This window comes from Falco cherrug, chromosome 11, assembly GCF_023634085.1.
Source record: "Falco cherrug isolate bFalChe1 chromosome 11, bFalChe1.pri, whole genome shotgun sequence".
Classification (NCBI taxonomy): Eukaryota; Metazoa; Chordata; class Aves; order Falconiformes; family Falconidae; genus Falco; species Falco cherrug.
In genome coordinates this window covers 11,203,549-11,347,727 of record NC_073707.1, presented here as the reverse complement: position 1 = coordinate 11,347,727, position 144,179 = coordinate 11,203,549, and the positions used below count along the sequence as shown (strand labels likewise).

The 144,179-nt window shown below is 37.4% G+C and overlaps 4 protein-coding genes across 12 annotated transcripts in view; all 4 read left to right on the top strand.

Annotated features, from left to right (window-relative positions):
- Positions 1 to 37,209: 37,209 nt before the first annotated feature.
- On the top strand, positions 37,210 to 70,060 carry NMNAT3 (nicotinamide nucleotide adenylyltransferase 3). 9 transcript variants are annotated; one of them, XM_055723878.1, is made up of 8 exons: positions 37,274 to 37,327; positions 39,425 to 39,485; positions 46,737 to 46,803; positions 48,750 to 48,858; positions 49,362 to 49,498; positions 58,765 to 58,948; positions 64,877 to 64,986; positions 69,405 to 70,060. In XM_055723878.1, the coding sequence occupies exons 5-8, from the start codon at positions 49,390 to 49,392 to the stop codon at positions 69,812 to 69,814; spliced, it is 813 nt and encodes a 270-aa protein (XP_055579853.1). In that variant the 5' UTR covers positions 37,274 to 37,327; positions 39,425 to 39,485; positions 46,737 to 46,803; positions 48,750 to 48,858; positions 49,362 to 49,389; the 3' UTR covers positions 69,815 to 70,060. The 9 variants fall into 9 exon arrangements, with proteins under 9 accessions (XP_055579855.1, XP_055579852.1, XP_055579856.1 ...); XM_055723875.1 differs by having other exon boundaries at positions 48,687 to 48,858; XM_055723876.1 differs by having other exon boundaries at positions 37,289 to 37,327; positions 39,429 to 39,485; positions 48,687 to 48,858.
- A 117-nt stretch (positions 70,061 to 70,177) lies between these two features.
- RBP1 (retinol binding protein 1) lies at positions 70,178 to 87,872 on the top strand. Its single transcript, XM_005441655.3, has 4 exons — positions 70,178 to 71,402; positions 72,009 to 72,187; positions 84,338 to 84,439; positions 87,593 to 87,872. Exons 1-4 carry the CDS (start codon positions 71,330 to 71,332, stop codon positions 87,644 to 87,646), a joined length of 408 nt encoding a protein of 135 aa, XP_005441712.1. The 5' UTR covers positions 70,178 to 71,329; the 3' UTR covers positions 87,647 to 87,872.
- A 20,417-nt stretch (positions 87,873 to 108,289) lies between these two features.
- Positions 108,290 to 119,527, top strand: RBP2 (retinol binding protein 2). The gene is made up of 4 exons (XM_005441656.2): positions 108,290 to 108,419; positions 114,226 to 114,404; positions 117,433 to 117,534; positions 119,169 to 119,527. Exons 1-4 carry the CDS (start codon positions 108,347 to 108,349, stop codon positions 119,220 to 119,222), a joined length of 408 nt encoding a protein of 135 aa, XP_005441713.1. The 5' UTR covers positions 108,290 to 108,346; the 3' UTR covers positions 119,223 to 119,527.
- A 16,522-nt stretch (positions 119,528 to 136,049) lies between these two features.
- Positions 136,050 to 144,179, top strand: part of COPB2 (COPI coat complex subunit beta 2) — a 16,093-nt gene continuing 7,963 nt past the window's right edge. The window contains exons 1-8 of the mRNA XM_055723569.1: positions 136,050 to 136,176; positions 137,844 to 137,981; positions 138,606 to 138,692; positions 140,452 to 140,578; positions 141,643 to 141,791; positions 142,933 to 143,079; positions 143,625 to 143,724; positions 143,858 to 144,000. Of these exons, the coding sequence (XP_055579544.1) occupies positions 136,174 to 136,176; positions 137,844 to 137,981; positions 138,606 to 138,692; positions 140,452 to 140,578; positions 141,643 to 141,791; positions 142,933 to 143,079; positions 143,625 to 143,724; positions 143,858 to 144,000 (894 nt within the window). The 5' untranslated portion in view covers positions 136,050 to 136,173. The remainder of the gene's footprint in view (positions 136,177 to 137,843; positions 137,982 to 138,605; positions 138,693 to 140,451; positions 140,579 to 141,642; positions 141,792 to 142,932; positions 143,080 to 143,624; positions 143,725 to 143,857; positions 144,001 to 144,179) is intronic.

Sequence of the window (144,179 nt, the reverse complement as noted above, 5' to 3'; positions counted from 1 at the left end):
TCTTGCTGGCAGGAAGACCAACAGAATATTGATTCTGTTGAATTTTCCAACCGCCAAGATTTAGGTCTACTTTAGAAGAGAAGCAATTACTAAAAAAGAATGAGATCAGACTTCATGAAAAGCACCCAATTAACTAGCAGTGGAACTCCCTGATGTTTAGGTTAATCCCCACGTTATACACTATGAATCTGTACACATGATAGTGGAAAGAGCTGTACCTGTCAAATTTTTTGACAATTAAGAAGTACCATGTTAGACTTGGAAAAAACCCACATATACGAATCTTAAAGACAGATATTTTGATGAAAGAAAAAGCTAAAAAAAAAAAAAAAATGACTCTTCTGTTAAAGAAGCAAACAACATAAGCTTAAGGACCCAGCTTGCTAACCTATGAAACTACTATTCAACTAGCATAATAAACTACATACAATAGCATGCAAGTACTAAAATAGCTGAAGGCTGCCTTATTATTATTTGAGATGTGACCACAAATGATATTCTACTGATGTCTAGCCATCAAACTACAACTTTTTTTATATCAATAATTGTGACTGAAGGAATGCTTTACACAATTCACCAATATGACTTTGAATTAAAACAAGAAGTTTGTTCTTCTAAAGATTGTCATTGTAACTTGCACAGAAAAATGTTCAAATTTTGTGGAATCATTTCCATTTTCAGAAAGATTCATCAGTGAGACAGCTGAAAAATTCGCAATGCCACTAGAAATGGACCTTCATTAACTACTTTCTCTTGTTCTTTCTAACCTACAGGGAAACGGAATCAGAAATTTCTCCATATGGCTTGATTTTTATTTTTATTTAATTAAAGAAAATCTGGAGTTGTGAGGTGTTTGAGGGTTTTTGTTGCTGTTGTTGCTGGTTTTCCAAGTACATGACTTTCAAATCATACAAGGCTGAAGAATTTCTTTGCCAAATTTCAGTAAGGACAGACTATTTTATGTCCAACTTATAAAACCTCACCAATTCAAACCTATAAATACCAACAGAAGGTGTTAAAATAATGGAAATGCAAATGTTAGCACTGTAATAAAGTAACAGTAGCTATCTTTTCACATCATCAATTGGCATCAAATGAAGAAAAAGATGACGACAGCTTCAAATATAATCTTTTACTAGATTCATCAACACATGATAAAGACATGAATTCTCAGTTTACAAACTATAATGTTTCAAAGAGGATGTAGCTCCTTACCATGCTCAAATGAACTGACAGGATGGGAAAGTCATGTGTTTACTGTACAAAGCTGAAATTCAAGATATCTGAACAAACTGTTTGCTGTGTTCACTAACAGTGTAATAAGTGCAACAAACTTACTGTCTTAGCTATCCTTTTTGTCAGAAACATTTGGCTTCTCCTGCTGGTCGCCTTACCCAACGTTGCCCATTTAATTTCACTGTCTGGCATAATAAAGGCTTTTCCTAGTAGGTGCTCCTATTTTACAAATCATAACAAGTGTAAAGGGAAGGAACCACCTTTCCCATTCTTTATTTTGTTTTGAAACGCAGCCTCAAAGAGAGGAAACGCAGATAATCCACCCTACATCCCTCTCAGACCTCTGAGGCTTGAATTTCTTATGGGCCAGATCCCTCTGAAGACTCAGAACAAGATCATAAGAATAGCCATTCATAAGAATGTAGTTGGAATTTAGGCTGAGAAAAATCTGAGCTCAGATCAACAAAGTACTGGTAATTAGGACACGATACCCCTAGTCTCTTGTTCAATATTAATATAGTCAAGGCAAGCCTGGTGAGAACCCCAGCCTAATGGAAAGCTGTGCAGAGATATTGCTGTAACCATAACGTGTAATTCAAGAATCCACCCCACACAGACCATGCTAACAGGGAGGCTACCCTTGCTTTGTGAATTAGGTCAAGATACGCCTTAGCTAAATCATTTAGCAACATTTTTCTGACATCCAGTCTTTGCCCCAGTCCTTCCGTTTCCTATCTTCTCTGATTTCTGTCCCCTCCATTGCCTTAAACATGCAATGTGTTCCCTATTTTCACAAAAAATGCAGCCTTTCTCCCTAAAGCAGACTCCAGCTGTGAAGACCACAAGGTGGACATAAAATATTTTTCACCATTTATTAAGTGATTTGACATCCCTTTGGAGGCAAATTTTTCCAGGCAGGGATGTACAGACACTGCAGAGAAAGATGGATATATAATCAATGTGGCCAAACACACATGGCATACTTTAGCAGCAGGAACACCACATTCCCATCACAGCAACTCAAATGTTTTTTAAGACACCAGTAAAGCTTCATGCCCTTAAACAAGACGAGAAAAAATAGCCTACAAGTATAAACTGGTAGATTTATTTTTGCAACCAACAGCATTCTGGTAGTTTAATAATTTTAAATGGCATAGCTTTGGAAATGAAGCAGGTCATCTCTCAGGGCATTTTTGAATTCTCTATCTTAGGTCCTCCTCACCTAGAAGATAATGTCAATGAAATTTAATCTCTCAGGAAAAAATGCTTCAAGTTTGCTAATTTTTTTCTTCCTTTCGATTTTCTTTTAGCCAGTTTAGCTATGCTTTTGAAGTAGAGTTGGAAATATTGTTGAAAAAACTACACCAGGCCCACTTTTCAAACTGACTGCAACTTACATAGCATACTCATAGTTGCAGCTTTGTAAAAATTTGATAAATGAGAGAGAAAATACTGGCAGACATCTCTGTAACAACACAAGGAACAATATTCCAAAGATAATTTTAAATAATAAAACATACTTGTGACTGTATTTGAAAGGAAAAATCTAATTAACAGCAAATACAGAGAGGAACTGAATCTAGTGCTGTCCAAACTCTAACAGCGCTCAACCTTGCATTTCATTTAAAAGACATATTCTTGCCTGTTTAGGGATTATTCTCATTCTACCTAATCCTCTTTTAAGTACCACAAAACCAGGATTTGAATGTGAAGCCAGCAGCATCCCCTGCAGAGGCTGCAGCTGTCACTTCTGAAACAGCGTTTCTTTGGAAATCAGTAAACAGCCTCACCTTTAACAATCTGTTAGAGATCATATTCCCAGGGTGCTACCTATCCTGTTTTACGTGTGATCATTGCCCAGTTTGTTCTTACTATGTTATGAGTGCTGAAAGATGTTTTCCATTAGATGGTGCAAGCTTTCAAGTTCTTGCTGACTAAAAGATGAAGTTAAAGGCTTTCAGCTCTTAAGGGAGAGGCATACTTTTAAATGTTTAGTTTTTATGGAACAGATCTGTCTTGTACAGTAGCTGTACTATTTGGATTTTGAGGTGTCATACATGACATGAAACTCCAAGTCTGTCCAGGATTTTTCTACAACAGCCCTAACAACATCATAATACTTAACAAGAGAAAGAAGTCTGATCAATGTATTTGAAATTATAGCTTAGAAAAAAGTTTGCCAGAATACAATACTCAGTAATACCAGCTGCAGGTACAGACAAAGCATGACACATAGGAGTGGCTAGTGCCATTTATTTCAATAAAATAATATCGTTTACCATTTCAAAGGAAATCTAGGCGGTAGTAACTGACAGCTGCTCACTCCTGTTTGTTTGCTATTCAATGGTCAAAGTAATCAGAGTTTGTGTAAAGCACAGTTCAAAACAGACACGTGTTCGTATTACAAAAGTATTCATCCCAGTTAACGCCTGGATTGCCACGTTCAGAAAGTCAGCCATTTACTAGCCATGGAAACAACGTATTTTTATATTTTACTGCAGCTCTTCTGTGTTGAGATAAAAGAAACCAACTGGGTGCTGTCTGCTACCTGTGACTGCTACCTTCACAAAACTGCAAGAGCCTACAGCTTCTAGACTTAATCTAGCATTACTGTAGGATGCAAATGAATAAAATAAACAAAGATAAAATGTAGGTCCTTAACTTGCTGAGGAGTTCCTTATTCATACATTAAGATGTCATTTTATTTCATTCAACAAAGAAATAAAACCTAGATCACAATTCCAATGCCCTTTGTCAGTAGAAGTAGCTTGTACTCTCAAAGCACATCTATCTCAAAGCCCTTTACAAAGACATACAATCTTTCCCAATTAAGAGGTGACAGTGAAAGTGAGGTGGCTGCCCAGTACCATACTGAGTCTACAGAAGACACAGAACTAGAACACAGATCTCATAGTTCCTTGTTTCTCCTGCTACAGTCATGGTGGATAGCCAGTTTGGTAACATTTTTGTAGGAAGACATCTCCCACCAATTGTAAATGTAAATAATTGAAACATAAAATACTTACAGGCCAAATAGTGCAATTTTATGCCTATATTGAGCTATACTTTTGTGACACAAAACTCAGCAAAGTTTTTCCATTTCTAGTGACAAGAATTAATTCCCTTTATAACATTACGGCCTTTACTTTCAGTAAACTAAGACCAATAGCACTGAACTTGAGCGAAACACAGTGCACGGATGTGGAAACTTCACTACACAAGCCCTGCACTTTGTAGGAAAGATGTAGTTTCTCTGTTAGCCCAATCAAAAACTGACAACTGTGTCAACTTCTACGTGACAGACATAAATGTCACCTAGGCATTTTAGATTACACCAAAGTAGTTCTATGTGTGAATGAACTGCAATTTCCAAAACTACAAAGCTGTTCATGTATCCATGAGAGCCCAAGAGCGCCTTCTCATTCCCTCCTGAAAAATATGCTGAACTGAAAGGAGCTACAATAGTAGTAATGGGAACAACCTTATCTAACTTCAGTTCTCAGGCACATGTGCTCATGTAGTTATATACAGATGAATTAGATTTAATTTTTCTTTTTATATTGTTCAAGGGAAGCATCTTTTCCCTTCATTGGCTGATAGAGCACAATTTCCCTCAGTGTCTGTACAAAAAGATTTTTCTGGATCAGTTAGTCAACATAAAGCTATAATTTTGGATTAATAACTAGCAGGCAAGATGTCAGAGAAATTAATTCTATACATTGCTTTGAAGTTGCCAATCATACATATGATTCTGACAGTTTATAGGTAATGGGCATCATCCTCAGTATAAAGTGTCAGAGGAACAGCTACAAGCTTTGTTTTACATGAGATACATGTACAGTAAGTTGAGAACATAAATACACCTTTCTTTCTTTTTTTTTTTCTGTTTACTACAAGTCCTATTTGTTTTCCCAAGTTTCATGAGACAAACTGTTTTATTATCACACAGAAGTTCTGGAATGACCACACTAATAAAAAAGTAGTCTACCAGAGTTACATGATTAAACAAGTAGGACACCATTCGCAGGAATTCAGTGCAGAATACAGAACCTTATTTTAAAATCATCTTGAGAGTACATACAATACAATGTGGATGTGCAAGTCCATGATGTCTCCAGTAAATCTGCCAAACTATTTGAGTTCCATGTACCCTCACATTAGCAACTGAAGGGAAGGAGGACTTGAAAAGGTAATGCATTGCTTATAAGATGAAGCCCTAAATAGACTCCAAAACTCCAAAAGGTTCTATTTAAAATAAATAAATAGCTCAACTGGCTTAAAACAATCAATATGTAATCATGCAAAATTGTATTTTTAACTTTAAAAGATTAAACATGTCACAGCCACCAATCCTATTCTTGTCTTAAACAACAGTTGCTGCCAAAACCTAGGGAAAGAATACTTCATTGTTTTGTCCCTTCCTACAGCACCACTATTTGGCTCAGGTAATTACATTGGATGGGTCTCCTCTACTTCAACACATAAATGATTAACTGACTTGATTAACCCTAGTTATGATGTGATGTCTAATTAAATTTAGGCAGCTCACAAGACTGTCCTGGAGACAAATCCATAAAACTTGTTAAGGCTGTAAGACACTGTGGGAATGAAACTCCTAGAAACACATGAGCCAAATGCAGAATGTCATCCTACTTCAGCTGTGGTCAGTCAAGGTGAGGCTCCTCTTGCCTTCCACAGCAGTTCCACCAAGTAGAAGTGTTACGAGTATCTGCTGAGATGGGTGTTATCACCTCTTTACAGTGCTGTACACAGTGATGGAATTAGCCTACTGCATGGCAAAAGAGTAATGTAAGCAGTTTTTTCAATGGTAGCTAGAATGGCCAAGGTATGAATTACATTGATTGCATAATTTTATCAGCTCAGTTATCGTAAAATTTCCATAAAATACATTAAAATAGAAGCAAAGAGATCCACACACTGCTCTATTCCTAAAGGGACTACCCACAGTGCCAGAATCAGGTAATGTATTTCTCCTTGGCTGTATCTGCCTTTCTTAAAAGGGGAAGGTATATAAATATTCAAAAAATGGTGATATTTAAATGTTCTAAAATTTAGAAGACACTTAAACAATGCCCAATAGTATACGTTCCACATTAAATAAATTTCAGAAAGGCACTGAAGTTACTGTCCAATATGACAGCAGATACCTAGTCCTAATTTCAGTAAAAGGCTCTTATATTTTTAAGTCTGAAGGCACTGGATTGGGCCCGCTGGGTAGAGAGGTAGGGTCTGTGAAAATCAAAATTCATCACTGTAGTGATGCTAACCAGAAGGCCATTGTAAATCGAGTTAGTGATCCACTGAGCAGTTTAACCCAAGGAGGCACAGGATGTGCTGCGCTATGCTGCATGAATAGCTCGACCTTCAGGTCTGTGTTGTGCTCCACATATACCTTGGCTGCAGAATAAACTCAGCCAGCTAAGGGCAACAGGAGGCTGTAGGCAGCTCCCACTCAGTACCAGTGATTCCTCAACCTGTGTGTCCTTACCTTTATCTAAAAGTGCCACAAGTTCTTGTGTGAACATCCTTTTTGTTTGACAATAGAAATAATGAATAGAATTATTTTATTTTAAGAAATTTCTGCAAGTTCTCAAAAAAACAAATCAATGGGCAAATTTTCCACATGTGGGATCTGCCTGGCATGCTGCACCCTGGTTGGAAGCCCATCTGTTCTCACACAATTTGAGGTGCCCGGTGTCTGAAGGGCTTGTAAGATTTTATATACTGCAAGCAAAATGTATATAGTATTCTAACCAATACAGAGTCCAAGTATCTTTTTTACTGGGATCATAACAAACCATCACCTCCTGGTGCAAAACAATGACATGGAAAACAAATCAGTCCTTCAATGTTTTCTTTCAGATTTTCCAATATCAGAGTTTTCACTTTGGCTCTAAGCCTAGCTCCGTAAAGTGTGCTGACTACTGCTTGAGAAACTACTAATCATCTTTCCAGAAAGGCATATTTAAATTTTTACATCTCACATGTAAAAACATAGGTAACCATTTAATTGCTGATACTTAGATCTGAAATATTCAGTAAGGAGGATGAATTTAATTATGCCGAAGGAAATACTATATTTTCATATTCAGAACTGAAACAGATTCCTCGCCAGCACCTGTTACTACTTATTCCAATAAGATACAGATTTAGGAATACTGAACTATGAGAAGTCATTGGGACTATAGACTGTCCAAACTCTGTCTTGGTTCAAACTCTTGAACTTGAGATAAGTACCGCTTGCAGAGAGCCGCAAGGGTGCTGTACGGTGGATAAACTCAAAGACCAGAGAAACTGAGCACCAAGAGCAGCCTTGAATTCTATATAAAAATCAGGCTGACAAGGTGACTGACTAAAGAATACAAAGTAGGAGGTATTTACTGCAGGAAAATTGTTAATGCCAAGATTTTAACCTGGCAATATCGGTGATTATTTCAAGCAGCAGAGAGCTACCTCAGTAGATCATGCACCTGCCTTCACATGCTAAATACCGAGCCTTGCCCCTGTGAAACACCTTTCTCACCTTAATGGCCTATTAGCTTCTGCATGTGGCAAACACAGTCTAAGTGGGCTGAATCCTTTTTAGCCCCAAACTCTGATCAGATCTCTGTATTGCTACTATTTATGATCCAGAAAGAATTAAATAAATCAGAGAAAATTAATTCTTAACTATTTTGAAATATTCCCATATTTTGATATATTAATCTCATAACACATTATTTTTATTTTATTTCCTAGAGAGATACAGAAACAAAGTATAGAAATAGAATATGGATACAAATAAAGGAACACAGAATAATAGCCTGAAACTTAAAATTACAGTAATAGATCTTTCAGACCCAAACTATAAGTGGTTTTAATGCATGAAACAACTGGAGATTAAAATCCAATTAATTTCTCTTGGGTAAGAACATTATGCCACTTAAAATTTTAAGTCCTGTACTTTAAACAAGTTCAGTACTTAAAGACAGATGAATACTGGGAAAAGGCCCACGAATTTTCCTTGCCAGGCACAAAACAGGCTGAGAAGTTTTGGTATTTCTGCTTCTGTCTCTTTAGAGTAGATGGGGAAAAAAAATGTTCTGTCACTTGCACAAAGAGTTTGACAGTCTCTAAAGCCTGAGACTCTCTCAGCATCTGCAGCAGGGAGCCACAACTCTAACAAAGCAGGAGGGGGCTTCTTTCCAGTGCCAAGTTTTAGAGGTGGCCTTATCTTCAGAAGTCAGTTCCCCTTGTCTGGAATATCCTTGGTTAGGTCACAGTGCATTTTGTCCTGTTACTTAAGAGCTACATTTCAGCTTTCTCAAAGCCTCAGAAATTCTGATTTTCAAATTGGCTGTTGTCTAACACAATTGTTTAAAGCCACCAATATTCCATAATAATTTCTAGAAGTTATCAATACAAAACCCTCTTCGTCTGATGAGAGAGATAAAACGCAAATCCAGAATGTACTGCACTACTGCATAATTCCAGTCATACTCTCTACTAAAATTTGCATTTCTAATCTTAATTAACTACCCTAGCAATATCAAAATCCTTGTAATTTATAAGCCATACTGTGATCACATTATTGACCCTGATGAGCAGTTTCTCATTGAAATAGCTTTGTTCAGGTCAGTGGAAAAGCTTGTGTGAATGATTTACCAGACTATAATCTGACTAAGTATCTCAAAAAGCTTTAAGACTTACATTTGTTAATATAACATATGAAGATGTGATGGATAAAAATTTATGATGTAGAAATGCAATATACCCTATCAAATACCTAGTCCTTAATATGTACATTCAGATAATGGTCTAATTTAGAACCTTATAAAAACCTTTATATAACCAGTTAGCATTTATAGCAGTGCCCAATACAATGATCACAGCAGTGGTAATGGCCTATATTATACCATTATAGATGTTTGAGATAACTTTGTCAGAGATTACTTAGTCTTTTTCATTATCATATTCTGATTTCCAGTGTGTTCTGAAAGGTTAAGCATGCAGAGTGAAGCTTTCCATATCTCAATTTTGTTTGGGCTTTAGGAAGTTTTCCTTTGAAGGTCAAATAAAATATGGTCTTGCCATTTCTACAAATGTGTTCTGGAAAAATTACAGTATTTTTACTTGCTTGTAAGAATTCTTTCAGTGGATCCTGAGCAGTGCCATTATTTGGAGCACAGAATGAAATTCAGCAAGGCAGCATTTCTCATACGAAGTCTGAGCCTGTTCCCATGGAAAGCTGTGTACACTTGCTCAAATCTTTACTTTTAGAAACACCTCAGTTTATATAGCCTCAGATTTCACTTAGATGTGGCATTTTCTATTTCCTCGGTGTTCAACTTTCTATTTATCAGGGCTCTTGGTCATTAATTTTTAATGTTTGGCAGCAAACTTAGAATTCAGTGAGATTTTTGTGAGGATTACATAGACAATGGCTTCCTAGCTATATACTGCGTACTGTCAAAATAATTAGACTGTATATACTGGTGTTTGTTAGGCAGATCATTTACCGGCAGACTTCATTGTAACTTAACTTTTCTAGGCTCAACCCTTTCTAGAAGTTGGTCATTGTCTGTGGCCTTACTGTAAGCACAAAAACTTCACAATACCAAATACCGTACAATGAAAATCAGCAGATAATTTTTAATAAAATACAAATAACGGGCTTGTAGACACCTATGAAAATACAGCAGACAAGCAAAAAAATCATTGTAGCAATAGCAGTTTTTAAACTGTTCCAAGAAGTATTATGAATGTTATGACCTGAGAAATAACAAGTTCGTGACTGATTCACTGGGTGATTCATTTTAAAAATTCATCCCACATCATTTCAAGTACTCACAAATCAATAGATTTCATACCTTCGATGAGCTATCAGAATTAGATTAAGTACAAGAGATCACGTGTTCTTGTATCTTGGGTAAATGTGAGTTTCCAGTCAGAGGTATCATTCTGGAAGACTGAAAAGCTTTATTCCAAAGTCAGCAAATTTCTCATCAATGTCTGTGTGGTGTGGGTCTGCCTCAAAATAACCAGTCCCTCACTCACTCATATTCCATGACTTACCATGACTGAAAAAATGTGAGATGTATTTGCTAACATCCACTCTTAGCAATATACATGCTTTTCTAATAATGTAATGTAATCTTCACACTGGCACTTGTATAAGAAAAATCAATAGGCTACAGATAACACCATGAAATCATTATTGAAAGGAAATTTTACTTTTTAAAAGTAGTCTTTTCTCCAATACTCATGAAATAAGACCTCAAAACTGAACTCCTGATTTAGCTGCATTTTTCCAACGAATGAAAACAAAAACAGCTCACCTATTTGAGGCCAGCAACTATGACAAACCTCTGTTGACATGGATCTTCCTCTTCAAAGAAAAGCATTGACTTTTATTCCCCAACAAAAATCTTCTGGTAACCTCATGATTGTGAGGGTAAACGCTCAGCCACCAACTGGCTCAAGTACAAAAAAAAAAAAAAAAAAATTAAAAAAATCATAGAATCATTAGGTTGGAAAATACCTTTAAGATCATCAAGTCCAAAGATTAATCCGGCGCTGCCAAGCCCACCACTAAACCCTGTCCCCAGGTGCCACATCTACATATCTTTTAAATACCTCCAGAAACAGTGACTCAACCACTTCCCTGGGCAGGGACAACCCTTTTGGTGAAGAAATTTTTCCTAATATCCAGTCTAAACCTCCCCTGGCACAACTTAAGGCCATTTCCTCTCATCCTATCACTTGTTACCTGGGAGAAGAGACTGATGCCCACCTCACTACAACCTCCTGTCAGGTAGTTGTAGAGAGCGATAAGGTCCCCCATGAGCCTCCTTTTCTCCAAACAAAACAACCTCAGTTCCCTCAGCTGCTCCTCATGAGACTTGTTCTCTAGACCACTCACCAGCTTAGTTGCTTTTATTTGGACACATTCCAGCACCTCAACCTCTGTTGCATAGTGAGCAGCCCACAATGGATACATACATCAGAAAAGACCCTAACAATGCCAGCCATGGAAAGGAAAGTCAAAAGATTGTTGATGATATGAGTCTGAGTAACAGCATAATCGAGCTGCAGCTTATTTTTACTTCCCAATTAGAATATTCAGGACAAGGTACTCTTTGAACTAAATCATCTCTAGTTAAAGTCCTGCTAAAGAAAAATTAGCTGTAGTCACTGTCCATCACAGGACAGACTTTTTAGTCAGATTTTTCCTGTTAGTCTCCCACCTACATTGGTACATAGGATTAGATGGAAGTTCGGATTCTAACATGGTACACATACCCAGATGTACACTCTCATCACCCATCTCTAGCATATCACGACCGATGAAATAGCCAACTTCAAATATAAGGTTCCATCTCATAGAAAAAGTTATTTTAATTAGCCTCTATGTGTTTGACTTTGTACAATTAAACTTTATTCCATTTCCATTAGTCAAGTCTACAAGGTCATATAAAATTTGTGGATGACAAGATGAAAAAATATTGCCAGTATTGGAGGAAGACTGGATCATAATTCAGAAAGAATTATTCCCTTAAATCCATCTAATCCTTTCTAAATTATGACCCAGTCCTCCTCCACAACTAGAAATACTTTCTGACTTTTTGTCAGCCACAAATTTTATAATTGCACCTATCTCATTCTTGTAACAAGGTCACTAATTGAAATATTAGACAGGATTGCTCTCCAGACCAAGCCTTGAGAAACTGCACTAGTAACTTCTCTTCAGTCTGGTAACTTTTCCTTCAATATAATTCACTGAAGCTTCTACTTTAGCAAGATTTTTATCCACCTCACAGTTTTTGAATTAATCCCCATTTTCTCATTCTTTAATAACAATTTCCCTTGGGGAACTATATCAAATACTTTGCTTAAATGTAGACAGATTAGATTAATTGCATAATCCTTGTTTAAGAAGTCAGCTATCTTATCAAGATATTAAATTACTCTGATAAAGCCTGCACTTTATGAAACTATATAGCATGTTATTCCATTTACCTCTGAAACCTTGATTACTCTTTCAAAACCTAGAGACTCTGCATATCCTTGAGGTCAAACTTATGAGTTTATGCATTGCTTAGATAATTTTTACATTCACAAAAGTATCATGTCTGTTACTCTTCACTTTATCGTATCAGTATATGTAGTGGCCACTGCAGAAGACATTTTAACAAGAAGATAGTGATTTTAGGCAGAATCTAGGCAGAGATTTAACCACAGTCCTTGATTGTGGAGATCTGTATATTAACATGAGTGACTGCTATATAAGCCAAGCACATACCATGACAGTATGAGCTGCCTTTAACACCACCACCTGAGTGTACTGCTTGTAAGAACGTGTTCCTGTGAAGATGTGTAAGTGCATAATGCTCCCACTGAACCTCAGTGTACCAGAAAGTTCAGTTTTGTAAATGTAAAAGATTGATAGCTTTATTCATTTGGAAGGATTTTCTGCTGATGTGAAGAAGCTCACCACAGACAGGATCCAAGCAGCAAGCAACATACGGAAATGATCAACGTGAAGGGTCTCATCCAATGCTGCATACACCGGGGTTTCTAGTATCAGAAGAGGTGTACAATTGCAATGACCTTTTCTACTATTTTTATTGTTTACACAGTAAACTAGTAACCATCCATGAATAAGCATGCTTTTCTTACTGAGATGTCAAAAGAACCAGGACCACCCTTAGTACAAAACAGTATATTAAGCTTCTCTGTACTTTGAAAACAGTAGTGCTGTAGTAGCATAAATCTGGAGTAACTGTATGGTGAATAGACTTTCACACTTATAAAAATCATCCTACAGCTTCTATTCACGCTCACAAAGATTTGCCTAAAGACATTCTGGAAACTGTAGAAAGACCATGGAAATATCTGTAAGATCAGGCAAATAGATTTTATTATGATTTATTTTTATACAATCATAAATATTGTGGTTAAGTTTTATTATTCAAATTCCTTTCTAGTGAAAAACAGGGCCCCACTTAATTTTGAGTTTTTGAATACCATTAAATTTTTTCTTCAGTAATTTTTTTTTGCCTTTCTTCCAGCATATTTAACTGACACTACACATAGCTAGACATAACAGTTTTCTCAACAGGGGAAATACAACTTTGCTGTAGGAAGTGCTCTGTGTTGAAGTGACTTGAAAGGAACAACCACCACCTCTTCCTCTGATAAACTTAAAATGCAATCGCTTTCTGCAGGCATTATAATATCCAGAGCTACACGGGGAAAATATAACCACTATAAAACATATAATGAGTAGTTTCTATATGGGAAAAATTCTACAAGCTCCGGCCAGAGCTCCTTTATGAACTACAGATTTTTAAGAACAAGTCACCAAGAATGAAAAGGATTTTGTCATAGCCTGCATGAGATCAAGAGCTCAACAAGTTATTGGTATTGATTTGGCATTCAAATGAATGCTACCCTAACTCTTTCAAGAGAACCTAACTCAGCAAGAAACACAGTAGCACCATTCCAGTTGGGCTCAGAACAGTTTAACACCAGAGTTTGAGTTACTTCAATACCTGTCATTGTCAGCTTGAAACATTAAGCATGCAGATAGATGAGTAAGGAGGAAGCGATTTTTGTGAGAGATGGGAAGACTAGAGTTACTTCTTGACTTCAGCCTATTCATTATTAATTAGTCTTTGATACACTTAAGAGGTAAAATTGAACCAATGACCAATTCAAAGCCCGTGTGTATTGATATTGGTAGTATCCTGGCTCAAAATCATTTGAGATAAGATTAGAAGACACAGAGCAGACCCAAGAGAATGAATTAATCATGATAACAGCCTTAATTCATCTGTATTCCCACATGTAGCAAGGGTAATCAGAGCTATCATCGATGTTAGAGATACCTTAATAAGGCCAGGCTCCCTTTCTATCTATATTTTCTTTTAGTTTTGCATCACATCTTTCCCACTACTGATGTCTACACTGATTCTTAAAAAAAAAAGAAAAAAAAAAAGTGTCCCTGTATATTCTCCATCTCTCTTCACCGACCATTTTTTCTACTTTATTTGAATTCAGAGAACCCAAAATCCTACAGTGTCATTTCCTGCGAGACTTCCTCCACTGAGGGCATAGTTTCACGTTATGAGACAGTTGCCAAAGCAACTGTTCATTTCCATCCCCACATCCTTCCATGCACCTATTGCCATCTGCTGCTTCCCATTTCCTTCCTTGCACTGGTCTCATAAATGGACAGTTGTGGTTCAGTGAATCATATCATTTCCCTGATCTGATGGAAATCACTTACACACACACATTATTGTTCTTTAGGAGCAACAAAGTGATCAACCTCACCAAGCGATCACACAATCACTAGACCTGAAGGAGAACAGAGCTACACCCTTTCAACAGCTGTTTCAAGCATAACGTGAGACTGTGCGTGGTGCCCTTCACACCTTATCACTTTCAACTCCCTGTATTAACATCCAGTGGTTTTTTTGTTCTGCCTCCAAGGAGATTACATTTCTTTGATGTCTGAAAGGAAGCTAAAAAAAAATAGATCTCTAGTTTGCAGTTCTCTGCACACAAAAATTTACCTGGATGCTGACAGATTTAGACAACCTCATCTTACATAAATATTTGTGTGACACTCTTCTGTCCCCTTAACACATGTGGTATGAGACAACACAAAACACAGCTATACAACACAAAGACAGCTATAAGGCACAAGGATACTAATTCCTTTTAAAAGAAACATTCACATCAAGTCTAAATAGATTATTTCCTCAAGGAATTAATGTTAAATACGCTGCATCATTTGAAGGCATTCACAGCATTTATTTCTGCTATCACTTCCACTCGCTTTTCAATCTATAACAATAATCTATTCAGACTGTTGATATTATAACAAAAACGTTTCCCCTATGGCTGCATGTGAACCCAACAGAATCTATACATCTCATAGGCAAGAAACTTTAATGCAAAGCTTCTAGAGAATTTGTGGTGCAGGTTCTGGTCACTTTCTATTTTATTTCTCCAGAAGTTCTAAGTCTACTATAAATTTGAGAATGTACATTAATAAGACCTGTTGCATATAAAACCCCCAACCTTTACTACATTAAATAAATAAAAACATTTAAAAGTTTTTAAATGTTTTACTAGGGTATCTAGAATTTTCCGTATTGGTTCAGATAACTTGTTCTGGTACTGACTCTGCAAAAATACACAGTGAAATTGAAAATCTGAAAGCACTTCCAAATTAAAACTTAACTGATCACACTTCAGATTGGGGTAGTAGGGGAGGGGGAGAAGCTAGTATTCCTATCAAGAAGCATACTTACGCCCACTACTTGCAAGAAGGACTGCTCCAGAAGCACCTCAAAGAAGCAGACTTTTCCAGTAAAAATAATAAGTTTTGAACAGTTCGCTCCTCTCCAATGAGAGCAATTTGACCTTTATGAACACACCAGTCGCAGGTACTGTAGTGTTGCCTGATGTATTTCCAGTTAGAAAGCCATGCCATATGTGTACCCTGTAAAGCAGTGATGTGATAAAAAGTGAAACATGACTGTGCCAGGGGAAAGCCTACAAATCCACTTAGAGAGAATGCTTTTCGTGTAAAGCTTCTGCAGCATTATAACAGGTTGCCTTTTTATTAATCACGGGCTCAGGTCTCTATGGGAAGTCAATAGCTGAAATAAGAAAACTAACCTTTCTGATCAGCTTACTAACATACTCATAACAGAAAATCAAAAATAAGTATTTTGCTACCTGTTTCATGCTGTAAATGTACTGAAAGACAGAGAAAATAGATTTTTTAAGTCTGTGGTCCATTGCATGATGTTAAGAGGCAGGTTGACTTAGGCTCTACTTGCTGGGCTCCCTCTCCTGGTGTACACAAGGTAGTTTCAACAGTTCAGTAAGGAGGGGTTTGGTACCTGAACTTCAAGCTGCATTTCTGATATTCTCTCATTCACTCCCTTGCATGAAATACAAATTCCCTCATTCTGAAATTCCTTTATATCAGAAGTTAAACACATTTAAGCAATCGGTCATGAAATAAATTCTCTGCTTTTCTAATTAATACAAAAAAGGCAGTGCTTGCAGAAAACTTCCTTCTAGGCATTTTTATTGTCATGGATGGAGTACTGGATCCAGCTCTAGAGCTCTCAGCACAGGAACAACATGGAACTGTTGGAGCAGTTCCAGAGGAGGGCCACAAAAACAATCACAGGGCTGGAACACCTCTCCTACGAGGAAAGGCTGAGAGAGTTGGGGTTGTTCAGCCTGGAGATAGCTCCAGGAAGACCTTTTAGCAGCCTTCCAGCACTTAAATGGGGTCTATAACAAAGATGGGGACAAATTTTTTAGCAGGGCCTGTTGCAATAGGACAAGGTGTGATGGTTTTAAGCTGAAAGAGGGTAGATACAGACTAGGCATAAGAATTTTTTTTTACAGTGAGGGTGGTGAAATACTGGAACAGGTTGCCCAGAGTGATGGTAGATGCCCCATCTCTGGAAACATTCAAGGTCAGGTTGGATGGGGCTCCGAGCAACCTGATCTAGCTGAAGATGTCCCTGCTTATTGCAGGGGATTCAGACTAGATGACCTTTAAAGGTCCTTTCCAACCCAACCCATTCTATGATTCTATGTCCAGCTGCACTTCATTTGTGCCTTTTTTTTTTTTTTTTTTATTTCTTCAAATGGGAAACAAGTGAGGATTTTCTTGAGTTAAGGTGACAGGCTGGTATGATGAAAAGAAAATGAAATCCTGTACATTTTGGGGAGAATTCCAAGCCAGAACAACATGAGAATTTGAAATATTTACTGCTGGACAATGGAAAAGTCCCCTTAGGGTCCTTAAAAACCACTAAAATTTGGGGACAGGCTTATCCCTCTGCATCCCACACTCAGAGAGGAGAGATGACAACAGTAATCAGAACAGTGATTCAGAGTCTTTCTTACTCACCCTTAATAAAGGCAGGTATATGAAATTCAGTCACCTGTCCTGCCAGTTTTTCGTATTACCTTACTCTGATCTCATATTAAAAAAAAAAAAAAAAAAAAAAAATCTTGAGTGCAAATGGATTAATTTTTGAATGCTATCCAGCAAAGATTGTTATTGTGAAATCCCTGTTTTCCAGTTAACACAAAACACCTATTTATGGGCTATCGCCATTTAGCTCCTATTGCTAAATTATACTGTGTGATTTGGAGGATGGCACTTATCAGTCCCATCTGCTCTTCAACTTTTTTGCTGTCAGAGGAACCAGGAGTTACAGAAATCCTCGACAATTATTGAAAGAAACATGAGGCATGAGTTACTTAGTGATATAAAAATAAAGGCATCTATTTCTGGATTTGCTATAGCTCCAGAGACTATTTCATGGCTAAGGACCTTCATTTCCATTTCTGACTACATTTTCTGTGTCAAACTTCACTTGGATTGTCTCAGAGTATAGGAATTTTTCTGGCCCAGTTCTCAAAGAAGGAAATTTCCATTGCATTCTGCAGGTGTTTGGGCTCTGGTAGGACTAGCAACAGGGATCCATTTCCCTGCCTTAAGGAATGAGAATTTCATAGAATCATAGAATGGTTTGGGTTGGAAGGGATATTCAAAGATCACCCATTCCCACCCCCACCGCCATGAGCAGGGACACCCCCCACCAGCCCAGGCTGCTCCCAGCCCCGTCCAGCCTGGCCTTGGGCACTGCCAGGGATGGGGCACCCACAGCTGCTCTGGGCAGCCTGGGCCAGCGCCTCACCATCCTCACAGGGAAGAATTTCTTCCTAACACCTAATGTAAATCTACTTTCCTTCAGTTTAAGGATATTCCCCCTTGTCCTATCATTACATGCCCTTGTACAAAGTCCGTCTCCAGCTTTCTGGTCGCCCCCTTTAGGTACTGGGAGGCTGCTCTGAGATGTCGCTGGAGCCTTCTCTTCTCCAGGCTGAACAACCCCAAGTCTCTCAGCCTGTCTTCATAGGAGAGGTGTTCCAGCCTCTGATCATCTTCATCAACTCCAATGCAGTCCCTCAGATCTGGTGGGGACTAGGACCCTTACAGATGACTTTGAGCAGCCTAAGGAGGCTAATTTAAGCTCTCAGGTACTCGACAATCCTACCCAACCCTATGTTTACTATATGAGTAGCTGCTAGAGCTCAGCATTCCAGTCTTTTTGGTAATATGTTTCTTATCTCATCATTATGTAAAAGCATTAAATAATTAATATCATCACAATGTCATATAATGCTATAATTAAAGAAAATTGTACTAGTGAAAGACCAGCATGCATAATGATTTAAAGGAAAGACAGAGTGCCATGTAGGATTTTACAAGTGAGTGACACAAGAGATGCCAAGATAATTCCTAACATAACCTTAAAGCAGATCTGAATTTGAGACACCAATCATCCGTCACAGCAAAATAAATGTTCTTCCATTCCACCTGCCAGATCTCATACCTCTCATATTTCTGCTTACCCCTCTTTAGGTAACCAAGCTAACCAGAAGGCCTGATGAAATACCTTATTCCTAGGGACCTGTTTCATTCAACATAGTGAAAAGCAGCAAACGAATGCCTGATCGCACATTAAATGGAACACTGTTCTCTATCACCAGCTGTTCAGAGAGAAAAATTCTTCCTGGCATAGCACAGGTGGCACACACGAAGTGCAGATTAAAGCCAAGGCTTCTACACAGCAAGGGTGGAAGTCACAGCAGTTGTACTGGGCTAGTGATCTGTGCCCCTGACCTCTGCACAAGAGAGTGATGAGATGGGATGGAAGGACAGGCAAGAACAGGGCCAAAGAGCAAGCATGAGCAGCAGGGTGATTAAAATCTAAATGCTGTGCTTTTTGATTTAGCAATATTTTAGTACCTGTAAGAGATGTGTACATTCAACTATACACTTATTAATATTTATTATTCCCCTAAAAAAAAGTAAAAGCTGTACAGACAGTTCTGTACAGTCAATATTAATGAAAACCAACCAATATCCAAACAAACAACAGTTTTCATTTCCATTGTACCAGAACAACTTCATATAGGTGAGATTACGCCAGGTTCGTTCTGACACCTGAAACACTAAAGATCAGATTTGCTGATACATCAATGGTCTGAGCCCTTGTGGCAATGCAAATCAACCACAAAATCAGCTCAGTCAATAGCAAGGACTCTGGCTCCTCTGTACCAAAGAGGAGAAACTGCAACAATATACTGGTGCCAGTGAGATAGCATGAACTTCCTCGACTGAAAACAAGAAGCAGCAAATGTGACTTTGGCCACATTTTTTACAGTGTAGCTGGAACATTTCTTGTATTTTCCGATGTGGGTTGTTCACTTTTGTAGGCCATTTCATTATATATTTGTCAGACTGCCTTTTTTGCTACTTCTTTCTCTCTTCTGTATCAGAAGGAATTTAGTCTCAGAGCACAACTATCAGGGAGACAGGGGTAGGAATACTTACGTGTGAGGGAAATCAAGAAAAACACATACTTTCAAAATATGAGCATAAAAACAACAAAGCTGAAACTGAAAATCTTATGTGCAGAAGACACAGTCTTTTACAGATGTGAGGTCCTTCCTCCTTATGTGCAATGAGCAGTAATATTAGTCCCCATGGATCAGAATAGACCAAAGAGTATTCACTTTCCACTTTAGAGAAAGAACTGGTTCTAATAAAACCTCCAAAATTTAGTATGGATAAATGTAACTAAACAGGGCAATTTTCTTAGCATTAAAATAGGTAATTCTTACATCTATCCTTGTAGGGATCTAATGTCTATAAATCTTCCTAGTATTTTAATTACACATATATTATTAAAAAGCACAGGCTAGCACATGACAGCCCTTCCTATGTCTTGGGTCACTCCTCAGGATAATCTGAATGTTTGCAATGAGAAATAACTTGAACAAAACATTATGTTGTAGAGAAACTGACGTAAAAATCCTGCAATAGACTTTAAGCATAATTAGACTTTGCCTCTTCATCTCTCAGAGCAGTTGTTCTACAAAGGTCCTTAGCTGTGTTTATCACAGCTGTTACAGCAGATTGCTGAGGGATGGCCTTTGAAATACCTTGCAAAAGCTTTAAGACTAAAGCACAAGATCTTCAGTTGAATCTAAGATCAGACAAAATGCCAGTACAGCACTGGGAACTGTGCTGTGTGCATTTTCCCTAATTCAGCAGCTGATCCCAGCTTGTTAGGCTAGTTGTTGTCATGCAGTTTTCCTAACAGCCAAACATTCAGCAAGATGCAACAGTAAAAAAGAAATAGTAAAAAGGGGCTATTTCCAATCAAAAATGACTGGATGCACAGGAAGGCGGTCGAAACAATTACTCTAAGTGATGCAGCCTGTTATATTGTTCTAGATACATTTATCTGTAGATTTCAGTGAGAATCTGGATGAACAAAGCAGGAAAATTAGTATATTCCAGCTTTACAGATTCAGAGGTAAATTAAGGAAGAAACAAATACATCTACATCCCCTAGGGCAGGACTGTGCCACTTATGACAGCTCTTTGGTATGGGAACAGGGAATTTTCAGTGTTAACTGTATACGAAGTTAGCAGAATGGTTATGCACATATAGTAGAAGCACAATATTATTTACCTGTTTAAATTTATGATATGGGGAGAAGTACCTTTGTACCTGTTGTGCAAGAGAACTGCTGGTGATAGCCAATTTGAGAAGAAATTATGAAAGATCAGACATCAAATAAAAAAAAAAAAGACAGTATCTATAAGTTTGGTGGTATCTTAGGAGCTTTCGCTATTGTCAGAGCAGATTAAACTTGTCCTCTCACTTTACCACCCTTTTCCATACTGTTACTATTGCATATACAATAACTCTGGCACTTACACCAAACCACATGAGTATCTATGTGAAATGCAAATCTATCACAAAAAAATGGAAATGTTATTTTTGTCCTGCTCACTTGGGCAACAGTAGTTTTACCTAACTTCTAATATCACGTACTTCCACATGTAAACACTAGAACTGGATCAGGGAACAGCACATAAACGACCCCTATGGGACTTCATTTTGGAGTACCAAAGCGCATCTGTAATGGGCAAAGCTAACACAGCCACCCACAGTGGGAAGGTTAGCTGTGTGCTTTTCTATTTTGTGTTAAACTGGAGGCTAAACACCATACAGAACAGTCACCTCCTCAAAGTAAATGCATTTTTTCAGGCCTGTGCTTCTCATTAATTCATTCTCTCTGAAGCAGCTTATTATTGTTCTGTTCTCCAGTGCATCAAATGTAGCTTTTCCCCACATACTTGCTTTAGTTACGGGATTTTTGTAAATATTGCATGGATTTCTTATTAGTGGTGCCAATGTTTCATTTAAAATATTGCTAGAGAGAATTCTATTCTAAATATATCAAAATCAAACTATACAGCACTTTAATGGATTAGCATTAAATACATTAAAGTGTATCTGAGGAGAAAATGCTCACTGGACCTTCTGTGTAAGTTGCACTACCGGCACAATTTCGATGCTAACTAGGATTTTACCCATGTATAATTTTAATAGAGTTTGACATATATTCCATTACAGACTCTGCAAAGAGTCATTCATAATATTTGATTTTTACTTTGGTGGCTTTTCTTTCATTCTCCTCTACAGATACATGAACGAAGTTACATTGCCCAGACAATTCAGTCTGGTAGGTGGCATATAAAGTGGCAGAAGGGTACATGTGTAGGAAGTAGCTACCAGTAACTTCACCCTACAAACATTTGGTACAATTTCCTTCTGATTTTGATAACAGTTGTTTTAACTTTTCTTTGTTTATCTCCTTTTTCAGTATTAATTTTAGGTATTGCACACTGTACAGCCTAGGGATTAATATTGAATGATACAGACCAAGATTTCATTGCCTGTTATTACTGCTAAGAAGGACATGAATCAGTTACTGTGTTACATCCTTTGCTTCTGTATCTGCTAGTCAAAAAACATTTTAACCCTTCCTTTAACCCTGCAAGACAAGAGCAGCCACATTTTGGAGTAGTTGCATTATATTTTCTTAGATTCTTTCTTGCTTCTAAGCCCATACTGACATAGCCTCTTTTATAGATGGAATTAAAAATTCATTCTTCACAACTACTGTAAGAAATTCTAGTTAATGTTGTTCAAAAATATTTACATCGTTTCCTAAAATACTTTGGAGGAAAGTGTGAAAAAAAAGTATTTCTTACTGACATTGGTCACAGCAAAATGTCATCTTCACACAGATAGTCTGTTAATAGCTAGAGGAGTTCTGCAGGGCAAGACAGTCCACTGCCCAGACAGTTGGCCTGAGACTCAAGTTTGGATTTCTATTATTTCACAGATTTGCTCTTTTACCTTGGCTAAATCACACAAACCCAGGCCTTCAAGAGTTATCCAGATGCTATAGATTACTTCGGGATTAACTACCTGAATTTTAAGAATCTGTTACCCATTTTTTCCTCTCTACAACATAGACAGTATGTCCTTACCCAATACTGATGTTAAGCTAATAAACATTTTAAACATCATCAGTTCCTCTGTAATAGCTTTCAATGATTGATAGGAGAAAAGTTACCTAGGCTTTTTGAAGCATCTCTTTTGAAGAATTCGTATTATAACTTAAGGGCAAATTCATTTCTTGAGTAAAGCAGTACCACTGTCATTAACCTCACTGAACTGCAAGTCTTGGCAAAAAAATCCACCTTTCCTACTATTGCTTTGATTCAAATTATTCATGTATAAAGAAAGCCAAATTAGCAGGAAATGCAAATTCAGTTCCATAAAGCAGTTTCAGATGTAACAAGCACCTGCATCCTCACTGCAGAAAACTTTACAAGAGGAGCCCTTATTGCCTAGCTCACAGTTCAGCATTACTACGCGTGGGCTCAGGAAACTCTAGAGGAGAATAAATTTAATGTTAACTATGTTTCCTTTAACCTAACCCTCCTTTAATACACCCGTTTCTTGGAATATCATATCCATAGACGGCTGAACAGTTCTTGGGTTAAGAAGATTTATTTTAGATGTGAAAAGATTTAAATCGAGTATTACATTCCCTAGCTATTAATTCTTTATTGTTTTTCTGGGTATTTTGTTTAAGACTTCTCTTAAGGAAAGTTCATTACCTTTTTAAGAACATCAGGTATACTTTTTCTTCTTCAGTTCTGTTTACCTCACTGTGCCATTTCTTGCAAATTGCAAAGAAATGGAGTTGTTCTAAATATGGCACTATTGAACTCACTGCATTTCAATGTCAACACATGAAGTTTTGGAGTATCTTTTCCCTCCTCTTTACTACTGTTTTACACTCTGGTTTTCCTTCCTTTCTGACAAAGCCCAGCCTTTTCTGTAGCTGTTTGACTATCTGTACTGTATACATAAACAAAATTTATAGGTTATAGATGCAAATGTTTTAATCTGTTTGCATACGCAAGTACTATTTCCTCCAAAGAGACACTGCTCTTCTTATGCACAATTGTAATTTTATTTTTAACTCGTGCTTTATTCAATGCCGTGCTTTACCTTGAAGGTTCATAACTTTTATCTTATAAAGAAATCTGCAGTCATTTCCACTGGGGCTTACAGAATTAGATTCCAAAAGACTAGTAGTCCTGCAGCTGGCACTGAAGTTGTTCACTCATGCAACTTTAAGGGCTCTGTGCCGCTGTCGCACTGCTTCCAGCAAATACTACTACCAGGAGGAACGCAGAGAAACTGAAGACAGGAAGGAATGAAACACCAAATTTCAGCAGTACATAAGGGTTGCGGACTTACTGTAGCTTTAACAAAAGTCAAAATCTATTTGTTATACTCATGAGGCTCAAACAAACATTTGCAGAAAAGTCCAGATAGGACAGAAGAAAGAAATTAAGAGTTAGTAGATTCTTTCCTTCTCTTTTTCTACAACATTAGCAGCATAAAGAAATTACATACAGTAATGTTACACCACTCTACATTGTGCAGTTATGCAGTCTTTGACCATGCAGGCATCAATGAAGATCCAGATATCCATGCAGGATCCAGAGAGGCCAATGGGGCCCTCATGTAAGCTTAGACATGTAGAACCAACAGGATTGAATCTCTGTTAAGGTAAAGATACTGCAGCCTGGAAAAGCTCAGGGGATGCTGGAACAAATGGAATTGCTGGTTTGGTTTTTGTTTGTATTACAGATGTCTAAGGGAGAGAAAGAAGCAAGCTAACTAGTCTGCTCTGCACGTCATGAGTATTTTCAGCAGAATTGCTGTTTCCTCTTCCAATCCAAGCAGCACTTGAGAAATATCTTTAAATGGGCTGAATTTCTTCTCCTGCTACTGAAACAGCTACTAGTTTATACAAGCCTTAGCTTATGATTTTAATTAACTAAGTATGCAAAACCTGATTTTTCTGTCTGTCTTGCTACATTGAAAAAACCCAACACATGTTATTATGATTGCATGTTTGGAGGAGTTTTCTTATTATAAGCATTTCTTAGATTAGCATAAGCAGTCACTAGCGGAAACAGTGAAATTGCTCAGTAGAGCGGGAGGAAAGTGAACCTGAAAAAGTACGGGTAATGTGGATAAGCAAAAACATCAAGCTAAGTGAAAAGACTTGGACAACTTGCAAGCAAAATGAGAGTTGAACTGGAGAATAGTAGTCCTTAATCACTGGAGCCGCTCTGTTAGAATATTGCACTGTTTAAACAGGGGATACTGTGATATCTTTTCAGACTCTCTTGGTCTCCTGGAAACAAAGTTTTGTTCAGGGGCAGAACTCAAATAACCACTTTCCCCAGGACCCAAACAGGTAATAAAAGACACAAACAGATTTCATGCTAAGGTGGAGAGTCCTAACCCATCACAACTTCCTATCCCCTCTAAATCAAGGTACCAAAGCTAGGGCCAACATGAGGACACATTGTTCCCAAACATGTGAGCTACCTCAGGACTCCCTCCAGGACTTAATGAATTTGTGAGTGAAACTGGATCTTTTCTTTCAGGGGACATGAGAGAATCTCCATGAGAAAGCTTTTGAAACAGTATCTCACCCCAAATGACTTTTAACATGAGACAATCATTGCCTGGAGCACAACTAAGCAGATGCAGACTTACTCTGAGGCTTGTACCTGCAGCTACAAAAATATGAGCAAAAAATCTCATTTGACATAAATGAGCCCCTCCTTCACACCAAGATAGATTCGTATTCCAGACAGTTCTCACCATCCTCTGATCACATCATTAATCATAAAGGCCCCATAGCTAACAAAATATCCTCTTCTTCGGGAAGAACAAAACAATACCAAAAGGTCAATAGAAGTAACAGCATGAATCACAATAGCAGGCAATTACATCTGCGGTGGTATCAACAAGGTACTCAAAAAAATTGCATCAGAAGTTGGTTGATCAATGACTGGAACAGAAGGATAAATGAGCTGATGATGAAAGCCTAGCTGACTGACAGCTATAGCAAATGCCTTGACTGCAGGTGCTTGAGGCTTACTACTATTAATGGCGGTTACCACTCGGATGCCTCAGTTACAGAATCCCCAGTGGAATGAACGGTTAGTGGCAAAGATACTTCTCAGAGCTTGGTTAGAACACTGAGGTGTTGAAGGTTAAGAATTAATGGAGTGTTATATGTTGAGGATTTGGACCAGTAATTTTAACTACACTCATTTGCTAAGTTTTTGTTAAAATCTATTGTTAAAGTCAACTTCTTGAAGTTCACTCAGATGGAGTAATCACAAGATACCATGCTATTTCAGATAGCTGTTTTTAACAGCTAAGTGTGACTTAAATATTTAAGATCATGAAGAGAAACATGATACACAAGCTTTTTTTACGCAATCATGGCGTGTTCTCGTCATGTGTTTTTCTGCAGTAAAACCTCCTACCTCCATTATCCACTTGGAGATGCATTTAAACACCTTACACGGAAGTGGAGAAATGTTATCCCACCTCTTTTGCAAACTTTCCTTCTGTTTTTACATACCAAGTAACTCAACTGAGAACTTTTTGCACATAACCATATAAAATATTCTGGTCTTTAGTGTCTCACAAAACAACAATCAGTGAGGGTCAGCACGTTTACAAGAATACCTTACAAGATTGCAGAACATCTAATCTTTTGCATTCAAATTCTAGCAGAAATGTCTGGAAGAAAAGGTATCTCAGAAAGCTAGGCATGAACAGTCTCCACTTCTGAATTTCTGCCTCTGAATTCTTCTACTTTCATACAGATAAATTAACTTGCACTTGTAATCTCATTAACCAAGAAATTCTCGCAGTATCTTACATACCATTACACATTTTTTTTCTTTTTGTTGCATATAACAATTTATACATATAAAGCCCTCCATTACACATATTCCTTGTTTAATATACACAAAAAATCACTAATAACTGAATATAGTCTCACATACTGTCCAGGTCTTTTTGGAAAATAAAGTAACAGCAACCTGCTGAATCTTGCTAAGGAGAGATTTTGTGATTTTTATTGGACCATGCAAATAACTGTGATTACTTATGCTGCAAAAAATGTTAGTAAAAAGTATTTTGAAAGTCACAAATCAGGAAATATAATCTTATAAACCATGAAAATATACATAGTAATATCTCAATTTACTACACCTGTAATTACATTTAATGCAACAGAGAATAAAATTCTACTAAAACCCACTTGAAGTCACACAGCCAGACTGACACACCTCTTTGTTGATTTAAACTGTACCTTTAAACATACTGCAATAAATCTGCAGCTTGCCTAATGTTAATAAAAAATATGCACTAAACCAATTGTCATGGTATATAATTGTAGTAAAATAATAAACAGCCACAGCCTGAATAATGTTTGTAGTTTGTTTAAGTCAACCATCAGTCAATTGTCAAACACTTTTTTTCCCTGAATAAAATCTTTACTATAGATTTAGGGGAATGAACAAGAGTTAAAACCTCATGCAGGTGACATTCGTGAGATATTTTTCTCATCATCCAGCAATAACTGATTTACTTTTTTCTTCTTCATTTTATTCAACCAAATTGCTACAACAGTTATCAGGAGTTTTACATTGTAACATTTACCTTCATGTGTGGTCCTCAAAAACTTGTTTTTTCTCCACAAAACAGAACATTGACAATTGGATAGGTTATTTCTTGAGGGCAGTGAAAATAATGTTGTTTACTGCTGTTTTTCTAGATTTGTACATATAAGGCAGCCCTGAAATTAACTCCTTGGGATGGTTAAATAAAGTAAAGTAAGCCCATTCATTGTACAGCAGAACCAATAACTCATTTTAATCCCATGTTAATATACTTTTGCCTAGATTTTTTTAGAAATAGACTGATTCTGTTCCATTCTGGTGCAAATTAGGTACCCTATGCACATTCTGAGCATGCCTTGATAACCACAGATTCCATTATGTGTTTAATAATTGACTATTCAATAGAGCATTGATGCATTTTTGTCTGGAACTAATTCACCTTTGTCTGTGTATCAGCATGAATGTACAGTGAATTACAGATAGGGTCTTGAAATGTAAAGTCCATATGCTTTATTCAGCCAAGGTTTTTTAAACTACATATTCATGACAGGCACTGCTTGGAAATTAATATCCTAACTTGTATACGCTAGTATAAATACAAAATGATTTATTAGAGCAATGATTCATTGAAAAGCACCTTGGACCTTTATCAGGAAAGCAGCACCTTCTGTAACTGGTCCGACATCGAAAACTGAATTACTCATTGCTGTATTTGCAGAGATGTGTGTGACATAGCATATCAACAAATAAAAACAGTGGTTAATGTATTTAAGTCATCAAGTTAAAAAAAAGCCACAGAGACTATTGCTATTATTCATACACGTGAATATCTTTGTGGCAGAAAAGTAAGCATAAGAAAGCCCCCACTGTTTCATGCAGACCTGTTACCCCATCATTGCCAACTCGGGGAAAAAAATGTTTGTTACAGAGCACTTATCCACAAACACAGAATGCTGTATCTCAAAAAAAAAAAAAAAAAACCCCAAAACAAAAAACCCACATCTCCATCACCTCTGTTCTTGCCAAACAAATCTAAGCAAGGTCAACCAGCCTTGATAGTTCTGAGCACAAACTTACTGATTTAGGCCACACAACCCCACTGAATTCAGTCAGTATTAGCTGAAAATGAAAAATAAGACTGAAGAAAACAATCTCTAAAATTTTCAACAAATGACATTTAATCTCAAGGAGAAAGAACAGTTATTTTTCTCCATTGGGAAAAATTATCTTTTAGTTGTACAGTAACCAAACTACTTTTTCATCTTCAGAAGCTGTATATCTAAAGGTGGGGTTGGTCTATAATATGTCTATCAAGCCAGCATCTTATAGAGCAATAAATTCATATAAAAACTGCATGTCACTTTGCCATATAATGATGCCTTTGAGTTTCCTCCAACGATAGCCAACGCCTAATGCTTCAAAAGTAACCAGCAAGCCCTGAAGTAAGGTATCAGTTAATTTTATTCTGATTTGTAGAATACAAACGTTAGATGTATTAGCCTGTTACCAGTTCTTATAAAACACCCTGCTTGCCCCAAACGCAGCAATAGGTCAGTGATATCCTACGGACAATTACAGACTATAAGAAGTCTTACTCATTTCACCTACTTATTCCAGATTTGCTGTCTTCACTTTCACTTTGGGTTGCTTCTGGTCATTAAGTAGTAATTAGTAAGTCCTTCATAGTTTTAATTCTACCAGTCAAATCTGGTGAAAGCTTGCTTCTATCTCGTAATTTCATCTGTTATGCTATCTTATAACATGTATAGGCTGACATAAATCATGTTATAATATATGGTAAACAAATTATAATATTCAATTTAGCATTTCAAGATATTTCAATTACAGAACATACTACTACTTTATCACTATTAGCAAGTATTTATTCACAGATAACTGCACAGCACGCTACTATTTCAAACATCTCTTAGCAAGTTACCTTAATTCTTACTGTCCTCCCAGCCATCCATCCCAGTTCTTTGGTTTTAACCACTTAATGTGTCCACTCTAAACCATAACAGACTTTCTTCCCTTACTTTCCAGTTATTTATTTTCCCTCAGAAGTTTTAAGGCATACTTTAGAATATAAAGTACCTTTTATTTTGCAAGATAACAAAAAGGCACTGCAAACATTTTTAACCACCAATGTGCAGCTGTATGTTGAGAAGCATTTAATTAAACCGGATCATGTTTTGCAAAAGCTATGGTAGAAACCACTATGATGATTACTCTCCAAAGTTCCTATGCAAGTGCACTGTTTCAAAAGCCTCATTCAAAAGGGCACACTATCGCAGCAGTAACTCACACTTGCAAGTTCAACATATACCCAATTGGATGCATTTTTAAATTCTATTTTATAGCTGCTACATTTTGTTCAATAAATACTTTTTGTAACCCACCTGTGGTTGTTGATGACCTAGGCGATTCCTTCAGGTATATGGAAAGAATTTAAAGTCTTGTCAGCTGCAAGCTATTGGCTCAGCTGTAGCAGTGGGACCACTGCAATTACTCCATTATCTTTTAAGTCTGGATCCCATGTTATGAAAAAAAAAAGAAAAAAAAAAAAAAAAAAGCCAACAAACCACTGAAAGGACCCGACCCAGGATTTTTAGGAATCTAGATTCATTGACTTCTAACATTTCATTGACTTCTAACATGTTTGCAATGTCTAAATTTTATTTCCCTGGGAGCTGCTGGTTTAACTACACAGCTATCCAAGTGTTAAGCAGCTTCATTCTTGACTGGATGGTTGTCTGCGATTGTGTCTTATCTGTTACTGGTGGAGCCCTCAACAGGAAAAGTCAATTTAGCAATTTTCTGAAGCAAATGATAATTTATAAGATTCAGACTCTATTCACGGTCCAGTTAGAGAGTTGGGGAAATCTCCCCAGTGATTTTTCCAGAAGTTTGATGTGGTCATGTTATACTTAAGAATATTTGTACTCTTTCACACCTTTCTTTGTTGAGAATACCGTTGAGAAGTACCATTGATTCCCAGTGATATATTTTGCTCCACGTTTGTTTAACAAGATAGGCTCTTTACCTATTTCTATGGTATTACAGCCCTGATATGTTGCACGTTCACACCCATACTTTTGTTTTTGTTGGGACTGTGATTACAGACACATGGACAACAAAATACTGAACATTAAGATCTTAATTACATAGCCTGTTTTTCCTTGATTTTTTTCTTCAAGACAACTGATACTCATTTATAACTCAGAAAGCTGCTCTTTTTCTGTTTGCACATAACTCTGGTAAGTTGTCACTGCATTTAGCAAAATGTGTCTTGGGAAAATGATAAAAGGGAAAATGCTTTCAATTGAAGACTTTGGGAGATAATGTAGGTTCTGCATTAGCTGGAAAATTACTGACATTTTATTGCATGAGGGATGCTGTTTTCTAAGTGGATACTTCACCTTTTAAAGGGTTTATTACAAGGTTGGCTATACACTGTACCATTAAACACAGATTTTGTCTTTCATCAACAATGGCAAGCAACAACACTGTTCTAAAGCTCTAGAGATATTTCAGCTGCTGACGGCTTTTAAGTAGTGAAAATAAACCAGCAGCTTCTCATTCCCAAGTTATTTTATGCTCTTCATAGTTGGCTCTCTTGGTTCTCTGTATGCAGTCTAAACAAGTTGTCAAATGCCCCACCCAGGACTAAAATGAAAATGCACTCAAAGATATGTAGGAAAGGAAGACTGCTATTAAAATATTCCTATTTTTAATGAAAAACAGACCAAGCACTACTTATTGTTGTTTTCTGTCTCTCTTTTAATACGCATATATTGCCAGTTGTTAGCACATCACTGTCAGCTACTCTATTTTCAAATAATAATTAACAATGACAGTTATGCAAGATTTTATAGCTCTCCTGAAGCAAAAAATCTTGACACAGCAATAATGAAAAGAAAAAAACCCTTAGGTTTGCTTTTCACAGAGCTTCATATAAAATATTCTTCTCTGCAAGGGTTTATTTCACCAGTGATCTCTGCAGGAAGAACAGAGCTAAAGATAAAGTTAGGCACTGCCATCAGATTCTGAATTGCCTGTGTACGGACAAGCCAATTAGTGACTAGCAATAAGTCATCAGGTGCAATTGAAAAGAATATGCAATCTGGCTTTCCCTTTCTCAAGAGGCACTTATCTTCTCGTCTATTGCAGCTATAACTTGAAACTCCTCTGCAGTTGCCATCTGGCATGTAAGTGTGGATCTGGGCCTAAATGAGAAACAATAAAGATGGATGAAAGCCTTGATGCTTTGCGCTGCACAATACTGCTTTGTAAAAGATCCTTTATATTAAATTATACCGAAATCAAGATTTTGAGCATTATATTTATGCCTCACCATATCATTTTAAAGTTTATATAAAACAGATTAAATAATCTTCTAGCCAAGTCATTAAAAACTAGACTGGTGGGGGCTGAGAGAGAGAGAAATCCCCTTGGTGACGAAGATAACAGAAACCAAGAAAGAGAACTATATTACAAAATGGGTAAAATGTGACATTTACATCACATTTAACTTTTATGCTGTGAAGTACGATATTGCAGGCTTTAAAAACTGTATAAATATGGACAGAAATTTATATATTTTTAATTAAAACCATACTGCACATCAATAGTCCTTGAGGGGGCTGGCAGTATTAGCTACACAGGAAAGGCAGGCATCTGAGTGACATTAAGGGGTGGCAGCTGACCATCACCTGAGTAATGCTTCCCACTGCCTGGTGACGTTGTACAGATTTCTAAGAGCATGAGTACCATCACCACGTGTGCACAGAGGGGATTCTTCTGTTGGAAAAGTGACATTGCAGTAATTCCTCCAAACACAAAAAACACACAACTGACCACTTTGTATACAAAAATCCTGGTGTACTAACCATAAAATTGGTTATGAGCAGGCAAAAATTCCTTAGTTTCCTCCTGACATCAGTAGAGGAGGAGCAGAAAAGGAGGTCACATGGGGAAAAAACATTGTAACTATGGTTTGCTCCCAGAAAATAGCAACAAACTTGAGCATTTCAGCAAACCTGTGTGGCTCTGGCAGCAGGAGTCAAAGCCTGGATTAAGCCATTACTTAAGAGTGGAGAAATAATGAGCCTTTACAGCAATTCCTCTTAGATAAGCAATAATGAAATCCACATATTAGACCCATTTTTCTGTTACACAACTCCATGTTACAGAGAAGCTATTCTACAAATTACAGAGCTCCCCAAAATATGACAGTTCTGTTCCACAACAGACCTTCAAGATTTTGAAATTATTCTCTGTTCTGCACTGAAAGAACACAAAATCCTCTCAGTATCTTTGTATAACGGAATTGTGTCAGATACTCAATTTTATGAAAACCCATATGCTTTCCAGTATTAGACTTGTTTTCTTTTCTCTCTGCCCTATCTGTGCAAGAGATCAGTGAGCCCTATGCAGTCAAAACCTCATCAGAACAAATATACCACCATGGTACATTTCATTTTTGACTAGTGCTTTATTTTAACTAAAAGTAATTTAATTAAAATTATTCCGATCATTACAGGACTGTTCCCTGCACGTTAAACAGAATCAATGCCCAAAACTTTGTTATTCCTCTCAAGTATACCAGTGTAAAGTTAGAAAGGTTCTGTTCAGGCTAAGGCGGCAAAGAAGTTACTGTCATCTATCAGCATATAAGTTTCTTTTTGATTCAATTTAATTCTTGGTAAAAGATGTAAATCTTATACTGTATTCTCATGGCAACCTTCTTTACTACTGGAGTTTCTGCTCAAGAGACTCGGCTGACTTGGCTCTCCCCACACACTGCTCTGCTCATAGCTGTGCTCCTACCGCCCTTCCCTTGCGAGGCCACTGCCCAACTCAGCACAGGAACATCTGTCCAGCCACATCAATATGCAGAGATCCAGCAAGTGCCAATATGGGATCACATCACTGAAAGAAGCTTTAACTCTGCTGGTACGTACACCCATGTGCCACAGTGGGGGGCATTATAGTACTAGTATTTTTGTCTTGGTTCTTTCCAAATTTGAACAGAACTATAACAGCAAAACAGGAATGGTTTCCCTTTGGTAACAGTATTAGTCCCACTTTCAGCTCTGCAGAACTATTAAATCTCAAACTTCCAGTGATGTGGAGGCTTTAGGTATAAAATGATGCTGTGGTTTCCAGTACAATTATTAAAAATTCCTGCAGGTAAAACTGTAGATTACAGAGGAAGAATACAATAGCTTGCTAACATCCATCAAGAGATATCCCCAAGAGCTTAAAAATGAAAAGCAAGGTGCCAAATACTTTTTAAAAATCCACTTGAAAAAAACACTGCCAAGTTTCTTGTATTAAAAAATCAATTTTCAAATGATCATACAAAGATTCTCTCGGACCGCCTATATGTTGTTGTTGTTACTTCCAGATACAACCTTGCACAATTTTTTTTAAGAGTCATTAAATTACCAAACATAACCCTAATGCTGAGATTTTATCAACCAATTATACCACTCACTATGCTGGAAAGATATGGAATGTTATCTGAAACATCAATGCAAACAAAACGAGCTATTTTAACTTCACTACAATTCAAAATACAAGCAAGTAAAATCAATGACCAAAAGGAAAAGACAAAACAATTGGAAGACAATGCTTACCAAGATAGAATCGATATATATTGACAGAATTTTACAAACAGTGGAGGATTAAGCAGAGAATAAAAAACCAGAACAAAACAATAAAAAATGCATGTGTGACAGACTCTCTAATAAAAGAAAAAAAGAAAGAAATGAATCAAACATTCCATTCTGTTCACCTATGACAAAAAGCTGCTTTGATTGTCACAGAACCTAAAACAAGTGAGAAATTTTTATCTTCTAGATAAATCTTCATCTTCCTTGCAGCCAAGTTAAAAAGTTTTATTTGTTATTTGAGGCCTTTTACATTGTTGGGGCTTTTTCTTAGCTTTCAAATAAAGCTTTGTATTCTGCCCTATCTCTACCTTTACTCATTTGTCTTCTGCAGCTTCAGAGGAATATAGCACACTGGAGCCTGCTTTGCTTTGTTTCTGTACTGCTTTTTATCCTTTCTGAGTTCTACTGCTCACCTCAGTAACAATGGATTTGCTAATGTTTGCCTTTAATTCCAATAGCAATCAAGCAACTGAATGATTTTCATTTGCAGGAAGTTAACGTTTTCTTGTCCATCCGGATTTGTAATATTTGATTTAATGTTCAAACTAACCGTAACTGCAGCATTTAAGTAATGTAAAAATAAAACCTTGTGTATTTACTTCATAGATTAAGCTGAGTGAATGATCACCTCATTGTCCAAGCCAAGACTTCAAGCTAATGCTTTCCAATTATGTTATGGAGGGTAAAGGTTAATGAAGACTTCTCTCATGTTTCTCTTCTCCATCTCCTCCCAATAGAATTTTTTTCAGATCTGAACTACGCATCAGTAAAGGGCAGATGCCAAGAACTAAAAGATTATGCTGACTTGTCATGCTGCTGTTTTGGCAGATTTTACAATTACAAGGCCTAATTCTACAGCCTTGATGTGCATAGCTTATGTAAGAACCTGGGAGCTTTGTGTCTCGAGAACTCCAGTGAATGCCAAATTTCGTACAGCAATTCATAGCATCTGGAACAACTTTGGCTTGGAATTTCATACTTGTAGTTTTACACTTTGACATGGGTATTCTAACTCATGTTTTACTTAAAAGTAATAGAAGAGTACCAGATTAGTCTTGTTGCTCCCAGCTCCCACTGAAACAAGTCCAGAATTGAAACCCATGAAAAAAAGCTACTGTGATAAAGAGAGAAGCTGGTGCAGTGGTTGCCATTATCTTTAGGTAATTGTCAAAACATGACATGACTCTGTAGTGGTAACTTTGTCTTAATTGCTGGAAGACAGGTTTTAATTAGTTCATTTTCATAATTAGCTTGGAACTTTCTGTGGTTGGTTGTTCTTCCCTTGCAGTGTGGCATCTCAGTGCTTCAGCTCTTGCACGCTTTCTTGTCTGATACTGATCTCTTCCCATATCATCTCTTTTACATCGCTGCACTTCAGGCACGATTTGCAATTTCATCCACTTTCAAGAGGGCTCAATGGAGAACACAGTTTAGGATCAGACCTACTGCTCTGTTTGGTTACCATCAGCAAATTATTCCAGATACCGCTCAGTTCAAAAAGCATTTTATTTATTAAATAGTTTCCTAAAAACTCTAATTTGAAATGGAAAGGTTATGTTTAAAGGCAACAAGGAAGAAATACCTATTGCTACAACTATGATTCAGTTTACAACAAAAATTATGAAGGACAGAACCTCGGCTACCATAGAACTGTTCCCATTGAGGTCAGTAGAGCCACATTAATTTGTGTCAGATGCTCACCCTTGGGTTTCAAGCTTGATGCACAAGATTCAATCTTTGAATTGGTTTTCTTTTTCGTAAATGAAGCACAATGTTTCCTTTTATAGGGAATCTTATTTATTCCCAAAACACATAAAAGTAATTCAAAATCTGCAAAGAGGAGGTTTTAATTCTAGCTACTCCTTTTCAGAATAGGCTTTGTATGTTTAGTAAGCCCGGTCAGCAAAAAGAAATGATCCATTATGCACTAGGATGTCAGCTTCATAAAGTTTTTCAAAATTGTTTTTTTTTCTCTCAAAGGGAGTTAGGGGAGTTATTTTTTCTGTAATCCCTATTGTTTCTTGCAGATCTGTTGATAAGAAAGATTATTTATACATAAACATTAGTTCATTTCAAAACTGCCTATCTGGCTTTTCATCATTATACAATCCCACAGCATTTTAAAGCCTGTGCACCTATAGTCTAGGCTGCTTATATGTAAGAACTTGTTTGTGTAGTCTTTTTGCCTGTATTAAATGATAAAAAACCCACTCTACCACTAACAATACTGTTCCCCTAAAAACTTGAAACTTTGTGGGAATAGGGTACGGCAAGAAAAGAGCAAGGAAATATCATGGAAAAATACATAGCCACACACAAGCAAACAACAATTTCAGTACTGCCAGCACTGCTACTTTAATCATCCTGGGGTACAGCTCCCGGGATCATTTGCTTGTGTGAGAAATTTAGCATTAGGGAGAAAGACCCAAACCCATATTTATATACACTTAAAAGCAGAAGACACAATACTTTATATACTTATCTGGATCATTTTTTTTTTTCTTTTAAGCTTGTGCCTCCTCTGGGGAGCCCAGTTCATGATTTCATACTTTCTAAAGTTATGCCTAAAAAGTATCTACCCTACCCCCAGTCACAAGCCAAAGACCCAGATGCTGAAACCATTCCTTGGGCAGCCTTCAGCAAGGCCATCCAAAGGTCTGAAGCACAGCTCATGGCCTCCATGCAGGAGTCAAGTTTTATCATTTACATGTGCATTTCACACAGTAAAGCTTAACAGTACAATCCACGACCCTATTTATTTTTTACCACAGTGTCAGACAAGAGGAATTGTTGTGCTTCCCTGTAACATTACAAAAAATAGGAAGTTTTGGGTAGATTCTAAAACTAACTGGTGACATTCTGTCATCTCAAGAAACTAGATTTTACATGCCTAAGAATTAAAAAGAACAAGCAAATGACTTAAAACTCTCCAGACTTCAGTTTTTTGCTTAGAATCTATTTAACACACATGTTATGACATTTGTTTCTTTTGCAAAATATTAAATAGCTGATGGAGCAGAAGGGGACTCTTATCCATCAGAGAAACTGAGCTTCGTTATTGCAAGCCTCTGAGAAAGCCACAAGAACGTGCAAACTCTTTTCGGCTGCAAATCGATCTCACAACCCTGGGGCCGCAGAACCCATCCTTAAAAACCGAAATAACAGCAGGATGCCAAAAGTTTAGAACGTCACATTCAGGTGAATACAGGAGTTAATGCGTTGCCTTCCCCGCTCCCTACCAAGGGGAGGCCGCCCTGCAGGGCCGGCTCAAGGGCAAGCGGCGATGCCCCAGCCGCAGGGCTGGCAGGGGCCAAGGCAGCGCGGCGCCAGCCCGGGGCGAGCGGCACCGCAGGGCCGAGGAGGGGCCAGCCCCGCTTGTCCTGCACGGCGCGACACCGGCCCGGCAGCCGCGGTAAGGACGGCGGGCAGGATGCGGCGGGCCGAGGGCAGGCGGCGGCGGGAAGGAGCCGGGGTGGTGGCGGCGGGGCCGCGGCCCTCCCGTGGTGTCGCGGCGCGGAGCTGTCCCCGCGGGGCCGCGCTCCCTGCGGCGAGGCCGGGTGCGGCCCTTCGGCAGCCGCCTTGCCGCTTCTTCGCCCCCCCCCCCCCCGGCAGCTGGGCCCGGGGGGAGCCCGTAGCGCGGCGGGATGGCGGCGGCGGCGCTGGGCCCGGCGCTCCGCTCCTCTCGGGCCGGCGCCGGGGCCTGGCGGCTGTGGCCGCCCCGCGGACCGGGCGAGGGAGACGAGCCGCAAACGTGGTGCGCGGCCGGGCGCCGGCTGGAGGAGCGGGCGCACGGGCACCGGGGGCCGGGGCGGCGGGGAGCGGGCCGGGGCGCCGTGCCCCTGTGTCCCCCGGGCACCCTGCGGGCTGGCGTGCGCCCCGCGTCAGCTGCGCAATAAACACAGAGCCAGGGCCATATTTACAGTAGCAGGTTAAACCTTTTTATTTTTTGCCTTTTTTTTTTTTTTCTTTTTCCCCCCAGAACACCCACTCAGGTGCCAGTGAGAGTTACAGAAGGCAAGAGGATTTTTGGTTATTTTTCTTTTTTAATCTATCTGCCTTTCGCTGTGTAACTTACTCATATTTCTCTTCCACGTTAAGAGGTTGTTTCCCCCCTTGTGCAACAGCTGTTGTTTAGTTTTATAAATTCTCCCTGATGTTTGTTTTCTTTACGCTTTGCAGCAATACAGCATGTGTGAGTAGTGCATTTTTCAGGCGTTAATTTTTACTAAAGTCTAGTTACATTATGTGATTCTAGCAGTAAATTAGCTTCCTGCCTTTACCTTCAGAAATGCAAATTTTAGAATTTAGCATAGCTATGATAAGCTAATTAGCGTTCAGGTGATCTGAAAGACCTTTGAGAAGCCCAGAGATGTCGGGGAGGAGGGAGGGGGGCACTGAGGACACAATAGATGGCAGTCCTGTCAAAGGGGAATTTGAGCTATTTGAGGTTCTGCCTTTTAAAATCATTTAATGAGACAAACCAGATTTCATAGCAGTGATGATTTCTAAGGTCATAAAATGTTTAAGTGGCGTAGAAGGTGAAGCTGGCTGGGTGATGTTGTTGGCCCCCAGCTTGCTGGCCTGTCTGTGGCCAGGAGGGCTGCCGGAATTTCAAAAGCCAACTTCACAGCTGTGGTTTTCCCCCCATACTGTTTGTTTAGTGCAATGCTCCACTCAAAAAAATGCTGTAGAAGCCTCTTTACTCACCAAGCATTGTGTATTTTTCTCAACAATAACAAGAAGAAACCAAGAAATTAGCTATTGTAGGCTTACAAAGTTAACAGAGATCTTCAAACACATCAGAAATGCTGTACTGTGTCAGACTCAGCCTAGCATCCCAGGAAATGGAGAGAGGAGATCCAGTTTAGGGAAACTGACCTGGCCACATGCTGCCCCTTGTACTCCTGCCACCAGCCACAGCAGCTTAGGGACACCACACATGCACCTGGCCTCCCAGTGCACACTTCAGCCTGTTGTAAAAGTTGTGTTCACCGGCTAGCCCCTACATCTAGTATTGCAGGGAGAAGGTTTGCACTCTGTTTATCTAATGTCTTCATCATTCTGTAAAACTCTGCTGTAGCTTCCCCAAGCTTCTCTTCTCCAAACCAAACAGTCCCAGACGTTTTTTTGCCTCTGGGATAGTGGTAGCTCCATTCATTTAACCATTTTAACTACCCTTCCTGAGCTGAGACCAGAACCGGTCACAGTAGTCAGAACGGGGGCCTGTCCAGGTTTTCTGTAGTGCTAAAACCAATACCCAGTGTAAAGGTCTCAGTACTTCCCTCATGATGCCCAGCATTTTGTTGGCTTTTTGACTGTCCCCCCAAAACAGGGGAGGCACTGTCACAGTGTTGAAGATGGTAAAATTGTATGGTTATTAATATTTATTTAAATTATTATAAGAACTTACAAACATTTAGGGTGATAGTTGCAGTGTGATTGTTGTTGTAATGAGGTACATAATTTCATAGTAGTTGTTTCAGAATCTTATTTCTTTTTCTTTGGATAGCCAGAAATCCCTGTACAGGTGAGATTCTTAAAGAGCAAGCAAAACAGTTCGGATCACACAGGTTTGTATCATTTCCTTGAATTCTTTGGTTGTACAAGATGAAGCAAGTAGAATTCTAAATTGATCATTTAATTAAAATATAACTATATCAAGCAATGTGAACTCTTGAGCCTAGGAGCCATTTACTTAAACTGCCTCATTGCTATGCAAAATCCTCAGTGTTAGTAGGCAAATTCACATATTAGTGTAAGCATTATGTGCATTCCTTTCACTTTGATGGCTTAAAAATTTAATTGCAAATAGCCTTCTCACTGTTAAGTGTGCTACACTGAGGATACCTGGATGCTACTGAATTGGTGCAGGAGGGCATGTTGTTTCAAACAGCAGCTTTATATAGTCATTGCTAACCTTAGCTGTTCGTTCAGTTGAGTTTGTTGACTCTGGCAGTAACTAATAGATCAAGTTCCAAAGGAAAATGAGAAGCCCTATCCTGCATTTAGCAAACTGAGCAATGCTATATATTGCAGAATTCCTTCTTGCTTCCTGGAGGTGGTCAGGTAAACCTTGAAGCATAGAAAGATAGCTGCCTTAGTCAAGTTTTTAGTTTTAATTCTTTACTTTGATGGAAGACCTCTTCCATATAACTGTAGAGCCAGTGAGATGTTGTTTTCTAACTACATAAACAGTGTCAGGAGTTATTTATATATATACTATTATTTTGCATCTGAATGCTCTGCAGGAGTACTTTTAGGGGGTTTGTTAGTTTGCTACCTTTTAAAACCAGCTTTATAAGAACAGATTTTAGTGATTGAAGATGGTTTCTTTACCACTTAGATATCTCCTATTTGTGTGCAAGCTGTATTTCTATTACAAGATTTGCCTTAGGTTCTGCTAAATGTATTTGGCTAATTATAAGAAAATTGCAGAAGACGTTGATAGAGGAAAAATCACTCTGAATGGCTTCTCAAAAGGAACTCTTGAAGTTTTAGTACGGAGTTTGTTTGGACAGACAAGTTGGTACTTTTACTAAATCAGCAGTTTGTTTGCTTAAAAATAGCCACCCTGGGTTGCAGTTCTGCATGTATCCTTTTTTCCTAGAAATCAGTATATTGTTCTTGTGGATGACTGAGTCATACATGCCAACAGAAGGATGACTATTGGTTACTTAGAATCGTTTATGCAACTGTAGAAGAAAAAGCTTATTCATTAGTGTGATAAGGGCACAAAGAATAGGAAAGGAGCTGAGTGTTTGGTGTTGAGAAATCACTAGGGATTATTGAATAAGCAATTCTAAAGATCATACTGCAGCGAATACAAGAAGATGCCAGGAGCTGATTGTATTCTTTTGACCTTGTTGAAATGCTACACAAAGGTGCGAGACTGCTGTTGTGTAATGCAGGCTGAGATCCTGCATTACCCGGCAAACACTGAACGTTTGTCGTTTGCCAAGCTGGTCTTTTTTAACCTATTTTCTGCATAGTTCTGGGTTAGTGTAGTATCATTTGCTTTGTAACCAGACGAAACTGCTACAGAGCTCTGTGTCTAAGCATTGCTGAATGTTTTATAGGCAGTTAGAATGAAATGCCTTTTTTAGAAAATGGATGTTATTCCATGTTTTTCCCAGACAACACAGAGAAAGAATGTGAGAGTGTTATGCTGCGGCTTGTCTTTAAATTTTTACTGTTCAAGGACAACAGCTAAATCTGAATGTATATATGCATGGCAACAATATGGAAGTTCACTGTTGAGTTGCATAAATAGTGGTTTTTGAACTCCGTGTGGCTGAGTTGCTGAATTCCATGTTGCTGATCAGGCAACAGGCACCCTGTACACAGGATTATTTTGCAGGACAAAGGTCCAGAATAAGAATATTAAGGAAAATACATTCTACAGAATACTGTCATGCAAGTATCTATGGGCATCTTACTGGCTTGACTCTGGGCACCAGGCACTTTTGTGTCCCACTATGTGATTCTAGTTATAAACCTGCAACTCACAGACTTAAAAAATTGTGTTGTAGTTGGCTTGAATTCACCTGCACTATTTTGTGTGTGAATTGAGAATAATTCCTTAGCACAATGTTAAAAAAAAAATAATCATATTCTGCTTAAATTTTTTGCACTTGAAAATTATTTAAGGAAATACTGTGTTCATTATTAACTTGAAATTCGGTTTTAGCATGTGTTTCAGACTGTATGAGTCCTGTGGTCATTTTATTATTTATATGTTTCATACTTTGGCCCTGTGCACTTTTTATATTCAACTTTCTTGTTTAGTGCCTTTCAATCAGTTTCTTTTTGGCAATGGAGCAGAAACGATTTGGAATGGAAATTAAAACCAGAGAACTAGTTTTTATTTGGAAGAAAAAAATCATTAAAAGTACAAAACAAGTGGAAGTCATAGTTAAGTTGATTTCAGAAATGTAACTGATGAAGAGGTCTTGTTGGCCTTCTGTGAGAGGGGATTTCCCCACTGATACAGCCTGAAATAAAGAAATTGCAAGAGTGAAGTATTGTCTCTGGAGAAGAAGAGATAATTCTGCTGAGGCTGCTTTCTCTGTTAGCCGCCAAGGCACTTGGAATTTGGGCCAGAGACATGTTGCAGTTTTCTGTGAGGTAACTTGTCCATGGGTAGCTTTTTGGTCACTACCATTTACTGGGAAAATTGCTGCCTAGACAAAGCTGAATTAGAAATGTCAAGTACCACCAAATTAAGCCAATCTTAAGCAAAAGAAGCCTATGTGTTACTAAAGACAATATTTGTTGTGCTTTGGGCCATTTTCACAGGCAGACATGAAAAAGCCTGGATGGTTTTATGAGGTTGTATAAGCTGCTGCTCTAGTGGAGACTGCAACGAGCTTGGAGGTGATTAGATTTGGGAGTTTATTTGAAGCTGATTTAGAAACTGCAACGGGACTTGCATTTTCTGACTAGAAGTCTGGTGTGGGGTTTGGAAGGGGCAACTTAATACTTCTGATGTGCTGAATCTGATAGAAAGTCATATATACTATCATACATTTTGTTAATGACTTTCCAATAAAAGAAATGAGGTACACCTGACTCACTGGAATTTAACAATAATATGATCCATCATGTGGCCCTGAAAAAGCTATTTTAGAGGATTAGAGTGTCATATTAGGCTATGTGTAGTATTTATGTGCACCTTGTAAAATTCTTCTTGGCTGGGGCGAGTAACTTTTTGATGAGCAAATAAAATATCACCCTAGATTATATATTTTTCATTTTTTCTCTCACCCAGATATTTATGTTATGTTCATTATTAAAGTGGAAGGTGGGGATATGCAGGTGAATATTTGTCACTGTTGTGGTGGATTAATTTCAGTGACAGCACATGCTGGGAGCTTACTGACTGGAGTAACTTTTGTTATGGCAGTGGCTCTCCTTAGTGACAGCATGAGAAAATCTGATACCTGGTAATATTTTTAAGGGATATTTGTGTACTGTGGTTTGCTATGATTTGGGTCAGCTACTAAAATGTATTTTATATTCTGACTTTGAAAATGTGTCTTGCAACCGTAACAACCTTAATGTCACCTGGTGTAACTCAGCTGGGCTCGGTGCAGCTACATGAATTTATACAAGGTAATGATGTGGGCCAGTAAAAGAATGAATGTGGGCAGCTTTGAACTTGTTCAAATCTAAATTTCATCTAAATTAGTCTAGATTCACCCTCACGGAAGAAGATAACACTTTCATCCTGTGCTAGGATTCAATTTATTTCTGCTCTTTGCAGAAATTTTAGCTCAAGAGTGGGTCTGGCTCAGAGCATGCACATATCGGTGTCTTGTCCTCCAGTTTACTAATTTAACATCTCATGAATCAGACTGCACTGCTCAGCACACCATTGTGCTTCTGATAATTAATCAGATATGGCTCTAATTACTGACTTTCAGCAGTACTTAACTGTGGTCATCTGTAATGTCATCTATTATTGACATATTGTAGGAATATAGACAACAGAAAAAGAACTTGCAGGAATTTTCTAATGAAAATTAAAATGAATGTTCCATCATAAAGCCTTTTTTACATAGCTTGAGCATGGCCTCCTCATTTGAAGGTGTCTGCCCTTGTCTGTAGACAGGTGATGTACCATACTGTTGAAACCTGTTCTAAACTGCAGACACTCATGTAACTGGCGTTTATTAGAAGACCCCAGCCTGGCCAAGGCTGTGGGTGCATGTGCCCAGAGCAGAGCACACTGACGCAGAAGCGCTCACCAGAAGGAGCCATATGCAGTTATTGCATGAAATGGGATCATACTGGAACTTGTCTCCTTCAAACCTTATTTTCTTGTGTCTTTTTCATCATTAAAAACACCACCTATAATATTCCAAAGCAGCAAACCTTCACAGTCTCTGGTCAGAGCTGTGCTTTCTCTTGCTTCCATTATCTATGACTTTTGAAGACAGATGGGAAAGATGACAAAAGATGTTATCTTTTACTGATTGGAAGTACAACAAATGGCAGTGTCTGTCATGTCTGGAGGGAAGTTGCACAAACAGGACATGTATTTACAGAGTTTACTGACTTTTCTTCATGCGAAATCAAGCATGGTTGTTTCCTTATAAAACCAGAATTACGCTTAAAAAATTAAGTCAGTTATTGTACTCTTAATCATACAAATCTTACTAATACTGCTTGATAATAGTGATGTTTACTGACATATTCCTAAGGTTTCTGTCAAATGCTGGTAAACTAGTTGAAAGTAGAAGGTGCAGTCTTGCTGTACAAATATTATAGGTAATTATTAAAAATATTAATCACATCTGTCAAAAAATGCTTTTATAGCTCAATCTGGCATCTGTGTCTCTTGCTTTAACAAACTTTTTTCACAAACACACCGCAAGTATTTTCTTTAGAATTCTGAAATACAGGGTTTTTTTCTAGTGGGATTTCAGGTGCTTTGAATTTATTTGATCTTTTGAGGTACACACAAAGACACCATACTGAGGCAGCAAAGACTCGAATAGTGGAACAGACTTTGCTAAAATCTTGACATTTTTAAGCAAGGCAGTAGCAAATCACTTCAATCTTATGAAGGTAGTTTAGCGGTACAGTAGTTATGGGAGTGGTGGGACAGCCTTAGTACAAATGTAACTTTTCCATGATTTTCTCACCCTTCTCTGAAGAAACTGAGGACTTGAAACTGGTTTGCCAGGTAGTGAATACCTATCGATGTAAAATGTTACCATACAATTTACTGTTTCTGCCGCTTGAATGAGAGTTTGGCAGTTGCAGTAAATGAAGAAATGTGGGGGTTTGTCTGTTTCAGTGCCAATGTCTAAAAATTGTTGATTAGTACTAATGAGAGACTGTAAAAGAGAAAGGTTGGGTTTTTCCTATAACAAATTTGATTTGTTAATACCACCACCTTACAAACTCAATAAGGGAGTGCAGAGAAAATTATGTGAAACAAGTGCCTGTTCTCGGAAGTTTTGGTTGCATTCCTTCTCTGGAGCCTTAATCAGTGTCTAAATGCACCGGGGAAGGTACACAGTGCTGTTGGGTAGGACATAAAAGATCCTAAAATTGCATGTGCATAACAATGCATTATTCCTTGTAATGCATACAGTATTTTTATTAAAATAGAGGTGATACCAGTGTTGGAATTTCTTCCAAATAAATGCTGCCTGTATTCTGTTCCTTTCAGTTCCTGAGTAGGTGGAATATTTTGATGCAAGAATAATTTTAAGTACAAAAGGGATTCCTTTATAGAACTAATCACCCTCAGAGGATTTTTGAGATGATCATTTAATGATTATGGAGCACTTGCTTGTATGTAACTTACACGTAAAAGCAGTAGTTTGTCACAGATGTAATAGGGAGAAGAAGAGAGTATCTACACGATGAAGGTATCTACAGGTGCAGTCACTTCAGTTAAGGTATGTGTGAAGCTAAGTTCAGCTTCTGAAGTAGTTGAGGATTAGTTCTGATTTCACAGTTATGGGAGCGGAAGCACCGAGGTAAGGACCTGAATTCTGTAAGTCCTGAAAAACTGCCATCGCAGCACTCCTGAAAGTTGGGTACCAAGGAAATCCCAGAGAGGGAGTCTGCTTCTTGGTTGCAGCCCTTTTTTAGGTATCATGCTGTGTCCATTCTTCCCCTCCCAATCTATGTGTGGTGTGCATTTTTAATTATTCTTTCCTGTTGGAGATCAAGATACGTGTTTGACTTACTTGGAATTTCTTTTTACAGCCTTGCAACAAGACTGCATTAACAGTTGAATTATCCATGTGCACCTTCTTCAAAAGTACTTCGTATTTTAGCTAGACTTGGGAACAGCAATAGGAGGAAACAATTCTGTGTTTTATGGGGCGCCGTTAATGGAATATGCATTGTGTAGGAACAATTGCTAGGGAGCAAATTAATCACAGATTATTTATTTAACAAAGTACATTATTGATGTTACACTTGGTTGACTTTTTGCAAACATACAGCACCTAGTAGGTGCAAATTGGTATTAGCATATTTAAATTGATGCAAAAACTACTGCTTGCTTGGTCTGTAGACCATTTGGCAAGAGAGATGACTTACTGCAGTATTCAGGACTGGCTTAATGGCTTATTTTTATGGAACAGATGAAACAGAAATGTATTGCCCTGGCACAATGTGCACACTCAGTAAGTGCCTGATAACAGCACACTCACCTACTTGTTTGTAGTTTATATTCAGTTGGTAAAACTAGTTAGGTAGCCTGCTTCCTGTGTGTAGGTAAAATGCATACAACTTTGGACTGAATGTAGAAGTCTGTAATTGTAGGAACACTGGGATGCTGCAGCACTTTAAAAGAAGTGTGACTGCCACTGCCTCACATAAGATGAACAGGTCAAGAGGCTATCTCCTCTGTTTAAAGATCTGTGTTTAATGTTTTCTATTCTGTTTGATTTCTCAAGAGATCTTAGCTGAAAAATCAGTTAACTTTCCTTTTTTCTGTTATTTTAGGTGGTGTTATAATGATTTTAAACCTTCAGTTAATTGATACCAGCTGAGATAGTGGCTGAATCAGAAAGTTTTGTTTGAAATCTTAAAAGTTGTACTATACCTGTTGAATAAGTTTAGGATACACTATTTTGAGGATAGAAAGGATAAAAATGCTGCTGTCTTGATTTTTATTTACATACATAGATATTTTATATATAAGGTGTTTGGGAGTGAGTTTTCACCATGTATATATTTGAATAAAAATATTCAAAAAATATTTTGAAATGCTTCTACTACATGTTTACTTTTAGTACATTCTTGGTTTCCATTTTTTTTCTTTCTGTTTGTTGCTGTTGTTGTTTGCATTGAAGTTTTTCCCTAGAGACTGCGAGGTATAAATGAGTAAGAGCTGCAGTCAAACCATCCAGCACGCTTCAGGTGAGAAATAGAGAAGTCTATAGAATTAAAAGCTTCTTTAAAAAAAACAAAAACAAAACCAAAAAAAAACCCCATGCAGTTTATAACTTTCAAGATGTCAATGGAAAGATCAGCAAAGGAAATGTAAACCGCATTTCATCAGTATAGAAGAGACCGTATCAGAGCCGTCAGCTAGCAGATGTAAGAGCTAGAGCTGCTATTGATACATGGAATAGGGAAGAATGGGGGTGTGATTTTCCACCTGAACATGTATTTGTGTGAGTGAGGTGCTGACTGATCCTGCTTGGCTGTTGGGTAAAGTTATTTGACTGTGTCATTGGTTTTAGGTTGTAATATAAGATTGTGTAAGCCTGTTTGCAGGGGGAAGAATGGGGGTGTGATTTTCCACCTGAACATGTATTTGTGTGAGTGAGGTGCTGACTGATCCTGCTTGGCTGTTGGGTAAAGTTATTTGACTGTGTCATTGGTTTTAGGTTGTAATATAAGATTGTGTAAGCCTGTTTGCAGGGCTGGATGCTGGTAACATCGTTGTAGTTATGCTGTAAACAGTTTCTGCTTCTAGAAAATTTGTAGTCTAGAATTAATTGATTTATCATTGAGAGTGCAGCATTGTCTAATCTGTGGCAACAGAATTTATCTAGCAAAAAGTTTGGACTATAGCAGAACACTTAGATATTCTTGATGACTTTTCACTTAATCACAGATACTAATGTTTTGCTGCCTGTTTCAAGACGAAAAGACCTTTCCCCATACAATGATGATACATTTACAGAATTGCTGACATTGAACAAAAGAACACGGAGTTTGATCTTTCTGAGTGAAGCACCTATAAAGTTTGCATACAGTTTTCATGTATGAGTTTGTTAGGTTCTACACAGGGATAGTATATCAGAGGAGAGAGAGGGTGCTGTGAAATGTGCTTCCTACAGCTGCGACAATTGTAGGCCGTAAGATTGTTGCTAACCTTTAATGGCTCTACAGCCTGCGAGTCTTTTCTCCCCCAGTATATCTCCCTTAGTATGATGGGAGATTCGAGAAATCAGTAAAATGAAAACATCTAAAAGAATTTTAGTATATATGTTCAGTACTAGATAGTCAAGCTACAGTAAGAACTTCGCAAACTCCCAACATGTCACAAGTGAAAATATTAAAACTTATTGCTAGGTGCATTGAATGCTGTTAAATGGTACAGTCCTACTCCTCAGAGTTTTAAATCCTCTGTAAATGAACTGATAGAATTGGCAGCTATAAAACACCAACTTGATATTGATTTAACCATTCTTGTTAATTTTTTTCTAAGTAAGAAAAGGGAACAAAGAATAAGGGAATATAAGGACTGGGAACAGTGCGGGTAGGCTCTGAGCTACAGTGCTTTGGTACACTGCAGATGGACAGCAGGATCTGGCTAAACAGAGCACAGAATCCATACCGGCTCCAGTCTGTTAACCCAGGACTGACTTCTGAAGTTTGGGATTCAATTGTCTTCTGCAGAAAGACTTAGACTTGATGGAGAGGGCTGGAGGCCAGGAGAAGGGACAAGAATGGTGCATGTATGATATATGGGTGTGAGCATTGTAGAGATTTCAGATCCTAGGAAAAGAGACCCCCATTTCACAGGTATATACATGGGACACAACTGTTTTTAATCATGCCAGATATATTCTGGATTCAGGGGTAAAAAGAGCTATGCAAATAAGTAGCTCCAAGCACAGTGACTAACTTAAACTGATTTCCTCTGCGTTTTATTGAGATGACTGACATTCTAACTAAATTATATAAGGGTTGTTTGTAAATGCACCTGCAATACTCCTAACAGCATTGTTCTCCCCCCATTCACCCTGTTCATTGCTTTTTAATGTCCCTGGTGTTTTTTTCTGTAACAGCTATAGTTTCTCCTCCCTGCTGTTCCCTGTTGTTGATCCACCATCATTTGTTGTGCTATCCAGCAAAGAAACTACGCAGGACATTGCTGATAACCTGGCTAGAAGTATTTGCCACCTGGCTGGCTGGCTGGCCACCAGCTGCTGCTTGCCCACCTCTAAGGAAGCCAAACGTGTAGGTTTGGGTGTTGCATGTGGGGTTTGTCATCTGTTGTAAAGGTACATTGTAAGAACTTATTTGAAAAAAACAAACAATAATCTGCTTTTGTAGCAGGCATACAGGCTCTGAAGTTATTAATAGGGGGTTGACAGAAAGACAGAACAAACCCTTGTTTTCTGACAAAAGCAGGTTAAAAATAAAAAACATGTATAAAACCTGACAGTTTTTAATAATAATCATAATACGAATTTCTAGAAATACTTTCTAGCCATCCCTGTACGTCCTGCACGTGGGGAAACAGAAGTGCTTGATGCTTTCCAAATACCAAAGAACATGTGTTTGTGAGGTAGTACCTCCTGCGTGCTGTGATGGTACAGGGGACTGATCTTCTGATACTTCTATTAGTGTTCCAGGAATGCACAGTTCTGAAAACAGTGCTCCTTTTACTTTGAGGAACAATGGACAGACTGCTCATTGTCAAGTTTGTTTTTTATTTTAATAATATTTTTTTTCTTTAGGATGGAGTTTTAATGTTTTGATGTCAGAATGAAGAGCAGGATACCTGTCATTCTTCTAGCTTGTGGCTCCTTTAACCCCATCACAAACGTGCATATGCGTTTGTTTGAGCTGGCTAGAGATCACCTGCACCGAACAGGTCAGTAAGGTGGTGTTAGGATCACACGCATGTGGTGGTTTACTGTGAAAAGGAAGGATTTTTAACACTCGCTATAGATGTTGTCACTTTACAGCTGGCTTAATTTTAATATTCTTTATTGATCATTCAGTATGAGGCTTTCATGGCATATTCAATATAGAAAGTGTAGCATTACGTCTTCCTTTGGCTTAGTACATAAACAAGTATCATAATGACTGTTCATGAAAATAAAATGAAAGTTTCATCAGCAGTTTTAGGATCATATTCATGGAACAGGCTGACTCTTGTGAAAGAGTATGGTTAACAATTTTGAAACTGAGAAGAAACATTTATGTTCAGATTTCATGCTTTTATGATACATTGTGTTTTAATATGAGGAAGTGTTACAGTTAGCAGTTTTGACAGCAGTGTGAAACAGGAGTATAGAGGAAACGTTAATTATTCATTATCCATCTTCTCTAAGAGGTAGAAGTTATCTCCCCTAGCTAAATAATTTCCTCATAAAGGAGATGAGAAAAGTGAGATGTCAGCAGGCTGGAAAGTTTTGGCAACAAAAGAGAAAGGTGGGTAACATAAGGAACTTAAGCAAAAATCAGAATAGCTACTGAGAAGCATTGAACTCTTAAGTTTAATCAACTACTTAGTTGCAGAGGCTTTTAATTTTTTTTTCCATCTGGCAGCTAAAATATACACATATGTTTCTGGAAGAGGTTGGGAGGGAATCACAGTTTATTGGAACTATGACAATGAAGTTCCTAGGGAGGTGATTCAGTAGGAACCTGAACAGAAAATAATAGTAAAAGGAATTTTGCTGTCAAATTGTAGGGTGGCGGGGAGAGAATTTGGTAACCCACTGATACCGTAGTGCAGTAAAAGCAGCAACTACACACTCACCACATACTGTAAGACTACTTTGACTTTTCTGAGGAAGAATTACAGAACTGGCTCTGAGGGCTGCCTCTACAAGTCTCTGTTGTCCTGTAACTACAATGATTTTGTTGCTCCCACAGAACAAAAAGGGTTACAAAGGAATTTGAATTGGTTTTTCTTACTGTAATTTTATAACTGCTTCTGCTGCCCAGGTGTGCAAGGAGTAGAAAGGTAATGTGAGACCAACTTGTAATTCTGTTTAAGCCGTATGTTAAAGTCCAGTAACTTATTTCTTTACTTTGAAAGATGGATTGAACTGGGAAATGAATTATGATTCTGTCTGAATCACAATTTATTGTCTGATCTGCTCCAGGGACTATGTAAGAAGGCTCCACCCCTTACTCAGAGCAGTTTACTTGAACAAGTCTAGTGAAATTCATATTAAAAATGAAATTTTGAAAGGCTGAAATGGAAGTTGTGTGTTACATTGCACTTGTCTAACATCAGTGCTTAGTTCTGGATAGGATGTGACTTGCCTTTTGACATCTTAGTTTAATGTATGGAGTATGAGTACATCATGCATTAGAGAAGGGGATTTCTTGTGTCTGGGCTGCTTACAGTGAAATCATTGCACTTTCTGAATGCTTAACCCAGGATGTCTACAAAGCAAGAATCCTCAGTTAGCTTGTGGAAGCTTTACCCATGCCAGGTAGAGGTAGCTTTAATTGAAGTAACTGTAAATGCAGATGTATGTGTTTATATGTATGGATACAGAAACCTGGTATATGGTCTTTCTTGGTATGGTGAAAAGAGTTTCTCAAACAAAAGGGGTTGGCAACATGCTATGAAAATGATCAATTCTGGATGCCTGTTTCATGTCAGAACCATTCCCACCAAGGAAATTAATTGATCATTCTCTCATGTTCTAGTCATTTCCAGTTCTGCAGTTACCTAGGGAAGGAGGGAAGAAATCAGAGCTTACTTGCCGAGAAGAAGCACTAGTTGCAGACTGGGAGCTGATAGTGAGGCTGGAAGACAACAGTTATACATGCCTAAAGCTTGTTTGAAGTAGCGGTCTGCTACATTCACGTTAATTCCCTTCTCAGTGAGAGCAATGCACTTCTGAGATAACATACACACTGAATGCCTGAAAATCTAACTAGAATGAGTGAAGAGTTAACTAGCATGAGGGGTGATGTTTCCTAGGCTGTAAGAATTACTTACTTCTGGTGCTATTTCGGTATTTCTGCTTAATCACAAATCAGGCAGAAATGGTAAGTTGTGAAGTAGCTTGGCTGGAGTTGACTTCACAGTCAGGTTTTACTGTTATGAATGACATGACTATCCCTGATGTGCATCCTGACTGACATCTCCAGTAATTCTGTCTGCCAGCTTTTTGCACAGCACTTCAGTTTCAGATGCTGTCTAATCTTATTTTTCATACACCCTTATCTTAAATAGGGAATTATATTGAGTTTCTGATACTTTAAGCAGTTTCATTGCCACACATCAAGTAATTCATCCTTTTCCTGTTAATATCAGTCTACATGTGACTGAATAACTCTAATGATTCTCTTTATCTGGATTTTGTCTCTACTCATGTGAATTTGACTCTTTACACATCCTCATGTATAGCTAGGATTTTCTCAGATTCGATCCCTTTTTTTAAAATTGTTTCTTGAAACTTGTACTAGCTGTGGCAAATGCCTTTCCAGTCTGTTAAAACCTAATGTCAGATGCTTTTATTTCTCTTTGACTGTATTTCTCATTTGACCACAAAGGCAAAAGAAATAGTACTAGAATCAATCTATGTAAGATGTTTAAAATCTTGTTTCCCAGATATTGCCAGTAGAGGATACTTAGATCACCAAGTTTCCAGATAGGACCAAAAGGGATAGAGGACAAAGGAGGGGGTTATGAAAGATAAGCTGTTTCTGTCTGTGACAAGACGAATGTGAGGAGGAGGTGAAGGACAATGAGTAACTATCTTATGAAAACTTAGGAAAAATGTCGACACAATCAGTGGGTTGTGTCAGATGCAGCACTGGACAGAAGAGCTAAGAAGTCCAAGAAGAAATAACTAGTCACTAACCAGCCTTGGAAATTTGGAAGTTTATGTTGTTCAGGAGCTGCATCTGATTAAAATAGACTGATAATTTCAATAAAGGGAAAAGAACAGATTGGAACAGCAGCAAATCAGCATAAATGCAGACTTCAGTTTGATTTCGTGAAACAATTCTGATAAGTGGAATTTGAAAGAAAAGAAAAAAAAAACACAAAGAAAACCAGGTTTAATCCTACTGTTTTGATAGTGTGTATAGTAATACAGATACATGATTGGAATAGGATCAGATCAGCAGTAGTTACTGTATATACAGTAAATTTTGACAGACATTAGCTAAAATTAAATGAACTTAAAAAATGAAAAAGAAACAAATCTTTGATTTTTTTGTTTTTTTCACTACAAGATTTACAGCAGTGCTTGCTTAAATAGAGCAGCACTTGGTTAATTGTGTTAGGCTTTACCCTTGAAAGATGCAGGAAGAGGGATGCGTGTGTGGCTTAGCATCCAGAAAGAATTAAATCTATAGAGTGCATTTTGCAAAGGTGAAAATCAAAGCAGCAAAAGCATAAATGTTAAGACATTTCAAGACATACCATATCCCTAAAGGAAACACTTCTGTTCCATAAAACTCAATTTTCTGAATACTGTTATCAATACAAATAGTTTAGGTCCTAACCATTTTCTAAATTTAAGGTCTTCTTTTCTAAGTCAAGAAGTATAGGCATCTTTCTGTTCCACAAGTTTTATTGTCTTACACTAAAACCCAGCAGAATAAAGGGTGGGTGTCCCCTGCTTGCAGTGGTATTTTCGATTATGCTTTGTGTTTGACTTTGGAATCCTAGTCATCTGTTTTGCAGCATCTCTGAAGAGAATCATTGCTTCCCAATCATGTTACATGGCAAAAGTCATCTTGGATGAGAGCATTTCAGAATAAGGTGTCCTGTGAGTAGAACTACAATACTTTATTATTCACATTGTTACTCTCAAGGTGGTGGTTTTACCCTTCCTTTCTGGAGGAAAGGCTCATTGTCAGAGCTGTCAGGATACTGCCTTTCCTTTTTTTTTTTGTCTAAAGCTGGTAGAAGTGAAGTTGTATTTTGGGGTCCTGATACAAAATGTTTATTATAGATGTGATGTGTGGAGATCATTCAGCAATTTTTGAGGACTGATTGTTGTGCAGGCTCAGCAACTCAGCTGTTGGAGGAATTCCTGAAGTCACAATGTATTTGAGTGGCTGTCTGACTACAGAGGTAAATCGCCATCTTCAGGCCCTGTAGTTCACTCAACCAGGTGGATATGATTTATGTTTGTCTGGGTACTCATATGTCACCTGGTGGCATCTGTCACCACGATTTTTGCACACCTCATCTAGTTCAGTGTATGCATCTTTCAAGCACTCTGAAGTGGTGAACGTAAAGTCATCCATCGTATGGAGAGCTATCCTAAAAGGTTGTCCATTACTGCTCTGATGTATTTGTTGTTTATGTTGACTTTCAATCCAATGATTGCTGAATTGTTTACCCCTTTGATTTTCCTTCTGTTGAATTCCCTTCATGGAAGGTGACTGAAGATGAAGTAAAAAAGTCTTGCCTATTTTATTTTCCTTTTTCATGCTTGGCAGTCTCTACATGCATGTCATGGGAGGGTAAGCATGGGCTGGTATTTTGATATTTAATCTAAACAAAGATTTAGATACTGCTCCCTCCACCCCAGTGTATTACAACCTATAAATCAAATTAACATTTTTGTTTAAATGGAACAATGAAAAATTGTTCTATTAGTTACCCTAGTATTAGTAGGCTGAGGTTTCTGGGAGGATAACTGTTGATTTCTTGTGGGTTCAATGGAAACCATTACTATTACCATGTGATTTTAATGTGTGTATTCTCACACACAGAAGGCTGATAAAAGAAATTAAATAATCCAGTTAACTAACCATATTCATAAAAGCAAGTGTGCCAGTGGTTGTTTCAGTGAATAAATGAAAAATGAATTAGTGTAAGCTCTTATTGCATCTTAGATGATTGAACATGAGGTTGTATTGTAACTATTTTCCAACATTGTTCACTTCTGATAGCAAGTTTTAAATTGTTTTACATTTTGAAATAGCTGACACTACTCATGAAGGAGGACTTGACTCCTCAACAACCAAAGTGATTTTTGTTATTTATGTATGTCATGTATGTACTATGCAGTAAAATTTAAACTGTTCATCAGACTCACTTTGTTATATTTTAGAAGTGTAGGAAACTTTATGCTCTTAGACCAGGCTTAATAAAGCAGAGAAAATGCTTATTCCTGGACAAACCCTCCAAAATCCAAACCAAAAATTTGCAATCCTGTGTCTGGCAATTGTTCACATGAATGCACTAATTTATAGAAGTTAATCTCTTGTCCAGTGCTGATAAGGAAATTGAGGCAGTCTCCAAAAGAAAACCCAAACATGAAGCCCAGGGAATTTTCTTTGGCTTATGCTAATAAACTTTGGATTCATGGGACAGAAACTTTACACAGGCCATGAGTTAAAAACTGTCATCTTGATTAAAGTTTATTGGGTTGTGGAGAGGTTTTTTGGTGGTTGGTTTTCAGTGGGGTTTGTTTCTTTTTCATGTTTCATTTTCAGTGGGGGTGTTGCAGTGTTTGAGGTTGGTTTTTTCTTTGGTGTTTGGGCTTCAGGGTGGTTTGGGGTTTGGTTGTTTGGGTTTTTTTATGTTTAGTGTTTTTTGGTTTGGTGATTTTTCAGTTTTTTTGCTGTTTAGGTGTGGGTTTGAGAGGGGGTATTGGCTTTTCAGGGTTTTTCTGGTTAGGGTTTTTTTTTTTCCCCTGTGCATGAGCATTATATGGTCTGTAAACTAATGTCCATATCTGCAGGAAGGGAAAAATTGCATATTTGAGTTGGTGTCACAATTGATATCATAGAAGCTACCAGCAAGTCTTAACTCTGGGGTTTTTTTCTGTCATAAATGTAAGTTAGCAGAGCTGAATACTGAATGGCAAGGAGTTTCATTCTAACCTTGAGATGAGATTGGCATTTGTCTGTAATATTTTTATGTAAGCCTGTATCAGTGAAACTTTTAAAGCGTTGGAGTTTTAACAGGAAGGTACCAAACTACCTTAAAGTAAGTGTGTTGGCTTATCTGCTGTTTTCAGTTATATGTAACCATAAAAGCATGAAACACGCAACTTTTGCTACTGTCATTACTTATGGCTAATGTACATTGGTACTGGCTGTTTATAGTGATGTGCTGTAAATCTAAACTCTTACCTAGAAGAGATACTACTTGGGGTAGTTACTTTGTTATAAAGAACCAGGCTGCATAAACAGATGTGCCTAATTCTCAGTTGTCATAGAAATGCAAAAGAGGCTTACATTTTGTAGGCACTGTTCAGCAGGGAATAAAGTTTCTAAAAACTTTGTTTATGCTAAAAGAGTACTATTTCATAGTACTTACTTAACAGTATCATGGAAAAGGAGGGAAATAAAGCAGCAAAGTCCTATTGCAGCCTGCTCTGGAGGTGGCAGAACAGCAATGGGGTCATTCCTGCCCGCTGGGCAGGTTAACACCATAAAGCTGCAGAGCTTCCCAGTCTGTTGTGGATTTTCCTATGACACTGAGAGGAAGATGTGTAGTGGGCAAGAGTTAAATGTATGGAAGTATTTCTTTCGTTTGGTTTTTTTATAGTGATTATTTCCTTTTATTATTTACTTTTTGTATAGTTTCTAGTAGTAAATCCCAGACATTATTACTAGGAGAAATTAATCTTTAAAAGCCCCACCAAACTACACATAGAATTTTATATGAAACTAGCATTTGATAAATTTGCTGTAGTATTAATAACCTAATTCAGCATTACAGTTTGTGTTAGTGTTTGTGACAATTTACAGTGACCTTTATTACAGAAGAATAAATATCTGTTTTCCTTTATAATACTGTTTCAACATGTTTGAGGAAAATTTTTTGTTTCATTATTTTTTTATTCTTAGTTTTCTAAACATTTATCCTAAGCAGTTCTTAGAGAATATAAATTCATAGCAAGAGGAAATTTTTTGCTGTTTTTGATAGGATTGTTTTGAAAAGCAATGCCACTTAAGAGCCTGGAGGATTTTATACATACTTGGGACAAGCAGTAATAAATACTTCATGATGAAAACAAATAGCATTCCAAAGAAATAGAATTTGAAGTTAATTCTGGACCAGGGAGGGTTTGAAACTACCTGTAATAATTTATGGGACAGAGAAGAGAATTGCGGTGGAAATTTAAAAAAAAAACCAAGGTGGCAGAATTTAATTATTTCCTGTTTGCATGCCTGCCAGAGTTAAGAAGCATATTTGAATAGGTGAACTTTTAAGTTACTGTAGAGGACAGAAGTTATTTAGAGCCAGTAATAAACTGTTCTATATTTTGAGTACTAAAGCTTGCATTTTTAGGTGGAAAGCTCTCATGTACATCATGTTTGCATAGTGCTGGGTTACTCAGTTGTTGTGAGTCATCTTGGTTATTGTATGTGATTTTAGGTACCTTAAGTGTTAGCAACCTTGATTTTTCTCTTCCAGTTGGTTTTATTTCTGCTTTGGAACAAGCTGATATGGCCTCAGAAGCTCTTATCGATATAATCCAATTTATGTGGTTCTAGGCCAGACTCTAGACTGAAATCTTTACAAATCGCAAGAATACGGCAGAGTTGCAGTCATTCTTGGCTAGCGTGATTTCATACGATTTTAATTTTTACATTTAATGTTTTCATTTAAAATATAAGGGAACAATTTATATCTAGAAACTGAAAAGAAAGGAACTGAAATTTGGAAAATAAAATTATTGTGTGAGGACAAACCTTGTAATAAGGGTAACATTAATGAGTTCAGACTGTAATGTCTTTCCCTTTAAATGAGAATGTGTTATAGCATTGTATTTTATCAAAGTACCAGAAAATAATTGTTGTTTGTAAGTCAAGTGAAATTATTTCCAATTTCAGATCAAGAGACGGGCTTAATAATATACACATATTTGCATGCTTCTAGAAAATTTTATCTTGGTCTGTTCATCATTTTGCTTATAATGAGGATGTTTTAAAACAGAGGATAGTTTGGACTGACCTTTCAACAGGAGACAGGCCTGTAAATCTCGCTGAATCTTAATGCTATTTTGTAAGTCAAACTCACTTAAGTTCTTTTGAAAATTTTACCCTATTATATCAAAACAAATATGAAGTTACTAAATTGTCATTTTAGAATATTAAATTGTCATGTGCCAGTATCAGAAATTATGAGTCCAGGTGTATCATTTCCATTACAAAGCAACAGAAGGAACTTGCTGCATTTAAGTTTCTTTGTTGAAACAACTGAATTAGGAAAAAAGAAAGAGGATTTTTCCCCCTTCAGTATCATATTTGGTGTAGTTATTTAAAATGCTTGTTACATTAGAAATCATTTTTGTTTCATTTCTGTTTATTTGAAACACCCTTTCTCCCCTTTCTGTTACTGGAGGTGTGTGGCCCATATCAGTGCTCTATTTCCCTGTTGATTTCTTAAAATGAGAGCTACAGTTCTGTTCCCTGAATTTAGGCCACAACTGCAAAGTCTAACATAAAAAAGCTTGTGTTAATGATTACATTATGTTACAGGAGTAGAAAAATATGGGCATTTTTTCAAATTTAATCAACATCATCAGCCAGATAGAAAGGGTCTTTAATAGCTTTTAAGCTGGTGTTTGGACCATAGTGCTATAAGTCTAACTTGAGATTTCATTAGCCCCATCTTTGTTCTTGAATCTTCTGATTTGTCTGAATCATATTAATCACAGCTGCTGTAATTTATATGCTGTAATTAATATGCTGTAATTTTGGCTTTAACACAATGAAAAGGCACAATGATTTTGATAAATAACAAGCATCAGATGCTTAAGAACAAAGCAGTGGTCAGTTAAGTCATGCATTGCTCTGGCTATATAACAGCTGCACTTACTGGAATATAAAACTTAGTTATATCTAGCAATTTTGATGGTTTGCATCATAAATTGTAAACTTCTCTACTTGCTTGAAAATGGTATGTTCATCCAGCTGTCCTTTTTCAATCATCTAAAACAATAAACATTGATAGTAATTGTGAGCAGTTCACAGAGGAGCAAGGCTGCTTTTTAATTTTTGTAATTGCTGTTTCTGTATTAAAAATAATACCTAAATGAAGTTGTTCATAGCCTGTTATAACTTTGATGTTAACTGTGTTTTGAAGAGGTTGGACTAGATGAACTCACAAGGTCCCATCCACCCTAAAATTTCAAGATTCTGTGAAAATGACGTATTTTTCCTTTTTTCTTTTCTTTTTTTCAAAAGGAAGGTATCAGGTGATTGAAGGTATTATGTCTCCTGTTAATGACAGCTACGGAAAGAAAGGCTTGGTTTCGGCAAGGCACCGGATAGCAATGGCTAAACTAGCACTGGAGACGTCTGATTGGATTCGAGTTGATCCATGGGAGAGTGAGCAGGAGACATGGACAGAGACAGTAAAAGTATTAAGGTAATTACTTTTTTCTCCCCTTTTCTTTATGAAGCTACTGATTGCCAGAAATCTGTCTACCAGATCAATGCACAGAAGTTGCTCCTGTTAAAACCCCCGAGCAAAGCAGAACATGTCTGTTTATGGCATCATCTGCTATGAGATAAAGTATTATATCTGTGAGCAATGAAAATTCACATCACTTTCCTTCAGAAAGGTTGTGTAGTCAGTATTCCCCATCTGGAGTCTTTCCTTTCCGAGTGCAAAGCAGATATGTTTTCCTCATGCCTATGCAATACTGTACAGTACTGCACTTTCGCCATTTAGGTAGTTAGATGCGTGTTGGAAAGCCTCTGCCAAGAAAGGGTCTTGCAAAATTATAGTTGCTGAAAGAGTTCTGCAGAAAAGTTCTTGGCTGTCATGTTATTTCTCTTGGGTATAAGCCTCTAAGCCTGTAATATAGGTATCTTAGTCAGAAAGTAAGAGAGTTTACAAACAAACCTATTCTTCAGGAGCATTCCTATTTCAGATTAGCTATGTTGGCATTATTATGCCTGCAGGTTTATCTAGTCACACATCCTTGAAAAGTTTTCATATTAACTATAATGGCAAGTTAAATGCAAGCCCATAACTGCTGATGTTTTCTTCAAAATTACTGAGTTGGCTGTGGTTTTGTGCTGGAAGATAAAATTAAAGAGTTTGTCCCAAACCTGTTAACTTGATGTAAGGACTTTGAAACGTACCTTTTTCCCATATGATTGGTCTTGGTAATAAATGCAGGCGAGGTATGAAAACACAAACTTCTTGTGCTAGCCACTCTTTTGGAAACATAGATGCTACAGCATTCAACAGATACTGTTGAAGTGAAAGAGTTCATTTATGTCTTTCAAGAAAGCAAGTGTGCTATAAGAACTATCAATGATTCTTCATTTCTATCCACATTTTCTAGGTTACTCTCTCACTCAGAACAGTTGTACATGTAGCTTAAGGCTCTAAAATGTGCCTTCCAACAACTGCCCAGAAAGCTCTTGTGGTCTTTATGAAAGCAGTTAAAAACCAGACCGGTTATTTTACAAAAACATACATCAAAATACCCTACATACTTACCAGACAATTAGTGGAGCCTTTTCAGTTCTGCTTCTGTTTGCTTCACTGACTGAACACAGATATCCAGTTGCTTATTCTGTGCCTTCCAGCCAGCCAGTAGAATAGGATCAGAGCAGAAGGAAGACTAGGCAACGCTACCCTGTCTTTGCAGAAAACCTTTCTGTTCCTTTCTCTAATCACAATTGTATATTCCAGTGTGAGAAATCACCAAAAGGTCTGTCCTGCAGTATTCGTTGGGTATGGAATTTTTCTCCTAAACTTCAGTTTTGTAAAACTATTTTCCTCCAGAGAAGCAGCTACAAACTTAAGGATCAGGTGATCCTATTTACAAAGGCACAGCCTCAACTGAAGTACTATTTTTTGGTTTGTAAACTGTAAATCCACCTCAGAGTCCTTTAGGATAAGAGGTATAGTAAATAAAACCTGTATGTATAATTTTCTGCTCAGAGAAAGTAGTATCAATGTCGTACAGACAGCCAAACTTCCTGTCTGCCTAGAAAGTTTACACAAATACATTAGAAACAAAAGGAGGGCTAAGGATAATCTTCATCCTTTATTAGATGCGACAGGGAACATTGCCAGAAAGGATGAGGAAAAGGCTGAGGTACTTAATGTTTTCTTTGCCTCAGTCTTTAATAGCAAGACCAGCTTCCCTCTGGGTACTCAGCCTCCTGAGCTGGAAGACAGGGATGAGGAGCAGAATGTAGTCCCCACAGTCCAGGAGGAAACGGTCAGTGACCTGCTGCTCCACTTGGACATGCACAAGTCTATGGGGCCAGATGGGATCCATGTGAGGGTACTGAGGGAGCTAGCGGAGGAGCTCACCAAGCCACTTTCCATCATTTATCAACAGTCCCAGCTAACTGGGGATGTCCCAGAAGACTGGAGGTCAGCCAGTGTGACATACATCTACAAGAAGGGCCAGAAGGAGGATCCGCGACACTACGGGCCTGCCAGCCTGCCCTGGGTGCCGGGGAAGGTGCCGGAGCAGACGGTGCTGAGCACCATCACCCAGCACGTGCAGGACAGCCGGGGGGTTCAGGCCCGGCCAGCGCGGGGTTATGGCAGGCAGGGCCTGCCTGGCTGCCCTGATCTCCTTGTGGGACAAGGTGACCCCCCTGACGGGTGAGGGACAGGCTGCGGGTGGTGGCTGCCCGGGCTGGAGCGAAGCCTTTGGCACCGTCCCCACAGCATCTCCTGCAGCCACCGGCTGCTCCCGGCCGGACCGGGGGGGCTCTGCGCGGGGTCAGGAGCTGGGGGGCGGCCGGGCCAGGGAGCGGTGGGGAATGGAGTCACATCCCACCGGCACCGGGCACATGGGGGGGTTCCCCAGGCTCAGCACTGGGGCCTGTCCTGTTTAATACCTTTATTGATGATCTGGACAAAGGGATTGAGTGCACCGTCAGGAAGTTTGCAGATGACACCAAGTTGGGGGGAGTGTTGATATGCTTGAGGGTAGGAAGGCTCTGCAGAGGGATCTGGACGGGCTGGACCAAGGAAGGCCAATTGTACAGATTAACGAGGCTCAGTGCCAGGTCCTGCACCTGGGTCACAGCAACCCCAGGCAATGCTACAGGCTGGGGAAAGAGCAACTGGAAAGCCACCTGACGGAAAAGGGCCTGGGGGTGCTGTCTGATGGCCAGCTGAACACAAGCAGGCAGTGTGCTCATGTGACCAAGGCAGCCAACAGTGTCCTGGCTTGATCCAAAACAGTGTGGCCGGCAGGACCAGGGCAGTGATGTTCCCCCCATACTTGGCACGGGTGAGGTCACATCTCAAATCCTGGGTTCAATTTTGGGCCACTCACTTCAAGAGGGACATGGAGGTGCTGGAGCATGTTGAGAATGGCAAAGGAGCTGGTGAAGGGTCTAGAGAACAAGTCTTATGAGGAGCAGCTGAGGGAACTGGGGCTGTTCAGCCTGGAGAAAAGGAGACTCAGGGGACACCTTATCGCTCCCTACAGCTGCCTGACAGGGGCTGCAGGCAGATGGGGATCAGTCTCTTCTCCCAGGTAACAAGTGGCAGGACAAGAGGAAACAGCCTCAAGTTGTGCCAGTGGAGGTTTAGATCAGATATTAGGAAAAAATTTTCCCTGAAAGGGTGGTGAAGCATTGGAACAGGCTGCCCAGGGAAGTGGTGGAATCACCATCTCTGGAGGCATTTAAAAAACACATAGATGTGGTGCTTAGTGACATGGCTTATTGGTAGATTTGGCAGTCCTGGATTAATGGTTGGACTTGATGATCTCAGAAATCTTTTCCAGCCTAATTGATTGTATGATTCTATGAAAGTGAACCTCTAGTTTCATAAATAAATTCACAAAATGTTAAAATGTATGCCTGTTAAGGAGAGAAATGAGCTTAAATAATTTTTTTCCTAAATGATAACCTGTATTAATGAGCTGGACCAGTGCCATAATCTGATGTTGAACCCTGTCCCTTGGATGTGGGAAGTAGCATCCTGATGAAACAGTACACGTAGGTGTTTTGGCTTTGTATTTTATTTTAACTGTCATACATTGATATTAAAAAAAAAGAGGCAGCTTTAAGGCTAGAACCTTACCAAGTATAAACAGGCAATGGTTTATAGTGAAGTTGTGCTTCTTCATAGGTGTTGAAGGTTAATCTAGAGATTCTTCCCTGGTCAAGGAACCGAGAACCAATTGCTGCCTTCACTATAATCTCCCTCAGGTGGGAACTTTAGCACCAATAGAAAGAGATTTTGCTATTGCAAGGCAAAGGCAAAAAACATTATTGTACCTAAATGTCTCTTCTTATCAGTATTTTGAATTGTATGCTTAGCTGCAGTAGAACATTGTGTCCTGAGACATGAGTGGCCTTTTCCTACAGGACTTGTTTTACCTAAGCGTGGTGAAAATGTCATATTTCATCAGAATCAGTGGATTTTGCAGAGGGTCCCAAATAGTTATGACATAAAAGAATTTTAAGGAGCAAAGGTCATACCTCACTTGTGACAATGCTATTAGTTGCCTGTTACGTTTAGTGAGAATGGAAATTTTGGAGACTATCTCAAGGCTTTTTTTAGAGAGGAGGAGGGAGCATGATAGAGCTATTTCCCATGTTGTTTGTGAAAATTCTTCCTAGACAAGAAAACAGTACTGTCAGAAACCAAAGAACTATATTAATTTGTCCTGTAATGTAGATTTGATTGTGGTGTGGATATGCTATGAATTAATTTAGAGTTGGCAAAGATGTATCTTACCCAACTTTCATTAGATTGTACTTGTGATTTAATTATATAGTTATTCAAAGCTTCATGCACTGTTCGGAAAACGCTTGCTAAACTGACAGTTGGTATACCTTTAAAATAATTTAAGCCTCCCTGCCCCAGCACTTGAAACACATGCTGAACAGACCTTTTGGCAGTTAAGATTTTGCAGAGCTTGTAACATTAGTCCTGCAGCGAGCTCTTTGCCAAGAGTTCTTATTTTTGAGTCACGGCCTAAGAATTTCAGCCTATCGTACAAAGATAGTGTGCTTGACTATGCATAGCATCAGCCTGTTTACAACAAGGCAGGATTAAAAATAGAAATGTAGGAAAGTACAGGCCAAGTTACTGCTACTTACACTCTACTACTGTATGTTCCTCACCTCTTGTCTCTGCAGTTTCTTTAGCCAGTGGCTGAGCATCAAAAATTACTGGAGATTGTTATGCAGCCTGTCTAGGTGTGGATTCCTGACACTGATGCACCTTATTGCTGTGACTAGAAGTATTTGCATGATTTGGGGTGTACATTTAAATCACTAAACTGTAAATTCATTCCTTAGGCCAGACATACAAAGGGTTACCTATGGCTTTGTACATGCACTGAGTTCAGACTGTACCTTGTAACTCATAATCTTTGCTTTGATACAGTTATATAAGACCTGATGCTCACTTTGGCTATATATGTACTAGACAGAGATGGGACACTGGCTTGAGCCTGTGTCTGCCTGTCCTGTTCAACCGCAAGCTTGTTTCCTGAAATGGTTTTGGCTCCTGCTCGTATGAGCAGTGCCTAAGCACAGCCCAGGATGGTGCAAGTTCAGTACTATTCCAAACAGGCAAGGCCATGCTGATTTGAAAGGAAAGGAGTTCAGGTGTTTGGATCCAAGATTAGCACTTGCTCTCATGATCAAGGAAAGGGTCACTACCATGACATAATAGTACCAGTACTGCAGTGAGGCACCAGTGACGAGGAACAGCAAAAGAATAAAAGTAATAGAAACGTGGAAAAACTGTCGAAAGGGTCCTTGCCTGCCTTCATGGATCTGAACTCGCTGAAATTAGAAGCATAGCAGATGTCAGAAGTTTTACAAGAATTGTATATTCTGGGTTTCTCAGGATTATGATTCTTTTAATTAAAATGAAAGGGAAAACCACATGGTGTGAACTCAGGGAATGTTTTTATGGAGGAGAGGATGAGAGAGAACAAGAATGTCTCCTGAAAATAGCACACATTATAGAAACATCATCATGAGGGGTTGTATTTAATCAAGGAATTCAATCTAGTGATTAAAGTGTGATTTAATCCTGTTTAAAGCAAAAACCTCCACAATGTTTTAAATGTAATGTTGCTACCAAAATTGCTGTAACGGTAGAATTTCAAAAAGGAATTAAAAACCAGAATGCCATTATGGAGATTGTTTGTGAATTCTGCGTAATGTTAACTGCATTGATACTAATCTCATGGTAGAATGAATATGCTAAATTCTTAACAAATTTTATTCAAATCCAAAGTGCATAAAGCAGACTGTGTTCTTGAATCTGAAAGTGCCAGGTAATCGCTTTGTGCATCTCTGAGAGGATTACCTCACACAGAAGCCTTTATTTTAAATGCAGGCACCATTACAATGAATCACTCAGATTGCTCCAGTCCAAGAAGGAATTCATGAAAAACAAACAGCCCATAGAAAGATCTACGGAGGATTCCCTTTCTTACCAGCACTCAGGTTGGTTCATAACTGTAAACCTGACTCTTTTGTTTAGCATTAAAACCAATACAGCTTTACCAGACTAGACTAATTGAGTAAGTTGAACACAGTAGCTGGTAAATTTTGAGAGTTGGAGCTGCCTACCAAAAACAAGCCATGCCAAATGCCAGCATGACTTCTGGTGCAGTTATTTTGCAGTAACTCCAACAGATAGGAAACTTGTTTTGGTTTTTTTATCTTGGTTTTATAAGCATCTCTTTAGCTGTGTCAGAGATGTATGTTGTGGCCCTGCTGGTTTTGCAAAGCATAGAATATATGAATAAAAACCAAAAAGTATAGGGATTATTTAGAACTGTAATTGTTAGAGTATGGGCGAAGTATATGGATACCACACCAGTGATGCTGATGCATTGATGTTTACTGCATTTCTGGACAGAAAAGCTTCTGTTGACATTAGAAGTATGGCAGGTTCTGCAAATGCTGTTCAGTTTCGGGTTTCCTATTTTATTATATTCCCTAGCCCTACAACTTGCTGGGATGCTGCTAAATTTTTGATACATTAGATTTTTCCTGAAGTATTGCAGCACTTGTTGGACATGAATAATGCATTTAAATTGTTCATGGTTATACAAAAGTTTAAAAAAGATGAGGAGTTGTATCTTTGTAGGTGGTAGTGAAAAAGAAGTCTCAAGGCATTTGGACTGCAGTGGAATCTTGTGTCTGATGGGGTTAATGATTGTTAGCAAGTGGCAAGTCAGATTATTCCACATTGCCACACTATAGTGTGAAAGTAGTAAAGAATATTTTAATTTTCCATTACAAAAAATTATTTTGGCTATTATTTCCTGTAGTTATTTCAGTATGTAAAAATGGTCAAGAAAAAAATGTTAAAACTAGTTTTTCTTTCCCAATAAAGTTTCTCAGTTTAGAATTCATCAGTCATCATCACAGGATTCCTCTATGGTCAGAAACAAAGTGCATGGCAAAAACTAGGTGAGAAGGAGGATGGGCAAGAAATGGGTTTCTCTGTCTTGTACACAGTGGCTGGATTATTTTTTAATTTATTTCTATCTGGCATCAATCCACAAAGAACAATCCTTTAGTCAGAACGGAGAAAGGCTAGCATCCTGTTGTTACGTACCTTTTCTGCCTTCAGTGCTTTGACTGACTGGGCAGTGATACACATTTGGCTATATTAAACATGCAGCCCACCCAAGAGGGAGTGGAATGACTTCTTTCCAATTCCTTTGATCACTAGCATGGTATGGCATGGGAAATGGAGAATGATCAAGAGCTACGGAGAACTCCAGAGCAAAGTAGATTTCTTTCCCTTTCTCATAAATAAATGCTGGTTAGCACAAACTTTCTGATATGCAACTGACCCAATTCCTCCTCCATGCCCCATTCCCACCCCCAAAAAAAATCCCATCCCAACAATGAACTCTGTTGACTTGGGGTTTTCTGTGAAGTTTTTAGAACAGCTCAGTCACCTAATGGAAGCTTTCACATCAGCTTGATGGCTGAATTTAGCAGTGGCAAAATTCAATAATATACTTTCTTCCTACTAAATGTGTGCCTACTAAACTGTAAGATGTCTTTGCATGGTCCTGAACCTCATGATTTTGTTCCACATGAAACAATCAGGTCACTTTAATGTATATTGCAAATAAAAAGGTTTACTGAGGACAGGTGTAAACAAATGATTGTAGTTTTAATAAACTTAGCATTGTTTACTAGTGCTAGTCATTCAGGAAGAAGATGAAAACAAGAATACAGAGTTAGTCTTCTCTGTTTTTCAGTGTCCAGGGATTTGCCATCCCTCCTTGATTCACTAAATATAGATTCATACGCAGTATTTCTTCTCCTGCTTACAAGAGATGGTTGATTGTCTTCATTTCATTTTTAATTGAATCCCCTGCACTTCTGGTCTCTCAGTTGCCTTACATGAATGACTTTGTTGTCACCTGTTGAATGCTTTTCCCTGGCATACTTTATCAGCAGTCTCCCTTAATTAGATCTTAAATCCCGCTACTTCCTTTGTGTTGATAGTTATTTCTCCTTTAGCTTACCCTCTTCCTTTTCCCTGAACACTTCAAAGAATGGAAATTCATTTTTGTCCACCATCATCAACTGAGCTACGCCAATCAAAACCAAGCAAAAATTTCCCTGATCCAGCCATACCATGGCCTGAAGTAAAGGCTATTGTACTTACTTAAAAAAGGAGCGCTGCAGCAGCCATTTGGGTTTTATGCCATTATCTATAGTGGAAGCTGAACATCATTTAGCAAAGTGCCCTTGAAAGGCCAAAGACACATTTTTCTCATTGGCACAGATGATGTGGGGATATGCAGAGATATATTTCTAAAATTGACAATATTTTTTTAAAGCCTACAATCTATTAATTTAGCTTCTGTTAACCTAGAACTGCAATGCATGTGCATGCAGAGAAAACCCATCAACACTATAAAAGCTCTGGTGTAATACTAGCTCTGATACAGCTTGGGACAGAGCACTGGTTTACTGTGGAGGTTGCTGATAAGTAAAAAGCTGTGACATGAAACCCAGGTATGACTCTGGAAAGCAGGAGACTGGAAACAGTCCTAAACATGGAATTGAGGACAGAGAACTGGACAGGAGGAGTAGAATCTGTGAGTGGGAAGACAAGGAAGATTGGAAATGGCTTGAGGAAATAGATGGGCGTAAGACAGCTTGGAAGGCATGAAGCAGAACTGATCAGCTTTGTCATGACAAAGTTTCCAGATTTCCAGAGTTGTGTGAATCTTCAGGTTCTCGATGTCTCATTGTTCATCAGCTGTCAGAAGTATCTGGGACATTCTTTCAGAGCTTCGTACTCTTGTAGCCCTGGTCACAGACAACTTTTGCAGGTACTTCTGCACTAGCTCAGGTGTCAGAGATGAGAGCATTGAATCTAAAGGTTGCAACCTTGCAGATGCAGGTATCAAAATAAAATTTACTGGGTCGTTTGTGGGGAAGGGGCTGTTACAAAAATTTCACATGCCTACCAAATGCACTAATTATAAACTCTAAAAAAAAACAGAATTACATTTTTAAATATCTGGACAGTCTATGGTGAATTGTCAGACATGAATACCATACAGTCCTCCTTCTATAGTAATGCCACATTGAGAGCACAGGAAAGTGTAGTACAGTACCCTGTCTTTGTTGTAGGGGTTGCAAGGTATGTAGTGAGGGGTGTAAGAGGAGAAGAAATGCTTGCTGTAGTTAACTCAACAGTACATACTAAATCTCTGCAAAACTGAGTGTATCTTAAGGCACTGAAGGTATGCTTTTCATGCATCACCACTGGTATGTTTCTTATTTTTCGAATTGCTGATTTAAGGTGTTTGTATAAGACTTGTAGATGTGCTGTTTACAGCCACAGATAAACGTAAAATGGAGACAATACACCCATCCTCCTTCTTCATTTCACATGAATGCAAGGCTGTGAAAATACCTAGTCAATGTTTGTAAAATACTCAGATGGTATAATGATGAGTGCTGTAGAATAGACTTTGAGGAAAGACTTCTGTACGGAGGCTTAAGCAATTCTTGGTCATTATTCAGATAGCAAATTTGGCTGTAGATCTCTTTGTACTAGAACAAATATGCCATGGCCACATGACACATTATCTGTATAATACTCTTCTGGTTCCAGTTTCTCTAAAATTAAATAAAACTTAGTAGGTCAACTAACTAGCTTATTTTACCAGTAAGCGTAGTTAGATTAAATAGTCCGTCATGTTTTAGATTATATAGGTGAACAAACCCAGGTGAAATTCTGTTGTTCTCTGGCTAATGTGACAGCATGCAAACATTGTGCCTGTGTGCCAGAGTGCCGTAGGGCAGCTGCTTCCTAAGGGATGGGGAGCCATCAGCCATCACAGTGGCAGGCAAGGGACACACTAGCTGGGGCTGGTCCCACAGTACCTGAGCAAAACAAGCAGAGCAGACTGGAGTGCAGTAGCCTGGTTCAACCAAGTCTAGTCCTTGTGCTAAAATAATTATCTTCTTTATTTGCTTCTTCCCCTTTTTGGCTTGCTTGAGTGGAGGAGTAATTTTCCTTTAACATTGTACAGATAATATTTGATACACTGAGTGATGATGAACTAGGTGATAAAGTAATTGTGACCAAACATATAAAATCCAAACTAAATTTTGCTTGCAACTTCTTGAAAGAAAACCGGAGTAAAGGTAAATGATTAAAAAAAAACAAACCACCAAAGCCAAACCAACCAACCAAACAAACAAAAAAACCCCAACCAACAAAAAAAAAAAACCCACAGAAAACAAACCAGACCAAAAAAAAAGCCAAAACAAAACCAAAAAACTTAAGAATTAAAAGCCCAGTTTTAAGTGTAAACTTCCTAGAAAACCAAACAAGTGTAGAAGTCTCTCATTTCCTTTTGTCTTTCCAGGTCTACCAGAATTAAAGCTACTCTGTGGGGCTGATTTTCTACAGACATTTAAGACCCCTAATCTCTGGAAGGAAGAACACATCAAAGAAATTGTGGAAAAGTTTGGTTTAGTCTGTATTAGCCGTGCTGGCTCTGATCCTGCTCAGCATATTAATGAATCAGACCTTCTAACTAAATTTCAGCACAATATCTTTCTGGTGAAAGAGTGGATTCAGAATGAAATCAGCGCAACACAAATACGCTATGCCTTGTGCAGAGGGTTAAGTGTAAAATATCTTATACCAGATTCTGTTATATCCTACATTGCACAGCATAATATCTACACGGAAGAGAGTGAGCGGAAGAATGAAGGTGACTTGCTTCAGCCTCTTAAGTTGTGTAACTCAACAGTAAACCCACTAAATGACTGATGTCTGTAGTGTGTGAAGTGGACAGACCTGGCATTTTTTCATATAAAGTTCTTTCAAAATTTATTTCTTGTTCATGTACATCAGTCCAAAATTTCATTAATTCCTGTGGTGTTTTAACTTCATGTTTTTGTATTTGGAAATTGGGATGTTTAGCTGTGTAGCTTAAAATATATAAAGAACAGCTTCCTTGTGAAAATAAAAGAAATAAGATCTTAACAATAAATATGACTCTCTGGTAACACTTAAGGGTCAAGCATAGTACTTTCCTGAATTGTAATTTTGTAATCCTACAGACAGCTTTAGCATGAAGATGCCTTACTGTTATGAAGCAGCAAGATAAAATTAACCATAACTTTTCTTTTTATATATATTTATTTAAATATATGACACTGCTAAACTTTGACTTTTTAGGACCCTGAATAACTTCCTGTGTTTTGGCAGTTTGGACAAGAGGTGGAAATAAATCTTTCTTTCATGCAAGCACTTAAAAATGCATGTACCATTCATGTAATTTTAAGCCTCCAGATTCACAAATGACAGACAGTCCTCATCCCCAGATTTAAAGTGGGTTTCTTTGCTTCTCTGATCCAGAGTCTTCTGTAAAAGTAAGTAATTGCTGAAGCTCTGGAGTAGATAACATATCTAAGAGGAACTTCAGCTGTACCATTTGAATATACATAGTAGAAAATAAATGAAAATAGCTAAGAGGCTGTCTCAGTATTTGAGCCCCAATGTTAGCTAGAAAAATCATTCTGTGTTGGTTGCCTAGTCTCCTGATTCAGTCTATGTTATTTTTGACAGAAGACACCTTCAAAAACTACAGAATCCATAAAGTGCTACTTCTGTGTTTCAATGTTGCTTAAATTAACTGAAAGCATACATTCAGTAGCCATATACAGGATTAACCACTGCTTCTTGACACAAGTTCCCATCTAACTGGCTCTTTTTGAGTGCTCAGGTGGCCACTGGTTCTCTAGAATTAAGGAGCTTGTGGAACAAGTGAAAGTAATGCCAGAGACAAATCGCTTTCACTGAGTCTGTATGATCGTTTTCTGAAGAGTAGGTGGCATAAAGTAGTAAGAACATATTCAAGGAAGAAAGATTTGCCATAAAAAAACACACAAGCACTTATATAGCTTTGGCTAATATCCTAATGTAAAGCTATTTAAAAGGGTTGGTTTTTTTCTGAGTGGCATGAAAAATGAAGAGTAATATGTCTAAATGTATCTCAAGATAATCGGAACCCTTATGGAAGTTATGTGGAAGGTGAATATTTCTATTTAAATCAAGTCATCCTGCTGTCATTAGAAATTGCAGAGGTTCAGCCTTGTGGAAGGGTTTAAAGGCAACACTTCAACAATAATCGGATTAGAAGGACTTGCATAGCTACATGGTCTAAAAAAGAGATAAAAGAAACCAGATTTCAAACTTGCCGCAAAGTAAGGCAGTGAACTGTGTGGTGCAGAATCAACACACTGTTCTGAGACTTTGATTTGACAATTACCTGAAGCAGGGATGCCTGCAGATTTCAATGGCTACTGGAAAATGGTCAGCAATGACAATTTTGAGGAGTATCTGAAAGCACTGGGTAAGGTTTCCTTTGTAATTCTTTAATAAATAATCAATACATGCAACCTGTCTTAGTCTTTACATTAATCTGTTTTTTCTTGTACAGCCATAAATCATTTTTGTGAGAAATATTTTTTGGGGGAATGCACTTTAAGAATTGCCTTATGCAAAATTGGTTTGTCTTAAGCAGCCTCTACTTTTTACCATCTTGAAGCTTTCATTAACAGAGATTAAACTACATAGCTTGAAGAAGTGGCAGATTTCAAACTTAAAAAAACAACCGTAATTTGAAAAAGAGTAAAATTTTAATGTGTAACAAAGACAATGGTGTACTTAATGCAATATCGTGTGTTTGCATTTGATGTAAAGTGCTAGTATTCCTATAAAAATATTGAAGGCCTTATTAACTGTCAAATATAAGTGATATTTTTTAGGATTTTGCATAATCAGAAAATCAAAACATTAACTTGCTGAAGTTAAAAGAATTAGGTTATGTACTTTTTCCTGATGACAAAGCTGGCCTGAAAGATCTGGACATTTATCTTTGTTTTAGTTCTCCGAAGAGCTACAAACTTCTTTTTGTGGTAGACTTTACTGGATTAAAATAATTCTTTTTCTTTTTCAGATGTAAATGTTGCTGTAAGAAAAATAGCAAACTTGCTAAAACCTGACAAAGAAATCCTTCAGAATGGGGATCATATGATCATTAAAACTCTAAGCACTTTTAGAAACTACATCATGGAATTTGATGTAGGAAAGGAGTTTGAGGAGGATTTAGCTGGGGTGGATGATCGCAAATGCATGGTAAGAATTAGAACTGTAACAACGGACAAAAAAAAAAAAAAGAGTATTAATAATCTGAGGCCTTTCACAGACCACATCTGTTAACCATTTTGTGTGGCTATTTCTGTACTTCTCAGGTTGCCAGTATCTGCACACAATTTTTAGCGTGCCTTTACATTAAAGGAAAGCTAATTTTAATCAGGAGCACGAAACAATGAATGAATGAATAATAACTTCAGTGAAATGTTACTGAATTATACTTGGATATTTGTTAGTCAAAAAGACAATTGTGTTCAGACTTTCAGAATCTCTTCACTGAATAATGTTTTACAGTAAAGGAAATCCACAAGAATGGCCAACTGCTCAGAAATTTACTTTTCTTTCTTGTTCTTGTTCCTATGCGTGCTCCTTCCTGGCTGTATTTATTAGAGTAGATGCATTAATTAGGCTACTGGAACAAATCTTATTGCAATCAATAAGCAAACACTGAGGATTCTGCCTTATGAGCTTGCCAGAGAGACAATATTTTCTGACTTATGACTGATAAATACCAATTAACAGGGAAAAACTTGAGAATACCAAGTTCTTTCCTGTTAGTTTGAAGGCATGACACCTGTAATATCCCACAACAAAGAAGTTGATGAGCAAAAGAAAATTATCTCACGAGGGCCTGTAGAGGAGAAATCACATAAAAGAGAATTAATAGGTTTCCATTCTTAGATAGTGCCATTTAAAACCAGTACTATTCACTACCACTAGGATATGAAAATTTGCTTTTGCTCTGGTGATGGCAGGAAAGGGAAAGATCATGAAGATCAGAAAAAAAAAGAATGGCTAGCTAGCAAGTGCCTCAACTAATCTTTCTGTACTCCTTGTTACAGAGGATAGAAGCATGACAGAATGCAGAATACAATATTCACAGAAGGGAGAAGCAGTGTGTATTTGTATAGGAAGGTACGCCAATGTCATCATGCGTTTTTGACAGCTGGAGGGCTCTTAATCAGGGTAATGAAGTCTAGATCCACTGAACAGTTATGAGCCCAAAGGAGGACTTAGACTTAGGTAGCCAAATTACTGTCAGAGATAGCAATGTTCGAAACATCTGCTTAGGCACTAAAAATGTCTGAAGTCCTGAGTGTTTGCATCTGTGAATTACTGGTTTGTGTGTGTACAGAAATGTCTCCATCTAAGCATTATCTGTACTTAAATACCATTAAACTCCATATAAAGGAGGACTAAAACATCCTCTATATGGTGGAATGAAGTAATTATGCTCTGAGGCTGTCTAGCATGTACCTACAATGAGTTCTTATGAAATGTGTCAGCCAGCCACTGTGCTGAAAAATCAGCTTCAGAAGACAGGAAAATGTGGTCCTTGCCTAGTTGTGCTTTTGAAACAGTGAACAGAAGTAAGACACAACTCTTGATTTCCTGACAAACACCCTAATTATTTCATTATTTGTACAAGGCCACAATTCTCTACCCTATTTTTTTAATTTGAGTGATAAGGAAGAATTCAAAATGTTGAACCAGGGAGGTGAAATTAGAAAATTATTATTATAGTCGCTACAACAGCTATTTGTTTTGGAGTGGAACCTAGTTCATCCTACTTCCAAGGGTTGCTTAAATATTTTACCTATTGGCTGTTTAGTGCAAAATGCTTACTCAGCCTTGGAAGCAGAAGATACCAGGATCTTCTTGCCTTCTCAAAAAAAATTCCCAAAGGGTAGTCACTAACACTGACTTAGGCACATAACACCACAAAAACTTTCAGAAATCCTCCATGTCCCTTGGTGGCGTCCAACAACAGATACCAATGGCAGCTGTACAGTTAAGGTCACTGATTACTGATTCTCTATTTGCCTTGTAGCAATGTATCATACCTTATTAAAGATTTCTACCAGACCTCTGTTTTCTTAAAGACAAAACAGTACAAGAAGCTGTCTTTCTGAAGGCACTTCAGCTCAAATCTGATAACCATGATGTCAGGCAAAACTTGCAGTTATTAAGCAACAAAATAACTCCAATGTTCCAGGAGGAGTCTTGTGAGAGAAGGGTCATGGGGGTGATATAAGAGATACTGGACCACTCCCTGAGTGGTGTTATGAAGGAAACCACCATAAAAGCAAAGGTTGAATATCGTCCTTTTCTCATCTATGGCTTGAAACTGCATGCCATAAATAGCTTAATTGTTAATAATCAACCTGTGTAATGGGAGAGATTGTGAATCAATTATTGTTATTTATATTGTGGACTGAGCAGACCACTGGGCAAGTTTTATCCAAGTAGCTCAATGTATGAGAAGTACAAAGTAACATCAGTAAGACAAGTTACACATTAAACATTAATCTATATAGCAGAGCAATCATCAGGAGACTAGCAAAAATAACCTTAGAAGTAATTCATCCAATAGGTATAGATAATTTTTTCTTTTAATGAAGAATATATCAACTAACTAGACTTAACGTATCAGTAAAAATAGTATTAGCACAGGTTAAATCTTGTGTATAATTCACTGAAATTATATTCACCTTTCAGTTGTAGAACACATCTTTGATTCAGTCAGTGTAGAGTGTAGCTACAATAATTCCAAATCAATACTGTGATGAGTAAAGGCTAAAACGTTTTGCTGATACTTACTTTGGAAGTGAGTCGAAGGTTTGACAGTAGGAATTGATACTCCTGTGATAGTATAACCCCCCTCCTTCATTTCAGTTAGGATTTTTTCATCTGTGTATAGTTGGTCACTCCTGGAAGCTTGTCTGAACTTTCTGGAACAGTGACTTAATTGAGCTGGATAAACCTTAGCAGTTTCAGTTTGTCCTTTTTTTGACCTTTAACTGTTGCTTTGGTGTATGCACATGATTTTAGGTGGTTCTGTTTTCTTAAGGGGTATAGGTAACAGTAGTTGGTGATTTTAGTTCCTTTAAAGACTTTGTTTCTGTTTTAAAGTTAAAATTTGCTACTTTGGAATCTCGAGAAACTCAAAAGCCCTACTAGTTAAGTTAAAGGTGCCATTTCTCTGTTTTGTAAAACAGAAGGTTAGGCTAGTTGACCACACAGATGTGCGGACACAGGGGAGATCACTGATCACAGTGCAAGGTACTTCCAAGAAGACAGCGGATATTCAGTGTGTTCTAAGCATTGCTAAAAGCGTGTATGGAGCAAGCTGCAGCACAACCTGGTCTCTTAAGAAATGCAAACAAGACATCTGCATTCATTTAGCTCCATAATGCTATTGTGCTTCTCCTGAAGTTTTTCCCCAGGGATTTTCTCTCCTAGATAAAAATTAAAGAAGAATTTCTCTGTTTGTTTGGCAATTTCGTGAAAGATGTTTCTGCAAGCTTAATCATACTTAATATTTAGAGTTGTTAAAAATCTGGCAGTTTGGACTACAAAGGTAAAATGAATGTTTATGTATTCAGGAGCATCTTTTATTCTTCTCTGCAAATGTTACAAGGTGCATGTTAGATGGTGTATTAAGAAGTTTAGAACATTAATACTGTATTACATTATTTCTTGCATGGTGCGTAGTTTGATTCAGACCATGTGATAAAGTTCCCATTACTTTGAAGTTTGGTTTTAATTGGTAACATGCATTAGATGTATAGTGTACAAAGACAGAAATTCAAAGTTAAATGGATGACTATGGCTTTGGTATTTCCTGAACTATTTGATCCTGCTGTCTTCGTTCTCAGTAAAGCTCCAGTGTCATAAAAAAAATTCCTCAATTTTAAGGTAAATTCTATAATCTCTAGTTGCTATTAATTTGATGAGCATCTCAGGTATTGCACTAAATATAAAATCTTGTTTCATGCACATAAACTTTACTGTGGAAAAAATTTACTGTGCACAAAAGAGGCAAGACATTATTGAAACAACAATTAATTGAAAACCATCTACAAATGTGTCTCATTTATCACCAGATAATTTTGCCTTCTTTTTTCACCATCAGTAATAAACAGTGAAGCTGAGGAAGCATCTGCAATGTGAAATATGTACCAGTAAACATAAGAATGGGGCTAAAGCAGAAAAGTTAACCTTATGTGCCTTCACAGTGTATTTGCTCAGTACATCAATCAAAAGTCTTAAAAAGCTGAAAAAACTTAAAGGCTGAAACAAAGGCTGAAGTTTCATGTTCCAAGTCTTTGCAACCAGTGACTCAAAGCAGATTGAGAATGGGATAGCTCAACTGCAAAACTTACTTCCCTAAAATTTTACTTTTCTAATCATTTTGCTGCTAAAGTCAGGGAAGGTTTTTGCATTATAATTTTTATGTGCTGTTCAAGCATTTGAATGAGACTGAATTGCTTTAGCTCACGCTATCCAGAATGAATCTATCTTTTGACAGAGACTAAGAGCAAGTGATCTGATTAAAAAATCAAGGAAGATTCTATGTTCTAAATATAGAACAGGAGAATTTCTTGGATAACTGAAAATGGCATTAGTTACATTAGAATTGAGTATTTAGTTAAGCAAATGAAGGATGCTTCAGTAATTCAGAGCCTTGTGTTCTTTGGCATAGTAATTTTCTTCTTACATGGAAGCAGGAAAGGAAATGACAATGACTGGGGACTGGTAAACAGAATCTGAAACTGAAGTTGGAAAAATGTTCATGTTAATCATTTAGTTAACCAAAACAGAATAAAAGCAGAGTAGAACTAGATAAGTTATCATTTGGGTGTTCAGAGTTCTATTGTTGAAACTGATATAATTTTTAGTCATAGTTAAGAGTTGTTAGGTTGGTAGGGTAAGGAGGATTTGGGAGTTGTAGAATTCAGTCATCAGATCTGTCATAAATCTTACCATCTTCCTGAAAATATACAGTCATTTAACATTTAAGACAGCCACATAAGGATTGTTCATAGGCACCTAACCAGTCTGTCTGTCACACAAACCAGTGCTAGTTACATGTGCTATATCCTAGTGAAAGGAGGTAAGTTCTTCGAAACTGATCATGGCTCTGTTTTAACTAATAATCATACCTAATGTGAAACTGATTCCTCTCTAGTTTGTGTTCAGGAAAAAGGCAACTGAATTTAGTTGTTCTAGTCATCATTTGATTTATACTGCTGCAAGTTCAGAATAAAGCCCTGTTGCAAAATAACATGGCTCATGAAGCTTATTTACATATTTAGGCAGTTTTAAGCAGTGTTTGTCAGTTCCACAAATGGAATTCACAGCTGTTAATCTAGTTAAGAGTAGGTGTTGGAATGAAGACTTTGCTGCCAGAAAAACAACAACCAACAAACAACATTCCAATACTTGGAATTCCAGTAGGGATCCCCCACAGGCTGAGAAAGCTCAAAATAAATTGCGCTTGTCTAGTGAGATGCAAGATCAGCAATATGTCTTTACTTGATCCCTCTGATTCAACTATTTTCTTTCTTTACCTCTTCAAATGCCATCCTTTTCTTTTTGGCTTGTAAGTGTTTTCTCATGTACTTTGTTGGAACAAGCATTGTTCTAGATTGGCTGCTGCTGGGAGGTGGTTTTCTGTCATTGCCTGTGTGTATATACTAGTCTTCTCTCAAATCCTATGCCCTCTGTCTCTGCAGTACTGTAAATTCCCCAGCTCCTTACTGGAATAATTTCCTATTGATACTTCTGACCTTTTACAAACTGCTGTCCACAAGTGAAGAACGGTCTTCCAGTCAACCCTTCTGAGGCTCCAGAGAACAGGTCCACTCTTGGATCTGCCTCAGGCTGTCTAAAACTCTAATTCATTCAGTCTCTGTGCCTTAGTAAAGAGGAGCTGTTTCCTTTTTTCTGCCTCGTTTCACACTGCATGCTCTTTTGCCATTACTGTTTATTACCTGTCAGTGATATGCTCAGCACATTTGCATGGTGATATCAAATGAGATCTCTAGAATCTTTGGCCATATAATTTAAGATGTCATTAACTTCAAATTTTGCAGTGCTGGATTCATGTGTAAAACCTGAGACTCATCAGAAGCTTTGAGCTAGTTATTCACAAAACCGCTGTGAACATATGAAGCTTTGTAGGAGAGATGGTTTTGGATGGGCTTAGCATGTCAGCTTTTTGTGAATCCTAAAAAGCTCAGAGAATTAAGAATGCAGAGTGTGCAATCAGAATCCGCTGAAAGCCTGAGAACCAGACTTAACAAATCCAATTTTTAATGACAAACCATTAATGTTATGTACAATTTCATCTTGCTAAAATTACGCAAAGGTTAAGTCAATTATACACATTAATTTAAACAGTGTCTTAGAATTGATTCTGTTTCTTGCACAAAGTGAATTGAATGTGCTGGGTTTTACTTTTTTTTTTTTTCCTGGCGTAGGATATACAAAAGTTTTCCTATTTTTGTATTTGTATACAATTTTATTTCAGTAAGAAAAAAATAAATCCACCATTCCTAAGAAATAAAAGATTATGCACTGTCCAAAATACTGCTTCTACTCTTCTTCCCACCTACATAGCCTGGAGCTTTGGCACTTACTTTCCTACTCCCTGGAACATGTCTCTAGTCATTGCTTTCCTTCCTTACTCTTACAAGCAAGCATTCAAAATAAGGAATTTGAACATTTAAGATCTGATCCTATCTGACAGCAGCTTACCCTTTGATCTAAAATTTGTCAATCCAGTTCTAAGACCCTTTGCTAGCAATGGAGATACTGACAATCATAGAAGCAAAATACTGCTTCTAGAAGTGTCTCACTTTTTGACTACAGTGAACTTCAGTACACTTATCAGTCGGGTACAGACAATAGCAGTCTGAGCGAGTTTGTAATGGTATGAACACATTTCAGAGTCACGTAGCTATAGATACCTATTATGAGACGTGGTAACTGCCAGCCCTTCAAGCAGCTGAGAGATGAGTTGTATTGTACTACCAGCTACTTCCTATGCATTAACTTTAGGAGTTCTGTTGCTGCATGGCTACAAACAGGAATGATGAGGTGGGAGATTAGATTTGTAAGTGCTCCTACAGGGTTGAACTGAAGTTAGTAAGGTAAGGAAAGGTTGGTATAGACTTTATCATTCGACCTAGCTACTGGATGGCTAAATATGTATGGCCTTTGTCCAGCAACAGTTATCTTGAGATGCAGTCCAGGAATCCTACCACTACTTTTTCTGTTGGGTTTGTTGTTGTTTTCTCAGTAGTTTATCTGTCACCAGCCTGCCAGATGCAGATTTGATGAGATAAAAGGAGTTACAGGATAGGTGACAGACCCCAGACATAGTTGTAGCCCTTGTTAACAGTGTGCAGCACGCCTTCTACAGGTCATGGGTAGTGGCTACAACATTACAGAATGCGTCTTCACAGACAAAATACAGTGTAACTGTGATACCAATATTAGTTTATTCCATCAGCACTTAACTTGATGAAAATTTCCCCTGCAGACTGCTTACCAGAAGTTTTTATATCACTTTGATACTTAGTACAGGTGAAAATGCTTGATCTTGAGAAGCTGTTCATAGAATCATAGAATGGTTTGGGTTGGAAGGGACCTTAAAGATCAGAGTTCCAACCCCCTTGCCATGGGCAGGGACACCTTCCGCTAGACCAGGTTGCTCAAAGCCCCATCCAGCCTGGCCCTGAACGCTTCCAGGGATGGGCCATCCACAGCTTCTCTGGGCAACCTGTTCCTGAATCTCACCATCCTCACAGTTAAGAATTTCTTCCTAATACCTAATCTAAATATACCCTCTTTCAGTTTAAAGCCATTCCCCTTCGTCCTATCATGACATGCCCTTGTAAAAAGTCCCTCCCCAGCTTTCTTGTAGCTTTAACTACTGGAAGGCTGCTCTAAGATCTCCCTGGAGCCTTCTTTTCTCCAGCCCCAACGCTCCCAGCCTGTCTTGACAGGAGAGGTGCTGCAGCCCTCTGATTATCCTCATTAGAATTAAAACTATTAAATATCTTGTTGGGATATATTACCATGTTTGACTAAAAATTCTGGGATATTTTCACAATACAGGGCACAGCTCAAATTGGATTCTCCTATGTCATCTGACCTAAACAATTACTTTCCATTGCTTATTCCTTCTTAAATCATAATTACAGTTGTTAAATGACTGGTCATTCTCATAAGCAGAGAATTACTCAATTGAGATGGAGCACACACACTAGGAATAGCCAACATGGGAATGAGAAACATCGTGTACAGCCAGCATCGAATGTTTTTGCACATAGACCTCACTGGGAAATGCAAAGTTCTCTGATGAAATAGTTTGATGACTCTTTCAGTAAATTACAGGTCAGCATCTCTGGCTGTGGGTCAATATGACTTGCCAATAGAAGCTGGAAGTAGTATCTGTTGTAATTCTGCAAGATTTCAGTACTGTTGCTGCTACTAGAGAAAATGCAAATGCATAGTCAACAGATTTGCTTTTACTAAATATTTCATTTAATAATTCTACCTTGACTCATAACTGAAAACAGTGACTATAATACTTTAATTATCATTTCTTCTAGCTTTAATTTTCAGGAAGATGGTGTTGCTGTGCACATGTATTTAAATCTTTGTAATACAGAGAGATAAAATCACTAACAAATGTGAATGGCCAAGTAATAAAAAGATCTCTAAGTAGTGTAAGACTACAGAAATCATATCATAAAACTAAAGAAAATGTAAACATTTTTTGTCGTCTGAAGCTTCAAAGGCTTCTTCATCTCCCAGAGAAACTCTGTCTGTTATTACACCTCAAGAGCAAAGAGTATATAATCCAAAAGATATGCAATATTGGTCGTTAGAATTTTTGAGAAAAGTGAAATTGAGGCAAGGCTCACTCTTATTTATCTCTTTGTTAACTCTTGTGCTCCTTCAGTATTTTTAATCACACTATTGACTAATCACATTAATCACTATATTCTAATGAAGTTCCCTACGGAATTATATGCATTTGAATTGAGAAGTATTCATAAATTTTAGTATGATCAGGCAGTAAGCAAGCAAAACTTAAGCTTCCTTATGACAAACTAGATTATGTACTACCTAGTTTAAAGGAATAAATGAAGTCTTCCATTTATCCTACAAGTAGTATGAGATACTCAAAAAGGCAGAAGCCTTCAGTTCTAGAGAAATACTATATTTTCATCTAGTTGGTTCTGTTGCCATCAGGAAACTGCAGCTTTCCAGTGTCCTCAGAGTTTGTCTGCTCCTTTTGCTTGTGGAGGAAGATGAAGAATAGGAACTGTCTGCCTGGGGATGCTCTGCTCACCAAACCCTGGTAAAGATTTTCAGTCATTCCAGATAGGAGACAATAGCTCAGTCTCTGTAATCAGACAAACCTTAGGTAATGCTATTACCAAAATGGTGGCAAACAAGATTAATTATAAAAGCCTACTTTTCTAAGAAGAAGTTGCATTATACAGAAGGTGAAGCATTCCTTTATCTTGATAGTAAGTGTGTGCTGGGAGAGGAAAACAGCAACTAAATGTTCATATAGAACTAGCTTACTTGTTTATTCAGCTGTTTGACTCCTAGTTATACAATGGTGATATCCTGATCCAAGTTTAAAAAATAAATCTTTGCTCTTACATAGAGATTATATTTACCAGCATTTGTCCTACAGTGGTATTTTTGGAATATTATTATTATGTTCTGACTCAACTATTTGGAAATGTTCTAAGGCAAGCATTGCTATATCTCGGCTGTTGGCAAAGGGTGGAATATTAGCAGCCATAGCAACTCCAACCTCAACTAATACTCAATGTGTGTCTCAACAGACATATTTGGAATGGAAGAACTTACTTCAAACTGAGTTAGAAGAGAAGTTTCTATCTTCTGTATTAGTTATGTCTTTTATTATAAGAGACATTACAGTTTGACCTAAAGGAAAAAAAAAAGTAAAAATGCTACTGGTTAATCTTGCTGTCATAAAGTGGTTGTTCCTGCTAACAAAGAGGAGGACATTATGTTCTCCTGCAATATATTCTGTCCTTTACAACATTCATAGCAAAATAGCCACACACAAAAATCTGGAACTATATGGTTTACTCCTGTCCCTTCAGTATATATATTTCTGAAAGGGAAGCAGAGGATGATAACCGAGAATATTGGCTGATAAAGCAGATAGGTTAACAGTCTGTGGTACTATAATCTGTGGTTATCACCAAATTGCCAAAAGCAATATCTAATCTTGACTGGAGAAAAAAGAAAGTCAGAGAAAAAAAGTGTGTTGTTTTCTGAGATGAAACAATTTCAGTCACCCTTGGAGGCTGAAAAAGTTAACATTTCCTTGCACTGCTACAAACATTTCTCAGTTGCCTCCAAGTGTACTAAGCTAGTGAATATTATCAAGACTAATCACTTCCAGAACTGACTTCAAACTTTAGTAGTACTAATAAAGTTGGATCTTACTTTATTTATGCCTTTGGATTCACCTATAAACCCACAAAATTTAACTATTAAGCTAGTCTAATTAAACTATGCTGAGCTAATACTCCATGGATAAAAATGAGTGTGGTTACTAAGTAAAGTTGCATATAAAGATGCTTCATTCCACAGTATCCCTCACATCTATAAGTCATTGGTAGAAATAATGTTCATTTTCTGATACATTAATTTTTAGAATCATGAGAAATTCTTAGTTATGCTAACTTAAAAATTAAACATTTTTCACTTTGACTAGTATAATTTGTTACCTTCTGTCTCCTATGGAAGAGGATTTAGGTGATGACCACATTAACTACAGCTTTACCCAAACGTGTTGGTTTTTTCCTGCATTAGCATTTTATATATTAAAAGGATATGGTTTTTTTTAAATGTTATCTACTACTCAATTTAAATACATCCTTTTATGAGAGTAAACAGAAGAACCTGTGAATGCATTTTCCAAAATGGAGAGATTTTTAGCAAGGACACATGAGCGTGTCTTTCAGAGACCCCATATGGTGCAAATAGACTATGTGGGATCAATAACAATGCCTTGCATATGATTATCTATGCTGGCACTCTTTCTAGTGATTCATTTTCCATGCTTGTTTAGTCTAAAGCATCCCAGGGGAGGAGACTGCTGGGCTGTACTCATTTAAAGATAGTGGCTACCATGGTTATCAATTAAGAATTAATTGTTTGTGACATACACAAATTAAATAAATAGGGCTGTATAGTTCTTGAATGTTGAACAGGTTTTAGTTCCCAGAATGACAAATGCAGGCTGACTTCTTTTCTTAGAAACTACACAGGATGTATCCAGTAGGTTTTCCTTTAATGATAAGTCAGAATTCATCTTCTCTCTGTATTTGACTACTTATACATGCAGTGGCTGAAGACTTTTACAAGGTAGACATTAATTCCATATTTGGTCCTCAGATTCACTTCAAGCAAGCTGGTTTAAAAGCCAGGTGCTAATATTGATGTTAAACTATCCTCATGGAGCACAAATTGTCAGTGCTCTTCCCCTTCCCTCTTTAAATATTTTAGAGTATTGCTTCTCTTTATCTTAGGGACACGTGAAAGGCAAATTGTCAGTAAAGACTAACCAGAGTAACAAGCTACATTGAAGTTTTTTTATGAATCAAGTTCTACTGAACTACTCAAGACAGCACTAATACTCACAAAAGTGCGATGTTGAATCCTGCAACACCTTACTCACTATTTCTTAGTCTGCCAGTCCTGGTTCAAGTAGTTCTCCAGCTACAGTTACACAAAGCAGGATGCTGGCAAAGTTACCAATTTGCTGATATTTCCAAACCATTCTGCTTGATAATGGAAGGCAGATTTAAGACATGGGGAAAACCGCTCAGGATTTGAAAGCCTTGTTCATCCATAGTTGCCAGTATGTGGGTACTGTTTTCAGGTTTAGCAGCTGGGGAATCTTTCTTATGGTGGAAAAAAAACCCCGAATCTCAAGTTTTTCAGCTTCTTTTGCAAATACAGTGTTAGGCTGCACACACCTTCTGCCATTGTATTTGTCAGCAGGGAGAGAGGAGTGCACTCTTACACAATGATTTTTTTAAACATTTTTTTTTCTTTTAACAGCTTTATCTCATCCTTCCAGGTTTTGACAGGCAGCTGGCCAGCAACCTTCTGTTTAAGCTAATTAATTTTGTAATTATCCTAAGTGTTACAACACTCTACAGTTATTCTTCTTATGAGATACATTAACTATTTATTATGTTAGAAGTTTTGTTTTAAGGAAACTAATCATAATATCAGACAATACTACAGTAACACTGAACATGTCTGTTTTGTTAGACCACTGTATCTTGGGATGGAGATAAGCTTCTTTGTGTACAGAATGGAGAAAAAGAAGGTCGTGGTTGGACCCAGTGGATTGAAGGAGATGAAATGCACCTGGTAAGATCATGTAACAGTTTTTAAATGCCAATCTATTAAAATGGTTAGGTGTAATGCAGCAGGCTGTGGGCTGTTATCTTGGCTTACTTTGACATAATTATGTATTGGTGCAGCATTTAACTTGTTTCTAAAGCAACTATTTCATTTGGAGCCATTAAGCTTTTATGTCCTTTACAAAGACTGTTTGATTTCAGAGCAGTACTCTTACTGTATTAACTGTCTGTCCAGACACACCAGTTTGAAATGTTTACAATGAGGAAGACATTTAACAGAATGTCCTTCATACGGTCCGTGAAATACACAGTATGGGAGCTGGTGAAATTATGCATCCAACAATAAGCCATAAGGGGAAAGTACACCATTGTTCTTTTAAAATAATTACAGGCAGACTGCATTATAGCCTAGAGAACTAAAACAGCAATTAAGTTTTTGAAATGTCATGTTCTTTCAGATCATAATTTTTATCTTTTTAAGTTAACAGGATCTGAAAGAAGATGCCTATTCTTTTCTCACATAGCTCTTCATAGCATCCTCACTGTCTCATCAGTGTGGGCAAAAGGCAGTCTTCCTGCTGAAATAATAAAATCCAACCTCCATTTCTGTTCACTGTTCAGTACTATTGTCATTCAGTAGTCTAAATGGATGTTCTCTAAATATTCAAATCAGTAGCAGTTACGAATTTTTTACAAAAGTACCCCAAACCCCTTATTACTCAACACAATTTCCATAGAATGCAGGTAGGGAGAAAGTTACTGTGTAAGTGATCACTTTATAGCTGAGGCCATCGGCTCACTGAAAATAGTGGGGGGAAGCAATAAAAATGTGACTCCAGAATTCCCTGTGTATACATATTCCTTCTATCTATACACAAACACACGACAGTACTTCCATGCTACCTCCCAGCTTGACAACAGCTGATGCCATGGAACCACGCATCAGCCCTTTCAGATTCTTCGCTGGCAAACAGGTTGCAATTAGCTGTAGAAGTCTGGCCTAGGAATTCAACTGCACTTATGTGCAAATATATGAAGCAACAGCGCTAGTTGCTTTTGGATTTCTCTGTATTGGCATCCTGGTTTCTGTCCCTTGCCAGCTCCGCTGTCATTATATCTTCCCATTTCCTGTCACCAATTTCTTTGGCCCTGATTTCTGCTATCCTTCCTCTGATTTATGCTCTAGCCATGCAACCTAGCCATGGACCTCCAGGCCAGACCACTTTCTATACCTGTCAAGAGTTTGATTTTAGAAGTATAAGTTCAGATTCAGTTGCTCAAGTGTATCTGTCTAGTGCCACTTTACATACCCCAAGGTAACCTGACTGATCTGAGCCTGCTTTTTCAGAAGGCTGTGAGGAGTCCTGTATCATACCTGCCAGCTGGTGCAGTCATCCATGCTCTCATTGGCACTCACACCATTTATCACAATCTGTCTCACATGTACACAAAAGTCAGTACAAAGTTACTTCATGCAAAAGAAGTAACCAAGTTAGAGGCCAGTCCCCAATATTTCAATTTCATCACTTTTTATATTTCATGAACTTCAAAAGATGTCCTCTTTATTTCTCTGAACCCTTGTTAATGTAACTCTCCCCATTAAACATACACTAAAAGAGTCACATTTAGTATCTTGTTTTTGACCAGCTAAGATTACTAGGTTCTGTACTCTTGAGAGTCCTTTGATACAATGGGCAGTTACCTCTACAAAACTGATACTTCAATAGCTTTATGATCCTATTGAACTTTACACAATGAGCCAAGTGTTAATTTAATTTTCCACAGTTCTGTAGAAAGTAGTACTACATGCTTTAGTAGTTTATTGCCTCCTATTTTCCCCATTTCATTCTATGGTCTGTACTTTGTAGTTCTTTTTCCTCCTTAGATTCTATTTTATGTGAGTGACTTATTTGACCATTCTCCATTTCCTTTTGAGTTTTATTGCCTTTTTCTACTGTATTGATTGCTTCTGCTCTGTAGGTTTTTGTCACTGTCAGCAGATGTCTTAACCCTTATTGCACACTCCTTCTTCTGGGTTACCTATATAGAAGTGAACAAAACAGGTCCTAACGAAAGTTATTGTATCAGTCTGCTTGTTTCATCAATTCATCATGAAGCACTTTCTTTTACTAGGGATTAGCAACACATGCCAATAAGGTTATTGACTTAGTGTAAGGTTTTTTTAATATGCCATTTTATCAAAGTCTCCCATGAGAAAATGTGCATAACTTCCCAAGAAATTCTGCCTCCTGTTCGCTCAGAATATTCTGACAGCTTTATTAAAAGTCTTATCTTGAAATAGAAAGTACATCCCTTCTGATAGGCCATACATAACCTTTGTCTTTATGTCCCTTAAGAAATTCCACCCCTTTTTCTTCTTCCACCAAATCCAGGTAACACCTCCACACATACTCTGTGCGTTTCTCAGGTCTAACTTAAATAGTTTCAGGCATGGAGCAGATTAAACTGCATCTTCAGTGAGATTAGGTAAACAGCAATAGGCCTCATAAATCAGTGCCCAAGATGCTTATGCACAGTTCATGATGATCCAAGGACTAGCAAGTAGGGTTTTTTGAAAAGCTCTTATGAAACACAAAAGAACAGTAGGCAGCATCAGGCATCCAGTATGGTCAAGTTCAGTCAAAACTCCCTGCTGTGCTGTGATTTATAGATCTAGATGAAATCTTCTGTACACAATTACCTGTCCTTTTCTAGCCATGTTCGTTGTGTTGCTAGAGTGGGCTTTCAGCTGATTTCTGGTTTTGTAGGTTTGAACTACGAGTCATCAATATACAGATCCAGAACTGGTTATTCAGAGCCATCCCCAGATACCTTCTTCATGTGTCCAAAATAGAGAATGCTCATTTCAAAGACCTAAGCAGTTGAACATACTGCAAATAGAGAATAATGCACCAGGAACATGTTTGACCCTTTAAGATCCGAGATCCCAAAATAAATTCTCCTTCTCTGCCTTTCACCAGAAAACAAACCCAAACCAGCTGTTTTCTTTTAGGATTAAAAACAGGCTAAAATATGTACAAGCTACCCAATCTAATTTGATAGAAAATTGTGGATTTAAATTAAGATGGACATGCACATGAATGTATAATGCATTAATTCTATGTAAAAGTTGTATTTTTAAATTATTTTCTCTTCCTAGGAAATAAGAGTGTGTGGAGTCAAGTGTAAGCAGGTTTTTAAGAAGGTACAGTGAGCCTACTACTGATACAGAAGTGAAGAACAGTAGAATTTACAGACCTGCCACCAAATCTCCAAATGCTAGTAATGAACATCATCAGTGATGAGAGCAAATACAGAAACGAAGATCACATTAGAACTGTATAGTTAGAATAAATTATTTTTAACAGATCATTTTAAAGAAATAACCGCAAATAAAACTATTTTTAGAACTGCCAATTAAAGATACTGATTACTATAAATGTGTGTGTACTGTAATTATTAACTACACCAAAATAGGGCTGTTTGGTATAGAGCGAGATACTAGAGTTGAAGACCTTGTAAGCTAATTTTTTACTTAAAATGGAAATCACCCTTCCATAGCCTTAGCAAGGGGCTTTCAGGTAGTCTTTTCAATATTCAGTTGTAGTTGTAGGGAAATGAATGAAACCTGTAGTATCTGGCTTACACTTCAATCATGAATTCACTGAAGCCAGTGGGAGTTTTACCATCAGCTCCAATGGAGCAGTACTTCACTGAAAAGTATCCTACCAAAAATAAAAATCTGATTGCTCAAATCAAAACAAGTAAAGGTATGGATCGATAGTCTGGAAAAACAGTACTTACAGATGCATGGCCAAGGGGCAGTTCTTTTCCAACTGCTTTAGCCCGTTCTTTTTTTTTTTTTTTTCTTATTCTGGAGAAAGTACTGGTAAGATCACTGCTAGAAACTGTATATAATTCTACACAGTCCACACAAAAGATTTGACTAGCATTGCTTTGTACAATATAATATGCAGATTTTTTTACAATCCATTGTAGTCCTCATGTTCTCATGCAGACTATGTGTGTAACAAAGCATTGGCCTAGCAGTTTCCAGTGCTTATTTAGTCACTGATTATAGTAACAGTAATTTGCAAACCAAATTGCCATATTTTCAGTCTATTGACACACCAGATATACAATTAACAGCACCACTTTGCATCAAGTTCAAAAAGACGCAAGGACACAGGGGCCTGGTTGGATCAAACCTTTAGCACATGACGCAGTATTACAATTGTGTCCTGTAATGACCATTATTAACCATTTTCAGGGGCTTAATCAGTGGGGAAGTCACTATGGCAGAGTTTGAGGTTGCCTAAAGTAGGAACACACCTTTCGCTACTCTGCTGCCAGCTCTTGTGCATAGCATTGCTTTTGCCTTCTTTGGGAACCCAGCGCTGAGACAGAACAATTTTAGACATGTAAATGGGAACAAATGCCACCATTCTCAATGAAACAGAGGCAGTTTTAATACACGCACTATTATTAAGCCTGGTTAGAAAAACTAGCAGCCTGATCTAACATGAAGAAATGGAGGCTCAGAAACAGTCATTGTAAACTATAAAGTTTGTACAGCAGGGATGCTAAACTTCTTAACTATGGTATTTCAGCCATACTATACATATTGTGAGTGTAGCATCAGATGTGCTGCAATGGATACCTAATTCAGTTTTGTAAAGTTTTGGGGTTTACTTTACAACAGAAAATACATAGAAAATATTATCCATGAAGACTTAAGCATCCATATGTGATAAACAAGTGAAAATAAGCCCTCTCTGTAACTTCTTATGTTACTATTGCAGCAGCTGTGGCTCATAGAATTACAGACATATGTAATGCAGTTGTTTAGGTTCCCTTGTAATTTTTTTCTTGGCAATATGCAATACACCTAAGGAAGACTCTGGAAATTATACTTTAGTCAAGCATACACATGCAGAAGCTGTTTTTCTCTCATGGAAGAGTGTGTTAGCCATTTAGGGATGTTTCCACAGCTATATGCATATTCCTCCTGACCAATATACAGACCAGCAGTTAAAGGTGATTAAGTTTTCTCATACTTGGAGTGGGACAGGTCAAAACTGGTTGCAGTTAAATACGCTAGAAGGTTGTGAGGGAGGGAAAAGGATCAGAAATCTGTGTATCTCAGGTTAAAAATACTGCTATACTCCAAGTAAAATTGCAAATAGCTGTCTACTTAAAATGTTATTTATTGCCTTACACAAGGCTGGGGATATCCCAGTTGCCAAATCTCAGTGCATCAGTTATTTGTTTTTCTTGAAAGATTATTGGACACAGAAACTTCTTTCCTTCAAGTTTCTAAATTACTGATTTCAAAACCATGCACACCTTTCCACTCTTCAGCCCCAAGGAAAGCAAGATAACAATGGAAAATAAAGAATGAACTCCAACTTCTCATTTATAACAGATACTAGTTTTTTCAGATCACCTATATTTTCCTTCTCATGTGAAAATTGAAACTACACAATAGAGATGGTTCACACAACTATCCACAATTAAAGTTTGCATAATTACTTTTAACATTCAGCATTGACTGAGACCTTTTTTGAAATGTAGTTTTCCTTCAATAGAACTTGGCAGTTCATAACCTTTAATTCACCACGTCTTCTAATTTTTGCCTGAAGCTCCCTGCAGTCTTGTGTAACATTCACAAACTCTTTTTGCAGAAGGTTGTAAGTGGATCAATTAACATCTAGCTAAGTAAATCCAATTGTTAAAAGCTATTATTATTGTAATCAAACAGACAGCTTTTCCCCTTTGGGTCATTTGGTACAAGGGCAAATTTAGCACCGAACTAATAACTAATGGCTTATCAACCAGGAGCAATGTAACCTGCTTCTAATTATGAAGAAAAGGCAAGCTCAGGAAGTACTACCACAGTTCACATACGTAAAGTACAGAAACTTCAGAAATATTTAACTTTGAATACTTTCTCTTCAAATCATCTCAATTGCTTGTCATTATAATTGTAACCTGTTATCTCTACTGCAGCAACAATTTCACTTGGAAAAGGAAATTATGTTCGTTCATTGCTTCCATGATGATGCTCTCCAAATAGTGCATATAAAATTAGCAATGCTGTTTCCATAAACCTTTAACAACTTGTTATCATAAAATGTAATTTAAAACTTCCTCCATAAAATAGCTACTTACTGAATGTATAGCATTCAACAATTACTTGACAAACATGAGCCCCTCTGGCTACTTCCAAAGCTACTTAGTAGCCAAGACCTCCACAGTGAATTCACATCCAGATTTTCTTACTAGTCAGGAATCAAATGCATGTTACTTTTATTGATCTTCCACAGAATTTCAGCCATGGTTTTCCAATACCAACCCTGTATTTCTGCACAACTGCATTGCTTCCAGATAATGGACATTTTTAATTTTGTAAGGAAAGATCAATGCTTACTGATCTTAAAGCAGTGTGAATGGGAAGGCAAAAAGTACATGTCATCATTTCTAAAAGTTAATCCAGACCTGATATTATGCTCAGTCCAGAAAACTCTAGGTGACAAAAGATGAAGAGTAAATGAAGGCCGATGTGTTCCATAGACACAATTGTTCTCCTTCTTCAGTTCCCACAGTTTGGGCTTTCATGTTCATTTTCTAGGTGGGTATGATCTTCTGAAGGTGACTGGGAGACTCACTGCTACATTTTATATTCTGTGGCTTCTCAGTAAAGGGCACACAGAGAAAGAACACATACTTGCTGCCTTTATAGCACATGAAGGCATGTTGTGCATATGAAGTTTCGGCTTTATGGAAGAAGTAGGGAGAGAACCATGTTTTTACCAAGTGTGGTGCAACAGAGCAAAATTGAGAGCCTGAAAGTTCAGGAGGGCCAAACGTACTGTGAAAACAGAAGTAGCAATGTGTAATACAGCTGTGAGCAACCTGCTTAGCTTTCCTAAAGATACAGATAATTAAACAAACATTAGGGATAAATCAATCTAACTGAGGTATATAACAATACTATAGTGATAAGCTGATCTAAGATTTCTCAGATATTCACCTGATTTTTCCAGCGGAAAAATTAATTTTGCTTTGGTAATGTCAACTTCAACCTTCTGCAACACTGTTGAAATATTTTGTGCAGATCTTTTCATTATAAGCCCCTTATACTGAAGTTATGTCTACTTTTGAAATGCATCCATGTTTGAATTTTCATATCTCTCTTATCCTTTGCATTATTGCTTCCCCATAAATTCAGTCCTTTCTTTGCAGATGGGAGTGACTACAGCTTAGAAGTAGAAATTTTTTCCAATCCTGGGTATTCAACCTGCTATTAACCTCCTGCTCCCCTAACTTTCTCCTGTTCCTCTTCCCTCTTTCCCTTCCACTCAGTATCCAACAATGTTGCATATTCTGAACAAGAAGGTTTGGAATACAACTAGGTTTCTACTGGCTCTCTTGTAATTCATTCCTTCCCCCCTTCCCCCCACCTAAATTTCACCATTGTTCCATACGTTTTTATAATTGTTTTCTCTGGCAAGTGCCTTACTGTACACAAGGTTTCCTTTTCCCCAGGGAATACTGCCAGTAATTAGATTACACTCTTTGCTGCTCTGCCCTGTCCAGCAGAGGACAGTCTGCTTGTTTGGACAATACACAAATTTGGGGCTTATCCCACCATGGACTCCCACACAGCTTCCAAAAGGAGCAGAGCGTGCCGCATTGGTGACACTCTCCATAGCACCAAGTTTCAGTGCCAGAACTGGGCAAGTAGCCTGACAGCTCTTCCTAAAGCCTACAGCTCTGGGCTAGAGGCCACTCAGACCTCAGAAAGCCCCCAAACAGGGTGCTCCATGGAGGTACTTGCTTAGAAGCACTAACCTCATTCTTTTTACAGAAGTCTTTCCTATAAAGTCAAAGCAAGGTGCATGGAGGTGTTAAAAAACAAAACCAGGATTTTGGTATAAATTTGCAAAAAGGGACTTGCTGACTTAATGACCAGCACAGTAGCTATTAAGCACAAGTTTTGAACATTCAGTTGTAGTTTAAGACAACATCAGTGCAGAAGTCTTCTTGCTTGATCTCCATTGACCATTGGTTATACACTTTCAAAATTGGACTCTGGGCAGCACAGGGGAACAGAAAACAGTCATTAAATCTTTTTATAGCAGTTGAAAATTAAAATGAAGTATCTCAAGCACTGATTTCTCAAGAATTATATTTGCTGAAGTCTCACTTTTGTGAGTGTAGTTGCAGTATTAAATTAGTATTATATTAGTATACAAAGTATTACATTACGTATTTCCACCTCTTGCCGCAAGACCTTGTTTGTTTAGCTAAAACTTCATTTTCAGTGTTCAGACCACAGAAGACAGAGAAGTTGGTTGACAGTTTTCTACTGTCCAATTCTTAGGACACTGATACAATAGTAGGAGTCCTTGAGCCACATGCCTCTTAGCAAGTACTTGAAGTATACTGTGAATTCAGAGAGGCACAGACATACACAGACACACATTTCATCAAAGCAGAAACCAAGTTTGGAAAAAGAGTCTAGTGGTACAATCATTAATGAATTTGTGGCTTAGTTTAATCTGCTATTCATTAGAAACTTTCTCAAAGCATGAGGCATAGGAGACCGCTAGTTTCCACTCTGAACATAACACTTCATGTAAAATATGTTAGGCACCAAACCTAATTACTGATTAACTAGTAATTATTATTTTACAGTTCTCCATGTTACTTAAAATTACAGTTCTAAGGTCCCAGCCAATTTAGAAGTTAACGTGTTACTGCTCTAGAATACTGATGCAAAAGTGCAGTGCTTCACTGTGCATATGTTACTATGTCTGTGCAAATCAGATATAAAATGTAAGATTAGAGGAACTGCCTAACCTTGAAGTCAACAAACTTAATGCATGGCAACATACAACCCACTGTTCTAGTACTTCAGGTAGCAAATGGTAAACAACACCATCCAACATGGTATTTAAAGCCTAATGAAGAGTCCAAAGAGGATACTTGTTGAGAAACCAGCAGAAACAACTGGAATATACTGGAGGACCTAAGGAATGAACGGATTTTATGAAAATCTTTGCTAGCATTGTAGGGGGCACAAGATAATGCTGAGATGAGTCTCTTGAGATCCTCATCACATTTTCAGATTACACGTCTGTCTCTCCTACTTCACAGATACAAGTTGAAAGCTATTTCATTCACATATCGCAAAGACAATTCTTACTTTTTCAGAGATAAGAAAACTTCTAAGACCATTTTATAAAATGAAAGTTAGGAAATACCAAAATCCCTACTTTCCAGAATTATACAAACATTTATTTTAAACTTCATTGTGCTAATCCAAGTTTCCAATCACTTTAGTAATTTCTAAATACGCTTTATTAGTAGTACTAAACATTCTTACAGGTTTAAGTAGTAAAATGTCCACTGTCTCACAGTGGATGACAGATTAGGCAGATGAATAACAGTTTAAGAGGCTCCTCACAGAAAGGACACTTCTGAGTCCTGTACTTCCTTTTCACTTCATCTGTTTCTCAACCTATTTCAGCAATAAAGATTAAACATTTAGTGTGACCCTCCACTGCCTTTTTCATGGTATTTCTTATTGTTCACCTTCTGATCTACCTGTCGTTACATAAAAAACCAAGGAAAACGATTAATTCAGGTTGTGTGCTTGGAACATGCAATGATTAAGAAATAAGGCTTTCACAGAGTAGAACATGAAAGAAGTTTCAGTAGATTTGAAAAGCATAAAGTATCTGCAAATGCAAAGGGGCAGGTACAGAACTGAAACACTTTGTAGTGGTATGGCCTGTAACAAAAACAGAATGGTCTTTTAAGAGTAGAGAAGAGGGAAGAGTGAGAAAGCAAGAATTAGAATTAGCAGCACTAATGCTCTTTAACAAGTTGACTATGATCTAATAGCACAATCTGTACAGATGATATTTTCATTTGGAAAATGATTTGTTTTCTGGTTTATATGAATAATTCAAAACAAAGACATTAATTTTAGTGGGGCAAATAAGGGTATAAAACATTTTTCTCTACTTGAAGACTGGATATTTGATAGGAGTGCAAATCTAATCTAATCTATACAAAATACATGTATGTCTAAGGACTGATAATTTTTTGTTTCTGTATTCTAGAAATCCAGATTTTTTTAACAGACACTGAAATATTTTCCTGGCACAAAAGGATACAAATTAAACCAGATTCCATTACCTAAAGAGGTATTTTAATATTAATTAATATCATTAAATACATGGGTTTAATTAATGTTGTGACATGCTTTTAATGTTGCTTTAATTTTATCTTCAGATATATTCTGTAGTGCCATTTATGCAGACTGCCACCCTCAGTGATCTCCACATAACATGACTAATATTATACCACAATGCTCACCCAGCCTTTACAGATCTGTAGCTCAAGGTAGAAGATGTTATCTCTGTATTTAATAGCCATCACCATATTTGTCTTTCATAAAACTCTCCAGTCACTTTTTGGATCAATGGAAACTTTTAACAAACACAACAGCCTTTGTCAGTTGTTTATAAAACACTTCTTGTTTCCATGAACCTGCTGCCTACTATTATAATGCAGTTCTTCCTAATTCCTGTACTGCAAAAGATACCGACCGAACAGCCATTCCTTATTTTGTCCATGCCACTCAGATTTTCTTTAACCCTAGTATCTCAGTAAGATAAGTGTTCTGACAGAATCAGAGTCACTAGGCTGATTAAAGAGTATAAACTTGACTGTTTTCATTCCTAGAGGCTTTTGTTTAAAACACCAGAAGATCATAATGTTCCCATTTCAGTCCAAAGCACTGAAATACTCCATGGAAACACATGGACTAAGTGCAGCTCTTACAATCTAATCCATGGAAAACAGAACTGAAATAAGAGTTAGGGTGGCACTCTATATTTATGCAACAGTCTAACTGTGAAAGATGGGGAAATAACTGTTTAGTGTCATCTATGTAACAGTTTTATTGCAAAATAAGCATGAGTGGACTGAATGGCAAATACCTTAAAACAAGAAGGTGCAATAGGTTCCTAAAGAGTCTCTTATGGAACTAGCAGTAGAAGGTAACAGTCTACTGGCATGGAATGAACAATGTTCTCCTTAGATACATCTACTTTCATCAGTGTCCATCATTTGGTTGACTCTACTATATTAAATTTAAGTGGACAGTAAAAAGCAAGAGTTCTTCAGTACAACATTAATAAAACTTCCCAGTATGTATCATATTGTTTTGCAGGGTTTTTTGACAGTCTCGTCTGTAATTGCATAACAGATTCATGGTTATTCATCCTTTCATCCTCTTAGTAACACATTTGTCTTGGAATACTACCGATGTGGTACTGCTATTTCTAGTTTAAAGAGGTTTTTTTAACCTCCGAGCAGATGTTTATTTAAGTAATTTACTTCTGTCTAGCAGAAGGGGGCATAAAAGTAGAGTCCCTTCACTACCCTGTGTTTTATTACCAGGGCAAGCACTTTCTCTATATTAATAGCTATACTAAGTATCCACACTGAACACTTAAGCAGAACAGCATTTCAGTTCTTCACCAGTCCCTTCAATCGAACTTCCTGAAGATTAAGTTTCTATACCATGGAGGCAAAAAAAATTTCTCTTTTTCAAGGGTCACATTCTTATTAAAGGAAGGGAGGAAAGAAGGATAAGAAATGGTCTGTGGCTATAGACTCTACAGTTATTTATGTAACAAGACACCATTTATCTCATGGTACAACAGTGTTCTAATGCTGAGCAAATTAAAAAGTCAATATTGTGACAAGAACATTTCAAATTTTAAATATTTTATTTAGATGTTCAGCTATTTGACAGTTCAGGATTAGAGCAGAAGCATGAGCGTTTAGTTATGGGTGCATAAGCTTTACAGAGCAGCTAACATTTAGAACTTGTTTGTGCATGTGCAGAAATATACAGAGCATGATTATCAGCAGTAAACTATAAAGATGTGCAGTTCTTAAAAATGCTTTTATCAACATTGAGGAATCACTTTAAGAGCTTTCCTATAACTGTTTGGCTGGCCTTTCTTTCCACTCCCGTCTTAGCTACACAGAGCAACAGTACAAAAGTGCAGAGTTGAAATACAAGAAAAGGTGAAGAAAGAGCTAATGCAAAATTGTACTGGAATTTGAAGTTACACTTAAACTGAAAGGTCTCTCTCTGTCCTGATATTTCCACTGAATTTTTCACAAGTGATAGTCAGTGCATTTACTACAAAAAGGATATATTTATAATGCAATGCAATCACCATTATAATTTGTTAGGGCTCAGAACCATAGCATATGGGGTGAGCTCACTGAAATTTAACATTCAATCAAGTGCAACAAAACTCACAGGAGTTCATTGCTCCCCTTCTCTAATTCTAAATCAGCATGATTCAGTTTATTTTTTCTTACCAAGACACTGACGCTTATTATCCATAACCATTACAATTTCCAACACTTCTCTCCAGCTGGGCATGTTAAGGGCATGCAGAAGTTAACACATTTCACTAGTACTTCTCTGAAATGACTGTGTGATCTTTCCCTCATCCTGTCAAAAAACATGCTGCCATTCTTGATGCTGACATTTTCAAGTTTATTTTTGGAGAGGAAAAGTAGAGAAAAGTGCCATTTTATACATGTTACAACAACACAGCAAAGAACTTGCTTAAACACACTACCAAGCAGCTCCTCCAAACACTCATTTTTAGGTACAACAATGTAGTTCACTATAATGCAGTCAGTCCTCCCCTCTTTATCACTGATACCACTGTTCATCAGAGACTGTAACTCAGGACAATCCTTAAGGGCAATATGTGGTCTAAATGCCACTGGCTGGAAAACTAGTCATCACTACTGCTTTATTCCAACACACATGTTCCATTATTTCAAATATAAATACAGATGCTTTCTCAGTTCCTAAGAGCTGCTCACAGATTACTCTGAAATAATTCTGAAAGAATTACTTGTGAGTTTTAGACCTATTACAGCTAACAAACAGCAGAAAGCACGTAACAGACTTTCACAATGCTCTGCAGCAGTAAAACATCATACCAACTTCATATGAGATCATCTTCGACAAATCTCAGACACGGGGGCTGACTTAGGAGCTAGACAAACAAGTACTGCAAACTAGGTTTCACACTGTCCTAAATGATGCCGAAACAGATGACTCATTCCCTATCAAGCAAAACATAAAATAAGTCAAACATCAGAGTTCCATAGCAAAACAGTCTCCAAACAGTCTGGTGCCAGCTCCTTAAGGACCAAAAAACTCCAAATTTCCATTAGAAACTTTCCTTGTCATCTTTTGTGGAAGGGAACACAAGGCAAATGTTTCCCAAAAACATATGAAGGATTATTTCAGAGAATTTTTTTGCAACATATGTGCAATCCTTTATAATGTATTTTTCTTACACAACAAGTCTGCCTTATAGACATTTGAAGTACCACATTATACAAAATTCAGTTTCTGCTTCCAGCATGATAGCATATATTTTTTACTTATTTCCAAATGTATTTTGCTGACCAAAGAAACAGATAGGCACTTAAACTGCTGAAGGTCACTCAAAAACCTTACAAGGTGCTGAACTGTTTGTTAAAATTAACAGGTAACAAGTACTTAACATGCTTGAGCATCATGTGGATTTTTTTAGGAGAGCCTTTTTCCCTCTTCAGCCACACAAATGCTTTGAAAAGCTGGCCTAGTGTCATGCAGCACTTCCCACTCCAGCTTTTGTAACTTCAGGAACATCATGTTGCCTTCTCAGTCACGTATTCCCCTAAAGTGAATGGTTTTCAGTACAAAAAAAACAGATCAGTGTGGATTAATCAGATTCTTTCATCAGACTAAAGATGAAGCAGGAATGCCTAAATCTTAGTGAAGTGGAGGCAAATGTAGAGTACACCTCTAATTAAAACAAATAACATTATTCTTCTTTTAAGTCCCCCCTACACAATGAAAATAAAAAAAGCCCCACCATAACAAAATCACCAACAGCAAAATAAATACAGCTTTCAATAACAGAGCACACAAAAGGTTTACTACAGTTCATTTCTGAAGCATAAAACCTCAAGACACTGGATCATGTGCCTGAATACAGGATGGCAGACTTCATATCTTGCCTTGCAATTCCTCCCCCTAAAAGTCTGCGTAAGTCAAGAGAAAAAATAAAGGTAACAGGTATGCACAGAAAAGGGCATTTTTTTAGTATTTCTTTGTGAAGTAAAGTTCTTCCTGCTACAACTTTTCTGGAGCACACTATGCAACATGTGCATTCCAGAGGACAAAAAAAAGTGTTCATGAAACAGTCTGAGCAAAGCAAGATTTCCCTTTACTCATATCCCTTTCCTTTCTGGTACAAGTCCTCCTTATTTTTAGAAGATTCAGCCTTGTAAAGCTATACCATGCGTCATTTCGGTGCTTATTTGCTGATAATTTGATCTCTTTGCAATGAAAGTATTTGCTGAAATAAAACTTTTTTCATTATTTGTTTTCCTTGAAAGAATAGCAAAACTACCTGGACTTGCACCAAAGATTTCAAAAGTAGGTTTTTCCATGTTTAAGATGAATGCAAATATTTTTACTTGTTGTAATCAGATATCTAAATTCAATCTACTGTCTGCATTGCAAAATGGGATTCTGCAAGGCACTGAGATCTCTACCTTGATACGAAAACTTTAAACACAATGCTATGCACTGACAGAAAGCAAACAGTTATGTAGATGTGCTGGCTAGATAAAAGGCAGGTTACTCAGCAGCCTGCGTGGTCAGATGCTAGTGAAAGATGTGTTAATGGGGCTAAGGGGAACAGTTTTGGGCTGCTTTTGACAAACCTGAACTTTCAAAGCATCCCATTAGAGACTCAGTCTAAAGAGTGCTCATTTAATAGGCATATATAAAAGGTTATAACAAAGATATGATGTCTTCTTTGAAACTTTAGATATCTCTGATTGCCACGCTGTAATATAACCTTTACTCACAAGTGAAGGATATGGTGTTGAACAGAGATAGCAAATCAGCCTTCAAAGAGAACAAGCATCCTCCAGTGAATGGCAGGAATAAAGCAGTTTTACAACTGTCCATTAGTAGGGCTCATAGACCTTCCACATCATGTTGTACTTTGCCACCATCACTGTTACACCATGGTGTTATTTGAATACTTAGGACTGCTGGCTGAAGATGTAGGTATGTTAGTTACAAGGAGGAAAAGGGATTATTTTCTCCTGTCTCATGCTGAATATTGTTCTAACAGACCTTTTTTCTACCTTTAAGTGCCCATTAGTTGTAATTTCTTAATAACAAAGCTAATTTAGGCAGCAGTCTTCTCCCCAGCAAGTTTGTCTTTGAACTGGGAAGCAATGGAGCACAATATCCTGATCACCAATACACTTTCTTTTCCCTGACAGGGTTGTCTTTTACTAGCCACAAAGGCAATGATAAACATCATTCCAGCAGATATATAGTTTACTACAAAGACTTCTGTTTATTTTTGCAAGTTAGAAGAAACTACCGAGGTATCTGGGACTTTGTTTTCCCACTGTCAGTCAGGAAGGGAGACTCCTTATAAGGAGCCTAATGGTACTGAAGAAATACTTCCCAGCTCAAGCTCTTTTTTCACTGTTGCTATCACAGGGGGCAAAGCTGATGCTTCACTTCCACTGCTTTCACACACCTGACAGTCTGTGTCTATGTTCATAGAAAGGAAATACTTGTTTCCATATTGTTTTTTTTCTCTGCTCAAACCTCAGATCATCTGGAAATTCCCATACACTCAAAATTAAGCCAAACAACTAATAACTATCACTTCAAATACAGTCTGAAAGGGGCAAGTGGGGAAAAAAAAATCTCTAGAGACCAGAGGGGTTACTTTTATTTTGCACTTACACTACATGGTTTTAGCAAGACAGACATAACATGGTTCTTCTGCCTTATTTATTCAGCTTCCTTAAGTTCTTTTTGGCAACATTCTAGGCAAGCTGTTTTACTAATTATATAGTGCATTACAGATAAAAATATACTTTTATATCCATCAATAAGGACTCTTTCTTTCTTTTTCCTTCTTTATTTCCTTTTTCCTTCCTTCCTTCCTTCCGTCCTTCTCTCCTTCGTTCCAGATTAAACCCAGTTAGTATATGAAAAAACTCACTGGCATGGTTTTTGCCATTTGTAGGAAGCTTTTAATTGCAATTTGGAAAAGTAACTTTCAAATTCTCTCTTAAAAGTAACTCTTCTATCAATTTGTTTTGACTTGCTTTTCACATATGTCTCATCATGCTCATGAGACTGAACTTCTGGGGAATCTTTTCCTAACCTGAGATTCTATTTAGTCCTGTTTTTCAATTTGGATATCTTTTCGTTCAATTCTTTTTCTCTTTTCTCTCATGCTTCTAGTGAAAGACAGTCTTCCATTCTGTTGTATATTTTATATATGCATTTATTTATTTATTTATCTATATCTACATCTATAACTTTTCTTCTAAACTACACATTTTAAGACATTTTATTTTCATTTGTATCTTCTATATAAATGTACTTATCAAAAACTGAAATTATTATATTTATCAATTCCCTATTTCAATTCAGACATCCAGTGGCAACATCAATAAATCAAATACAAATGATCCTTCTCCCTGCTTTGCATGCATGTGCATCCAGTTCCTGAAACCATAGGTATCACTGCTATGAAGAACCTATCCTGTCAGATGTCTGGGAGAATTCTTAACTTCAGCATTGTGTCCTGAATTATATTGCTTGGCTCGCCACTAATGATTCTTAGATTAACTTATTATAAACATGCTTAAAGACCATCTTACAGTGTCAAGTATGTTGCATTTGCATTTTAGTAACACAGAGTCTACCAACTAATTTACCTGCATTAGACAATATTTGCATTTTTCAAATTCCATTTTTTTAAGATGATTATATATTTCCATCTTAAATGATATTTCTATCAAATGCCAACTTAAAATGAGAAATTCACCACAAGGACAGACAGACTTCCAAACACCACTGTTACTACAACAGATTATTTTCTAATAAGTTCCAGGATGCATTAGAGAATTAAACCTTTGCTTCATTTCTCAAATAGGATATGGTAGAATGAAGTCAGAGCCTTTCCCACAGCAGGAGTGCTGTTGTGGACTTGGAGATGCAAGCAAAAAAGAATAACCATACAGCACTGTGAGAGGAATAAATTTATGAGATTTACAACACAGAGCATCCTTTAATCTACAGGAAATAGAGACTTATGCCTGTGTTTTAAGAAATATGCAACAACACAGGATGATAGCATTCAGTTACCTAGAAGATCTTGCTTCTGGGCTACAGAGCTAGTAATTTTTTCTAGCTGAAGTGGTAAAACTGATTTATGGCAAAAAGAAAGCATTCAGGAAATAGATACATATCTAGGAATTTTCATAGGACTAGGATAACTGTTCTGTAACTGCTCTGCACTGGTAGCAACATAGTGAAAGAAAACAGGCAGAATATTATTGTGGGGTTTTATCAATATATCTGGACCTAATTTACAGTCCTTCTGGGACCGTGGCCTTAGGTCCTTAAAATTATCACAAGAATGGTTTTAATCTTTTTCTAAATGACTATAGTGAATTCAAAATTGTGCACTAATTGCAACAGTTCATATCACTTTTTCTGTTCATCTGGATTCTAGAACTTTAAGCAAATCTTTCCATCACCAAACTATACCATGTATGAGGCTTGTGAAAACAAGGTCTAAGATATTTGGAAGTATCCCTATAAAGTATTGTCCAGATGAGGTAAAAGGACTATCTCTGTTTGACAAAATTGATTCTTTAAAATGTTATTCTAATGGATGAGACCCTCCATTAAAATGATATTTCAGCTTTTATGGTCAGACCTGAACAAGCTGAAGGAGATACACATTTTCTTAATTGAATTGTGCTTCTCATAGAAGCATCAAAGAAAAAAAACTCACACTGCTTTCTACAGATACTTTTAATTCAAAAAACATCAATCAGTATTCCAGTTCAATGTCTGAGTAATGCAGCCTTTATCTGATGAAGATAAGAAGTGGCAGTTGGAATTACAAAACTTTATCACAGAATAAATACAATTAAGTTATAGATTACAGTTACAGATATTAATGCATAGCTCATGTGGGAATTCAGATCCTGAAAAAAATCTTTGAAGGGAAAACTTAGGCAGCCTTAATGGCAGTGTTAAGGCAATGACAAAGCACTTAAACAGGGTTCAGGTTTCCAATCTGCATTAAAGTTAGCCCAGGAAGAAGCATGCTTTACTGGATAACATAAAGGGTTATACTGGCCAACTTGCTCTGACTAGTGGCTTATTTCATGACCTTGACCAAACCATATCACTCACAAAGTTTTTCTGATTTTACAAAGGCTAATGATTTTTACCTGCTTCCTTGAAGCCTGTAGATAAAGATCATTGAATAAGTGCTCAGGAGAATTAAGGAATTAATAAATCCAGTATACCAAATTTCTTTTGGAATTCATCATCAGCTTTGTCCATTGGCTATTATTTCTCAACAGCATTATTTTTCAGAATGCAAACCACTTTAATAAAAGCGTGTTCTTAAACAAATAGGGTCCACTGGATGATTTTTTTATTATTATCAGATTCAGTAACATGATCACTAGTGACATTATGAAGTCTGTAAGACAGGGGTCCTCCAACTTTTTAAACAGGGGGCTTTTAAACAGGATTAAGTGGCAGGAAGTCATCTGCGGCTGCTTGGTTTCCCCCCCCAACCCCCGGCGGGGGGAGTGGGGCGGGGGGGGGGGGGGGGGGGGGGGGGGGGCAGGGGGTGTCTGTAAATACCGGGGGCCAGATTGAGGACCCTGGGGGGCCGTGTCCGGCCCACAGGCCGTAGTTTGAGGACCCCTGCTCTAAAAGCTAAGCCAAAGTCCTTAGTTGTCCTTAGTTAAAGAGGAGAAGGGTTTCTAATTAATAAAGTGTTTGTAACACCTGCATTCAACTCCATCAGCAAAAGCAGACAAAGATAAGAACGACTGAAGATGAGACAGTCATTAATCAATAAAAAGAAAAAATATCCAATGGCAGAAAGCCAATTATTTTATTTCTAAAAGAGTAATTACGAACATATTTTTGTGCATTTTTGTTAAATTAAAGGTAAACACAAAATGTGCCAAACTGGCATAACTGCAAGATATGTGTATGTCCTGACCCTACCACAGCATTTGCAACCTGTCCCTGCTCTTCGGTCAACAAGATGTCAGACATGTTCCTCTACTGAGCTGTGAATGAAGGAATTCACATTCACAATTCCCTTCTTTTAGGTGTCAATAAAAAGTTTGTTCCTGCAGACTTCTGTTTTGGCATGATCAGCTAAGAACTGACATTAAAAACCCAGTGTTTAGCCAGCAACTATATGTGCAACCAGCCAGATTTCCATTCCTTCTCTGTAGGGTCCAGACCTGAACAAGCAAGCAAGTTTTAAGAGTCTGAAGCCAAAACCCTAACTCCAAGACACCGAGCTAGGCTTGGTTATACTTAGTTGTATCTGGCCTGGCAAGAAAATTAAAGCTAGGGATATTCAAGGTAGTTTAGTGCCATTTGATATTGGGGGAGGGCAACCATTACCATCTGGGCAATAAAACAGTTTGCTGAGCTCATTTCACAAATACCACCTTCCTGCTGTACGTCTCACCTACTGCTCCTGCCACTTCTTAGTAAATTCTCTGCCCAGTAGCTGATGACCCAGCTGAATCCCCAAGGCCTGCAAGCCATCTTACATACTGACAAGAAGCGGATTGCCTCCCTCCAACTTACTTTTAGTTGTCACAACATGACTACTAATGTTTGTGCTGAACAGAGCCCCAAGCCTGGTGAGATAGCACCTCAGACAGTTTTTGCAGTAGCAGCCATCGCTGAATACATTTCAAATGATTAATTTTCTTAAAAATAAAAATGTACCTAGTGAGTATGCATGTGCTAAAAAGTTAAAAATAATAACAGGTGTCTGTGACCATGCTGCTTCTGTCTGAATCCTTCAGGGGAATTCAGTTGCTAAGAACAACTTACGCAGCTTGCCATATTTCTATGTGTTAAACAACAACCAAACAACTATAGGCAAAAGTCCCAGCTGTCAAGCAGGAGGAGTGTAGGGGCTGATTGGAGGAGTACAAGGCATTTTTTCCTGTGTCATATATGCATACTTGATAAATTTGAAATTAAAATGAAATGAGGCAAAAATAGAGTAGGAAGCATGCTACTGTCTCTTCAAAATACCATGCCCAAAGGTTTACAGAAAAAAAATGTTTGACCAGTAGCTCTGTTCTTTATACAGTGCTCCTACCAGTGCTTTACAGCATAATCTTTCCCAAGTAGAGTGCACTACCAGCTCTTCCAAATAGCAAGAAGGATGAACTTTGTTCAGCTACCCATACAGGATTTCTCTTCTGGGCAGGTCTCAGATACAGTGAGAGGAACTGGAGGCAAGGGTTAGAAGTAGCTTCCACGGATACATTAAGGCCTCGCTTTTCAATCTTGTCAGTCTCATCTCTTTTTATGAGATATTTTGTTTCAAACTGCCACTAATCAATATTGATTTGTAGGACAGTGGCAAGAAAAGCCATCTTTGTTTCTTCACACACAAATGAAGACTGACAAAGTTACTTAGGGTCTTACAAAAATCTTTTGATTTTTCATGACTTGACTTTATTTCCAAGGTCTTACTACTCAGCCATAAAACTTATGTCTGGGTTGAAACCTGACACACAAGCTATGAGCTCAGAGCTTTGGTTTTTAACATAGATATTGGAAAACCTGAAGAAGATGCTTCCCTCCCCCAGTTCCCAGGGTTCAATATGCGCTATACATGGCATCCCTAGTGATTTTACTGGTGGTCTTGCAAGGAAAGGATGCTGAGAATGAAACAGCCATGACAATTAGGAAAGGGCACCTTTTCTTCATTTTCCCAGACTCTCATGGCAGAGGAAGGAAATACTGTTTTGCCATTTTGAGAGTTTTTCTCTATGTAAGTAGTATATACACAATAAACACAGAGCAAATAGAATAATTTCTAAGATTTGAAGCGGATAAGTCATCAATATTTTAAAGCTGAAATGTGACAAGAAGCAGGTCAGTGTAACTAGAAACACAGATGCCAGAGAATGCTGAGGCTACAGTGTATCAGTGATCTCCAGAGTTACAGTTATCCACATAGGGCTTTTTGAAAAATTGTGTTAACAGCATCTGTACTGTCTCTTGGCTCTGTATGATTTAGGCAGGCATTTGAGTGTGGTAGAAGTTTTACTGCCTATCAAGATATTGATTCATAAACTGAAAATTCTCTTTGTGGACCTGAACAGAATGTTCTTTAAAAGCTCATGAAGCATCACAGAACTCTGACAAGTCAGTATTTCATGTTTTATTAATTCCCTACTTAGGCAGTTATTTGATTAGTTAAATCTAGTGTCTGTAAACCTCCTAGTTGCATGTTTACCTGAAAAGTATCACAAGAGCTATTTCAGGCTGGTGGATAAGCATATACTTAGAGAATTTCTAATATGGAGTTTACATAATACACACACTGAAAAAAAAAGTTATTTCATCAAATAATAAGGGATGGGCATAAACAAAACAACATTGTGAAAACCTGTATAATTATATGTGTATGTTGTTAAATAATAAGGGCCTCATATGTAGAGGATTTTCTCATCTCAAAATTAATTTTCTCAGGATGTGCCTAAGCTTTGCATATATACAGCAATGGAACCATCTATTTCTTTATTAGTTCTTAATGGGCATTAATTGTTGATCATCACATGATATTCTTCAGTCACTTCCACATTTTACCAAAATTACTGTTATATAGGAAGCAAACTACCTCAGAACTAAAATCAATGAGCATATAAACTTCCTCACCATGAGCTTCTAGCATATGCTTTGATTTTAGCAGATGATTGTAGACATTCAGACTGATTCATCTCTCATAAATCCATCACTAGGCATTTGGAGAGGTAAAACACTGAGTACCCTTTAGTACATTGAATAACTTCCAGTTGGAAAAACAGTGAGGTAATGCACTTAAAGCATGTGAACAAGGAAACTGATGTTGCTTACACAGCTGATTTTGAGTGGTTCTGAGTGGTTGGCTTGGGAACAATAACCTTTCCTTTTTCTTGTTTTTATAGGATCTTTTAGTACATACATAAAACATATAGATATTAATAATTTATTTATTAGTGTTCATGTAATGGGAGGCTAAGAAAGTCACTATGCAAAGATAAGTAAAATCAGACCTATTACATACTATCACCACGGAACAAAGTTTTAAGCACAAATTTCACTTTCAACATGACATCATTCATAGTGTTTCATCTAGAAATTCTAATAGTGGAAGCAAAGACATAAGTAGATGTGTTCAGCCCAATAAATTGTGCTTGAAATGAAGCATTTTGAGAAAGACACCCTCTGCCTATTAAAAGATTTCAAACAGTGACTATTGATTTCCCTGGGTAAACTGGTCTACAGACAAACAAGATATCCTACCTTTAACAATGCAGATATCTTCCTATGTGCATTCAACATAGGAATTCGCCTAACTTCAAATTTCAGTCACTGCAGTTCCTTAAGCCTTTGTCTGATGTCTCATTGAAAACCCTCTTCATATCTCTTGTAAGTATAGATTAAGATACTTCTTTTCCTTCTTTTAAATTAACTCCTTAAGTAACATGCAAAGGCACTTTAAAAACTCAGCTCCCAGAAACTCTCAACTTCTTTTGCTGTTTTCTTTATTAATCCCTCTATAATTTTTCAGTAGTTGTGGAATTTTACATTAAACTTCAACACAGAAAAAGCATACAGAAGACATTATAAGATCAGTAACTCTTCAATTTACTTATTTCTGAGTTGGAGTTCTAGACCTTAACAATTTTCCAGTAGTATTTTTAATATTCCCATTAAAAGAAAAAAAAGTAGAAAAGAGAAACAAAAGCAAGGTGTTTTGGACTCCTGATCACTTAAATTATTCTATCTGTAGAGCCATCTGTAAGTTAACTTGACTCATTAAAGCCAGAGAATTTAAAACCTTAACTTATATTAATTTGCTTTTAGTGCTTACTTTAAATTCCAACAAAGTTCTGCAAATACTCCATTCAGATGCATTCTGAAAGTGTTTATTTGCACAACTGAAATCTGTGCTTTTCTCCACAGCAATGTAATGCTGCTAGATGAAAATTACCTAACACAAACTGCTATGTTTCCGAGTACTTAAAAAATCATTTTTAGGGTAGGATTGATACTAATTATGATTGATTTTGATCTACTTTACATTTGCTAAACTTGCTGTTAAATTAAAACAAAAATATGGAAGTGCAGTTGGTATAAGTGCAGCTATTGGTATACAGGTATTTTTAAAATCAAAGGAAAACAAATTTTTTTTCAACAGAAATATTCCCTTTTCTGCCCTGCCTTGCATTTATTGCACATTGAAAACTTCCACCAATTTTAAATGCGAGTTCTGGGTGTGTCAGCTCTGTAAGACTGGGCCTTCATTGGAAAATGTGACACATAGAAAGGAACTGAAAAAGAGAATTCACCTTGGAAACTTTAACTGGACTGTACAAGTTAACGCTGTGTTCAATGTATTTCAAAATTATCCTGTAATAGCTAGTAGTTCATTACAAAGGTCACTGTAAAATCATATCCTGTATCGCTACATATTTCAGAAAGTCTTCCTTGTCTGCCAGCAGTTCAACTGAACTTTGTTAATGAAGGAGAAGTTTTCTAGGGTTATCACTCTGAACCTTAAACTATATTATCTAGAAAACCATAAACCTTATTAAAAAAGATATGAAAAGGTTTATAAAACATTTTCTTAGCAGATCCTGTTTCCAGCTTCACCTTTTGATCTGAAGTTGGTTTTAAGCTCCTGCCACCATGCCTGCTGATTACAATGGGACGTGGGAAATGGAAGCCAATGAAAACTTTGAAAACTACATGGTCGCTTTAGGTAAATTAAAAAATATTAACTATATAGAGATAAAGATCAAGTGTTTCAGTTTAAAATCCTTCTAAAAAGTAATGACACTATTTGTATAATGTGCATTGTGGCATAAGGGTTTCTGCCAATCACATTAAAAATCAAGTAATTGCAATGTAGTTCTAATTACAATGATCTAAGTATATAAGCAAGAGACTACTTGTAGCCAAAGATATTACTTTTTATTCAGATAAATGAAAAAACATATACAGACTGAAAGGAAAGAAAAAAAAAGCTTTCAGACACAGAAGTTCTATTTTATTCCTGGTATATACTTACTGTAACAGTCAAGGCATAATCTGGTTGGCTCTGTTAAAGAGGAGTAAGATATTATATATCACTAAAGCAACAATAGTGTTTAGTACGTAATTAGTGCTCTGAACTAGTACAAATTATACGTACCAGAGTTGCATGGTAAAGGCAATAAAAGCCTTTAAATGCATATAAAAATAAATGGGCAGGTATTTCTGACAATTTTTGTGGGATGCATCCTTATATAGCAAGTAGGTCACAGGATTTCTTAAACATATGTTTACATGGTTAACTGAGCTTAATTTCATTTGTCTACAACCATCATTCATGACAACAAAATAAGTGTACATGCAAAAAGAGATGTTCTGCTCTTTAGGCAACTTTCATTTACTAGTTTGTTAGCCTCTTTATATCTTTAGAAGCCCGATAGCTACAGTTGGTGCATCCATTGTATAGGATATTAAGCATACTCTTTGTAGATGCTAGAATACTACAACACTGTTAACAACTGTAAACTGATAATGCAAGCAATATCCTTGTCTGTTCATATCAAGATCAAGTTTATGTTTTTTGTAGATTTACTTTTTCCCCCACTGACATACTCAATTTTTGTAATGACTGGAGATAATTTTGTGAGAGAAATGCCTTCTTTTGCTGCAGATATTATTTTCAATATAAATTGTCTTTCAAGCATTTTTGTTCTTATAAAAGGCATAAATTTTTTGCTCCAGGTCATTATGATTATGCAAATAGTGTGCAGGAAATCTTTCCTCTACTTAGGTTAGCAGAGATGTAGATCTTTAATTTGCTGGAAAGAAGAAATAATAGAAGACATCAACATTTCTCAATAACGTCTTCAGAACACTCTGGATTGGCATTGAAAGAATAGTTATCACCTTTCCACCACTGCGGTAATGTAGCTGCATTCCAAAAATCACAAAAAAAAAAAAACGGAGTGGAGTTCAATTTATACATGCATGAGAAGTGTAATCTTTAGAATCGAGAATCTTCTCCTAGCTGTACTATATCACAGACGAAGGGCATAAAGGACAGTTATTTCCTTACCACACGTGATGTCTATAAAACTTAGAGAAGAAAAGCAGTCATTAGAGTTGGTTAATTTAACTTAGATTGGAGGAGTCTGTCTGGCTCTGAATCATAAATTAGCACGTGGCAAACATCAAACGTGTATTTTATTTTTATGCTTACAATTGATAGCCCTCAGGGGCCCGACTGGGTCTATGCACTTCTCATCCCCAGATGCTTCATTGCTTTCTATCTGGTGGTCATTGATTTCTATCTTCTGTTCCGCATTTGTTCTTCTTACTTCTCTGCCTTTATACAGTAGCTGACACCACTGTAAGAGCGATGCTAATAAACAAGACTTTTTTCAGGTCAAAGTACCTTGCACTTTTCATCAGAAGACAAGATCAGACTTGTGGCTTCTTGTGCTTTCTTCAAAAGGTGTTAAGACAAGTTAATGGACATCTAAAGAACTTGATTGCTCAGATTCCAAAACATTTACTTGTAAGGATGTAGTTATAAAAATTATGCAGTGGTTCAAAATCAATGCATACACTGTATATCCATCTTTCACAAGCTAAGAAAATGTGTTTGTTAGGAAGAAAAGTCTAACACAAGGAAGGTAATCAAGTAATGAAATCTAACAATTTTCAGGTAATTCTCAATGTCTACACTAGTGACTGGTTTAAGGATAACTAACACAAAATCCTTAATTGAGATGAAAAATTTGATGCTCTTAATGATTTTCTACTAGTTTTACTCTCATCAAGGAATCTTAATGCTAATTTATTTATCTGTTCAGATCAAAAGAGAAGAAATACCCATAAACACATAAAAATAAACTCTTATCATTATTCAACAACAATGGAAAACAGTTATAATTTCCTCAAAGCTGCAACTCTTTTAAGAGAGAAAGGCAAGTTTCACTATTTGTAGTTTTTAGCCTTTGCATTTAAAGAGAAAAGCTCAGTAACTTTAGGGAAGTCTGTAAATACTATACACATACACCTGCAAGGTACAAAAAAATATTTAAAAAAATAATAATGGTTAAGACAATATAATGAATTTTAGGAGAAAGATACACACTAACTGAAGTGATTTGAGTGCTGTGGTTTGGCAATTATGCCAATAATTAATAGTTTATATGCAACTGAAATGTGATTTCAGCATTAAATATGCCAAATGCAAGGGAGCCATGGGGTCTGATGGTCTGGATGATACTTAAGTCAAATCCTGGTTGTCACAAATTGACTAGTCGAGACTGTCTTCATCTACCTTAGGCTTCTTTCACTGCCTGCCTCAGCTTCTGGTCTTACCTAAACTCTTGCCTCTAGCCTAGTTTTCTCTGCTTTGGCTCTGCATCAGTCCTGTCTCAGCTCCTTGCTCCAAGACCTGACCTTCTTTTGCAGGGTGTTATTCTAACACCAGTCATGATGGTCAGCCTACTCTAGTTCTACCTTGCTTTATAATGATAGATTTAATCATATTCGATAATTCTATTTTTAATAATTATCTTGGGAAAAATCTCTTTACTTTTCAGGTTTATTCCTTCCTTATTTTTTAGGATGCAAATTAAACACTTGTGGTGTACATATTTCCTTTCCAAAAGGATTTGTAATTACGGTGATATTTTTTCATTTGGTTGTAGTGGCCATGTCATTGTTGGTTTTTTCTTCCCTTCTAGGGTATCATTGGATGAGATTCTTATATTGTTTATTTCAGTTGAGCTGTAACATTTCACTTGCATTTGCCATAAAATTCAGGAAAAATGTCATAGAAAAGGATGTCTGCTGCTAATAACATGTATTTATTTCAGTTTTAATTTACCCACTGTAGTATTTAAACTGTGATGTTCACTCAAATTCAAAAAGAATTTAATATCTAACTGTCATAATACAAATATTATATCAGCTTTAAACTAAACTTTAATTATTATCATTCTTGTATCCTGATCCTTTTACAATCAGTAATTCATTTTCCAATTTTATATTTCTTTTTGTACCAGCTTATGCTACCATGAAATGGTCTATAGCACTTCCCCATTGCATCTTGGTGGCAATCTTTAGAACCGTTTCAGTCAGTGGATTAATTATGACTTTGTTATTATTAAATCAAGTGCATTTTTGATGCCTTTCTGATCTTATATATCCCAGTGGAAACTGGGAGAAAAATGGATGGATTCAGCCTACAATGGGGTCTGGACTATAGTCATCCAATACTGGGAAGCTTGCTTAGAAAAAGAGAGTAACAGTTCATGAGAACAAAGGAACTTGACCCACTCAATACCCTGAAACAAAGCAAGAGGAAGAATGTGTTAGAATAAGGAATGCAATACAGATGTATTTTTCCTGGGAAATACTTTGACTCATTGCCTACCCTGGGCAGACTGTATTAGAGAGGTGTTCACTGAATTTTGTGACAAAATTTTCAATCTACTTTCCCAATAAGAATGCCAGCAACAGGTTGGGATGAAGGAGCTGTTTGCACCAGCTGTCTGGATCTGGCCTTTCATGAGTACATAATGATTTTTTATGTATACATGCACATATATACTATAAGTTATATTAATTAAAAATTGCCAATGAATTAGAAAAAGAAAAAACACACCAAAAACAATGCAAAGATGCATATAGCTATAGGTGATTCTCAGAATGGAAAGAAACTACATGGAAAGGGTGAAAAGGTACTCTTCTGTTTCTCACAATTTTATATGTGATTTAAGAATTAAAGTGCTCAGGTTCAAACCACACTGAGGTTTTGGATTTTAAAATTCATCTATCCTTTTAACTAATGCATACACATTTCTATACTTTAATTAAAGAATAGTTTTGCCCTTTAAGCCAGAAACTTTGATTTTATCATAAACATGTTACAAAGTATTTTAATCTACTATAATAGAGCAATACATCATTTTTAGTGCTTGTATTGTTCAAAATGCAGTTATGAAAACCATGCTTTAATAAAACGTCCCCCAATTTTTCTCCAGGAGCTACAAGACTAATATATTAGTCAGAAATAGCATTTCTTTAGAAGTCTAGACATTTTTTTTTCCTCAGAGGGAACTAAATTTTATATTACCTGGCTATAAATCAGACCCAGAGTTACTTTTAATCCACCATAGCAGATAAAATATACCCAAGAAGTCTTGAATATAAATACTGACCAAGAATATTATTCCTCATGTTAAAAAGTCACAATTTTTTTCAAGCCAATCCTCTTACTCAATTCGATTAGTACTTCACGAGTAGTATAATGAAACTACCAAAAGAAAAAGGGCTCCATTAGTGTGTGGCATCGCTGAGCTGACAATGATTAACTCACATGCAAAACCACTAAAGGATGGCTAACAAACCAAACCCATTTTTCACTCTCTTGCAGAAGCATGTGAGATTATTTCATTTGCATATAGCACCATAATAAGATTCACTGCCAGCTGGTCAGAAATATTTATTGCAGATGGTAATGCAGCTGGCATTAGGTGGATTGTCTGGGGCAAACTGTCATCATAGTAATATATATTCTGCTTTTGGTAACTTTCAATGCATTCAGTTGCAAGCGGTTGTTTACATTACAATGTTAGTCTTCATCATGAACAAAATAAGGATGTTAAGGAGATCAGTACTCCATAAAATGTTGACAGAATATTAAACAGGAACTGTCAAGTGCTGTACTTTTGATACTTTTTTTGACTTTTGACTTTGAATTTGTCTCCTTTAACATTTAAAGTACTTTTTTCTTCTGTTTCTTCTGTCTAACAGTAATGGATGTCAGGCTTTTATTTGTTTCTTTTTTATTCATTAGTATAATTTTTTTTAATTAATTAATTAACCCCTAGTATACTTCCACAGATTATAGGTTCATTATAAAAGTAAGATGCCAAAATCCCCTTAGTACATACTCATCCTAATGTGCTTATTTTCTGAAGAGAAATATTATTCTGAGATCCTGCTTTTGGGGTGGCCAGCATTTGTAATCTTGCAGGACATATACCAGTACCCTCACGCCTAAGAGCTACATGATTTACACTGCATGCTCAGCAAAGGGAATGGCTTCCAGGCATAAGATAATAACACTGCTGGCATCCCACAGCTTCCTGTGTGAGTGAGGCCAAAAAGTCAATGTCAGTATTAATAACCCCTGTTATTTCACATTCTCTACAAAGAATGAAAATTTGGGTGATTTAACACACCAGCGTCTATTCACAACTGGTTGTATGTTGTAACTCTGCTCACAACATTCCCACAGATATCCTGTTAACAAATATATTTATAATTAGTGGAAGATCCCCAAACTGAAAGTCTACTTGCAAACACAACATTATTTTTATTTGAAATTATCTTTTTCTTTGCAAAATGTTACAGGTAAAAGCATCATTTGTGGAGCTACATTGCACACAGAATGTATTTTTTTGTTATATGTAAATATAAGTGCTGTGGGTTTTTTATTTTTGGTAAAAAATATTGGAATTTTCATTATGATGCTCTTTTTGGTTTTTTGGCAGGTATTGATTTTGCGACTCGTAAGATTGCAAAACACTTGAAACAAACAAAGGAGATTATTCAAGATGGAGATAATTTTAAAACAAAAACACTCAGTACTTTCAGAAACTATGAACTGAATTTCACTGTAGGAGTCGAGTTTGAAGAACATACCACAGGACTGGATAACCGAGTGGTAAAGGTAAAAAACTGATACCTGGTATCTGTTTATACTACAGTCAGCACAGGACTGAGCAGTTCCAAAAATTAGCTGAATACATGAAAAAAACAACCCAATATTTTGCAGATACCAGAGGATTTTTATAAAGTAGAAATAATTTGCATCTCAAGACAGTTTTCTTTCCTGCTACAAGCATTTATTATAAAAGCAAATCTGGATGGTTACTCAGATATGTGAGGACATTCATTAATTACATGGTTTTCTACTAGGGGATTTTCCCAGCTTTTCTATGATACACCTTTATGTATTTAGAAAGTGGCAAAACCATATTTTTACTTGTGTATCTTCCTTAATGAAACTGCAAAATCATCCCTTTGAATTTAGGACTTTCCCTGTGTCAACATAAATTCTCTAGTTCTGAATGGCTAGGTTCACTAGGTGTCCACTGAACCTGCCTCAGCCTCGGTTGGACATTTTAACAGCTGGACACTTAAAAATAAACCTTCACTCAGCTATTAACCTTAAGGGAGGTTTGGGAAGGGACAAGAAAAAAATGTGAGCCAAAGCTACCACTGATCTGGGTGGCAGCCTACTGGCAGTGGTAGACAGGCAAGGAGGCCCAGAAGTACATGCTTTAATAACTTAAGGATTATAGAAGTAACCCAAGTTCAAAATTCCCCCAGAAAACTGGACATATGTTCAGACACCTTTCAGTGAGATACATGGACAAATAATGTTTGAATGAAAGACCATATTGTGTGTTAGCCCATGCCCTGCCTCCTACAACAGAGTCAACAAAGTCTTCCTGTGAGGCACTCAAACAAGGCTGTATCAGAGAAGTCAGTGAGGAAAACAACACGTACTAGCGCTAATTGAATTTACTTACTGAATTCAGCTTCAAGCTTCTGTATCAATACTGCTTCTGTTTCACTGTTCTCACCCCTAACATGCTTAAGCAAGATTTTCAAAGGTAGAAAGGCTAGTAGATCTTAAATTTCCATTGACTGTCCCCTTCAGAGTCTTGCTTATCTTGTATCACCTGCCTTTGTCATCATTCACGGAATCTACCCATATCAACTGTCAGCTCTCAGCTCTCTTGCTCTTCTCCAGACACATGCTGTCTTTCCCATCAGTATCTTCTCAATAAACAAGGTTTCAGAACTTGTTGCCAAACTCTGAGAAGCTGAGATCAAAGCTCACTGTCAACAAAACCCGTTTTGTTTTGGCAATTGACACAGGAAATTGGCAGCATAAAGGACATGTTTACATTTGAACTTACATCATCCTTCACTGGAGTGGCACAAATTTAACAGAAGACATTGTTTATTCACTATGGATCACTTTTCATTCACAAACTAACTTTGCGCAGTGTAATTCCTGTGACTTCTTCCAAATTATTTATCATTCATAGCACTGCATGCCATCAAATAACAAGACTCATTTTTTTCCCAGCATTCTGAATATCCCCGTCCCTAAATTTTCTTCCTATCACTTTCTCCAGTGAGCACTGAGTGGGACATATTCCTACGATAGATTTTATTCCTTTAAAACATTGCTCCCACATCTCTTTAGATCAGTTGAAGGCATTACTAAGGATCTAAGGACTCATTAGTTGCATCACTCCTTAAATCCATGGACTAATGCTCCTCTAGCGCTCTTTACAACTATCAAAGCCATTGCCTTTCTGTGCATTTGCAGACTCTCCTCTTCATTACCAATTATTTGGAAGGAAGGAAGGAAGGAAGGAAGGAAACATAGCTTGTACAATTATAACCCTACCCGATTTAATCATTTTTGCCTAATATTATTAACAAATAATATTGTTTCTAACGAGGAGAAGGAAAAAGGAACCATGTTGTGCCATTATCCTCTGGACTGCTCTAAAAGAATTTTCCAGTCATTTTATTAACAAAACAGTGCCTCAAATACATTGAAGTTAGATGAAGGCAATAAAACTGTTAGGCAACATTTAAATGTAAAGAGGGCATGGATAATTTAAAGAGCATGTAGCTTAAAAATTCTGTAAATAAGGAAGAGGTTAACTGAAATGGAATGAGTTTTGTCTCATTATTAATAGAAAGCTCCCTCATAAGAGAAATAAATCATCCAGTGCTGAACTAGAAAATGAATTAAGCTCCCAATAGTCTTGGAGCTTTTTAATAACTGAACTTCCACTGACTGTAACTGGTCTCTGATGAGGATTTGCCTATGATACATGGTTAAATGTCTCCCTAAAGTACAATGGTTCAAATCCAGAACAATTAAAACAAAGTTGCTTTGAATGTACTCAAGCATATCTGAGTAAAGAATTTAGCCTGTAAAGAGAACATTTGCTTACAGATATGGTCATGCTGCTCCTGGACAAGAATCAGCATACCCAACACCCTGTTTATTAGTGATAGACTGAATCACATCAAATCATGAAATGGTTGAGGATGGAAGGGGCCTCTTGAGATCATCTAGTCCAGCCCTCTGCTCAAGCACAATCAGCTACAGCACGTTGTCCAGCTTATGATCATATCTCTTTAAAGGTCTTTTGTGAAAGTGCATGAAAATAGTTAAATAACTTTATTGTATGATATGATATTAACATACACTTCCTCTTGTTATTTTATGCAGAGCTAGAGAAGGTGTTGGCACTGCAATAGTTGGTAAAAGCCCCCAGGTCTTCACTCATGAAACTTTACAATCTTTTTATTAGTGGCTTAAAACATCAAGAAGAGAAAAATACAGTTTGCATACATTGGCCAAGTGTCTTTTAATTCACTCAGCAATTCACTAGTTGGTATGAACACTTTATATTCATGTATGTGAAGAAATACATGGAAATTACAATAAACGACCATAAAAGCTTCACATCAAAATGCTGTTGTCATCCTGAATGCATTTGGGTTTGGGTTGAATGGATGATTTGGGGGGTTTTAGGAGGAAGATGAGGAATGATAGGAAGCAACTGTAATTGTGTCTTTTCATTGTTTGATTGAGATTATTTTCATGTATTCATAAAATTCTTATTAACATATCTGAGTTAATTATCTGATTCATGCAGACTCTAGTGACCTGGGATGGTGACAAACTGGTATGTGTTCAGAATGGTGAAAAGAAAAACAGGGGCTGGAAGCACTGGATTGAAGGAGACATACTGCATCTGGTAAGGGCTGCTAGACAAAGATAGAACACAGAGCGGAGGCCGTAACAGAGTACGATCTTCCATTTCAAAGGGTTTGTTACTTGCTCTAGTTAGAATGGTCTTTATTTAGACAGCTCTGATCTCTGAACTCTAAGGAAATCCCCCCCTCTGCTACAATTCAGGAATGCTCAATTTCTTTCCACCTGTTCCCAATTAAGTCATAACCCTGCAGTGTTTTTTTTTGCTGTGGTCCACTGCCCTCCAGCTATTAACCCTTCTTGTTACATTCCACTTCTAACATTATCTCATTCTTATATAATCACTGGTAGAAAAAAGAAGGTAGTATGGGACAGATTGCAAGAAAAATACTATTTATTGTTCTGAAAGAAGCACTGTAAAATTTTAGCATCCTATGCTGCAATACAGATCAGAAATCTCTGGATACTCAAGAGGATCCTGCAAACAACCTACACTGCAATTACTTTGTGCTAGTACAATAAAATAGTCAAAACATTCATACATCTGAGCCCAAAGCTGGAGCCCAAAGGTAAATTAGGTGAGTCCAAGAAAGGCCAGCAGAGCCTGTACAGGAAACAAGTAATCAGTGAAGTCCAGAAAGATTTCAAAATAATAGATACATAATGATAATAATTCCAGAGTTCCTTGGGAGAGTGATCAAGAAATGGGTGTGATCATGTTGGATGGTGCAATAGGTGGCTACAGAAAGATTATGGAGGAGAGCTCATTGTTCTATCTCATGGTTTGCATCTAGATAACTACTCCTTCACAAGTTTACCCTGCAGATAGTTAGTATAGCCAACCACATTGCCTCAAGTCTGTATGCTTGAAAGGTCAGTGATGAATTAAAAAACACTATCTGCCACTTAACTAAAAGCGAATTGCCTAGTAAATTACAAATCTATTTTAACACATATTCAAAAACTGACCTAACAAAGTTTCTGCGTGCTCACACCAGGATTGAGGCTAAGACTGGTAGAAACAAAGAGAACAGGCAGTTTCTTAGAACAGTCTCCAGAAACTCTATTGTGGGTTTGGCCAATTGCTGGCCAAAAAGGCAGCTTCAGCTCACTTCAATTTCTTATTTGGCACAGGAACACCAGTTAATCAGAAGACTTAACCAAACTGACTGTATTGCAATGTGCAGGTATCCTGACCTTTAAGAGGTTAGCTGCAACACTGGGTGAAAATGGTGTATTGTTCTGGCCTCTGAAAAATGGCTGGGTGTATCTCTGAAGCAAATGTCATCTTTTTAAAGCATCCTCCTTTTTTATTATTATTATTTCCTTGTTTCATTGCTTCTCATTAATTATGAGGTAACATGAATTATAAACTATTAGAGTATATTGTTTTAAAAACAGAGCATGAAAAAACCTTGCATTAAAGAGCAACTTTTTTGCATTTTTCATGTTTATTCTTCTTAGAGCTCAATTCAAATGCCAAAATCTAATTACTGCAACATGTGGTGTGTGCCTGCTGTTTGGTTACATATAATACACTATTCTTTTTGTTCCCTTTCTCATAAACATCCCTTTTTAATGCAGTGGCTCAGTTGTAGTAATTTCTGGTGGGATCTTCTGTGTATGCAAAATACAACTTGTACCACTGTGTACTTACTAGTTATTTTAATACTGTAGGAACTGACATGTGAAGACCAGGTGTGTCATCAGACATTTAAGAAGAAAAAATAAATGTGACCAGAAAGCCACCCAGATCTTCATCACACTACTATGCTGTTATGTTTTGTCTAAAAAGAAGAATGAAGCTAAATTTGTAATAATTCTTTGACACTGCTATGTGAAAGTATTTTGTGCCTGTTTATGGAAATAAACACATTTTATAGAAATAACACCAGTTACAAACATCATAAATTCCTCTGCTTTTCAGCCTAGAATTAAATAAAAGTAATTGTCTTTCAAATAATGCTTTCCTACATCTTTGTAATAATTTCCAGAGGAATGTCCTTTAGCCACAAGGCTGAAAATTAACAGTCACAATTATCTCAACCACAGTATATCTCTCCATAGTGCTATAATATCATAATATATTTGGATGACTGAGTAAAATTGGACATTCATTGGACTGTTTCTATTTAATTTAGTCCTGGATCACTAAGTCCATGGTTTCAGGCAACAGAATGGCTCACTGAACACAATACATGGCATTTCACATCTAGGTTATTCATTTGAATTTGGCCCAGGTCTGCAACTGCTAGTAGTTATCACCTGATAAATGACTCATGGCCAATGTGAAATGCTGTAGCTCCTTAATACAGTCCTAACATGGATCACTGACAATGCTGCTAACCTCCAGTTGGAACTGCCATCCTACTGATAATCCCAGTGGAGAAATCCACTGTTTGAAGCAAACTCTCCATTCAAGAGTTGCTCTATGATGTGAAAACTAAGGCATACTTATGGCTATAAGAGGAAAACTGGAGTATACACAGACTGCATGTACCCTGTGCAAAAAGAGAACCCAGCATGCTGCAGTCTTCACCTTATACCTGCCTTTCAGAGACTTTGAAAAGAAAAGTAATTTCCATACAACTCTTCTTAGTTTTATTTATGGTTTTTCAAAAGAATTCATGTTCTTTGCTAAAGGCAAGTTTAAGTTAACCATGGATGGTGAGCACTACTTCAGCTGAAATTATTCAACAAAATGTGTGCACACATTCCACAGAACTGAAGAAGGGCTTTTATACCAAAAGTTCATCTGTTCTTTCCCAACTATATGAATTATTCTAATAAAATATACTGTCTTTCCTACAACCTTGCCTTGCAGATATATAAACTGTCACATAAACTTTATCATTATTCAATTCCCTCTTCTCCATAGGCCCCCATCTTCTGTTCAGTATTGGAGGAGTAGAAATTCACTAAATAGATCAGTGGTAGAGAGTTAGAGAAGAGATGTGAAAAAAAACTGCAGAAATGAAGGAACATATGCTTTCTCCTCACCCCCACCTGCTGCTTAGCCTACTCACTGTCAATAGCTCAGAATAGGAAAGGAGTGAGACAGTCTCCCAGCTAAAAACAGGGTTACATCTGCAAAAACCCAAGTCTGATTAATGTGTCACTAACACTTACATGACCATGGCCATTTAAGTGCATATGTAGGAATGTTTTTATGAATTTGACTTTGTTTCTCCTGATATAAGTTGACCTGGTACCAAACTTCCTACGTACGTCAGCTAAGCAATGTTCTAATGTTAATTCGCATAGGAGAAACTGTACTTGGAGTTGGTTAACTTTTTTTTTTTTCTTATTCAGCCTTGATCTGGACTTTCCAGTAGAAATATATTTAATTCGTATTTCTAATCTCTGCTAGTTACTAGGATAAGAAGTACCACAGTTCATTAAGCTTTCAAAATGTTATCAGAACAAAGTGATCACAAGGAAACAAAATGTGCATGTTTTAATAAGTGACATTTCTCATAGCTGGCTCTTGCCAGGAGTAAACCTGCACAGTCCAGGGTTTCATAACTTCACATCAAATCATAAAACAAAGGAAAAGCTTTCATATATCACAAAGAATTATTGCTAATTCAAAAATTATGAGTTTGAAGATAGAAAGCAAGCATTCTTCAACTGATTTCTCATTATTCTTACTAGTTTTATCTAATGGATATGTTTGAGAAGTAAATGAAGTAGGCAATTTGGTACCTGAGTAGACTTTGATCAGGAGAAAACTAGATCTGATGCTATTTTTTTGCCAATTTTGGAAATGAAAATTTATGACATTTTAACAGGGAGTGAGAAGATGTGCAAGGTTTTTTATGCTCCAAAACAACATCTTCTTCCTGTACACACTGAAATGCAAGGATTTGCAGCATCCTTTACTACTGTATGCATGGAACTGGAGACAAAGGAGATATTCAATATTTTGCATTATAATTACTTCCAAAGGTATACTTGTTTGTATAATATGTATGATGTTAGGTTGGTCTCTGAGCTGTACAAAGTCCCTTATCTCCTGTCAGCAGATTAAATACTTGCACTGGAGGAACAGACCTCACTGGTAAATCAGAGAGTGTTCATTCACATTTTTTCAGCCCTCTGGTATGCAGTGCTGTCTCAGCTGTTTTGAAGGATTACCTTTGCATTGATTCTTTTCCTCATGGAGAATATTACTCAAATACAGCTAACAGGAAGGGAATTTACCAGCAACCCTCCAATGCAGAAAACAGAAAAGCCTGTACTATAACAAAAGCACTTCCTAGTGAGTACAGTACTGGACAAAGAGTCAGTGCCATTACCTGTGACTGGACTTTTCAAATAACAATGACAAAGGTATGTGTAAGAAATGTTTATGGTGGAATTTCTAAAAATCCTCTGCATTGAGCCAATTTTCTCCCTAAAAGTCAACTAGCATTTTCTTATCAACTGTTACAAGAAGAAGTACCACTGCAGACAAATGCTGTAGAATAATGTTGCAAATGTTCCTACCAATTATGTTCTTTGGCTAGTTCCTAAGATGCTATCTTTCTATTAAGCTCTGAAGGGTCACCTAGGTACTGTAGGCACAGAATGGCTTTCAGATTTTCCAAGAATATCCTATGCGCTTTGCTGATTTGCTGCTTGTAAAAGATGTCTACTCCACTGCCATCTGGCAAAAAGTCTGAGGTTTCTAAATCAGCATGTACTTCAAGATCTGATGAAGACAAATAAAATTTCACAAAAAAAGTTGTTTAATTACATTTATTTGTATTCTTTTTAAGCAGGGGTACATATTTTGCCTTAGTAGGGAGAGATTAACAGAAGGGATTTCTGCAGAAGATTTTTTTGCCACTAGAACACATTCTTTTCGGGTTTAATTTGTGATAGATTTGAAGGGCAAAGGTTGTAGATATTTTAATTTCAGCTTGCTGATTACACTTGTTACGCAGATGGTGAAGATTAGAAGAAATCATTTTGTGAAAATGAGATTTAAAATAAAATTAACCAGACAAGCTTTTCAATAGCTGCAAAAATTTTGTCAGTTATTCTCTAAATATCACACTTGCTTTAATTATAACTCACACTGCAGTGCTTCAGTCATCATTAAATACAAATGGAAATGCAAAGATGACAGTACATATTCCAGAGTTCCTAGAGGTGGATGAATCCATGAAAAGATTAGGATCTTTGCCTTATGTGACAGCAAACAGAGAATCCATTTGGTGTAAGAACACAAATATGAAAGGTCTCTGCTAAAGGAATGAGGGCACACTATCATCCATACCCAAAGACGGGAAAAGAAAGACAGGACAAGAAGTAACAGATTTAAATTGCAGCATGGAAACTTCAGGTGGACATTAGGCGACCCCTCTGCACTCAGAAGATAATAAAGGACTGGAAGAGGCTGGCAGATGAGGTTGTGGAGTCTCTATGGTCCAACCATAGTATCCACTTTCTTCCATCAGCAAATCAAGCTGAGTCTTTCATTGTACCTGCAGTAATAGCTGACAAAAATACTGTCTGGAAGATCTCAAAGATACTATATTCTTACTGCTTTTATGGGGTGAAAGATGGTTAGTGCAATAAGAGAAAGGCTACAGCATAAACTCATGTTTACTAAGACCCAGAAACAAGCCTTAAGAGCCACTAGAAATTCTCTTCACTTGTTTCCATGTTGCTATACTTTGGACTCCTGCTGGTTTTAGTTTAGGTAATGGTCTGTCATAGAAAGGCTTTCTGAAAATCAGATAAGCTCTTCACAAAGGCTTTTCTGGAAAGCTTAGTTACAACTTCAGAATTAAACCATGGCATGCAAGTCAGATAGAGTATTTCCCTGTGAAAGCTGGAAAAGGCATTCCTTTGAACTGTTTTTAATATGCAGTGCATTTTGCTGCCTTTCATCACTGCACCCAAAGTCAATTATTTTCCTATAGTTTCTTGATTGTTTTTTTTTCTGTTACCTCTATTTCATTCACTTTTGGATTTATACATATGCATCTTTACACAAACATGCATTTACATGTGGGGGAGAGGAGTTCAGTAGCCTCATTTGTTAAGAAAATGAAGCATAGGTGTCCATAATATTTGTTTGGCCACACCCCTACATTTTTTGAACCAGTTGCCCAGTGTAGATTGGCCAACCAAATCTAACAAAGGATAAAGACTCCCTAAGATATAATGGTACTACAATTTTACATGAAAATTAATGACCAGATAGAATGCCTTCAGTAAAAGACAGGCTACAGGGTGAACTCATGTTTACCAAGTCCCAGAAAAATGACTCAGGATAAAAACATGATAAATGCCTGTAACCATGGAAAACCTTCAGCTGGAGTTCATATCTTGATGCCAATGAATTCAACCATGAGACAAAATCCATAGGAAACCAAGCTTCAGTAGTTCTGCTGGCCACAGTAGTGCTTTTTCTATTGACTAGCTTTTAATATTAATATTTTTGCTACTTATTCAATTCTGTGGTTTTTCTTTTTCTGGCTATCTATCTCCAGTATCTGATCACTCGTTTTTTCAAAATTTGCTCATTTCTTCATACATGCATGTAGGGAAAAAGAACTTTAATAACTAAAGAATAAGTATATGTTTTTCCTGGAGGTGTCCTAAAGCCAAAGATTGCTTAAATATTCTGGTGGCCAGACTAAAGCAATGCTCTTCAAACATGCCATCCAATGCAGTAGTCCTAACACCCAGCTGAATACTTTAGTATGTCTTTTCAACACGTTCATTCATTGATTGAAAGATACCATACTCCATGTTCATACATACTGTCTTGTTCAGAGAAAGGCTATTGAGTGAATGAAGTATTAATAAAATTCAGTTGGCATGACAAGTGAGCCATTAGTATATTCTCAAAATATATAATTTTATCTTTTCTTTATATCTTTTTAATTAAATATCAACATTTGAAATAATTATAAGGGCCTCTAACTGTAGATTGGAGCTAGTTTTGCAAGTAGTTCTGCTTAAGTCAGAGCCCTTCTGTGGAGTCATTTATTCTGTTCAGCCAGATCAGATTCTGAGTCAGTTCATACACATCTACTGATAACACAGACTATAGACTCTGCAGCTGCAGAATTTAATGCATTCAAAGTATCAGTGTCAGAAAAAAGGGTATTACTATTCATTGTTATTGATATCTGCTTCAAAGATTCAGCAGCAAAAGAATGCAATCAACTTCCTGAATGTTTAAAAACAGTTCAAGTTAAGCATTTTTCTTTTCACTTAGCAGTTCAAAACATGCATGTAAAAATAAAAGCATGTGACATATGGCGATTTTTTCTGTTATCTCAAAAAAATACTTGAGAATTTACATTTATCTACATAAATATATATCACATTATATTTTTTTTAATAAATCACCAACAACTTAATCTAAATTAGACTCTCATTTTCTAAACATTTTTGAGAAGCCGATATCAGTAAAACAGTCAGGAATAACACCTGGAAGATGAGCATTACTGGTTAGAGGATTAAGGCAGAGTTGAATGGCTTCCTTTGTGAAATAACAGCCTTGGTTCTCTAAAAACACAGATTGCTGTTTGCTGCTAATGGGTGCCTTGAGTAGCATTACAGCAAATTGTTTTCCTTGATGGTATAAACTGAATACACAGAAAACACCAACACTTAGTTAAAATGTTAGCACATCAAAAGTCACTAAAGGAAAATAACTGTTTTCCAGAAAAGGGCTTTGTATGATCATAATTGAACTATTTCTGTTTTAGTGAACTTGTGCCATTTAAAAAGGGAAGCAGAACCAGATTTTCTACTGACATGCTGACTGCATAGTCATTCTGCAGCAGAACAAAATGAACGTTGACTGTGACTAAATCACAGTGGCAGGAATTAATCAACTGTTGGCCGTTGGGCTGCAGGATCCAGTGTGGTCCCCAATGGAAGTCTAGAGAGCTTCAGGCCTTGCCCTGATTTGGACTTCCAGATACATCTGCTTACAGCAATAGGGTTATCAGACTGTTTTGGCTACCTCTTCCTACCTGACTCACCTCACTTCGCTTGTGTTGTACCTGCGCACTATGAGATTCTAGCAGGGCAATGCAGTACTACAAGAAGGTAATACTTATCATGAGTTAATCTCCTACCATCTGGCTGAACTCTTTCCATGGAACACATTAACTCAAAGGAATTACAGAACATATTTTAGTAGAGTAGTTTAAACCTCTGTAATGTTCCATTGACACAGCATGAAGTGCAAGGTGATAAGGATTATGGTCCTTGGGCTCAGACTTGGGTTTACTGATTTTCATAACCTGTTTTTTCACAAGGATAAATCTCTATATTTGTTGATACAGTTTATGTTTGTCTTTTGTTTCAAAGAAGAAAGTCAATCCTTCCCAAAGTCATAAATAAAGAAAAAATCTGTTTGACTTACTGTAGATCAGGTGTCAATATAAACAAACTATAAGCAAGGCTGTGCATAAAAACATATAAAGACCTCTCAGATATATGTTTTTATTTATAAAGTATATGAAAGAACTCTATGGCTATCCTAGTGAAAGTGATTTAAATAAAATGAGACCAAGAACATATTAGGAATCTTCCAAAGAAAAGTAGAAAATACTTTGGCACCTTGGAATAAGGTTAAAAAAGGGTGAATTAAAATTAAAAAATTCACCTCTCACTGCAAATTTGTTTCCTAATGGAAGTAGACACAGATCAAAATCCTTTCATCAGAATAAATCTATTGGATATAACAACTATGTAACAACATAAAAATAGGGACCTGCAAAATATTTAAAATGTATGTATTCCTTTGCCTAGATTATGAACTATAGTAATAATCAAGACTTCTAAATATATACAGTCTGGATATAATTCTGCAGTCACATATGTATATCAACTCACACAAAACAGTCAGTTTCACCTTAAGAAATTTACAGTCCAAATCATTTTCTCAAATATTAGATCAATGCTGGAGCATTTGGGGTGCATGTTTTAATTGTTTTCTGGATTCCACTTGAGCTAGAGAACAAAATATGGAAACATTTCAATCAATTGGTCTCAGATTGTTGAAAGATTACAACTTCTTTTTTCCTGACCACTCCATTAAGTTTTGGTAATGAAAACCATTACTACTCCTATCCTTTCCTGTCACCTGCATCAGCAGTAATTAATCTCCACCGACTGAAGAGCATAAAGGTAGCCTGGTGCTTTTATAACCTTTTTTTCCCCCTGTGTTATAACGATTATGTATTTAAAAAGATGCCAGAGAACATCTTTAGGAGGGAGAGGATTCAATATGAGAACTTCTGAATCTAGTTCAATGCCAGGTCTTATCTGGCAGTACTAGAGAGGGGGTAAAAAATAAATCTTGATTTATATAGCTCTCCTTAATGTGTAAGATTGTAACCACATCACTGCATGGTGAAATGAGCTGCCAAGTACAGCATGCCTGTCCTATCTAATGTATGATATAGATAAGCTTCCTTAAATACTTAATGCTAATATGCTCCATGGCCCTTTATGAAGTTACTTGAAGCCACAGAAGAATTTGCAGCATCTTCTCTGAAGACAGACGTTTTAATTTAGTGATTATTTTTAATAATTTATATAACAAAATTTTTAATAAAATAAATAATCAATAAGCATGTATTTTTTCTTATACTATCATCTTCAGCATAGAAAAATTGCCTAAAAAGTCTGGTCTACACTGCAAAGGCTTATTGCCAGAAACTTTATTTTGTCACTAAAAGTATAAATACAAATCTGATGTAAGCAAGTAAAGCCCAGTTTTTGTCTTTTCCAAATCAAATCTAGCTTCCCAAACAACAGAATTCTTTCAGCCAACATACAATCACCAAAAATACTGTTGAAAAATAACACTGGCTCCCAGTGTTACTTTATATAAACTCCCAGCTTCTGTTTGTAGTCAGAGCCAGTCTTCTGAGTCCCATCTCTGAGAAACCCCTCAAATCCATCACTAATTTCTTTGATAACAATATTCATCAGTTGTCCTGAAACAGCTGACATAAAAAATCAGATAGCATTTTTGTTAAAGTCTATTTTTAAATAATTTGAAACTTTCAAACAGTAGATAGCATCTTCTCCAGTTACAAATCCATCTAATGAGGCTGGATTTTGTCAGCAAAACAGCCAAGTATGCACAGGAACATGGCAATGACCTATCATACAAGTTCTGTTATAGTGTTTTGTACAGGATGGCCTAGTGCAGCCTTTTGGCACACAAAAAAAAAAAGATGATCACAAAGGAAATAGTTCCTGTTGGTCATCCTGATGCCAGGAACTGCTCACGTACAACTGTCCAACCGCATATATCTACACTGAAGTACTGCTTAACCAAAAACGAGGAAATTCTCCATCTTTCATTGAAAGGGAGGCTGTTGTGATTCTCCTAAGATAAATGGCAAGAAACTACCAGGTAGAAACATGCACACAGTTTACTGTGGAGCAGCTGACCCATGTTCATTTGTTATACTGTGGTGACCTGCTGGTATATCACAGGCTACATACATGAGGAATGGGAACTACAATGCTAGCCTTGATCTCTGGTTAAATATAAGATTTCAGTCTCTCTCTAGTCTGGTCCACACAGGAATTATTTATGGATATAAAGATGTCAGTACTAGGATCAGTGATAATTTTTAGAAATGTATGAGTACATATCATAAAATGGATACAGCTATGCCAGTATTAAAATGCTTTACAAAAGCACAGTTTATTCCCCCACACCCTCCTGGTAAGGAAAAATGTGTACCAAATGAATACATTTATACAAGCATTTATCCACACATGCTGAATATCTGTTAGTAAGCAGTGTAAAGGACACTATCCTGAGCTGCTTCTACTTTTAAGTTACAGTTGTGAAGCAGAGGGACATGAACACAAAAAAATTAACAAAAACTCTTTTTGAAAGGGGGCTTGTCGAAGACAAATAAATTATCAATACAATAGAAGAAAATTGCTGGGGGTGGGGGGGAGGAACCCAAAAAACAAAAACCATCCCAAAACCAGCTGGAATTAAAAGAAGCAGTGAAAATAGAAATAATTTTATTTATTTCAGTAAAAGTCCTTCAAAATTATTGTTTAAAAATATGTGAAGAGCATTCTTTCCCAGTCAGATTTTCTAAAGAAAGAATTTCAGGACTTCAGGTTCAGACATCAGCATGGAAAAAAAAAGCGATGAACAGAATCAAGGCGTCATCTAGCGGCTACTCTTTTAAACACACAGTTAAGGCGGCATCCTGTGGTTTTATTTTTCCTGTCCTCTCCACAGACTCAAAGCAAAAAAATACTGTAATTATTGTAATTTTGTATCTCCATAGTAAATTGAATAACATTCTTATACCTTTTTAAGAACAGAACTATTAAGACAATGTGTGTAGTCTAAACCACATGGCAACTTTCTAAGTGCTTTTACTTTGAGATTAAATTCCAATTTCCATAGTGGCTACATATTATTAAAATTCATCAGTTTTAATTTGGATAGCCGTATAAAAATAGTACATATCCATTTTTAATAGGAGAATTCAATGTGCCTCTTCGTAAAGGATATAAAGCCATGGTGACAATTGTTATTACTAATCAGTGATTGTTATTACTAATTGGAATGAGGGGGGGAGTCAACTATGTGTCAGAGAAAGGTAGCATTTTCAAGAAGAGTGATGTAAGAGGAGTTTAACCAGAAACCTCTAGGAATAAAAGCCCAAACTTTTTTAGCTTGATCCTCACTCATCCACAGATTATATACTTCATCTTTGAGAGTTAATTTGTCCAGAAGATCCGAATGCTGCAAATCCTATGTGAGGTTCCATTTATATAATACATCGACAAAGGACTGAAAAGCTAAAAGCATTAATTTCAGCAGTCTGAATTTAAAAATTTAAATGTTGGACAGGGATGGTTGTGATAACTTGCAGTCTTTAGACTAGATGAAGAGGGTACACAGCACACGCTGTTACTATCGAATTACATAGATGACAGTATCTGAAAAAAATAGCAATTCAGATTCTACTAAAAACAGGAAAACAAAAGAAGCAAAGCTTATATAGGACTTGTATAAATAAATACATTGTTACATTTGCCTCTGGCAATACATTATTTATGTGTGATTATTATAAAAGAGCAAGCTTTTATCACTGTCTGCTCTCTTACACAAATAACTTGTTACTGTGTCACTGAAGAACACTGATATACATTCAGTGCTACAGAAATGCCATATAAAGTCCTGTGACTGCTAATTGTTTGAACTATAGTGCAAACTGAGAAACTATGTAACCATGCAGCTCATCACGAAGATAAAGAGGTCTTAAACTTTCCTAAAAAAAACACCCAAATATTAAAACTATTAAAAACAAATAAAAAATAAAATGAAATTTTTAAAAAGCTTCAAACCTGGTGACAGAGCCACCATTTGACTGGTATCTCTTGGGACAATTGTTCTGGGTTACGGTCACATTGTGGGTTTCTCAAAGCTTCTTCTGACACCCTGCATAAATTAGCTTGAGCTGAAAACAAAACTCAGTAGCAGGGTTTTGGTTTTTGTGTGCCTAGCACACCACAAGCCTGACCTGCATTTGAGTCCGTGGTGAAACAACTGCTACCAAACTATTAAAAAAACGGACTGCCCATAGCAAAGCATTAGGTCATGTGGCATGAGTGCCTAAGCAATAAGATCTTAGTAACAAGCACAAGTGCTACTCTAACCTCAATTTCCTTCTTTTTGTTTGTTGAGAAAATACACAACTGAAAGATAGCGTCTTATATCATCACAATCCCATAAAAGTAGTTTTAACATCATTACTGTTCCTTTGAAACAGATTCTAATGTAGCATATTTAAACATCAATACTGTTTTGTTCATTTTAGCCAAATAAAAGACATTTTGGTTCTGTATTGTTATGTACATTGTATATGCAGAGATTATATCAGAGGCTGAAACCTCATCTCTGCATCTGGAAAACACAAAACTGCCTGATCAAGAGAAAACAACTTTGTTCATTCACAACTAAAGGTCAATTATTAAAGTCTGACCACTAACCTTTCACATTGACTAAGTGTCCAGAGTACTGTTCTTGAACTCCCCTTTTTTACCACTTTGTATCTGGATAAAAAATAACTCTACATCAATCATGCCTAACATCAATAGAAAACAAACACAGTATTTTCAATCCAGAGTGCTGACAACAGATCATTCTGATGACTGGTAATACTATGCAATAAACATTTTTTGCAAGTTTATGGAAAACCCTATGCTGAATCATCTTCCATGCACACTCCAACACTGTGGTCAACAGTGATAAGGTAGTAGTATATAATGGCAATTCAAAGTGAAAAGGAATCAATAGTTTTGTCCTAAAATCATGAATATTGCTATAGAGAATTTTAAGTAGCTATTGGTCTGACATTCCTTAGATAAGAAGAAATCATTTTATAGGTTTTCTAATTCACGTTATCTCAAAACTATATTCAGGGCAAACTAAACTGCTTGCTGCATCAGATCTTAGAAACAGTTTGACAGATAGGTTTAAAGAAGAGCACAGAAAATTGAATAAGTTTATCTGGAGCCTCAAAACTCAATAAAAGAATATTAATACCAACATTCAACTATAGTGGAAGGCATTGTAAATCTGATAAAAAAAGAAATTTTATGCTCTGAACTTGGAATACCTGGGAGGATATGTACTGCTGCATTCCAAACCACTTCTGTGGTTTCAAGGCCTGCCCTTTTGCCACCAATCTTAATGGAAGTGGAACCATGTCAGAATTGTGCCTATGGCCTCCAGAAAATAAAATGCATAGAAGCAAGAATTAATAAATCAGAAATATTAGCAGGTCAATCATTCCTGCTAAATGATTACATAAGTGACATAAAGATAGCACTTACCTAATGAATCAAATGTACTCAAAAAATCTGTAGCATAAAAGGGTAGGAACTGGAATCTTTATGTCACGTACAACACTTTGTTCACTCTCAATTATAAGAATTTTTTGTCAGAGTTCCCTGGTTTTGGACATCTCTCTCCTCATTATTAGCGTGTGGGCAACTTACTGTGCTATCATGGTTAATATTTTATGTTGTATTTTCTGCTTAAATGAAGTCCATATCAGATGCTGCTAAAAATATTGATGATTATCCTGTTGATGATTTTAAGGAAGTTGGTATTTTGTGCTCCCTTAATACCTTTTTAAAGATGACTAAAACTGTCTAGTGAAACTTGAAAATACAAGCTGACATAGGTCCCTTATCCAGATAAAAACTTCTAATACAAAAAAAAAATCTAAACCCACACAGCTGAAGTTTGGCAGAATTATAAGTTGAAAAGGCAGGCCTGTAATGAAAGTGTCAGGTGATATTATTTTAGATGACTTCAAATATAAAACTTCCAATCCCTTCTTTACATACTGCAGTATCTATTTTCTCTGAATGTATCACATATGATTGTATTTGAGACAACAACCATTTTTTGAAACTATCAGTTTATGCACCATCAGGCTGCTACTGGCAGGTTGCAGGTTTTGAAGAGAATGGGATTGTTTCTTTCTAATATGAACTCTATGGTTTTGACAGTTCTGCTAAAAGTTCTAATTTCTTTACTGACATTTAATTCATCATTATCTTAGTGAGTTCAATACTTTGATCTCTGTATGCATCAGGACTGTATCCAAGGCTAGTGTGTTTCCAAGAGAGTGAGAAGAGACAAAGGCTGGGCATCTCGGACAGAGAGACAAACTGCATTCCCCAACAGTGCTGTATCCCTGATCAGCAACAAAGTGAAATACTATAGTTTCAAGGGAGCTTTTAATTCAGATTTACAGTGGGGTTTGTCTCACAGCTCTGCCACCTACATGTTAATAACACTCTTTCTTTAAACCCACTGTGTTCCATCAGTCTTTACTATCTTCCAAGTTAAGGGTGCAATGAGTTTTACTTCAGTTCACTGCACTGCAAGTATTAACTCCTGGCAATGAACAGCACTTCACATTAATTTTGCATATGAAATAAACACTTTATAATACTATAGAGGTGACCTAAATACATAAAAGCCTCTGTATATTCTAAAAGAAAGGATCTAATGAGAACAATACAGCAATTCAGGATAGAGAGAACACACAATACTTAGGGAATTAGTAAGCCATCCATAATACTACCTCAAGATAATAAAGTTAGTCAAGCTCAGAAATGCTGGCAAACTGAGCCCCAAAGTGAAATGCAGTGATCCTGGGAGGTGCCATATATCCCCATAAAGAAAATAAGCCATGGCTGAAGCCTGGAGAAACAATTTACATAACAGGGATGGCGTCCTGGGTAGAAAAATCAAGGCAAAGAAATACTGGACCCTCAGGACTGAGCTGCCTACTGCAACAAGAGCAGCACACACTATATTTATTACACCAGGTATAGATCTAAGAGCATCTGTTAGATTTTTGCCTGAACATGAACTTCCAAGCATGTAGAATGAGCCATATGGATATGGCTCTGAATTTCAGACCTCTAGTCTTTACCTCAGACAAAAAGTAAGTGGACTGATGTTTTATTGTTACCTTCCCCTTCTCTGTTGAAGTTAATTTGGTACAGTGAGGATAAATTATAGGTGCTTGTGATCGGTATCCTAGACTACTTTAACCTTTTCTTTGGAAGAAAAATATTGTACTATTTTTTAAATTAAAATGCTCTATCCTGTTTCCAGGAAACTTTATATTGCATACAAATTCAAAACCTGCCAATAATTTCATAGCCAGAAGGATCTAAGCTGAAATCTCAGAAAAATAAGGTCAAATGGATTGGCTATCCAAAAAGCAAAAGCCTTGCAAAGAAGAAATTACCAGTAGGCTGAAACAGTACCATAGTTGCTTCCTCCTTACAACTGTCATATCTCTTGCTGCAGTCCCATTATAGCTGCTGTGTTTCTAACTAAATCACCAACAATAAAAATGTGTAGAATTCCTCTACTACAGACTCCAGTTCATTTTTTAGCTTTCAAAATTTAATGTGTTAGAATGCAGTTTCTCCAACTACCAGCGCTTAGCTGGCCAGTTGTTTAGAACAGCCTTTTCTTGTAATAAAAAAGCTACTTTTTAATGCTTTGTGTTGAGATGTTTCAGGAGATTTAAAAGTAGCTTTGCTACTTTGCTACAGGAAATGTGTCCTGCAACACCATATTACCAGTTCCTTTATTATACACTTCATACATGTGCATAACCACACTTCACAGAAATGCTGGTTTTTTTAAGAAGGCAGTTGTAGAACAGTACTAGATACTGCATTGTAAATATTCTGTACAGCTTTATTCCGGTCTCTTAAGGAAGCAATACCTGTGATTGCACTCTACTGATCTTTAGCCATCTCATCATTTGCCCTACATCATTCTCTTCTCCCCCCTTTCCTTTAGTTTTAAACATAACAAGTAACTACAAAAGTAACAGGAGATAGACAAACCCAAATTTGTGCCCTTCATCCAAGATAAAGAAAATGCTAGATTTTTTTCAGGCCCAGGAGGAGGTAGCTAAATGCCCAGCATGCATGTATGTTGCTCCAGGTAAACTGCAGCAAGTGCTACTGCATAGTCAAGCAGGCAGCAGCATGAAAGGGGCAATGAGGAACTTAGAGAAGGGCAATACCCCCCAAGAAGCAAAGTTTCCTCTGTTCCACTACTCTGGAAGAAAACTTTGTGTTGGGTTTTTTACTTGAAAAGTATATTTCAGTAAATAGGCATAAGAATAGCTGTTGGGTCACATAAAAGAAACCAAAGTAGAGATTTTGGTCTTATTTAATGTCTGTATTGAAATTCTTCTCAGAGATTCCCCATGGTTCTACCTACTTTGTATATAACCCCCAGTGAAACAGTGGCTAGTACAGAATGTATAGCAAAGAATATGAAAGGAAAAACAAATACATAATAATATTTCCTCTGTATGCCCATTTAATTTCCAGTAATTTGTGGATCATTGTTTTCTCAACTCAGAACTGGTATCCTTGCATCTAACAACTGTGAGGGATATTTCTTAATGTCATTGCTTTATTTCATTGCTTTTCTCCTACTCTAAGGTCAGCCTTGGCTTACACCCTGTGCCTCTTTCCTACACTTTAGTTTTTCTATTATTACATTTTCCTGAGAGAGGCTAATAGCAAAGTAATTTCTTGACTAAAAAGCTCTATTCCTTCATCCTTCACTTACCTTCCTTGCTGTCTTTGATTGCCTTGTAATACCCTCATGTATGTCTGAACAGGCCCTCATTGAGTGTTTTAAGCAAAAACATATGTGTGCTGTTCATCCCCACTACCTACACTCTCTAATATGGATATCCTCCCCCTACATCTCTTCTTTCAGTGTTCTACTCTGTTTCACTTTCAGTGTTCCGCCTTAGCTGTCTAAAAACCATTAATTAGACTCAAAAGTCATAAATTTTACTCAATTACTTTTAAGCTTATCCAATTTCTACATCCTGAAAATCTGTACTCAAAATATTTTGTTATTCTACCATCATTAATATAATGAATTCAATGTGAAAAAAAAAGCCTTAAAGAAAGCTGAAAGTCAAAACTCACCGATAGTGGCTGACAACATTGTGCCCCTTTTCTTGCTTCAGGCATTTCTCTTCTCCCTTATTTTCATCAGGCTTGTCTTTTTTGGAATTTTAAGTATCTATCTGTTCTGTCCTTGCTGTCTTGGAGTGAAAATAACAAGAGTCACCCTTTTGTTTGTTTATGTCCTTCAAACTGTAAACACTACAGGAGGATGTAATCCTTCTTACTGTGTTGTAGGATAGAGCACATGGGGCTCCTAATCCCCAGGTGAACACTTGTATCAAAAGGAGTATTTTCTTTAAATAAATCCCTATGAATACAAATATTTTCTATGTTATTCCTTTCCTTTACACAATGAAATGTGGGGGTTGCAATTTTTAATTAAAGATGGGACTTCAATCTGGCTGCAGTGCTAGGAGAAATTTTCTCAACAGTGGTTCCTTGTTCTTTGGTGCTTCCCAAAGTCTCACATTCCCTGTAACTTTTCTACTGGGTGCTGTTTGGGGTTGCAGTATCTGTAGCTTTAGTTGACAAAAGGATGAAGAGAAATGTGTCACATAGCCTTTCACATCCACAAGGTCTGCAGGGCTGACCAGGCTCCTGTCTTTCTTATTGAGCCAGAGAGGCAAGCTGGGCTCCTTCCAGAGGTGTGCCTCAGGGCTGTCACCTGGCCAATGCCACCATTACACACACTGAGCAGGCAAAGGGGATGGGAGGATCCAACCCTTCTCTGGGTCACTCACAACTGGGCAAAGCCCGGTAGCTCTCCACCTCCACCATCATCACCAGCATCATTATCTGCATTATCTGCATTATCAGCATCACCATCTAACTGAGAGGCCGAAGGTCGCGCAAGGCGCTGTGGCTGAGGGCGGGAAGCGCCTCACCTCAGCTCACCTCAGCTCACCTCAGCTCAGCTCCCGCCCGCCCCGCGCGCCCCAGCGGCCACTCCCCCTCCCTGAGGCGCGCGGCAACTACAACTCGGAGCCTGCCCCGCGCCGCACCGCCCAGGCGCAGCCGACTACATATCCCGGCACGCCGCGGCGCCCCCTGCTCCCGCGAGACCCGGGAGCTCCGGTGTGGCTCTCGCGAGAGCGGCGGGCCCGGAAGTTCCACGTCGGAGGGTCGGAGGCCGTCCGGGCGCAGCGATACCTCAGCCGTCGGTGCTGCCGCGGGGCGACGCGGGGCCATGGTGAGTCCGGGGCCACCTCCACGAGCGGAGCCCGGCTGCCCGGGGAGTGCGGCGGAGCGGAGGTCTTGCCCCGGGAGCCCGGCCTGGCCCGCAGCGGGCGGCGGCCCGTTGTAAGGGGGATTGGGGGCTGCCCTGGTGGGCGCCGCGGCCGTCGGTGACCGGCAAGGCCGTGCAAGGCGGCAGTGCGAGGGGCCGGGAAGCGCCGTCCTGAGGTGTTTTCGTGCGGGCTCCCTCCGGCAGCCCAGCCCAGCCTTGCGGAGCTGCCCCCGCGGTGGCTCCCCCCGCGCCATCGGAAGGACGGCGCAGGCGTGGGGAGCGGGGGAGCGATCGGCCCGGCGGGCTGGGGGCCCGAGCAGCCCCCGGCAGCGAGACAGCGCTGGGCCTGGCCCGGGGCGCGGCGCCGGGCGGGGCCGGCCGGCGGTGGCTGGGCAGGCTCCGGGGCCGCTGTGTGCCCCGGGCTGCCCCGGCCCCCTGCTACCTGAGCACGTCGTAGTGCTGTTTTGTGCTTTCAGTTAAGTAACTTAGTAAGAAGAAAGCAGTTGTAAATCCCCTGGCATCACTGTGCCTTAAGTAACAGAGCAGATCCCTTGGGCGGTGTTACCGCTGTGGTGCTCATCAAACAGACCCAGCGGTTGTCAGCATTTTCAGTCGGGGTCACAGTTAACCTTTTCGATCAGCTGTAGTCTGGGCCTTCGTACCAGTAGGTAAGAGCAGTTCCAAGGATAAGCAGAGAAGCCCATGGAATTGTCCTGCCAACTTTTCCGGTATTTATGGCAGGAGAAATAAACCGCAAGTTCATTCTACTGTCAGATGTCACGTCTATAAATTACAGGTACTACACAATAGCTAGGTATCTCTTTCTTCTGGCAGTGTCCAACATATGTAACTGCAGCAGTTAATATTGTTCTGCTACTAAACACATGCAGCATTCTTTGATAGGATAATATTCATTAAGTTCTCGACAATTAAAACGTCAGCAGCATTAAGTGAGCTCAGTGGTCTCTGAGTATCTAAACAGATCTATAATGGCTCTGTTACTTTAAAAAATAACTCTGCTGTACTTCATGCCTTTTAAATACTCTGGCTTTACATTGCCTGTGATGAAAGCGGAAGTTCAAAGCCTTCTTCATAAGAGAAAGACTGAAAATTTTCCCTCTTCCCAGTTTTTACAATGTAGTGTTCTCGTCTAAAACTTATTATTAGAATTGTGAATGGAAATAAATTTGTAACTGTCAAATGTTGCTTGTTCCATTATAACTGGCTTTTACACTTGTTTCTTTTGAGGTGAAGTAGCGGGAAAATTCATTTTCTATGGTTGTATCAGAAGCAAATTCTTGTTGCTTTGCTTCAGTAGTTAGGGACACCAGGAATATGTGCAGCATGTTTTGGTTTTATTTTTTTACTGTGCTGGAGATACTTTTTACAGTATGAAAAAATGCTGACTTTCACAGAAGTAAATTAAATAGACCCATTGCCATTGGTGGCATTGCAATGTTTCCAGAAACCCCAAAAAACCAGATAAGCAGATGGATAGATAATAGTAGTAGTCTTCTGTTTGCCTGAAAAGCAGGATTGACTCCTTTTGTTTTAAGGTTTTAACTTCCATCATATTTCTGTGCCAGTTTCATGTTGAATAACTTGTTATTCTCAATTCTTTCCCAATCTAGCCTCTCCGACTTGATATAAAACGGAAACTAACAGCTCGGTCTGACCGAGTGAAGAGTGTAGACTTGCATCCCACAGAACCATGGATGTTGGCTAGCCTTTACAATGGTAGTGTCTGTGTTTGGAACCATGAAACACAGGTGATGCTTTTGGTTTTCCTTTGTTATGAAATCTTCATAACTGATATTGTGTAGATGTATAAATTGGATTTTCAGTACTTGATGTACAAGAAGAATCTTAAATCGCTGCCACTAATTGTACTCTGTCTCATTAAAAAGTCACTATAGTAATAGACAAGGAATATCTTTAGCTGTGACTTTAATGATGTTTCATTTCCTAGAGGTTTATTTTTCAAGAACTGTCTCCTTTGTGGATTCCTTGCAGACTAATGCCTTTCCTTCTGAAGGATTAGATGCCTCTGTCTTGCACCAACCTTCTGTATTTGTGAAGGTTGTAGGATCTTTTAGACCTCTACTTGTCTGTCAAGTATGATTGAAACTGGGCAGCAGATCCAAAAAATACTTGGAGGTGGGGCTGGGTTAAGAATGAAGGGAGAAAATAAAGGTGATATTAAAACAGCAGAACAAGCAAGTATCTCCCTCCTTGGACAGGTGTAATCTTTTTAAGAAGTGGACACGTAGTGTTGTAGGATTCTTGGGGAATTGCCAAAGGCAACATACTGGACACTTTTAAGGAAAGACAAAGACCTGATTTCAAAACTCGTATTTTCACCGCTGCTATAAACTTACTATTTTTGTCTTTAGACTCTGGTGAAGACTTTTGAAGTGTGTGACCTGCCAGTGAGAGCTGCTAAATTCGTGGCAAGAAAGAACTGGGTTGTTACAGGAGCTGTAAGCTATTGTTGTCTTGTGATTTCCATATGCAGTAGTACTTTAATTCATTTTCATGCCATTCCTTTGTGCATCGCATAATAATATGATTTTATATGAATTTGTAGAAGAGAAAGGAATACTTCTCTACAGTTTCCCAGAAATTTTCTCCTTTAAATAAAATTAAAATTTAAACTTTCTTTCAAAGGAAAGCTACCTAATGTGGTGACTAGTTCTGCATGTAGTGCAAGGTAGATCTAGATTCAACTTTTACTGTCAACTGGAGAACACTCAGCACCCAATTTTGACTATATATTCGTAGTGCTACTTTAAGATGAAACTTTTGACTATCCTAGGCAAGATGACTTACAAGTTACTTTCTACTTGTGTTCTTGGTTATATCAAAGAAGTTTTTTGGAGTTTTACTTGTCTCTAGAAAAATACTCTGCTTTTATTTAGTGAGTCTACTTTGAGAGAAATAGTTTTATTCTAATCTTAATAACATGCTTTTCTTGATGGAATGAATAGGTTTTGTTGAAATTGAGGTAATGCCTAAAATTTTTTGTCTCAAATTTTTTTTCTAGTCTGCTGCCCTATACATGGAATAAAACATTTATTATCACTTCATTGTCTTATGCTGCTGTGACCCAGTTACTTCCAAGTGTGCATAAGTTAGCTGTGTTTCCCAAGAAGTACAACACTGCCTCTTTGGCAGCACAAGAGTTCAGACAGCTGTATGGGAACTGGTGGAAATTGGTCTCAGTTTTTATTTTTATGTGCTTAATTTCACCTGGATTAGTTTCTTGATCTGATTCAGTATGCAGCTGTTTCTGTCCTAGCTTTCCCATGAGAGGCTGCAATGCAGTGGCCAGAAATGGTAAGGAAAGGGCCAGAAACAGCAAGGAAAGGGCAAGCCAACTGTTTTCTGCAACAGGGCCAAGTCTAAGTGACTATGAAAATGTAATGTTAGTCATTGCTTATTTGTGTTTCATGTTCATCATGCTGATAGACTGGTCTCAAAAGAATATAAACTTGTCTTTTTCCACCATTCTAAACAAGTGTTTTCTGTAGGTGTTGCTACTTACAGGCACGTGTTTGAAAGAGGAAAAGGCAAGAGTAGAAAAGTAAATGCTTTGGATAAAACAAGCAGTGCAGAGTTTATCACTGTTTAATTTACTCTGATGGCCTTGTAAGTTGTCACTTCTGAAAGCTTTACCTCATGTTTTATTCCTTGTCAGATAGTTCTTCAAATAACTTTTTTTTTAAGGGTTTGGAATAATGCTTTTATTAATACTTTATCTGAAATAACTGTATCACACACACACCCCCAAAAAAATAATCTCAATTCTAAAAAATAGTTGAAATCACCTATCCATTTGACTTGGAGCTACAGCTCCTTTCCTTTTGGCCCCACAGCATTAACATCATTGTAAATTTTATGTTGGAGAGCCTTGCTTTTCATTTCATATAAAGCATTAATAATTTTAAAAGCATTTTTTCACTTAATTTTAAATCAAAAAACTATTTTTAAAATGAAATTTTAGTTGAAGCTTTTTCCATTTCATAAATGCCTTGGAATAGGGTTGGGTAATTTATAGACTTCTGAATCAAAGCAGAATCTGTATCAGTAGCAATGTACAGAAAATACATTTTCTCCTAACAACACTTTGTTGTTAGAGGCTCTTAAATGATCAAATGTTTTTTCTAGCTACCCTGCACTGAATATAAGGTGTATTATACAAAGTCCAATTTTAATTTTGCCTTTTCTTCCCTTTCATAGGATGACATGCAAATTAGAGTTTTTAATTATAATACCTTGGAAAGAGTTCACATGTTTGAAGCACATTCAGATTACATTCGTTGTATTGCTGTGCATCCCACACAGCCTTTCATACTGACAAGCAGTGGTAAGAGTTCTTTGGTATATTTTTATATTTATTAACCAGCTATTTTTAGGCTTCAATTTTCTATCTAGTGAGGGATTGCATGTTCTTTTCCTTTTTCTGCTGAAACAGGAGTCCTTGAGGTTATTTCTTTGCTGCATGCATTCATGTTTTGTAATTGAATAGCAACTGTACTTAAAATTAAAATATAGTATCTTATGTTCTTGTCAGAGAAGAGCAAAGTACGTTGTTGTTTAATATCTGCCAGAGGAAAGATTCAAATATGTGTGAATCGGCTGGTTTTTGAGTTTGACACACTGAAATTCTGTTTGTGTTTTAAAAGAAAAATGCATAATGGAGTGTTTTCAGCTGGCAATCTGACTTGAAACAGCAGATAACTTTCATGTTTTTCCAAAAATACTTCTGAGTTCTCTGTTATTTGAGGCAATCTACATTACTCAGGGTTGGAAGATCACAGTATCCCAAAGATCTTGCCCAAGGACACCTACAATGTGCCACTCAGTACCTTTCATTCCTGGAAACCTCACTAATGCAATCAGAGCTCTGCAAGAATGCAGGGAGCCTTGTGAGTCAGAAGCACCATGTCTTCTGTGTTTTGCAGTTGAAGCTAGTACACTTACACTCAAAATAAAGGTATTAGGAAGCCAGCTTGGGTGTCTTGTTCCTATTCCATAGTGCTCATCAGAGTAGGTGCTGCAGAAGAAAACGTGAGTCCAATTCCTTAATATCTGCCCGGTATTTTAAGATTAATAATTCGATACCTTAAATCTTAATCTCCATTTTTAAGACTGATTTATTTCTTCCTTAGTTTTATCGCTTTGTCATTTTACTGGACAATCTTTTTGCGAAACTTGTACTCCTTGTGGTCCTTCTGCAGGGAAGGACTGGTGATCTTACAGATGAAAAATATCTTGAGTATTAGCAGTGCCCCCCTTCAAAGGGGGATGGATGAGTGAGCCTTTAATGTGAAGTTGTTAAGGATTATTTAGTGTCAGAAGGTAGGTATCAGAATATACTCAACTAATGGAAGCTGGCTTTTTTTGTTTCTTGGTTGTTGTTTTTTTTAGATGACATGCTCATTAAACTCTGGGACTGGGATAAAAAGTGGTCTTGTTCTCAGGTGTTTGAAGGACACACCCATTATGTCATGCAGATTGTTATAAACCCAAAAGACAATAATCAGTTTGCCAGTGCCTCTCTGGACAGGACAATCAAGGTAAAGAAACTGTATTTTGGGGTGGTTTTTGTCAGTTACGAAGTAATTACCAGAGTACAAAACCCAGTAATACTCAATGGACAATGGGTCAGAACTTTTAAAAGTAGGTGCAATAATAGAATTCTTATTGAATGAAGACCTGAATGTTAGTCGAGTTACTATGCACCTACTAAGTAAATCAGTAAATTTACAAGATTACCTGTCACCTCTAATCATTGAAGTGTGGTTGTCTAAGTGCTGCATTTCCATTTGGATTCCATTCAGAAATATTGAGGAGGAGTAATGGTTACACTATCAATGAGTAGTTTGGGAGAATTGAAACTGTATGTATATAGTGTGTAAATCTTTTAACTGTGCATTTAAAAAAGTAAAAGGATTTTTCCCATTATTTTCCTGTCCTTGGCTTTCTATCTAAAGGTATCTTCAACCTTCTCTTGGTAGACCCTGATGAGTCTTATTTGCTGTGATCTACTACTAAATATCTGGGACTATTGATTTACAGTTATTTCAGCAGTGAGACTTTCTCGCATTCCCTATAAATTATAAGCATATTGGCTGTAAAAAGCCAGTTTTGATTTCCTATGTCCTCAGATGTTGAGATTAGGTGCATATGAATGTTGATTTGATGTGGTAATCATGGGAAAGTAGCAGTCCGTCTGTAACTTGATTTGATTCATTTTGAGTCCTCATTTAGCATGAGATTTGTTGTTCATTTAATGTATCTGGAAAAAGTAAAATTCAGGACACAACTGGGGCAACCCATGTATGCACAAATAGTTGACTGCTTTTGCTAGATCTAATAGTTAATTTTATAAACAGATACTACTTCATATAGTGTCTTACATGGTTTTTTTGTCCTTAAGAAAAAAAAAAGAGCTCTGTAGTTTTGAGCTGTAGAGCACAGCGTGTACAACTCTGTTATTTCTGCTTATTTGGCAGGGAGGTGAGGATTAGTAGTTTGGTAAGCAGTTCTTTACCTAAGAGAACAGCAGTGTCTCTGGAATTCCATATTGTATATCTCTGGAATTGTAAAGTAAACCTGAATGCCTACTCTGTTTGGCAAGGTTGACCTGGATGCCAAAGATGGATAACTGCATGTGGCTGGGTTTGATTGGGTTTGGGTTTTTTTTTTTTCTGGCAGGTGTGGCAGCTTGGCTCTTCTTCACCCAACTTTACTTTGGAAGGGCATGAGAAAGGAGTGAACTGCATTGACTATTACAGTGGAGGAGACAAGCCATACCTCATCTCAGGTGCAGATGACCGGTTGGTTAAGATCTGGGACTACCAGGTATGTGTTCAACTCTTCATAAACGTTTGTGCAGAGTTTGTCCATAGCAAAACAGTTAGTTGTGTACATCAGTTATGTAGTCTAATCTCGGTTGTCTCAAGCGGAGTAGACTTTGTTCGTTCACAAAGTTGTGGAAGAGTTCTTAACAAAGACAGTATTAGGTCTGTCTTCGCCTGTAACTAGATTCAGTTGTTCTGACTTTTTGCAGTGAACTCTGCTTTCTATCTTGCTTTAATCTGTTTCTGCTATATAACTCTGAGAGAGTGTATCTTCTAGGCAGAAACCCATCTGAAAATAGAGGAAAACAGCTATGTCAAGGGAAACAAATGTTTTCTTCTGTGGAGGAGAAATCAACTCTACAATTATAGTTTCTAGTATATCTAATGCTGTTGTTGCAGCATCTTGGAAATAAATGTTACTGGAAGAAATCTAGAGAAAGATGTTTTCAGGTCCATTTTGGATATGGGAAGAAATTTTATAAGAGATGAAGGTGTAAATTTAACAACCTTTTTATTATCTGTACCTGTACTTCTGACTCTTTGCAGAATAAAACTTGTGTACAGACACTGGAAGGACATGCTCAAAATGTGTCGTGTGTCAGCTTCCATCCTGAGTTGCCTATCATTATCACAGGCTCAGAAGATGGTAATTTTGTATTTTCTGATATATAAAGGACAGGGGAAAACCTTACGGGAGAACTCTTCTTGTGGTGTGGCTACACACCTCCTGCCCTTGCACGGAGAGAAGAGATGAAAGGCATGTGTTTCTTTTCCTCTAGGAACCGTGCGCATTTGGCACTCAAGCACATACCGCCTGGAAAGTACCCTCAACTACGGTATGGAGAGAGTGTGGTGTGTGGCCAGTTTAAGAGGATCCAATAACGTGGCTTTGGGATATGATGAAGGCAGCATTATTGTTAAGGTACAATTAATAATTTTAAATGAGAAATGGTGATTCATCACTGTCCCATGTGCAGAGCAACTGATTTCTGATTCTGGGATACATAAAATACTGGAATATTTGGCATTTAACTGATGTTTTCAGACAGAGCCAGGGTATTTTACTAGGTATGTTCAACTGAAAAGAAAATCAAGAATGTA

Bases quoted from the DNA above. Each gene is read 5' to 3' on its own strand.
- RBP1 (XM_005441655.3), top strand. From the start codon at position 71,330: ATGCCTGCAGATTTCAATGGCTACTGGAAAATGGTCAGCAATGACAAT. The intron at 71,403-72,008 runs GTAAGGTTTCCT...TTTCTTTTTCAG, and splicing joins GGAGTATCTGAAAGCACTGG to ATGTAAATGTTGCTGTAAGA. The intron at 84,440-87,592 runs GTAAGATCATGT...TTCTCTTCCTAG, and splicing joins AAGGAGATGAAATGCACCTG to GAAATAAGAGTGTGTGGAGT.
- NMNAT3 (XM_055723881.1), top strand. From the start codon at position 49,390: ATGAAGAGCAGGATACCTGTCATTCTTCTAGCTTGTGGCTCCTTTAAC. The intron at 49,499-58,764 runs GTCAGTAAGGTG...TTTTTTCAAAAG, and splicing joins AGATCACCTGCACCGAACAG to GAAGGTATCAGGTGATTGAA. The intron at 64,987-69,404 runs GTTGGTTCATAA...TTGTCTTTCCAG, and splicing joins CCTTTCTTACCAGCACTCAG to GTCTACCAGAATTAAAGCTA.
- RBP2 (XM_005441656.2), top strand. From the start codon at position 108,347: ATGCCTGCTGATTACAATGGGACGTGGGAAATGGAAGCCAATGAAAAC. The intron at 108,420-114,225 runs GTAAATTAAAAA...GTTTTTTGGCAG, and splicing joins AAACTACATGGTCGCTTTAG to GTATTGATTTTGCGACTCGT. The intron at 117,535-119,168 runs GTAAGGGCTGCT...TTAATACTGTAG, and splicing joins AAGGAGACATACTGCATCTG to GAACTGACATGTGAAGACCA.